This window comes from Phoenix dactylifera, chromosome 7 (genome assembly GCF_009389715.1).
Source record: "Phoenix dactylifera cultivar Barhee BC4 chromosome 7, palm_55x_up_171113_PBpolish2nd_filt_p, whole genome shotgun sequence".
Classification (NCBI taxonomy): domain Eukaryota; kingdom Viridiplantae; phylum Streptophyta; class Magnoliopsida; order Arecales; family Arecaceae; genus Phoenix; species Phoenix dactylifera.
In genome coordinates this window covers 1,787,091-1,908,986 of record NC_052398.1, presented here as the reverse complement: position 1 = coordinate 1,908,986, position 121,896 = coordinate 1,787,091, and the positions used below count along the sequence as shown (strand labels likewise).

Genomic DNA, 121,896 nt, shown 5'->3' with positions numbered 1-121,896 from the left:
TTTCCTTTATTCTTGAACTTCGCCGTTCTCTTTTTCTTTATCCTAAACTTTTGCCCTGTGCAGAATCCCTTCGGGTGGGAGGTTAAGAAGCGTTTCCTTTGCTACAAAAACATACGAACACTGAAGTTTTACTTGGCCGTCGAGGGTGTTGATGCAGCAAAATAGCAATGTTATATTTATGCATGCGCTTGCAAACACTGCGGATTATCCAAGAATCTTCACCTCAAAAAAAAAGATTAACTAAGAATATTTTGATCATTACCATTATTTATCTAAAAACAAATTCTCATATTTAATATTAAAAATCACAAAAATAATAGCTATCATAGTGGCGTCACGATGAAATGGAAAAATAACTGCGTTATCTTTTTTCTTGATTCTTATTAGATAAAATAATGTATTTTCGGGCCTTATAATCATTTTTGGAGGGGCTTTTGAGAGAAAATATAAATTTAAAAATATTATGTTATCCAAAGGAAAGTATAAATAAAAATAATGGTCATTGTTAATATTATAGCACTCCAAGTAACAGGAAATAATGGAAAATAATATCTGTCATATTTTTTTTCACATTATTTACCACAATAACTAAATGTGAGCGATGGCCGAAATCATTATAATGGTTATAAGGCTGCCATTTAGAATTATGACAAGGAGATAAGCATCATAAAGAGAGAAGAAATATTGTTTGTTTGATGACTGCTTACCTTTAAAATCTATAATAAGAATGAGAGAAAGATAAGTATCATGGAGCATGGTTGTAAACAAGAGTGTTATAACAATTACAGCTGCCAGCATAATAGTTTCAAACATCTGTCATCACATCATTAAGATTAAAAAAATGAAAAATATAATGATTTTTACTTTTCATTATTCTTGTCATTTCATGTCATACTTTAGTTTAGATAAAATGATATTTCTTTGACCTTTTGTTTTTTCAAAATTCTCTTTAAAAGTCACTATATGGACTAGAAAATATGTTTTTCTATCCTAAAAATGGAAGTGAAAGATAATGCTATTATTTTTTCTGTCATTAACTATTATTTTTTATTATAGCACCATTACAATAGTTGTTATTCTAATAAATATTTTTATTGTCAAGATTTTTTTTGGTTATAGCACCATTACAATAGTTGTTATTTTAATAATTATTTTTTTTGTCAAGAAATTTTTTGGGGATAAACAATGCTATTACAGCCATTGTTTGATTGGTGTTTGTGGGGGCCCGTTATGGGGAGATAGCACGCTATTTAAAGAAAGGTCAAGCAAACCCAGCCCAGAAGATAGATTTCCCCGGACACGGTAAAGTGCCTTGTCCACTCTAGTCTCATCGATCCAATCAAGGGCCGTCCATTTGCCCATTCCCTTAAAATCCCCTTGCGATGCATCAAATAAAGGTGCTTTTCTTATCGCCGTCTGATCAACTCAAGAGGCATCCGATTCGGAATTCTTTTTTCCCCCACTTCCGCCCCCTTCTCCCTCTATAAATCGAATCAAGAAGTCCTTTCCGTCACCGAGATGGCCACCGCCACCTCTTCGTCCTCCCCCTCCTCCGCCTCTCCCATCCTCTGCGCCTCCTTTAACCAAGACAGCAGGTGACCTCCTGAAAAGTCCGTGCCCAATTTCGGCTAGATTTTCGGGCTTCTTCTCTCTTTATTCCAATCGATCGGGACTTTGGGCTTGTTATTTAATTTTAGGGTTTGGATTTGACTCGGCTTAAGATTTGGATGTAATTTGGGGCTATTCGTTGGTTTCAATATCATAGCAGGACGAATGGAAGGTTTTGGATTGCTTTAGCTGAGAACTTCATTGCAATTCATGTCTTTCGTATGGTTTGACCGAATGAAATTTGCGGATTTCTGGGTTGATTTAGTTCATGGTTTGGTGTAATTCGAGTCCGTTGTTTAGTCTCAGTAGCATAGGAAATAATTTGGAAGGTTTTGGATTGACTTGGCTTATTGGTATGGATATGTTTTCGAGGTGGCAGTTGCTTTTCTATTGGAACGAAGGATGGGTTTAAGATATTTGATGCACGGAGTGGAAGATTATGCTACAAGAGAGGTGAGTTTGATGACAGCTAAACTTGCTCTCCCCTTCTTTTTAATAGAGCATTGCGATACTAATTTATGTGAAACTTACTAGGAGTTGCAGACAAGAAAGTCGCTATCATCATGCAAATCTTCTGGCTGATGCTTAAATAATGAACCATGTCCCACTAAATATGAGTTGGTTAATATATCATGATCAATTGGCCTTTATTGATGACAAGTCGCTGTGGAATATTTAATTTAAGAAAAAGGTTAAAACTTTCCATAGAGGAAATTTGTGGTTTTAATTCATGTATTATAATTTTCACAGAGTGTCTGCACCAAATAATAAGATATCTGTTTTGTCTAGTCATAACCAAATTCAACTCCAAATTGTTGATTTTTTCTCATAAGTTTGGTTATGTCCAGCTGCTATATACAAATTTATGGACTGCTAGTAATTTTTTTTTCTTATGTTTTTGTTAGTGTCAATAGAGTTTTTATGGGACTATTGCGAAGTGACTAGATGTTTCTGCTTTTTTGTTTTCTGCTATGACTGATGTGCAATTAATCAGCTGCAACTCACTAGAATTGGCTGGAAATATCTAGATAAGCTGGTGGACCTGATGGAGATTGTTTGAGGTGAGGAAAATTTGATTGCCAAAATATGAACTTGAAATTAGAGATTGATCAAGGTTGGAAAGCTTGAAGATGAATTAAGTCCTTGCTAGAAACCCATGCTCTGGACAGCAAAGTAGAAAGTGTTTTACTATTGGAGGAAGATCCAGCACCAGGGTTTGGCTAAAGGTGGGTATACCAGGATATTATGATATATGACAAATTAAATTGAATCAAATATCTCTTTGAATACTGAAAGTGAAAAATGAGAATTCTAGATTCTTCTTCAAATTTGCTAAATATAATTGAGCACCAACTGCAGACTGTAGATATAACTTTGTTATGTGATCCCAAAATAAAGAATAACTGTTACATTAATGGAAGTTTTTGGCTGAGTTGAATCCTCTGGAAATGATGTCTTGCATTCTTGATATCTCCACCAGCTATTTTGGACATCTATTAATGAACTAATGTAAATGTAAATTTTCATGTAGCAAGAAAGGAGTTTGGAAGTCATTGTGTACCATCATAATTGCAAATTTTAAATTGAAAGCTCTGATGACTCAAGGAACATGCTAGAAGAAAACGAGAGGGTATACAAGATTCTAGGGGCAGGGAGGGGGGCATTAACATTTAGTGGAGAAGGAAGAAAGGCAGAATCAAGAAAGGAAGAAGAAATGGAAGATTACAGTGCCCTCCTTCGGATCAAAAGAAGTCTACTGATTGAAAACTTAATAAACTGATAGTTTTATGAATTGTTCTTAGAGTCATCTGTATATCTGGCCCTGTTTATAAAGCTATTAAAACTATAATAATCAAATTCTAACATTTCCAGATAAAATTACCAAGTAATTTGATCCAAATAGGACTTACTATTCCACTAAGAAACCACTAAAATTTATCATAGTATGAGCCAGACTTTAGATATTTACTTGCTTGCTGACTTTCACCTAATTCTCAGAGACCACACTGACCATTTTAATGAAAACTAGGCCTCTATATTGGTACTTGCAACCTAAACTGGATGTTACTACATGAAGTTATGTCTTTGAAAAGGTAAGCGATGGAACCAAAAGCCACTTCCATATTTACCATGTATCCACTCCCAAAACCTAAATGTTATTTACCATTGCCAATGACTTCTATTAATCAAAAATAAAAGCTAAGATTTGATGGACAAGTGTGTCTGTGTTGCAATTTGTGTCACCAATATAAGACATGTTTCTGGGCTTTATAGTGAGACTGGGATGCTTTAATGTTTTTAGAGATATGGACTGTTATACGTATATGTACATCCATGTATCTAGATATGTGTACTTTAATGTACATCCATCTTTAACCATGTCACCATTTAACATCCTTGTATGTATTGACCATATAATGAAATAAATTAAAACAATTCCACAAGTTTGCCACTATATCTAAGAAAGATAACTAACACCTTACTTTTGCAATCTTCTCATTGGATCCCATTTTGGTTGCCCTTAGGTATAAACTCATATTGATATCCATTGAAGGAACATAGAATGCAAACTTCATTGTTAATTGTCCATGATAGGTAAAGACACTTTCCATGATGTTGCTAGTCGCTCTCTGTATGTTTAGAGTTTCATTTTTAGCGTTCTTCAATGTGATTGTGTAGTCTCTTACTCTTACGATAATTACATCTAGCAAGAAAATAGCTGCTGCTCAAGAGTTTATTTCTAAATATCAAATTTCAGGAGAAAGACTACGATTATAGACTTCTCGACAAAATTACATGCCGTGTTCTAATTATCAAACTAACATCCTATTTTCCTAGTTATAATACTTTTTTTATCTTTATGAATTATACTTTCATCTCTTTCTAGTCATAAGGGTAAAGTTTTTCTGATCACATTTTTGGCAGTTGTTGGTGCATTTAGCATTGTAGAAATGCTATTTAGCTCAAGTCTTCTTGCTATAGTTGGAGCAGGGGAGCAGGTATCTGATTCATTCTTTTCATTTCTAATTTTATTCTCATATGACAATTCTATTTTGCATATGAAGAACCAAAGCGTCTTACTGTGTTTCAATTTGACTCAAAACAGCCATCATTATCTCCTCGGCGGCTTTGTCTTTTCAATACTGTTACTGGAACTGCACTGAGAGAACTAAATTATTTGACATCAATCCTAGCCATTCGTATTAATAGGAAAAGGTATCTGGTCGCCATTTCCATTACAAATTGCTTGCTAATTTGTACATTTTTTGTAATATATGTACATTGGAGCTGATAATCGAAATTACAGGTCTGAACGTTTTAATAGATACAACCCAGTATATTACATATACATTAAGGTTGAATTTGTGAATATTAGCATGTTTAGTTTGGCAAACTTTTTGGTCTTTTGTGTTAAATATGCAAATGTTTTGTATTATTTATTTTTTTATTCATTAATAATTTGATCAAAGGCTCTCATTTTTTATCACCTCACTACCTAGAATTCTTGCTTTGTCTGCTGAATCTTTTATTTTTTTTCAGTATCTTGTTATGCCCATGCTTACTATCACCAGAGTATATTTAACCAGTGAATGTGTATCTCTAAAGATAATTCAAAATGGTTGTTTATGTTTGATTTTTCATCTGACTCTCTTTTCATTCTATATCATGACATTAATCTTCCCAGTCTCATCCCTGATCTTTTATATGTATTGATGTTATTTTGTAAGACTTCCAAACTTTTATGAAAGTTAAGTTTATATCATCATGAACCTGTTAGCAGTAGAATGACTATAATCTTTCTTGCCAATGACTTAAGGTGTAAACTAACAATCTTTGGATGACCAGTCTCTTTTTGTTATGAGTTCCAGAGGAATTCATTCTTCACATTTGTTTGATGTTCTTGATTCCTTTCTCTTTTTTCTTTTTTTAAAGAAATTATCTTGTTCTCTTGCTTTGGATGAAAGTTAAGCAATGACATAGTTATATTTATTCCATTAATTGCAGCACCATAGAAGCGGGGGAACAAACTTATTCCTCTGAGATATTGCTATGTTTTGTGGCTTCTTTTTATTCCTCAAGTATCCGCAAAATAATAAACCTTATCTGCAAATGGCCAATATATTGAGAAATCAGTGTAAAGAAGGCAGGACAGATCTCTTAAAAAGAATCAACTGTATTAGTGGTGTAAATCCAAGTTTAGTTGTTTGGACAATTGAAGAAAGTGAAGTGTTTTGAAGACTAAGAAGATATCGACTGCTGGCCTAATACACTAAAATACTATTGAGGTTTGGAAGGGTGACATAATGGATATGTCTTTCGGATATTAACATTTTTTTGGCAACTTGCATAGCTTGATAATATTGCAAATATGGAGGGTTAATTGCAAAACTGCACAATGGACAAGCACAGTCTGAAGCAATACTTGGTGGCCCTCAAACCACATTTGTGATTTACTGTAATTTTGGTGCATTTATCGTTATACTGTAGTTTGTTAATAGTATATCATGCCACACATGCAAAATGATCATGCATTTGGTCTCCAGATTATAATTGCACTACCTCAGCTACAGTTGTGATTTATTACTGGTGCTGTGTCTCTTTATTAATTTGCTTGCACATAGTTCAGTTTAAGATGACCTTTTGCTATCTTATTTCTTGTGTTTGGAGATATGGGAATCGTCACATTTGATCACCATTTTTGCCGATTCAGTATGGCACCCTTTTTTCTTTCAGGCAAAATTTTTCACGCTGTATAATTTATACTTTGTTTTAGCTGTATATTCAAGACATTCTACTTATTCTACGGGACGAGTCCATAACACCTCACATCTGAGTTCAGAGAGTTCAAATACATGTTGACTTGCATGATTTTGCATCATAAGGTTTTGTAAGATTTGGAATGCTTCTTGTTGCTCAATTCTAGTGCATAGACAAATGCATTGTATTTTGCAAACTATGCTTCTTTAGAAGTCTCTACCTATGTGAAACTGCATAAGCATATGCTGGCATTAATGTTTTGGTTTCATATGCAAAGAAGTCACTCTGTCTAACTAGATGTATACATCTGATTGAACAGGACAAGTTTTATGATCTTCGCTTACTATTTTAATTGTTTGTATTCACATCATGTGCAGACTTATTGTCATATTGCAAGATAAAACATATATTTATGACTTGAACAGCCTTGCCATTCTGGACACCATAGATACTGTGCCAAACAACAAAGGTTAGGGCAACAAATCTTCATCTGCTTGTATTATTTTTTTTAGAGAGAGATTTTCCTAACTGCCACACCCACTGTCATTAAGGACTTGAACAAGTTCAGGATCCATGGACTACATACTTTCTATCATGGTCTGCTGTACCGGTCCGTACCGGCCGGTACGGGCCGGTACGTACCGGTCCAGCCTGGGACCGGTACCGGATCAGCGTAAAATCCGGTACCGGTAATTTATTGTTGAAGGACCGGTACGCCACCGGTACGGACCGGTACGCCACCGGTTCGGACCGGTACGCCACCGGTACGGACCGGTACGGGACCAGTTTCGTACCGGTCCGGGCCGCCACCGGTACGCCGACCGGTACCGGTACGGCGGACCTTGCTTTCTATATTCTGCTCATCAACTTAATGTTCATTTTAACAATATAGCAAAGTACGTGTTCGGGATATGTGCACTTCACTCTGTTACTTGTATGTTTCTTGGTATAATATGCGCTATTTATACAGGCTGTAAATGTTAGCAGTTTTCTCTTCTTTTATTGTTTGGATATTCAGAGACTCGGTTGTCTATGTTGTGCAAAATATTGTAGAATGCTTTGATTTATGCATAACCTAGGAATGAAAAGTACATATAGATCTCCCCTCGTGGTCAAACCCAGGGTATCTAAATTTATGATTTTTAGAGGCTACTCGCCTCCTATCAAAAGGCCACATTATCTATGATACATATCTCATGCACTTATCTTCTGTTTATAAGATATAAGCTATTTATTCTCATATTTTGTTACATCAATGTTTCTTTTCTTTTTTTTTCTTATTTAGATCTAACAAGAACTGGCCTAAAATCTCTCCTGACAGACCTGAAATTGATCCCTGATCCAGCCTGACCTATAAAATGAATGGGTTAGATCTGAGTGCAAATTATAGACCCAAAACCAATTTGACGTTCCAGTTCATGATCTGTTCATTGGCTGAATGATACTTAGGCTATACCTGAACATTTTGATTGTTTATTGACCTGTCAGTACTGGTCACAAACATTTGAAAACTGTTCATGAATCATTTATGATTTAGTTCATGTGATTATCATGGATTACATGTTAATGGTGTTATATGTTATTGTTGATGGTAGTGTTGTTGCTGCCTCTGACATGCTTGTTCTTGCAACAACTGATTTACAGGCATAGCAGTATTTGTTTTATCTTTTGGTTATTTGAAATCTATTTCTGTCTTTGAAGTTCTTTGTGAACTGTTGGTGAAAACTCTCTCTCTCTCTCTCTCTAAACACACATGCACACATCTTAAATCTTCCTCTTCGACGAACAGTCTGTAAAATGCCAAGTTTAGTAGTAATATAAATAGGTTTTTTATTAGTAAGTTATCATATCGGTAAAATATAAATATATAAAGCAATAAAAAAAAAGATAAAATAGAAAATCTTCTATAAAATAGGCAACAATAAAAAAATCTTCTATAAATAGGTTTTTTATTCATATTTTTTCATATAGGTAAAATATATAAATTTTTTTGGCAAAAACGTACATCAATATTTTACACAGATCATCTCATACAACATCTATGAATTCAGTTGCATTCTTTCTTGGGTCTTAGTTGTTAACCTTGCAAATATGAACGAGAATAGGAGGAAGTTTCAAATATAAAGCATTGATATGTTGTGAAGGTATAGTCGGAGTGCTTACAAAAACAAGAAGAGATCAAGAAGCTAAAACAAAAACTTTAAAAAATATAAATATATGACATATGTACTTGAGCTATTGGAAAAGAACTTATTTTCTTGTTCTCATCTGTTCTTCGTCCTCCATTTGTCTGAAAACATTCACATAAATTCCTCCCTTCCCTCCCTCATCTTTTTCTTTCTTCATTCCAATCACTATTTAACTCTAGATTTTCATTTGCTATATCTTTAGAAAAGAAGGTTGTATGAATAGCAAAGGACATGGAATGCCTAAAGTCCATGAAATTTGGAGCGGCTGTTATTAAATAAAACCTGTGGGAAGTTTATTATTTGAAAACATTTATTTTCCAGAGAAAGCTCTGAGAATATTTGATTAGTTAAATTTTTCTGTAAAATTATGTGCAGTGATGACTGCCTAAAGACATAAATTACTATTTAACAAATATAACAAACTCACATCCATCCCAATTTGGAATCCACAAATCACTCCACGATCCCACAATTACAGGAGATCATCCTTACCTAAATTTCCAAATCTCATCAATACTTTTCTTAAGCCAAAATTCCACGGACACTGGGGAGGGGGGGAGGGTGTGAATTCTAGGGAAGCGGTGGACAAATTATGGCTATACACTGACCAATTAGGCTCTGCTCTAAATTTCTTGTTCGACTCTACAATCCCATCAATCGCCCTGGCTCTGCTGTTGGCTGTATGTGCGATATGCTGGACCCAAAAAATGTATATGCTGGTAGAAGTGCAGGTAGGGCCTTTATATGCTCTAAAGTCTAAATTATAGTGACGACGCAATTTAATGTACAGAAATCAGGAGATTCAGTTAGAGATTGCATCAATATTGGGTGGAAGATCTGAAACATAGAAGGGAAGACTTAAGCTGAAGGTTAGAGGGTCTGAAACATAGATGGGAAGACCTAAGAGTGGAAAACAATAAAAAAAGCTTTAAATGATTATCGGTAAAAGATATCAAAACAATGTCCAGAATGCAAATGTCATTAGCTTCTGAATTGTTGTATGTGCAATATTGAATTATATTATAAATCTTGTTTGCATTTCATGCCCTTGTATATCTTATTTCTGCTTCATTTTCACTATCTGCTGTCATGATCAATCTTGTACTAAATCCATATCTTATGGCCGTTCATCAAGGTATTTCCAACCTGCATTTCTTTTGCGGAAAGTTAACTCAAAGAAGCTTATAGAGACAGAAAACTGGTTTTTGAACTGAAGACTTTGTGCTTCTTAATATCTTTGAAGTTTTTTTTTTTAAAAAAAATTATTACTGGTGTTTCAGGGCTCTGTGCATTTTCTCCTAGTTCAGAAGGTTGCTATTTGGCTCTTCCAGCAAGTACAACCAAAGGATCTGTTTTAGTGTACAACACAGTGGAGCTGCAATCACTTTGTCAGGTTGTTAAAGATATGCACTTGTGTTCACCATGATCTTTCATGTTGTTTCACCCATCGTGTTTGCAGGTTTTTCTTGCTTTTGCATCAGGACATTTGTCACACTCTTTAGTACAAATCTTCTTCACATTTAGGGGAAATAGTTTGCTCAAACCTTAGTCATTGACTTACGCAAGTCCATCCAAATCTTTTTTCCTTTATCAAAAAGCTCTCTTGATTCCTAATCTATTTTTTTAATTCATATTTTAATATTTGAAATTTGATGACGAGCCTTGGTGCAACAACAAGGTTGCTCGATTGTGACTTGGAGGTCACGGGTTCGAAATACAAAAATGGCCTCTCCGCATATGAGGGTAAGGTTGTGCACATTTAACCCTCCTCAGACCCCATAGTGGTAGGAGCCGTGGGCATTGATCTGCTTTTGTTTTTTAATATTTGAAATTTACACTTTTATGATTGGCTATTTGAAATCTTCTTCATTATTAATTCCTTTGAAGAGCTGCATCCTCCACCAAGGGAAGCTCCTTCAAATTATTTATGTGCAATTGCCTTTTATCTTTCCCTTCTTTTTTTGAAGACAAACTCAAAACTCTTTTCCAGTTGTGGTCGCATCTGAACTTCATTATGGGTATTAGTAGGGCTGCAATTAAACTAAGCCATATTTCAAACATATCAAGCTCAGCTCACTGACTTGTTCAAGCTCATTTATTTTATAAAAGAGCAAAGCTCAAGCTGCAATTCGAATCCTGGCTTATAAGCCAAGCCGAACACTCTCTGGTTGTGAAAACTAGTTACTGGCTTTATCTTGGCTCATTCAAGTTGGTTGAGCCAGGCTTGAACACCCATGACTGAAGTTTGGCTCCTAAACACTATTTGACTGATTCAAGCCAGGCCAGAATAGCGTATTCTCAGTTCTGCTCATTTGCAGCTTTAGCATTAAACATAATACTTATCATACAATAATCTAATTGAAAGTCTCATGATGTTCTCTGGGAAAACTCTCTTTCCATTTGCTTCATCGATAACCCACACCTTTCTCTAACACTGAAAGCATCTTTACACTTTCTAGAAAATGGATAATAATCCATGGACAAATGTCATAACATTTTTATCTGTGATGACCTGCTTTGACAAGTCAAAGAAAATGTGTAAAGTGACATAACTTGTGTATTTGCCTTTTGTTTTTAACTGCCATATAACAATTGTGACAGATAGATGCCCACCGTTCACCATTAGCTGCAATTGTCTTCTCTTCCAATGGCATGTATCTGGCAACAGCTTCTGAACAGGGAACTATTATCAGAGTGCATCTAGTTTCACAAGCAACTAAGGTGAACAATGAGTAATTTCATACTTAAATTTTAGAGTTTTTGCGTTATAATATTTCTTTATATGTTACTATTGATGTTAAATTTAGAAATATGCATTAAAAATAGAAATTTATCAATGACTTAAGCACCATTCTATGTTGCAGTCATATAGTTTTAGAAGAGGATCATATCCATCAACAATCTATTCCCTATCATTTGGACCATCTGCTGAACTTCCAGATATTCTTGTTGCTACAAGCTCATCAGGCTCTTTGCATGTATTTTTCCTGGGACAATTGATAAACCAAAGGTTGGAAATAATCTTATCTGTCAGAACACCACATCTTTCACATGATGTTGAAATGTAGTATGGCTTGACATATGCACTTCTTTGCTTTAATCCTCATCTTCCTGGTTTCTACATAATTTAGAAGAAGACCCAACAAGCTACTTGGTTCAATGATCCCTGACTCGGTCAATGATGTCTTTGAACAAGCTCATCATCATGTTCTTCACAATGTTGTTCCTGCCAGTGTGAAAAGGTGAAGCTGCAATTTCGATTTTCTTTAATTGTTTCATTTTTTAAGGTTAATTAGTTGTTGATCTTCGATTCTTTTGGCACAGCTATGTGACAATCTATAACGTAGACAATGTTCCAAGTGTTTCCACGGTTTCTGCTCTTCGGTGAGTTCTATGCAAAACCATCCTGTGATAAGTCTAAGCCCTCTTCTTCATCTAGTAGTTTCTATAGCTGTTCTTGTTTATTATTTTTATTTAAGATGAACGACTATCCACTATGATGGCGATGCCATCGTTGGCATCTGTTCTGCTTTTTCTATGGAACATAAAAATGGATGATGGCCATATGACCATGCCATTCAGATTAATCTTGATTGTAACTACAGTATAATTATTGAGGCAAGTATTCATACATGACTGAAAATGTTTGTGTGGACTATAATGAAACTTGGAATCTTGTCTACCTATATGATTTCATAGAAAGAGTAGTATTTTCTTAGCCTTGCATAATTTTAATCACCAAGTTTAGATAGATAAAGTCGTGAGTCAAATAGACATGGTAATTGTATTTGTAATGAGCCGTACCACACTTATAGAGCAAATATCGGCATGCAAGTGTGCACAAGTCTACAAAGCACATATTGAAACTCAATTGATTCTCGGTCTATATTGTGTGATTCATTTATATACATCTCACATGGTATCGTTCAGGCAAAATGATGGGATCGATAGAGGATATAACTTTGATAAGAAATAATTTACCAGAAGGGTTCATAAAGCCAATGCCAAATAGATGGGACATCTAATTTGTCCCGTATGGTATCAGTCAGACCAAAATTAGGTTAATAGAGGATAAGTTTTGAGGAGAGAATGACCAAAGGGTTCAGAGAGTTGATGCCAAATCGACAGGATGGTACATCTATCACTTATGGTGCTACTCTATTGTTATATTTATTTAATTGGATTTGTTGAAAGAAGTTAAAAACACCATAACAGTTATTTTTTAGATTATTTCAAATTCCTCTTGCTACAAGTCTCAATCATGTTGAACTGCACCCATCCAGGCACTACTATACATTGTTGAATAAAAGAAGTTTTTATGCAATTACAATAAGTTTTATAAGAATCAATATGATCTATATTCTGTTTGCTAAAACCGGTCTCCTGCAGTTCTCTTGCCTCTTTTGTTTCTTGTGCATGTTTGTTACTTTACAATGTCAGTGTCTAGCACTTAGCAGAGGACATACATCATTTAAGAAAAAAACTTGACTGAGATTTGCTTTTGTTTTCCCAACTTGGCAGGGCGTCTATTTTCATCATAACCTATGATGGGAACTTCCGCGAGTATAGTTTAAACGTCACTAAGTTGAATGAATCTTCATGGAGCTTGGAGCGTGAATTCAACGCACTAGAAACGATTTCTGATAACCCCTGCTGACTAAGAACCGTGCAGGAAACAAAACTCAGCTGTCAATCGTGGGATAAATATGCTTTTGTCCTGCAAATTTGCACGATCGAACAATAACACGAAGCTGTAAGGAGGGACCGGATTCGACTGTGATGGATTCTCTGGGAGACATGACCGAACACTTTCATTCCTTGGGTTGGTTGCTGAAGATCAATGCACTGGTTTGTGTGGCTGACAGCCAGTTAGCGCTGGTGCAAAGAGCATACTGATTTTCGTGGTGTAATCATAAGAAAAATCCGCATTTGGCACTTTGGCAAAGAACATAAGGATTTTCTTCGGTCGATTGCACCTTTAGGGTCAGTTGTATATTGAAGCAACATGATATATTTTTCTAAATCATCATAACTCTCTGTCAATGTAATTGTAATACAGGATTACAATTATATATATCCTTTCATTCCCTTCCCTTCATATTGTATAAGCAATCCTTACTATTCCAGTCCACAATTGGGGCCCTTTTTTTTGGTCGGTAGAGAACTAGGGCCATTGTTGGTGAGCCTGTTGCACCTGGTTAGTTCCTTCAAAACATGAAATTGTATGGCGAGTCTTTAATTTTCAGCGAACATTTCTCTGACTACAGACATTTCTTGAGTAGAATCAGTGTACTTGTTTCCCAAGAATTGTGGAAGGTTAACCAAAGGTTTTGGATCACGAGGGAGACCCATAAGGGCCATAACCAGTTGGGCAAAAGTAAGAAGATTTTCAAAGGTGTCCATTGACAGAGGAGATAGCTGGAATGACAGAGGAATCATGAGGGTTCAAAAGTCAAATCCTAAGTAGCCAGGATAAGCCTTTCTTTCTAAGGTTGTAGTTGCAATTTTAATGCACGAAAAATATGAAAGCAGTTAACGAAATCATCTTTGGCAGGTATCGATCGAAGGTTTGTTCCTTTGCTTACGTTCCACTGTCCCATAATTCAACAATCAGCTATCATGGGCGTTGGCTTTTCAATCAATTACATCTGACTCTCATCGTTCAAATTTAACATTAGACGTGTTTAACCAAAGTCTAAAATTAGACATGGTTTAACCTTGACAACGTACAACAGCCCGACCTCTTGGGGGTAAACGCACCTAAAAGACCATTAATCTCTTTGGGTCCAAAGATAAACTTTAATGTAATGCTGCAACCCAGCATTTTGATAATCCCTGAAATCGTCCATCAAATTGTATGAAACCAGCAGCAGATTCTAAATAGATATTGACTTCTTCAAACTCTCTATTTTTTTCAAATCACAAGGAACTTTTTGAAACTCTATACCATAATATGCACGTTAAACCGCCAGAAAGTTCACGAGTATCATGCTACTGATATCCTTACATGTTATAGTTTGAATCTTAGCCGGAATTAAACAGGAGTGAAGTTTTTCAAATAACCATGCAAACTTAAAACCTTTTTGTGCGTGCATGCTTGTGCGTGTGTGAATGACAGTGGAACAAATTCTACATATAGCCATCACACTATCAACAATTGCTCCAAAAAACCGGGCAGATGAATTTTTTGAGTCAAAAAAACCGCTCAAGTAAATTAAAGACACCAAATTTCACCTTAAAAAAATAGTCATATGATAGGCAAGAAACTCGAGCAATTTGCTTTCCTCCTACCTATCAAATATACAGGCCTTCAGGTGGAGCAGTTGCGGCTTATAGTTAACCCGCCATCCTGAAGTGAATAGTAGTTTCTAAAGATCATTCAACTCGTGACCAAGAAAATATTTTAAGACAGACTTGAGCCCCAAACAGGTATCTCACATATTACTTTGCCAGTCAGCCATATCGGTACGTGCTGGGTTATAACTTATAAGTCATCTGCAATCAATGAACCAGCACAAGCAATAGCACCTTGCCATAGAGATGTTCTAACCTGAGCAATTTCTAGCATCCCAAACACTAGTTATTTTCAAACCCAACACTATTGACATATTTTGAAATATATAACATAAAATACCCTTAGGTATAATTTCTCAATGCATCAACTTTTCGACCTCATGACTTTCACATCATCCAAAACTTTCTTTGGCTGATAAAGCACCTGCTTTTGCTTTGCTATCCTGCTTTATGCCTTCCTTAAGTTCGCCATATTGCAGAGGCAGTGTAACAGCCAGAAAAGTTGAGGTAGAATACTAGAGATCTGCAATAACATGCGAATTGACACCTCACTGTTGTATTGTCTTGCCAAGCAGTTAATGAGGTTTAGGTGTAAGAAGTATAGATACTGACCTAAGCATTCCTTGCTTTAAGCCTTCGTAGCTCCTCCTGCATGCATACTAGCCTGCAATCACAAACACTGTCACACATCAGCATCAAGATGTGTGTGTGTGTGTGTGTGTGTGTTTGGTTTGAGATGATTATGTTTACCTCCACTGCAGGTCAGTGATATCTTGTATCAGCTCCTTCTCCCTTTCATGGGCTACCTCCAGCTGCAAATACAAGAATTTTTCCAAACAAATAAAGAAAATAAGAACTTCAGAAATGCTATTACTATGCTTAGTATTGAGGTTGCAAGTTTTTATTAGCAGCCTCTTAAAAAATATCAATACTCCACCTAGATTAGTCAATCCAAGAGTGTATGATAATAATGTACCTGTAGATTACCAACATAGAAGGCTTGTGTTTTCTATTAGTTGCTATTAGACTACTTCTATAATAACCTCGGACCTCATCTTAAAAAGACTAACTGGAAAGTATTATTTGGGTTCCTTGACCCTATATAAGTACCCAAGATCTCTTCAATGCATAGCCAATATGAGGCTAAATACACACACACGGATTCTCACATACTTTCCTTATTTAAGCCTTGGGCGACCTTGCCAGCCCAAGGGTCCAGATCCAGTTAAATCCAATCACAAATGCCAAGATAACCCTAGTCAACTCTAATGGACCAATGTTGCAGTGTCTCCTAATCCACATGGGCCATGGGGTCGAGTCTACTCTAATATCATTTGCAATGACCCAAGATCTCACCGAAAAAGGCTAAACCAAAAGGTATTACTTGGATTCCTTGACCTTGTGTAAATACCTAAGAACTACTCAACGCATAGCCGTTGTGGGACTAAAACACACATTTGCATGGGTCCTTACAATTTCACCCCATTCTGATTAGAAAAATGAAGTGAGACCCGACACCAAGCGTACGTAAGATGCTTTTTAAGTTCATGAATGACTCACCAACTACATCCATAACATTCACATACAGGTCATAATAACGCATTTTAAAAATGTTTCATGTAATCCTACAAATCTTGGTATTGTGGAATGCCCTCTTTTTTAGACTTCTAGATTGTTCTCCTCTCTTGTTTGTTGATTAAAAGACTTTAAATTATATTCCCACCCATGTTATGATTTCTCCACTTTGCGTTACAATGATCACAAACATAATATTATTTTCTCCACCTGGGAAGTTCAGCATGGAAGATAGGCGGGGACAGAAAAAAGTGTAGAAAGGCTTAAAAGTGAAATCTCCAATTTATATTCTAAGAAATTGGAGATCTCATAAACAATGATTCATATAGAACATTTTATTAATAAACTGGTTGCAATACAAGGTTTCATCGCTATTAAATGACCATGACACCCCTTTGGCTATCTATTTTATAAATGGCAAATGTATCTTGCACCTAGATGGCAAACAGGAGCATTGAGACACATAAATACCCTTTTTGAGTAGAGGATACCAACCTTATTAAAGCACACTTGTTGAACTAAAAAGATGTTGAAGTAGGCCAAATATCAGAATGAGTTAATATCATTGATTTAGCCATATACTAGAAGTAGACTATGCCGGTTTGTACCGGTGCAACTAGGCATACCGTACTATATTGATATCGTATCAGTACGTGGTATGGGGGTTGTACCGAGTATCGGTACTTCAAGCTAGACACTGTACTATCTTGGTATTGTGTCTTGGTACCGGTACGGGGTCCAATACCAAGATTGCGAACGTTAGATTCATCGCAATAAAGGTACGGATCCTCAATACTAGATCGATGAACTCAGTTCAAAAAGCATAGTATTAAAATACTTAGAATACCTTAATCTTGCATATGGAAATAAAAGTCACACAATAGCGTACACTTTCAAGAAATTGTGCTAGAATAATAAATAAGGAAATGACATTGGTGTCCAAACTTACTTAAATGTCAGGAAAGTTCATTTCTTGATGTTGTACTTTACCTCCACTTTACACGAAAAGCTTCTAGGATAGGGGAACACATCTTAGTGAACTTTTTATCATTTTCAAGGTGGTAAGCATTAAGAGGTAATTTGATGGATGTTTAGAAAAATACATCCATTAAATATTATGTTGAAAGCATTTAAATTATGCATAGCCTAGCAAGAATATACAAGAGGTATATATCATGATATGATTAAGTTAGCAATTGCAATGGCCCCTGCATCAAGATTCATCAACAGGTCATTATCATTCGAGACTTGTTAGTGATGCACTAAGCGTTAAAAATCAAGGAGAACCATGCAACGTAATTCACAGAGTCAATTGAAAAGGATACTACATTTGATTTATAAAGTGAAGATTCACAGGGTAAGGGTCTGAAGGTCAACATTATCATGACATGGGTTTTGCACAAGTTGGTGGGAGCATGATAAAAATGTGTCCTTATTACAAAATCAACAGGCAGGATTTTTTTTTTTTTTTCCTTTTCTTTATCTAAGATCTGCCATGCTACAAAATGAGGCGATAGATAAAAATATACCCATCAGATCCAACTCATGGTAGATAATGTGAATGTATGGTTTTGAAGTGTTGTCATTTGTTACATGTTTCTGAGATGATAAATCTGTTAAGAGTCATGGTTCTAAACATTTATCCCAGTGGAATAGGAGTTATCGCAGAAAGGAAAAGGAAGATAATACTGTAAATAGTGGGCGCCAACTTGTCAAGCAGGGAATCAAAACTATCAAGCATGATGGAAGCACTTACAAAAAGTATGCTGTATCAGGAATATTCTTGTTGATTTGAGGTAAAAATAAGCATTTTTGTAATAGAAGAAGCTTAGGACTTGCAACGCCAAAGTTATGGATAAACAAAATACAGTTGTACAACATCCCCAACCAAGAAAAGAGAAGACCATGGTATAGAGAGGGACTCATTTTTGTGGATAGGCCACAAAAAAGAAAAAAAGAAAGTCAACGAAAATTTAAATGAGTAAACAGAAACCAGATCTTATGCTAACCAAGGATAAAATTTGATTAGAAGAAACAAGAAACAAATATTTTTTAAGACTGGTCTATTAGATGGGATTAGGCTTGTGTAAGAATGTTGGAAAGCATGTAGTACAAGTATAACAGAGTCCATCTAATATTAAAAGGTGTAATACATGAGGGATATGGCCAGTAATAATTGGATATATCAATTTATTGCCTAGCATTAGCCATTCAATGTGTAAATAAAATGCATATATTGGGCAACTGGTCTGAGGACCCATGCATGTGTGGTTCATCCCACAATAGTTGTGAGTTGGAGAGATCTTAGGTACTTTAAGGACCCCAATTAATAACCATTTGGAGAGTCTCAGAGTGCCAACAAGGTTAACTTTTTTGGGGTGAGTTCTAGGATCATTGCAAATGGTCTTACAACCAACCCAACCCACGACTCATGTGTGACTAGGGAAAACTGTAGCAAGAGTCCTTTTTGGGTTGACCATGAGCTAGTCATGGTGTTTGTGTTTAGATTGTTTGCGGCTGGACCCTTTCCGATGCCAACGGTTAAATAGACAGAGTTTGTGAGGACCCATGTGGGTGTGTTTCTCATACAGGCCGTGCATTGCATAGGTCTTGGGTATTTCAGTAGGGCTAAAGATCCTAAGAACTTCTAGCTAGCCTTTTCGACTGAGGTCCTTGGTCGTTACAAATGTGTAAGACATGCATAGGCATGTTTAATCATACATTGATTGTGCATTGGAGAGATCTTGGATACTTAAAGCAAGGACCAAGGCCTCAATTGACAACCTTTTGGGCTAGGCTTTTTGGATGAGGTCCTGGGTCACTACAAATGGTATAAGAGCCGACACAGCTCATAGCCCATGTGTGGCTAGGGAATACTGCACCATGGGCTCTTTTGGGGTTGACCATGAGCTGGTTGTGGCGTTTCTATTTCTAATTAGACACTTCCCTGGTGAGGACAAGACTTAATAGGTAGAGTGTGTGAGGACTCGTGTGGGAGTGTATTTCATCCCATATTGGTTGTGCATTGGAGAGATCTAGGATAATTAAGCAGGGTGATGGCCTTAACTAACAACCGTCTAGCTAACCTTTCTAGTTAAGGTTTGGGTCTTTACAAATAACTCCATACTCATTGTGTTATTGCACATTTTTTTTTGCTTTTGGAGTTATGTTTTATCAAATTTGAGATTTTGTTTCTTAATCTTGTCGTGATATATCCAACAAGTATTGGAAATACTTGATCATCATTAGCCAATCCCCACAATTGAATAATACTGTCCCATGGACTTACTAGATGGTAACTTAATTTTGAATACTAACCAAATGGCCACCAAAATCAAATGCCATATATACCACTGATAGTCTGAAAATTCTCAAATCCAAGAAACTTATATGAAATTTGGCTTATAATCACTCATGCACTTTAACACAAGCATAGATTGTGCTTGACTTGTCCTGATCAACATAGTTTTGGTAACTAGTAAACAGTAAATGGCCTATCCACCATCATTCTCTGGTTACCTTAAATGTCATTCTGAATTTTCTTTCTAATAACCACATTCCAAAGAACTAATGCTCCTACTTTCAAAGTTCCCATCCACCATCAAAATTCACTTCAACATATCTTGTTTGGTTAAGGTTCATTTCATCTTTCTGTAGTTGCATTACCCTTGACATTTTGAACCATTCTACTCATTTTGTAGAACTTAAGTTGTTCGTTATAATTCTTTCGCACTGTAAGGTGCTTGTCATATATGTTTAGCTCTCTGGGTGGTTTCATTTTGCCCACTCAGGACTTCCATTACTTGTATCCTTAACACCCTATTGAACCTTGTAGGATAGGCTTGCAGTCCTCCTTGCAATCATTATGGCTGTTTTTTAGTGACTATAATTCCGAGTTCCTAAGGCTCAACATGTGTCAAACACATTGTACTTAAAGTTTCTAAGACTTAAATATATTGCACTAGTGCCCCTAAATTCCTAATAAGCCTTAAGGTTTCCCACTCAACTTGATTGGTTGATGACTAACTCCTAAGGATGGACATTTAAGTGTCATGATCATCTGAACCAATCAAATTGAAAAATTCTTCTTTTGCACCATGGATGCAAGTTGCAATGTTGGATTATGCATCACAACATGAAACTCAAGGTGGCACATGTAACATAGGATGTTTCCTACCTTGTGGTAATAATGGAAACCTCAAAACGTTGCCAGTAGCTCAAGGTGTTCCTCTTCCCATGTCTCATCCCTTAACAGATTCTAGTTCTCATAAATACTAGTTAATTGTGCAAAACACAACACATCATCTAACAATTATGCAACTTGAACCTCATGCCTCCCTCATGCCATATGCTGATATGCATACCATGGATGAGTCTACCATTAGTTGTCATTCAACATGAATCCAGCACCCCTTTTAATTTCAATGGCCAACTGACACTTCCACATGTTTCAAACATCTTTTGTCTATAACTTAAATTAGCAACAATAAAACAGACCAGTTGATTTAGCCTGACTTTTTTTCTCTTTTTTTCAGTAGAAAATTAGGGCTAGGAGCCCCAACAAAAACCTTTAAGAGAATAAAGATTATTAATTTTGGCCAACTACTTTATTATAATCTTTTTGTTAGTTTATTGATGAGAGCTTTATAAGACAAGGGCTTAAAATTCAGAAACAAACAAAGAGTACATGGAATGTAATTTTACTGAAATAGAAATTAAGATGAGGCCACAATTAAGACTGATGGACAAGAGATGCCACAAATCATGTTGCTAATGTAGAGATGCTTCTGGACTATTATTATGTAATCAATATATACCTTGACAACTTAAAGGGAAAATTATCGAACAATAAGGCATGCAATGTTGTATGGCTCGGAACGTTGGACAAAAAAGATAGTCCAAGAAAACAAGTGTAGCATAAACAATAATGTTAAGACAGATGTGTGGTAAAATTAAATAAGGATAAATGTGAAATTAGTATAATAAAGCTGTATGAGTTGCATAAGGACAACATGATGGAGACATGTAAGACGAAGACCAAAGAAGATTCTAGTAAGGAGAGATACTTTAACTGGTGTTGAAGGATGCAAGAAAAAGAGGAGAAGATGTAGCATGGATGGTGGTTGTAAGAGATATGGAAAAGCTTGGAAAACTTTAGTGAATGATTTTCATAAAGTGAACCACAAATAGTTAGGTCAAGGCCGAAAGGTTAGCCCAACCAATTTCTTCACTAGAATAAAGTTTGTCAATTTTGACTGACTACTCTGTTTTCGCATGCTTTCATTATTTCACATAAGATTCTCTTATGGCACAAGCAATTAGGACATAAGTTCAATGTCGCATGTTGAAGGCCATATGAATCATCCTTATGTCCCTCCATTTGGTTCATCTCTTCTTTCTCTAAAGTTTGTCCTACTGTTTTATGATTTTTTTTTTTTACTTCATTGTTTCAAGCAAAATAGAATATTCCTTATCAAATAAGAAGGGCTGCAATTTGAAAAAGCACCCAGAACTCCCGTTGTAAAACTATGCTGTCAATTGTTTTTATCTTATCTAAGTTGATATAAGGATCCAATATGTCATTGCTATGATATTGCTTGTGCATTTTGGAAGATTGATTCTATGACTAACAACTATTTTGGCAAACACATTAAGGGATTCTGTGATTTGCATGAGTATGTAGTCTAAGATTCAGCTATATCTTCCACCATGTCATATTTCGGAGATTCCCATTGGGAATCTTAATCACTTACCAAGGACTTCTCAGTTACAATCTTAGGCGATGGTAGGGAAGCTTCCTCAATTGAATGATTAGATGAAGCATTCGAAATTGGTGAGTTACCAGCACTCAGTTGCTTCATCAGACTAAGGATATTATCCTGCAAACGAAAGAGAAAAACATATAAGAAACTAAACGAATTAGACTGAAATGGAGAATGTATATCCCTCATACCCTTTCGAGAATATTTGCCTGCAAAATAGAATGCAGCTGTGGAAAAATGGAATAGGCAGAAAGATTTGCAGTAGCATCCACTGATGAGGGTGCACTTGTCACAGAAAGTTGTGATAGAACCTACAAAATCCATGACTTTGATAAGCCATTCAATAAAAGAAAACACTCAAACATCGTGCGTGCTCCTTTGAAATCTAATTTGATGTTATGTGATATGTGCCAATCTATGTTAACATAAGGGATAATCAACACCCGGTTCCTTATTTGACTGCCATTTGATGTTTAGTCCCTGTTGACTGGAAATTTTGTTCTTGCTCCTTGATTTGATGGCCACTTAATGTTTAGCCCCTGGCCCTGCACACACCTTAGTGAAAGTGGGTGCAGAACAGATGCAACTGTGTACAGAAACACCTAAACTAAGTGTGCAAGAATTAAGCATCAAATGGCAGTCAAACAAAGGACCAGGTCTTAAGTTTTACATAACCTGATTCATACATGACTCCCATTTAACAGAACAAATAAACAAAAAACAAGTTTGAATGTATTTTATTCGGCCACTTGGAACTTGTGCTTTCTGCATTTTTCATATATGTAAAGGCAAATGTCAAATGTGATAACAGGGACTATCAGAGGATTGAAACAACCAGTAACAGTTTGTGCAAGGTAAGGGATTTACATAACCACTAAAAAAACTATACATAACTAAATGCTAGTAGTCCCATCCAGCCCAAAGCCAATCACCTTAGAACTACATACCTGCAAACTCTGACTCTTCTGAAGGCCAATAGGTGGAAGAGCCTGAAAGCAGGTTGGGGGGGGGAGCCATCACATAAAAATTGTAGTCTAAAAGAAACCAGGGTGAGACCACAGTTAATAGCTTACCTTATCTAAGTCAACATTCTCAGATGTCACTTTAAAACGTCCCCTTTGCTGCACAAGTGGAGGTTTTGATTTGTCATCAAGATCATCAGCACTTGATACTGCAGTCATAAATGTCAGTTATAAAAACAAAACTCAGGGGAAAAGTTTTGATGAAAATTTTTCAATAAATTAGAAATAAGTATAGCATGCCAGTAAAATGCAAAGAGAAATGGTTTACATGCATGCCTGATGACTTAGTTGCTTTAGGCATTGCTTCAATAGATGTGTCATTAACTGTGCGAGAAACCCCTCCATTGCAATTTCCCAAGTTCAGGAGTTGACTTTGTTGATTCAAACTGAAAATAGAAAACAAACAACATTTAGATAGTGCAGACAAAGATGATGACAAAGAACTCAGTAAATGTAGAATATTTATGTGATACACATAAAAGCTGGACAACCATCATGGAATATGTGACCAACAGCCAGAAGTAATACATAAGGACGATAAGACTCCTTAGAATCATCTATTCTATGAAAGGTGACCAGTTTCCTTAGAAGAAACATCCCTAACAAGAAAACACGAGCTTCACCCAATAGAAAACCCTATTGTCTTTGAAAGAATGCTGATAAGAGAATGCCATTTCTCCTTTCTCTTCCTTATTCCCTTGATTTTTCTTCTTATTCTATCTCAATATCAGTTTTATGCCTCCTAGGAAAACTTATATGGCTGCTTTTTTGTTTTGCAATTGCTGCACAAAAGATGAAAACGTCATATGCAAAACATGATTGATGCAATGATATCAAAACTCACAGGACTTCAATTCATTACATGGAAGGGCTGAAACAATTCTACAGGGATGACCAATTAAGCCATAACAAAATGGATAAAGCAGGTATGAATAAAGCTGAAGATACACTTTTTAATATGTGATCTTGATGGAGAAATACATGTATGTAAAGAAACATGAAAAGCTTGTCATTCAAGTAAATCTCCAGCAAATAATACAAAAGGAACATTGCGTAACAAATGACAAAGAATAAAGAACAGAAACATGTTTAACAATCAAAATGTGGCGCAAGGTAAAACCTTTCTTAGTGAAGGCATGATTGCAATAACAATCAGGGATCAAGAAAACAGGAGAAATATTAATAAGGTACCACTGACAACTGATGACTGCACAAGCGATCCACACGCAACCAAGAATAGCAGCATTGCAATAACAATTTTTTTATCACATTTGCTGCTATTTTTAATTATATTTCATGTAGAGCTTATCGAACCTCTCTCTTTTTGCTGAAGGAAGAATGTCTGATGAGCATGAACTCGTAGAAGACTTCCGTTCATGATGAGTCTGGACAGGCACATCGTCCACATGCTTTACGTCGTTATCTGGTTCATAACTTCCACTAGAGCAGTGTTCTACCTCATTTCCATGGAACTGCAAACCATTCTGAAGAACATTCTGGTCACTTTTTCCGGAAACCTTAGACTCACTCTCAGATTCATTGGATCTGGCCCTGAAAATAAAGGAGAATCAAGTTTCCATCATCAGAAGGGATGTGGATCAATATTATAAGTCATTAAGAACTTATCTCTGACATGGTAAGCAAAATTTGGCCTTAGTGTTTTTTTTTAATTATAATGGCCCAATAATATTTTAACTCTGGAAAAGCCATAGAGTAAACTGATACTACCCTACCATAGAAGAAAGGAGACTTAGCCTCTGAAAACATGTCATCAATAAGGTGAAAACATGTGAACAATAAGGCCACCAAAACATATTAATTTCAGGAAGGTCCTTCAGGATTACCTCCGAAGATATGCAGTTTGATCAGATGATGAAAGGAGACTTGATTTGTCATGTGCCATCCCATCACTTTCCTGCCAATTTGATATGCTATTAGAAACTTGTCACAGATCTGACCATGATTAACCGAAATCTGTGAAAGACCAAACTTACCATGTCATCTTCATACTTCAATGAGCAACTTGTAAAAAAATCGGTCCCTTCTGGCAGTTTCTCTTGCAAGGTATCAAGTTTAAATAAATAATCTTGACACCTATCCAGATCTTTTCCCAGAACAGTGTCCTCGTTATCTGGAATCTGAAAGAAACGCAAGCGTTCATCAAGAAATTCCAACAAATGGATTGGTAGAGGAGGATTAAAATATTAATCTGTACCAGTGAAGCCTGAGCCTTCAAGTCCTCAATGTCAAAATTCCAACTGCTGATTCCTTTTTTATATTCATTCTACATAAAAAATGAAAAAAAAAAAAACAGTTCTTCTTGTAAGCATCAAATGGGCCTATCACATAGTGGGAGATAAAATATGGAAAAATGAATCACTGCAATATAGGCACTCAACTTTAATTACATTCTACTGATGCCAAATGGTTCGTTCAAGCCACTTTAGTATGTGTATTTTCTTTTGGGCCGGCAGGTGGCTGGGTTGGGGAAACAAGTCTATGATGCTTGCAGTTCATTTCATTAGAAAGCCTACTTTGCTGCTAACTTCATCACATACTTCACCGTGTAGGTAGGAAACATCACTTTCCATGTTAGCTTTAGGTTCTTGGCAACTAAGATTACCATTCCTATTGTTGTTCAACCATATGCACTGCTGCTTGAGGCTTTCCTTCAGGGTCAGATCCCTCTTGCCATGACTCATGTAACCTTTACCTAAAATCAATGTTTACAAATAAAGGTCTAAGTGCCTTCTCTTGCCACCAAGTTGCATCAACCCTAAACTTGCTTCACTAATTCTGTTGTACCTTTGCAAATAATGCTTCTTGTTCGTGATGGTGTACATCAATGTTTTTGGTACGCATTGAAAGTCATGCATACTTATGAATCATTTTAGCTCAATTTTCAGTCTCAAGCACCGTGGCCGCTTCTTACCCAGTCATAACTCATTGCCATCCTACCTCTACTATGCTCTCCCTCCTGTTAGCCACTATATTTGTTTAAACTATCTTCTTGTGGCAAAACCCTAGTGCAAGGTACACTATCTCGGTACCGGGCCTTATACTGGTGCCATGCTATCATTGTGTCACTACGGACTATGGTACAATACAGGGGCCGATTTGGCATACCAAATGTTGGCGCACCCCCTTGTACTGTGTCCAGTACCGAATCGGTATGGTACGGTATGCTCCGTACTACCTGGTACGGTATGGTACGGTGTACCATGCCCTAATGCTTAATCCACCTTAAGCTTTGAAGGTGTGCCGGCTTACTAGTATAGGAGTCTATTCTACATGCATACATTTAATCTTACATGTAAACTTTAGCACTTGCTCCAAACATTCCATTCCTCATTTTTATCCTTCTGATTAAATGTTAAACTGCTGAGCACAATGCAACTGCTGCCATGACTACAAGAGCGGATTTTAACTTTTCTATCATCACTTCCTTGCTCTCTTTTTTTGATGGACCAAGGCCCTCACTGGTGCAAGCAAACCAAACTTCCTTCTCCCTTTTGTAACAGACTCAACTATTTTTTGTCATCAACTGGCTCTTTTAAATTGCTCAAAAAAAGGCTCTCTTAACTTTCTCTAGACTTGAAATTCTTAATAAATTTCAGCACTCAGCTTCAATTAATATTTTAACCCGATGGAGGAAAAATGAAAAATGGGTTGGATATTTGAGTCAGGACTCAGGAGGCAAGGGAACAAATAATTGACTTAATAACACTCAATAATTTCATGTAATATGTAGTGTCTGATTGTTACAACGTACAATTTATACAGTTTTAAGCATCTCAAAAGGAAAAGAAAAATTGAAAAAACTAGTACCAGGATATGAGAACCCAAACCTGAGATATCTCCTCCTTCTTTCCATCAGGCATTTTCTTTTGTGCAACCAAGTCTTCTTCCTTGTCCTGTGCTCAAATAGAACCGTGATGTTATTATCATAAATAATAATTAGTAAGCTACAACCACAGGCCCAAAAAACACAGTTAGCTACCTTCAAAGCTTGATGGCGAACACCAAGAGTAGGTAACCCCTCCAATATCTTCCGCATAATGTAATCTTGGGAACGGGCTTGTTTGAAGAAAGGTTGCTTCAGCAGCTTTTTGGCAGAAGGCCTTCTCGAAGGATCTTTTACCAAGCACATAGCAATCATTTGCTTAAAAGACTAAGAACAAAAGCAGAATTTATGAGAAAAAAATAATTTCGAACAGAAAAACTATATTTTTTGCGTGTAATGTGAGGATACCCTTGAGAACTTCCTGTCTCTTTCATAGTCAAGGCCTGGAGGGGCATTTTGCATAGTCATTAGAAAGACCTGCCATGTGGACTTACTTTAAAACTCCCTCTAAAAACAATATAGCGAAAAACTTCAATGCAGCAACTTTCTTGCAAAAGCCCTTGTAAGCTATTTATATCAGGTATGAGAGTGCAGCCCACATCAAAGAGAACTTCACTTAATCGTGTCAAACTACACATAGTTCATTCATAACCCATACTCGGAAGAGCTAAATGGTGGTGCAACATAAGTTTCAGATATGAAAGTGGTTCTTCAAATAATTTAATTGTAAATGTTAAATTCTTATCTAATTGAATGAATTACCTTCATTGGAGGGTATTTTGAGAAAGGAGCATGACCATGAGCAAGCTCCAACGCAGTAATTCCAAAAGACCATATGTCTGCCCTGTTGATTATGTATGAGAAGCATTTGCAATGAGGATATAATTATGAAACAAAAACTTGACATAGACATAACTAAGTGATGACTAAAGAAAAGGTGATAGGCCAACTTGAAATCATAACCATGTACGTGCTCCATCACTTCAGGTGCCATCCTATCAAAAGGAATATTAAGGTTAAGAACTAATGTCAAAACATAAATTTATGCAAAGATGCTTGTTGTTTCTAAATATGCACCAGCAAGGCGTTCCCACGAATGTATTCCTCGTGCGTTGCCTGTCACCTGAATCAAAAAGGCAAGCAGAAACCCCAAAATCCCCAAGCTTAATCCCACCTCGTGCATCAACTAAGATATTACCAGCCTACATGAAGCAACACAATACTTGGATGAATTAGTAGTTCATAGGAACAGAAAACTAAGACAAGGTCTGAACACTGAAATATTACTAGGTGCAACTAATGATGTAGAAATTTTTCTAGAGAAATGCACCACCAGAAACTAACTGCAACATCAATGATAAACCCACAGAGCAACATCTTCAGTAACAATTGAACTTCACTGTCAAACCTGGGCTTCCCAAGTGTTCTAAATATCAGTCAAACTTACTTAAGATTATACATTGACTAACACATCTACTAGTCAAGATTTTACTAAAAATGTGCGTTACATACTATCTACATTATGACTAGCAGCCAAGATAATGCTTTATCGATATGGTGTTTTTAAGATAATTTATCTTCTATCATCATGGGTGTTGCATGTGACATTCTTTTTGGATCAAAAAAGAAAGAAGAACGTGCACCATTCTTCCCATTTATTTTGACAAAATGAAAAAGTAAAAATTAAATTAATTTTTATAAAGAATTCAGAATCAATTAGATATTTTGGAAAATTGATGTGCTTGAGAATTGTGGCTAAATGAACACATGTAAGGATGGTTCTCTGCTTCTTTTTTCTTTTCTTTTTTGAAAAGATAGTCCTCTATTAATGAACAAATCTGATTCATAACATGGTCATCCTCCTATCTTCCTCTGGCTTTCTCTTCATGCAGCCTTAACTGGACTTTTGTATCCTTCAAGCAGAAGTTGATATATCTGCATTAAAAGTTCCTCTTTCTGTCCAAAATAAGCTGTATTTGACTATTTGTGGTATTATCGAAGAATTGCAGGATCAATGTCAACCTATTGCCTTTATCTTCTTCCTTCCTCTTCCTCTGATTTCAGTGATCCTTGTTATTTTTGCTGAACCATATATGAGATATGATTTGGACACAATAGCCAATCATCCATACAACCAATATGGATACAACAGCCAAGCATCCATACAGCAATTGGCGAACTCATCATACTACCAAAACTTTCCAAAACTTCTTCTCAAGTTACAACTAACATAAAGACAAACAAGAAGAAATGATTTTTGCAGATGTTAAAAAATGTACCAGCGGAGACTAGCTTTCATTGATTTCAAGATACTACTATCCTATCAGATATTATAATCACATAGCGCATGAGTTGAGTGTTACATCAAAACTAGCAATGACCAGGCATGCAAGATGATTACATTGTCAAAATTTAAAATAAATGTTGGGCTTACATTTATAGGAAAAAGAGGAACACCATCAGCAAACCACGTGAACCTTCTCTCCACAAAGTATTTATATGTTTTATATGAGGCTATTTTAAAAAATAATATAACCTGTTAAGTTTGATGCTTAAAACCAATATAATCAGTTTAGTGTTGCTTATATGTAAATAAGATGAAGTTCATTAAGAATTCTAAGAAGCAAAAGAGTAGTAGTATGTCATGTCAGCCTGCTTTACCGCAAGATTATCTAAGAGATGTATTCCTCAAAACATAATCGCCATTATAAATTACTAATGCCTCAATTTACCTAGTTATTGTGCAAGAGATGTAATTTGCAATGCATGGATCATGCAACCTTGTAATGAAAATAAACAAATAGGCAATGCTGAAAGAAGATGGCTAATCATACCCATCAAGTAAACCAACAAATTTGGAATACAAATATTAAGTTACCTTTACATCTCGATGTATATGACCATGATGATGAAGATAATCTAAACCTTTTAACACTTCACGTAATATAGTTGCAATCACGACTTCCCCAAAGCCATCGGGATAGGCAGATTTCATTATATGAAGACAAGACCCTCCAGCCATATAAGGCATGACAATCCATAAGTCATGATCATTTACAAATGAACAATGTGCCTTGAGAACATTAGGATGGTCAATCAAGATCATAGTCTGTGCTTCACGGGAGATGCTACTCTGTGTAAAACAGAGTGATATTAATTTTCTGATAATTGAAAGGAAGGTAGTTGATAAGCTAGAACAAACAAAATAATTTATGAAAAATCACTAATCAATTATAGCGCTCCGCATAAATTTGAGATAAGATCATTACTATTTCCATCTGATGTCAAATGAACAGTATCTCAGCCATTCCGGTAAGCAAGCTAAGGAGGCATAGTTGAAATGAAAATTTATTAACAGTTCTGGAAAGAGATCTAAAGAAATAGGATGTCACTATCATGCGACACATACAGCAGCAATTCACGGAAGCAAGTTGAATTTCATTTACTTTAGCTGCCTACTTGTGACAGACATCACATGGAGGAGAGACACATTTGACAAGCCATAGCAGATGCTAGTAGCTTTTGATCAAATCCGTTGCCTACAAGTATAATATTGAGTTTAATCATAATAAAGCACCGTTTACTTGAGAAGCGAGCCAACGAAAATTGTGGTAATACAATGAATCTGCTATAAAAGAGTAAAAGTTAAAAAATATGCACAGACAAGTGGCCATGGCCCCTCAAGTATGACATATATGAAGCATTTTTAGTTCCATAATTTCCACCTTTTGTCCTAACACTTTCATCGTTTCTTTCTATTTTGCAACTTGATACAGCTGCATGCACAAAAAGGTCACTAAAATCAGCAAGGTAATAGGACTTCCAAGGTTTGTTACAAATTCACTAACCATAAATAGAAGAGTAGGCGCTTGGCTTTTATCACACAGAAGAAAAAGATGATACCCGCTTTTACCAGCATTATAGTCACTATAGTTAAAGATGGCACATTTATTGGCATGCAGCAAATGCAGGAAAAAAGGCGTAAAAATGGCTGTAGCAGACTTACAGAAAAAATAATGATAGAATGTTTTCTCACACGAATTCCCATCTAATGCAGCCCGATTGATGCCCTAGATCTGGAAAAGAATATCAAATAGCATCTTTTTTTTCCCGAGAAAACTTTATAAAGCTTATCTCACACGTGCCCTTTGATTAGTTCAAGATAGAAACACGACTAAACAATTTTACCCCCCTTTCAGTTATTTCATCATCTTTCTTCTAACAGTCTAACACTTAATAGTTTAATGAAATGTACTGATTTCCAAAACTCGATTTTTATGGAAATAACTTCCTCAGAAACACAAAATTCAGGGTCAAATATTAGACATATACCTATAAGGACCAGTAGGATATCCTTTCTTTGATTTCAATTAGCAAAACGATTCCAATAAATCATTAGAAACACGTTCATCAGTCAAGCAAATCATCAATAACCTATATAAAAATTCAAATAAAACCAGAAACTTTGTGATGGATTGATTCTTTCTACTATGATAAATAAATTCTTCTATATAAAAATTCCTTTCATGCAGGTTTTAGTTTCTAGTCAGATCAATTAATCCCTTCTTCCCAACCATAAAAAAGAAAGAAAACGAAACAAGATGAAAATTAAATGATCAAAGATACCAGATCGCTGTTGTTCCTCTCAAAATCAAGAATCTTGATCGCCACGACCTCATCTAAGGGAATGCAACGCGCTCGATAAACGGACGCACTGACTCCCTGCCCCACCAACTCATACAGCTCGTAATCCTCCGTTCGGATCGGATACTTCATCCGCTCCATCATACCCCTCCAAGAACCCACCACCCAGCTCCTCTCAAGAATCCCCAAACCCTAAATCCAGCCCAGATATCGACCCACCACAGCCATGAATCCAAGAAAGGGGTTAAAAGAAAAGAAACGAGCAAAGATCGATCTTTCTCGCAGAAAGAAGCGATTGGGGGTCACAAGAAGCCGTTCGATCCGAGGGATCAAACTGAAGCGGAGAGCGATCTGGGGGGTTCGGAATCGGATGGAGGGGAGAGAGAATTGGGTGGAAGACGGGTGGAAAGAGGCTCTCTGGCTTTCTCGTGAGGAAGGGGAGGCGAGAGAGCGATAGCGTGTTTCGGGGCGCCGATCTCCGGCTCGCTCTGGAAATAAATAGACTGGAGAGAGAGGGGAGGGGTCGAGCTATTCACGTTTGCATGGAAAAAGCGCGCCACACGGGACAAGTCGGCACCCGTTTGGCCTTGCTGGGCCCGCTGGCGACGGGTATTCCGTTGCACGGCACGTGTGACGCCGCGTCCCGGCCCAGCTGCTGGAAGCCATCCAACGAATGGCATCGCACTTTTAGGTATGATGGTAACAACCCTTTCCGTGACGGCAAGGGAAGGCGGTGTTGTATGGTGAGATCCCGCATAAGGAGTTTCCATATTTGTCACCCCCCGGATTCAAAGCATAATATAGCCGTGCTGTGCTACCGTGGATACAACTCAAAATAATACTAAAATAAATATTATATTTAGCTATCAACTTCATCTCAAATATAATAAAATAAATAAAAAATTTTAATTTCATTATTTATTAAATAAAAATTAATATTAATTTGGAGCGTCTAAATCCAAACTTAAATACCAAACCCATAATCTTTATTATTCAGAAAATCACTAATTACAAATTCATAATCAACTGAAGAACTAAAATTCTGCTATGCTATATACATCGCCAAGCTTGCTAGCGCTAATGCCAAGCTTGAACCATTATTCATTTGTATCGATCCTATTTATCCGGAGAGAGAAAAAAGAGAGGTATATAAGCGTCACAGCTCAGTAAGTATGCCTTTCACTATCTTATAGGTCAGTAAGTAAATCTTTCACTACCTTATCCGATCAAACATAAGTTTTTCTATGCCAATGAATCATTTAAGAAAAATAACAGATATTCTAAAATAAGCATTTTCTAATAAAATAAGTCATAAGCAAATTATGCGTGCATAAATGATTCATATTTCATAAACATAGTTCTAAGTTCATTTTTGCTAATAAATACTTAAATTATTCTTCTGCCATTTAGTGATATCATAGTTCTAATATTACTCACAGATATTCGTACTATGATTACTTTATACCCGTGATAGGGTCAGTATTCGTAATCGACATAGATTTATGTTCGTATGCCAATTTTATATCCATTAGGGGCTAGTATTCGTATGGATGCTAGCTTCAGGTATCAATTTTTCCAATTCAAGGAGATCAAACACAGCTATTTGAGAGCCTTTAGAAAGCTTATATCTTTTTCATAAAAGATATATATAAATAGATAAAAAAATACTAAATGGCATGATCGGATTCAAAGCTAGTTTCATTAAAACATTCATAGAATTGTTTTTCATAATAAAGCACAATTTTCATAATATATATGCTGATCCATAATTTTAAGAAAAACTATGATATTTCCGTAAATAGATTTTATGCACAGAAGACATGATCATAAGAAGTGAAAGATCTACTTACAACTTCAAAAACTAGTAAGCAGTATAAGATTTACTTACTTTTTTTGTCTTGGACTGTCAGACTTTGCTAGACGATTTAGTATCCATTAATTTATGTTTGACGATTCAATCGAAAAATAATAAGAAATAAGGACAATTAACCGGATGATAGCATTCGACGATTTCGGATGGGTCAGGCCTGAGTGATTTGATTAATAAATCATAAGACGTGGACTCGATCAAGGCCAAGGTTAGTCAACATAGTTCATCACTTAAGATTTTAAGGATATTCAACAGGGCTGGAGTGATTGGTATAGTAGGTAGCCCGGGCACTAGGACATATCAAAACTTTTTATAGGGTCAACTCAGATTTGTAGATTAGGTCGATAGAACCCGATACTGAGTTCCTTAGATCTTCTAGAGAGAAAGTAGAGGGAGGAGAGTAGAGAGAAAATAAGAGAGAGAAAGAGAGCGATGGTTCTCTCTCTCCTCTTTTTCTTTCTTTCTTTCTTTCTTCTTCGTCTTTTCTTCTCTCTTCTTTCTTGGCAAAATAAAGAAAGAAAGAGGCGGCTGGTGGCTGTGGTCATGATAGTCCGGCAAGGTAGCAGCCGGCGGTGGTGACGGCCAACAGAGGTCAGCTAATGGCGGTAGCTGCTCGGGTGAATTCAACCCAAAATAGAGCCGAACAAAAAATTTTTTGGCTTGATTATCCTTGGATCCCAATCCGCTCGCCAACAGCTGGGACTTCAGCATTGGCCAGGGGCCAATGTAGGGAAGGGCTAAGGCCCTCACGACGAATGCCAACAACGGCAGTGGTCGAAAAAAGAGAGAAGGACCAATAAAAATAGGAAAAATACAGGGAGCCTAATTTTCGGTCGATTCCTCGACTGGCGGTCGTGAGAAGAAGAGGAAGAAAAGAGAAAGATAGACAGGGCGTTACCTTGGCTCCGGCGGCCCCGATTTTTGGCGAGCACAAAAATGGGCAGCTATATACTCAATGGAAAAAAGAGGAAGGAGAGGGAAAGGGGAGGATTTGCTCGGGACGGAGAGCTCTAGAGAGAGAGCGAGAGAGCTCTTCCTTTATAGAGAAGCCTTAGGGTTCCCTCATTTTTGGCCCTTAAACTATGTCATCATATATTTGAATATACTTATTCTCATGTGACATATTGTTAATCAACTTTTATATACTCTTATTGTTTTTGCTTTCTCTTGTACAGAGCTAAAGATTGCTCATACACATTCATTATCATGCAACACATATCAAATGGATATATGCATGCACTTACTAATCATTTTGCATGCATCTAGTATAGTTTTGCGCATATTTATTGTCTCCGCTGCATGATTTTACTCTGTTTTATACGGTCAATAGTTGGTTGTATATACTTATTTCTATATATCGCACATGTAATACAATCCACAACACACTATCTCAATTATAATGGTTTTGGTTGCTAAAATTACGTGAAATAATGTCTTTATTTATATTTGAGGGATAAAAGTCAGCCATCACATGAAACTAAATAAAATTATCCATAAAGAATTGATTCCGAGGAAGTTCTTCTCATTTTAATTGAGTTGTAGAGAAAATATATGCTGTGGGTGTAGAGAACCATCTTGAAGAATCCCTGTAGATGCTTGGAATTGCTTTAGAAGGCATTGATTAGGAGTCCAAGTATGAAGAAACTTTCTCGTGACACAACTTTTGCTTTGCAAACTATGATGGTTTTGTATTTATAAAGAATGACTGTCAGCATGTGACTCTTGAATAAATATTTGTAGGGTGCGCATGGCATACTCATGCTTCTTGGATTGGAAAAGGGAACCACTTTGCTACAACAAGATGAACTTTGATCATACTTATAAGGTCTACAGGTTTAGTTGCATCTTAGGGCTTCCAAAAGGCGGGTCTCTAACATTGCCAAAAATAAACTCTAAGATATGCCGCTATAGGTAGGGCTGCAAATAGGTTGGATCAACCTATGACCCGATCCGACCTACATAAGACCCAACCTGATTGGAATTTTAGGACCCACGAAGCCAGGTCAGGTCCTAAATTTGGACCCGTTCTGTTTTTTGAGCCGAATCCTAAACTCTAAGATATGCCGCTATATAGAGCGCTTGATATAGTAAAGAGATTATAGTGTAGAATTGTCATATTATTGAGCTTAGCATAGGAAGTGGCCTCGAAGGAATTTCCACCTTCCATATTTTGATGTTAGTCACATAATGTTCGTACACATGTTCGTAGAGAGCGGGTTATGTTAGATTGCCCGTTGATAAATTGTCACCGGTGAACTAGAGTTCGAGATGCTACTATTTATCCAAGAAATTCCAATTGCTAAACCCAATTAGGCACTTCCGCTTATCCAAGGTAAAGATCTCCTACCGTGGTTGGGATATGCAAATCCATATGTAGCTTTCCTAAAAAAAATATTCATAGAGGCAAGGTAGAATCTATCCAAAAATTAAACAATGGAAAGAGAACTCCATCAAAATGAGGGAAGGGAAAGGATCACCATTGAGGTTCATATGTATACGATACGTATCATGAACTCATGGAAAAAAAGAGCGCTTCATCTTTGTCTCCATCCTCTTCAGGATAGAAGGAGCCCGAGTGAACTTTGGATATGGATCCACGCGAGCATGTGTTTAGCCCTACATCGGCTATGTATTGGATTGATCTTGGATACTTATATGGAAATAAAAAATACAAATAATACTTTCAAACTAGCTTTTTAGGTGAGGTTTTGGATAATAACAAATAATATCAGAGCGAACTCGGTTCATAGCCTATATAAATTAGAGAATACCATAGCTTGGGCCTATTTGGGCTGACCGCGAGTAAATCAGAGTATATATATAATTGGATTTCTGGTACTTCTGATTGAATTTGAATGGATTCAGACTCTTAGCTTGATGAAGATGTTAGGGCTTAAATGGAGAGAGCAGACGATAACCCCAAATAGATGTATGTTTAGTCCAATATTAGCTCTATATATTTGATAGATCTTGAGTATTTATACAAAATCAAAAAACTCAAATAATACTTTTCAGCTAGGCTTCTTAAGATGAAGTTCTAAATCGCAACAATATATTTATATATTTTATACGTGTAATACACATTTGAAGAAAGAGATTACAAATCAATATTAAATCCTTGTCTCTGCTGCATTAAAAGTAGGATGCTTTCAAATATGCCATCTATTATTTTTAATCTAAAAAATACTTCTTTCATCTATAATCCAAGCAATATATAATTACAGAAATAGAATTAAAATCCTAGTTTCAAAAAAATAAAAGGTTCACCTAATATTATCATGGAAATAAATAGATAAAGAATGAAAAATATTGGCTTCCAACAAAAGAAGGAAAAAATTTAAAAAACAGGTTACAAGCATGCCAAGAATGTATTATAGCAAACATGAGGTAACATAAAGTCAAAAAAAATATGAATAAAAATCATACCAACTATAAATAAATAAAACCCTTTAAACCAAGTAGGACCGTAAACTCGAACCAAAACCCTTTAAACCCTAATCCGACGTTGCCATTCGAAAGCTTCTCGGATCGAAGAGGAACGAGAGGGGGAGAGGGAAGTGGTTTATCCTCCAATCTTTTTTGAGGGCTTGGTCCGTGATCAATCGAAGGAGAGAGCGAGATGAAGTCGGTAGTGGGGATTGTGGTGTCGAATAAGATGCAGAAATCAGTGGTGGTGGCGGTGGATCGGCTGTTCCACCACAAGCTCTACAACCGCTACGTGAAGCGCACCAGCAAGTTCATGGCCCACGATGAGAACAACAACTGCAACATCGGCGACCGAGTAATAATCCCTGTTGCGCTCTTTCTCTCTCTCATCCGCCTCGCGGATCGATCCCTTTTAACAAAATTTTCTTTTGTACTCAATTCCTTAGCTGATTTGTTTCTGTCTTTTGCTTGTTGTTCTATGTCTGTGAACAAGTCGGTTTTTTTTTATAATACTGAATTTGGGGTCTGTTTCTCTAATTCAGATTCGCATCTTTGTTTGTCTCTCGAAATGAAATTGTATTTGAGTTCTTTCACACAGCTTAGCTCATAGGCTTTTTCGTTAGTTTGAGATCTCTGGGACCCATTTTGGATGGGTGAATTTGAAAAAATGACCATCGTTGTATAGCGAATGGGCCAATGCATATTCATACGATAACAAACTTACAGGTGTGGGTCTGCATCATATCTCATGAATGGAATAGCAAAAGGACCATCTTTATATGGTTAATGGGATGATATGCTAATGATATTTTGTAATCCCATAAATTGATGGTTTTAAGAATTTATTGGTATACAGTTTTGCACTTCACATATTACCTTTGAATGTTTGAAGATTGTAAGCCTGCTTGGAGGTGAAGTTAGAATCCAAATTCATGGGTCAATTATCTGGAATAGATGGGCATTTTATCAATCTAAGGAATATCTATTTACACCAAATGTCTTATAAAGCACCGATGTAAATATAGTGGTTATTCATAATGATAATATGCTTGTCCGGTTGATAGAACCTGAGGTCTATTGTAGTGGTGAAGATGGGAGGAGAGGTAGGATGTAAAAGAGGGATGTGATGATTTGATGAGAGAGGACGTGAATCGTGAAGAGACTTTGAAGACAGATTTAGTTCAGTGGGTTTTCTTGTCAACTATGGCTCAACATACCACAATAACTTACATAGAAAATAGGCCACGACGTTAACTGAAATTCAATAACTTCTTCTCAACTTACAACTTAAAATTTAAAAGTAAACTCTGCTTTATCTTATTACTCAGCCTCTCATTTTATCCCATCTATATTAATAATGAAATTCTTCTAATAATATGTATTAATTCTTCAACTGGGAAGTTTCTCCTTTAAGCAAGACTTACAGTTGGTTATTGTCGAACATTTTGTGCAATAATTTTCATGTCAACTATTAATTTCTTCTAATAATTTTCATTATGGAACTCACCTGTCTCTTCACTTGCTTTGTTGCTTTTTATTCCTCTTCTGTTTTTTTTTTTCCTGTGTGGCAGCTCCAAGTTGAGCATGTTGATTCCTTACTTCCTCTTGTTCTGATGTTCATCGATTCTATTGCCTTTTGGCCCATCATTGCAATTTGATTTTCATCTCTAAGGTACAGTTCTTGACAAGCTCCTGAATAAAGTGAGCTGTCAAATTTCTATAATCACATTTTCTGTGAAACTTTGAATTCTTTGCTACATATCACGGAGTTGTTTACTAAAACAAAGTATTATGCAACCATTCGAAGAACAAACTTGTTAAGTAGTCTTATTAACCACAAGGAATGAGTGATGCAAGGTGATGCCATGAATTTTCTACTTAGGTTGCTGATCTCATAATGTTTTGCTTCTTCAAGATCATGCAAGCTTGCTTGCCAGAGAAGAACATATTCTTGAACATTCTTTTTCTTCTGTTTATCACTAATTCAATCATTGTGTTAAATAATTATTGGAATCTAGCATTCCTTGAGGCCGTGCAAAATATAATTTTGGTGTAAGTAAATTTAACTTGGATTGGGATCTAGTTTTTCGAGTCAAAAATTTCTTGTAAATGTTGATTGGTCCTGTCCTGTAATCATGAGTAAGAAGAGTTTCAACCAACCTATTATGTAGGGTTGATAAATGCGTGGCCTTTCTTGTTTAATTTAATCTGATCTTAGGGCTATGAAATTATATGATCAATTCAAAGTTTTCCATCGTGAACCTTAATTTCACATCAAAAGGTCTCAATTTTTGTTAAAGTTTTGAGATCTAATGATCTGAATACTTGATAGAGGAGTTTTATGGGTTTGTTGGGGAAGACGAAGAAGATTGTTAGAGTGATAAGATGCATACTCATAACAAAAATGTTCACCTGGAATCTTTTGAATGGACTTGTTGCTTAGTAGACTAAGTTGTTGAACGGATGATGTAAGAAGAATGTTGTGGAGGATGCTAGAAGAGGGAGGAGGCTTTTTTTGGTTGGATATCGTCATTATTTGGTTCTTCTGTATATGTAGATGTAGCAATACTTGCAGTTAAGCTTACAAGGTACATATAAAAGTGCAAAATAGATTATCACTAGTTCTTCGATTTGGAATAGCAAAACTCCACACATCAGTGACTTATCAGATGGATTTGAAGTTCACTTCTCTTATTGCATCTTTGAAAACAATAATAAGAAGCCTACATAGATCAATCTACAGCATATCTGGATAAAAGAACATGGGGATATGCTTACAAGTTGAAGAAGGTACTTTATGGCTTAAAGTAAGCTCTTTAAGCTTGTTATACTTGTGTAGATGCATGGTTATCTTGATCTCAGTGTAGAACTTGGTTGTCCCGTTATGCTATATTTGTTACTTCTCACATAATTGATGATGAAAGTGAGCTATTGCTTACATTTTCATGTTTAATTGAAATATATTCTATTGAAGCCCAGTTGCTGCTCTACTTTTTCTTAGAATTTTCCTTGTTAATCCAATTAGCATGGAGAATTCATCTAGCCATTGCCATTAACTTATTCACTCCAACTTTCTGAATTTTTCCATTTCTTCCGTGTTTTAAATTGTATCCTAATTAAACATATTGATAAACTGTTCTGTTTTTGAATGTATCTGAAGCATAGATCAAGAATGTAATTCTGCGTTTCAGTTTGTTTAGGATATGATGAGTCCTTGGTTTTAGAACTGATCAATATTCTCTTGAAATTGAAACTGTGCAATACTGGAATTTGAACAGTATGGCTGAAACTAATCCAAACTACCAGTGGATTATTAAACAAAAACAATCAGGAAATCTGCTTATGCCTCGCTTTGCTGAAGCATTTTGGTTCAGTGCTAGCAGTAGGTTTGTGAACCTAAATTGTTAAAACTTAATTTCGGTTTTTCTGTACTAGTTTCTATCAACTGCAACAAGAAGTTGTATGCACTTTTCTACATTAAAAGTTCATCCAGGTTTATAGTTTTCACAATTACGACTTATGAATGTGATTATTTACAATAGCAAAGAGCGATGTATCTAGCACAAAAATGATCCAACACTATCGCACAACTGCTAAAAAATTTGGTAGAAGTTTTTAACTGGGTTACACATTCAGAATTTTGAATCTGCTGTTGGTCTTACAAAGGACTCATTACTAAATAACCTCAGCTTCCAAGGCTTCATTTGACTTTACTTCATTTCCTGTCATATACTTTATTAGCTTGCTAAGACATCTGGTCAGCAGTTTTCTTGTCCCTGGCAGGTAGCACATTCTCTATCAATTTCCTTGCTCAACATCTTAGCCACTTAGCTGATCACTGCTTATAATACTGCACCGTTTGTTTAGTGTAAGTGGTTCCTCAAACTAGAGTTCACATAAGGAACGAGCAACCTAGGCATTTAACTAGTCCAATACGGCAGACTAGAGTTCCTCAACTCCTCCACTTTGCATTTTGACTTTGGCCTAGGGGTTGCCCTAGTTAAACATATGGAGTAGGAGTAGGCCTCAATTCTCCAGATCAAGATCTATAATCTCGGTATCAGATATCGTACTGGTACCTTACCGGTTCGATATGGTACGGCCAGTACGATATAGTATGCATCCTGTACCAAAATAGCCCTCTAACCATTTTTCGCAATTTTTATCTCGTTTTGCCAAGGTGTAAGTTGGTACACTTTGATATAGGGTGGTACAGCAGACCATGCTCCAAGCTAACTTTGCTAGATCCAACCTAACTTGGTTTAACCTAATCTAACTGGACTCGTCCGAACCAAGCCCAACTTGACTTGACCCATCCCAACCTATTTGGGCCCAACCAAGGAGAATCCTTCCAAATTAGATGGCATCAATTCAAGTGACCTTGTCCAACTAGACCTGGCGCAAATGGACATGACTCTACTATCACAATTTTGAAGCAAAACTAAATTTCAGCCTCAGTGACTTGCACTGAACAACACATTTGTTGTAGAAATATAATTCACCAAACTGCAGTTCACCAAATTCAAATGGACATGAAGGCATTGCTTTACTATTAAAAGGACTTGCAATTCCCTGGTTGGTAGGAGATGCTCTCCTTTATTCATTAACATCCTAGTAAGACCTGCATAGTGTCAACATGTTCTTGCCCCTTTGGAAGATTAGGAATATTGATTTAGGCAAAAGCTGGCTTTAGTGTCCCTGGTCAGTTCTATTGCATGTCAAACTATTTGTGAATATCAGTAGGGCTAGATCCACTCAACCAGCCATTTATTTAATTGATTTCATCCCCGTTTTCTAGATTAAGATTGATGATTATGATAATGATACTCATTCTTGGTCCATATTATCAATCATTGAGTTTGCTTTCCATGTAACAATAGAAAAATGAGAAAAGTGTTTTAACTTAAAAAGAGGAAGGGGGAAGAACGTAGTATCTATCCTCCGATGTTGACCTTTGGCTTTTCTGCAGGTCCATCACCAAGCCTTGAGTGAGTATACTTCGCGATTTTTCTGGAAGACTGGAACTTTTGCTAACGAGATGAGCCTGGATGTTGGGATTACTATATGATTTATTGGACTCTTCTTTTTATCTTAATTTGGTCATTGTTTGTTTACATTTGACTATATGCTGTCATAGCCTTGCAGAATTTCTTTTTGGATATGCAAAATGATATGGAGTCACCGAAGCGAGAAACTGTGAAGCTAGAAAGTAGCACTTATCTATTTGTATAATGGTCCTAGGAAACAAAAAAAACAATTTTTTTGCTTGTCTTTTTCTTTTTTTGAAACTTTTAGTTTTCTTTTGTTGTTCTTTTCAGGTTAGGCTGGATCCATCGAGGCCACTGAGCAAACGAAAGCACTGGGTTGTTGCAGAGATACTTCGAAGAGCTAAAATCTATGTTCCTCCGTCACCAACAGCTCCTGCTCCTGGTAGACCTGCAGAGGATCCCAAATCAGCTGAGACTATTCCTTCATCCTCCTAATGCCTCACAAATGGCAAGAGTATTGCAGTTACTTTGTCAATTGGCTAAATGTTTGTCCCCATCTAATGGCTGGAATCTTGTTCTTTTGTATGTCACCACAGATAAATGTACCATGAAGCAGAAACTTTTTTCTTTTGGTGTGTGTGTGTTATATTGTTCTTTAGCTTCCGATCCTCTGCCTTTTTAACTGTTTTTCAGTCAAATATGTTGCTGAAACCATGGTGGTCACCCCCGTTCCCCCAGGCAAAAGTTCCAGGTTTGAGTCTTGGATGGTGCAATCCCAAGCATTTCGGCCTGAGTGATTATGGCGGAAACTAAAAAACTGGAATTAGGATGAGGTGGTCGGATATCCATACCAGGACAGAATTAAACTTCTTTCTCAGCTGCATCAGAAGTTCAGAATGAAAATGAACTGTGCAGATCTCCAGCATTTGGAATACTATTACCATCCATCACGATCCACCACCGGAGAGGCTGACGAATATCCTCAGATTTCGGATATCCCATTCTCTTCCGCAGGGGCTGACGGCGGCTGAGTTGAATATCCTCGGATTTCGGATTTCCCATTCTCTTCCTTACGTTTGAAATGACGTGGTTGAGCTCTGCTCGAAAACCAGCATTCAACGGCATGGTTAGGATGCTCGGCTCCCCCGACCCGAGTTTTGAGTTCTGAAAATAGAATTTTCACTTCTCTTTCTTTTGGACGAATTTTGTAATGAAAACTTTCCTTTTCATTTTTGGACGAAAAGATGAATATTCCCTTGCATGATATGTTGGGCATTTTCCCTCCTTTTATATATAAAAAAATGAAAAAAAAACTTATCAATTTCAGTCTTTCCAGATCACACCGTTGGAAATACAGGTTTAAAAGTTTTGAATGGATGACACGGTTTAAAAGACGGAAATAACTAGTTAAATTTTACCTTCAGAGCCCATCTGATAAGCCAAAAGCCCAGGGCTCAAATTTAGACATCCTGATTCTGCCCATAAAGCCCTTCATCCATTCTCTCAGCTGTGTGTATATATATATGTGTGTGTGTGTGTGTGTGTGTGTTTGCGTAATCTTGCAGTAAATCCGAGCAAGACGGTGTATCCACCAAGTTCTGAAATACAATGGTAGGCCGACAATGGGCAGAATAGGCACTTACACATTCAGTTATTGGATCAACAGAAAGGAGATCAATCGACAGCCTTCAGAGACATTTGACGGCAGCAACAAATTTCAAAGAAATTGGATTTTAATATTATTATGTTACGATCTTTATAGATAGCTTACGTACACATAGCATCAGATGCCTCTCCACATGATCTCAGTCACTCTATCCCAGTTTCTGCCTCTCAATATGAAGAGGGATAGGCTGACGTCCACCATCGATGGATTGCGAGGACGACAGTTCATCCTTCCCAGACTCCTCACTTTCGTATCCTCGGTGAGACCTGAAAGTCCACAAAAAATAAACTCATGAAATCAGTATATGCAGAATAGATCAAGGCAGATTTGTGAACACCCTTGCGGATCAACCAATAGATCTAGTGTTGGGCAACGGGCCGTGCCGGGCCGGCCCGGCCCAGGCCCCCCGGGCCCAAGGACTAAACGGGCCGTGCCGGGCACGGCCCGTCCAGCACGGAACGCCAGCCCGGCCCGGCCCCAGGCCCGTCTATTGGCGGGCCGGGCCGGGCACGGCACGCCACGGGCCGTGCCAGGCACGGCCCGTAACGGGCGCAAACGGGCTGTGCCAGGCACGGCCCGCAACGGCTCCAGACGGGCCGTGCCTGGCACGGCCCGTCTGGAGAGGGGGGAGGAAAATAGCCGTTTCCAACGGCTATTTTCGGGAAAAAGACCCTTTTACCCCTCCCAACAGTCCAATAACGGCTGAATTGAGGGGTATTTTGGAAAAAAAAATTTTGGGCTTCTATAAATAGCCCATTCCTCCCTCATTCTCACCACACCAAACCAACTATTCTCTCCTTCTCTACTGCTATTATTTCTCTCTTCTAAAGTGCTCTTCTAGCAATTTAATTTTTAGTTTGTTCAAGTGCTACACAAGAGGAGGTTCCTGTTGAGAAGAGAAGGTCGCTTCTGTTGAGAGCACAAGAGGAAGCTCGGAATCTTGGCTCTGCCTCTGCCCTCCGACCCTCTACTCAATTCCTCCTTGCGGTTAGTTTTTATTTTTTGAATTAATCATAGATATGTCATCTTTTGAGGAAAGTCAGTTTGGCATTCCTCCTGTTTCTGAGGGAGAAGAAACTAATCCCCAACCCCATGTTCCTAGTTCCTCTAGAACTGGTGAACCGAGTAAAGATCAAACCTCTTCTCGTAAGAGGACTAGTGCTGTATGGAATGAATTTGATAGAGTTATGGTTGATGGAGTCTGAAAAGCTAGATGTAAAAAATGTGCCAAACTTTATAGTTGTAGTAGTAGTGGGGGAACAGGGCATTTAAAAAGACATCAAGAGAGTCATAGGATGCATGATTCTCATGCTCAAACTCAAAGTACCCTTAATATACAAGGGGGATTACTTGTAGGTAATTTTGCATATAATCATGAAAATCAAAGAAAAGCACTTGTAAAATGGATAGTTAAGGATGAATTACCTTTTAGTTTATGTGAATCTTTTAATTTTGAAGAATATGTTCAATTAAACCTACAACCTGCTTACAAAAGAACTAGTAGGCGTACATTTAGAAGAGTAGCTATGACTAACTTTTTAGCAATGAAACAAAATTTAATTGAAACACTTTCTACTTTAAATGTAAAAATTTCATTAACTTCTGATATTTGGTCAGCATCTGTAGGTAGTAATTGTTTTATTGCCATCACTGCTCATTATATTGATAATGATTGGCAATTAAATAAACGTATTCTTGCTTTTCGTGCTTTTGATTTTCCACATTCTGGGCAACAAATTTCAAATATCATTTATCAAACTGCATGTTCATATAATATTAATGATAAAATTATGTCTATTACTTTTGATAATGCATCTAATAATAATTCTGCTGTTGCATTATTAAAAGACTCATTGCATCCCATGTTAGATGGAAATTTATTGCATATTAGATGTGCATGTCATATCTTAAATCTTTCTGTTCAAGCTGGCATGGGCATGATTCAAGATGTGATTTCAAAAATTAGAAATGCAGTTTCTTTTATTCATGCTTCAAGATCAAGACTTCAAGAATTTAAGGAATTATGCATAAATCATGGTAAACGTTTTAAAAAATTTAAACTTGATGTAATTACTCGTTGGAACTCCACATATAGCATGATACATGATGCATACCCATATAAAAACTTATTAAGTGCATATATTAATGATCGTGGATTAGGCTTTACATTGTCTGAAACTGATTGGAAGATTTTTTGCTTAGTTTTTATAATGCTACCAATGTTCTTTCTGGTATTTATTATCCAACTTCATGTTCATTTTTACAACAAGCATATATAATTAGTCAAAAATTTGCAGAACATAGATATGATGATGTTTTAATGCCTATTATTGACCTAATGGAATCTAAATGGAATGAGTATTGGGACAAGATATGTCCTATGCATAACTTAGCTGCTGTATTTGATCCTAGAGTTAAATTAAATGGCGTGCTAATTTTACTTGATGCATACTCTGAAAATATGAATCAAGATTCTGAATCTGCTAAAGATGAGGTAAAACAACTTCTTTATGATATTTATGCTATATATAATGAAAAAATTCGTGGATCTAGAACACAAATACAAACCTCTATTTCTTCTTCTAGTAGTTCTCGTTCGTCATCTATTTTTTCATTCATTGCACAGAGAAGACACACACATGCTTCAAGTTCCTCTTCATCTTCTTCATCTTTAAGTAGTGAACTAGAATTTTATTTACGAAATAATCTTCATTCTGCATATGATGAAAATCAAATAGAGAATCTAGATGTATTATCTTGGTGGAAGAGTGTTAGAAATCAATATCCTGTTATGTCTGCAATTGCACGCGATATTTTAGCTGTGCCGATGTCCACGGTAGCATCGGAATCCGCTTTTAGTGCAGGTCGGCGTGTTCTTGACGAAAAGAGAAGTAGGATGACGGGCGAAACGGTGGAGATGCTTCTCTACTTCAAAAATTGGTTGGATGCTGAGGCAAGACTTCAAGATAAAGGTGGACATAATACAACATCCTCTGATGATGATGATACAAACACTACTGAAGACTGAAGATTGAAGATTGAAGACTGAAGAGTGAATACTGATTCACTGAATCACTGATGATTAGTAAGATTTCTTAATTTTTTATAATTGTACATTTTTATTGTATTCTGGAGGTCAGACCAAGGTCCAAACCTCGGCCCTTTCTTATTGTATTCTGGAGGTCAGACCAAAGTCCAAACCTCCCTTCATGTACCATTTTGATTTAAATTAATAAACTGGTAGGGGTCTATGCCAAACCCCCCACCAATGGTGGCTTTATATTCATAAATCCTTAGTTTTCAATATTTATTAATTTATTAAAAAAATTTATGAAGCATTAATTTTTATCGGGCCGGGCCGGGCCCAGGCCCGGACCGTGCCAGGCCCGCGGGCCAGCCCGGCCCAGGCCCTTATGGGCCGTGCCGGGCTGGCCCGCGGGCCTAGACCGGGCCGTGCCGGCCCAGGCCCGCGGGCCAGTACCCTGTGACCCAGCATGGCCCTCTCAAATGGGCCGTGCCAGGCACGGCCCGGCACTGTAGCGGGCGGGCCGTGCCAGGCACGGCCCGCTTCGTGCTGGGCCGTGGGCGGCCCGGCCCAGTGCCCAACTCTACAATAGATCCACTGCTACGTGGAGGCATCTCCCATGAAAACTGCACTTGCTAGTCAGTCCGTCCATTCAATTGAATTGACACGTCACGATGCATCGCCCAAAACTTCCTGAATGCCAAAAAGCGAAGGACCATTTAAGCGGCAAGGCGTTCAATTCAAGGCCCCCTTAGGAAGCGGCCGATCTAAAGAGGATTATGTTCGAACTACCTTGCCCATTTCTGGTGCTTGATGTCAGTTAGTTTTCCATGCAAGAAGTTCCAGCCAACATAAAAAATGCTGAGTCTTGAAAAGGAATGCTGAGATCGTGCAGCATATGATAATGCGCCAAAGAAAAAACAAGAAATTCGCATCTTGCTAAGGAGGGAAAGAATTTTATACGGGTACCATGTTTTGCCTGGACTTCATAACACTTTGACTTAACCATATTAATTGCCTCATATTATTGGTTAATAGAGAATCAAAAGTAGATTTGCCAGTAAGTCACAAAACGCTATGGGCTACAGTGCATAGGCTGTATCTCGATGACCATGTGACCTAATAAGCTAAATTGGCATGGCACCGGTACTTCAGATCCCAATGACAGATTGGCATTAGATCAACATTTCAAGCTCACTTGGTTCAACTTAAACAAGATAAAAATGCTGATGCTAAGAAACAAATACCGTTGACGAAAAGTCAAATGCTGGCTTTTGAGAGAGAAGGGGCTGGAACGTCCTTCAAAACACGTTGCGTTCTGGGATGATGCAACATTCATCTGCATGATGTTCACAAACTAATCACAATCTGGTATAGAAGCTAAGAGCTACACTCTTTCCAAATTTCCTAATCTGGTATAAAATTTAAACATAGAGAATACTAGTTCTACAAATCAAAATAAGAGATAAACATGTGGAAAAAATTATGGCAAGTAAAGTGTACTCTAGAATTTAAAGAAAGAAATTGTAGGAGGTAAATTTTTACATAACAGCTCAGATAAATTCTTTACTTTGTAATGAATTATAACAAATCCATGTCATTACACAAGTCCACACCATGAGGGCAGTTGACTTCAGTCGAAGTAGATATGGGAAACCAAGGAACACTCACAGTTTGGTGGTCAATATTGTCCTCTTTGGTAGTTCTTACATCATCAACACAATCACTTCTTTTCCTGTAAAGAGCTTTCATACATTTACAGATAAAAAGCAGAAGCACCCCACCAAGGAGAAGCATCATAATAATCTCAATAATTATTGCTGATCTAAGCACTGCGACATATCAAAAGAAAGATTAGTACATAGAAAAGCAATAAAAAAGGATGTGGAGGGAGGAGAGGATGAGGAAGGGGATGGTTGGTGGAGTTTCAGAGCTGGAGTCATCGTGGTAACTAGGTTTTTGGCAGAAAGATTATGTGAAATTAAATAATCAATAAGCACAAATATTAATAAGACTTACAAAGAGCTGTCATTGAATTAACTGGCCTTCTTCTAATAAGATTTACTGTAACCTCGCTGTAAAGTGGCGACGACATCATCTCTGTACAATCTGGATAACACCCATAATTCCCCATATCATTTACAGTCACAGTCAATATGTCATCATGGTTCCCACCCTGCATAGAAGAATAGTCTTCTTAATTTTTGTGGATTTAATGAGTTAAACATGATATGCTTACTTCCATATACATGGAAAAACTAAGGAGCAAAATGGTGAGCAAAAATACATCTTGGCATTTCCAATACAACCCGGTACTCTAAGGCTTTAGTTACCACGACAATAGAGCCATAACTGCTTTCAGATAGGATATTGAAGCCTGACTGTGATCACAAAATAAAATCATGAAATTTAAGGTTAAGTCAATAAGAGATCGCCACTACATCACTCACATGATGATTCCAATGTTTTCCCCTTTTGAGAAAAAAGATGGGTCTCTCATAATCTCTTTTTCGTGAGAAAGATTAAGCATGACATTAACATGTGGAATTGAAAAAAGAAGATATTCTATGTCTTCATAAGTTAAATTCCAATCTGTAAATCAAGATAAAATAACCGATAATGACAAGCCTTTCCTATATACTTGGAATCAAAGGAAACAAGATATGGTAGATGCCTAATACATATTCTTTTCACTGAAGCATGTTCACAAGAAAATACAAGGAATAAAGTGACAACCATCTCGATCCATGCCACCTGGCATGCACCATGCTAGAGAAAAGCTCTATGTCCACGTATACTAGTGCATGCCAAGCACGAGCATGATGCATCAAGTATGATGTCAGTGCCAAGCATGGATGGCACTGGAACATGGCATTTAAAACCTCAGAATTATGTATCTACATACATAAGAAGGGCGTGTCCTTATAAGAACCTTGCAGAAAGTTTAGCATACAAGCACCATACTTACTTTTATTGGATTGAAGAGGAAATTGTAACAACCTAGGACGCCACCCACAAAGGCTAGCAAGAAGTTATAATTTGGGGTCCTTGGCCCTATTTGAGTACCCATGGTCTCCCTAATGCACAAACAATTTGGAACTAAACACAGCATGCAGGGGTCCGCACACACTCCCCTCGATCAAGTCCTAGAACCCTCATCACAGCAAGGGTCTAATCAATCACAAACACCATAACCTCCTGGTCAGTTCCAAAAAGGCCTGGGTTATATTATCCCTTAATGACAAATAGGCTGTGGATTGAGCCCACTTTAATACCATTTGTAGCAACCTAAGATCTTACCAAAAAAGCTAGCCAAGAAGTTACTACTTGGGGTCTTTAGTCTACTTAAATACCTAAGACTTCCCTAGTGCACAACTAGTGTGGGTCTAAATACACGCTCGTGCAGGTCCTCAAATATTTTCATTGTCTAAGCCTTAGCATCCTCGCTAGGAGAAGGGTCCAATCACAAACACCGCGCAACCAACTTTTGGTCAGCCCTAATGCCTATGCTTGAATATCCCATAGTCACACATTCGTGGATTAGGCCCACTTTGATACTTCACCCAAAAAGACTAGCTACAAATTATAATTTGGAGTCCTTGGCCCTATTTAAGTATCCAAGATCTCCCCAGTACACAACTAATGTAGGACCAAACACATGCCTACATAGTTCCTCACAAGGTTGCCACATCCAACTTTCTCACAATCAAGTCCCATGCCATAATATTGATTTCCATGAGCCAGAAAATCATGAATAAAAGAGAGTATAGGCCTTTTCTGGTTACTCAATTAAATAGGCCCAATATACCTCTAATCTGACCCTCTTGTTGGAATCCTTTCTTGCTTTCTTTGCCCACTTTAATCCCTCTACCGATGGCCCATTCTGCTTGTCCCAATTCATATTACCACATTCCTCATCCTCTCTCTTCCCTTTATCTCCTTCCCCATTCTTCTGTCTCTTTCTAGTAGACCCACAAAATTCGTCATCCAATGAACCAACATAAACCATAAGTGAGAGGCCTAAGGTATTCCAAACGGTAGTGGCGACCCCTTTACAACAATAAAAAGGGAAAGAAAAAAAGAAGCAAAGTGATCTAATATGCCTCCACCAAACTCTTCAACCTTGGACTCACTTTAGTTGTGTGTCCCTTTTAATCCAGCCGCAATACTCAGCAAACCAAAAAAAAAAGGCACAAGAAGGCCCTGTCCCTCCAATGTGTTCACATGTGTGCGGTGTGAGTGCGATCAAAGGATATTTTGCCTCATAATCTCATTGTTTGGAGCTTCTTTTTTTAAATAATTTGATGAACTAAGAGCTAGTTGAGAGGATGAAGAATTTCAAGATTTGTGCTAAATGTGATTTTTCAAGGACTGCCATCTTTGTTTAATTAATTTGTCAAGTTTTTTCTAGTTATTCTTGGTGGGTTTGTAATTTATTTTGGTTTTATGCTACTTTGACTTGCTATGTTTTAACCTTCCATGAGCACTGGAGACATTTTTCTCTTCTTTTATGGATTAATTTGTTGCTTTTTGGTTCTAAATAGTTAGGTTAATTAAGATGTGAAGAAACTCCTCAAAGTTTCTTGGATGGTTGTCCCTCTTGTAACTTTGTCTTATTCGATCTGCCATTGGCCTTCTCCCAAGCCATCTCGGCTTCTATGTCATCTCTTAATGCAGAGAGGCAGCTCACATGGCCCAGCTACATTGAGGGTGGGAGCTATTTGAAGCATTTGGGCTCCAATTTCTACCGCTTGTAGGCTGCAGCTCTGTTTGGATGAAGGAGAAATGGAGATGGAGAACATGATGATCTATGTTACTGCCAAAATAATAATACTAAAAAAGGGGTGGGGGGGTGGAAATCACAGTGATTGATGTGTATCGGTTATCCGAGGCATGATAGAGGGCCATGGGGAGCGTAAGCATGGTTTCCTAGCATGCCTCGTCTTTGAATTGGGAGATTGTGGAAGAATATTGAAGCCCAAAAATGAGGAAGTGAAGCCCAAAAGAACTTAGGATATGGAATGCCTTTGAAGTGTAAGTATAATGTAATACATCAACAAAAGATATCACAATACAATAATAAAAAATATCTAGCCCCTTTAAATTAAAAGTTTGATAGTATAGTAACTCAAAAATTGACAACAGTAAAAAATATACCTATGACTCAAGGTTGACTTTGACAAACTATACAAAAATAGGAACGGATGGAAGAGGGGCTGGGAAAAGTCAAAAACACAGCGATAGCTGGAACAAAAAATTATAGAGCAAGTGGGATACCTATGGTCAGAGACTCCAATAGCTAAGCATTATGCTTAGCTAAAGCAGAACTACTTTTAAGATATTACTTGAGAAGTCTTCTATTGATGTTAAAACCTATAGTTGGCGCAAATAAAAAGATCTTCAGGAGTTATAGCACCACTACCTCTGCTTCAAAAGGTTACTCTATATGTTTGAGGTTGCTAGTCAAACATGTCATTTCTAGATTCAATGACAAAGGACTCTAGGACTATGCTACATATGCATGTGATTAGGAATGATCTTGTGTCAAGCTATCCTTATGACTAGCTTTCTCGTGAGTCTTATGCTGTCTAGCATAGTCATTGGATCATCACTATACATGATGTTTCCAGAATTTTCTCTACTCCCCACTTCCACTAGGATATTTGAGCATGTTGTGCAATAAATTTGTCTTCAGGTGGAGTCAAGATATCCTTTTGTCCCATTACCTGTTTATTTCAAAAAACACTCACAACAAAAAAAATTATACCACTTCTCAATCTTGATTTCGAATGTGTTCCATGACTGTTGATTTCACATTTTTTTGGGTCTATTAATTTTTATCCACCCAATGGCTACAGTTAAAAGAGAGACCTTTGACGATGATCATGAACAAATTAGTGTCATGTGAGCACTCCCACCAATAGTGAATTGGTTGAAGGAGTGCCATACCAATATATATAATTGATAAAAGAAGCAAGGCGCAGCGGACAATAAGTTCAATTTTGGAAGACAGTTTAGATTTGGCACTACTAAAGTCAGCTTTTTCGCATACATGTAAAGTTTGCTGTTTAACACAACATGATGGTTTGAAGTTCAAATACTGCAAGAAAAATCTCACCTATATGACTATTGTTTGCAAATAACAAAAAGTGGATATCATATGCTACTGAAAATGAGAATTTGGCAACAAAATGACAGTAAACTTACTTGATAAAACAGATGCTGCATGGCATTATTGCAATTCCCCATAGTACCACAAAATCTAACTCCTTTTCCTTTAAGAACAAAATGATTAGAAATAGTCACGAATGTCTGAAGGGGCTCCCACTGGTTGCTGCTAGTAGTCTTCAGTTCGGCAGTATCAATCAGATTAACTGGAAGACTTGTTGATAGAATTCCATCATTTACTTCCAAGGAGAATGTGTACACAAAGTGGGACTTGTTGCCTGAAATCCAGATCAACATGAAATTATATGCTCTCATATTCTGAATGTCACAAACAAGCCAAGCATGTAAGTGCTCTACTATCACGTCAATAAACATAATTTTACCAGCAGCACAACAGTTATATTCTGAATTGTTGTCCCTACTCCCAAAAATTTAAGCTCTCTGAGATAAGAATAGCAAGATCTTGGAAGTTAAATATGACGGACTGAATGAAAAAAGCCACACAGAAGATAGAAAGTAGAAGTGGGGTCATGGGAACCTACAATGCTGATTAGAATGTAGTTGAAACTTGGAACAATAGCTAGGTGAAGGCTATAGTGATGGACTAGATTTTCATGCGTAAGCATAAATGCAATTGATCCTCAGTCTGGAACTTAAGATGATGTCCTCATAACAAGATTGAGGTATGTTGGATAACTAACATTTGAAGTCTTGAACTGTTGATTCATTTACCCATAATTTGCTTGTATGAAATACAGTCACATGATAATCATTAATTAACAACCAACTATGGTTACAAATCATGTTGCAAGAACATTAATCGATGAACGCAAGGAACAGCACATGAGAGTAAATCAACCATGCTGTTGTTATCCTGTAGGATTTGATAGGAACCTCAGCCAGGACATATATATTTAGGAGTTAGTGAGGTACTATTTTAAGGAATACTTTTACAAAATTTACTTATTCATCAAGCAATTAACTAAAATTTGCCAAAAAGATTTTTTAATTTCAATATTATTGGGATTTTTCTGTTGAAACTTAACAACCTTTTAATCATTTAGATTCAGAAACATACCAGGGAAATTGAAAATATCCGAGTCGGAAATTGAGAATTCAAACAAATCTCTTTGCTTGTCAAAAATCTGTAACCCATTCGTTGCTTCTTTCTTCCCCAAAAATATAAACTTTGGAGCATTTATAATTGGGGGATCATTGACAGGCTCAACAAAAACTGGCACATGAGCATCTTGTATTCCATTTTTATTCATGGCATATAAATTTATGATATCATGTCCATAGAAATTATCATTTCTGCACAAAAAATAAATAGATACTTTTCAACAAATCAACAGAAAAGGGAAGTAACGAAGCCAGAAGAAATCAACCATGCTGTAAATGCACTAGGATTAACCAGTGGCTACATTATTAAGAAAGGGACCAATTTTTATGCAGCTCATACAAAGTGTACTCCTCTGACCCTAAAGATTAATCAGGAGTAATGATGAAAAGGGTGTCCCAATGCAAAAGGAGAGAAAGAAAGTTCATTGCCAATCATACTTAGTTAGTGATGTTACTCTATACACCAAACCCTTTTGTTTCTAAGCAGAGCAATCAAAATCCTTATAAGAAACATGATTGGATCCCTATGCAATCATTTTAATCAAAATTGCTCTACTTGGTCACACAACACTTAGAGGATGGTTAAAGCCAAAGAATAGAGGAGGAAGATGAAAAGCAAACTGGAAGAGAAAAGAAGAATAGAGAATAGGAATGTAAGGGAAGATGATCCATGTAAAATTCAATCTGGTTAGAAAAATAGTGCATTATAAAAAGACAAATGCCATCTACTAGTGTTTGTTTTAAACTAAATAAATTTAACGGTCATACATCCCGTAAGCAAGTCCAAAACATGCCCAATTCCTTGGAAATGGAGCATGAACCATACCATTCCCTTGAAATGGAGCATGGATATGAAAATAATCTAACAGGTCATACCTAGATGCGACACAACGTGGTTATAACCTGAGCCTTAAGATAATATTTCAAGTTATAGTAAAAACTGAGAAGCATGTTCAACCAAAATTCACAAACATCATGTGTTTGGCACTATTGAATGGAGTGGAGAAAGGAGTGATTAGCCCGTCTCAGTGAAAATCCATGAGATTGAGGGGATAAAATCCATGACTACTCACATCTCTCTTCATTCTGGATCATGCAACTGAAAATTAAACAAGCTTACAAAGAGAATATTGTGTTGTTATCGTCCCCACTAAGCTTCAATATTAAAGGAAAGTCATTTGATTGACAATAAAAAGGTTTTTTCTTCACAGCTCGAGTATGGCAAATTCCAAAGCATAGAAGATGTAAATATATCACTAACGAACATTTCTATAAGTTTCTAGTAAAATTAACATATATTTGAGCTTTTGAAAGAACTATAAACTCTTAACTTTAACAGCTGTGAAGATCCTTTACCTTAGTCAAAGAAGAGCAATCCATCTAAAGTAGAAAATAATTCTCTGAACACAAACTCATTTGTACCTCATAAAATATGTAACAACCCAAGACCTCACCCAAAATGGCTAGCCGGAAGTTATTGTTTGGGTTCCTTGATCCTGTATAAGTACGCAGGATCTACCCAGCGAATAACCGATGTGGGACTAAACACACGCCCGCACGGATCCTCACATACTCCCCCCATTCAAGCCCTGACGTCCTCGTCAGGCTAAGGGTTCAAATCCATTCAAATCTAATCATAAACACCACGATCGGTCCGTGGTCAATCCCAATGGATCCGTGCTGCAGTGTCCCCTAGTCTACATAAGTTATGGGCCGAGTCCGCTCTGATACCATTTGTAACAACCCAGAACCTCATCCAAAATGGTTAGCCGGAAGTTATTGTTTGGGTTCCTTGATCCTGTATAAGTAACCAAGATCTACCCAGCGAATAACCGATGTGGGACTAAACACACGCCCACACGGGTCCTCACAAAATAGGTCAGTACCATGCATCCCAAGGAAAAAAACTCATAAATAGGGATATAAAATTCTATAATTGGTACCATCTAAAGTAGAAAATAATTCTCTGAACACATAAAGTCATTGGTACCTCATAAAATAGGTCAGTGTCATGCATCTGAAGAAAAAAAACTCATAAATAGGGATATAAAATTCTATAATTGGGTATTGCAATAGTCAATTGTCGAAATTAGGATTTAAACCAAAAATATAAACATCTTTCCGTTTCTATGTAGATAAGTTCAAACAAAATAAAATTCTGTGCACAATACCCAAGATACTGGATCAGTTGTAGAGCATAGTTAAGTATTTCAACATGGCCTGCTAATATTAAATCCTTCCCAGCTCTACCACCCTTACACACTGAAAGTATATTTTCCAATGGCTGGTGAAGTTGCATCGGCATTGGCGCAAGAAAGACTGTTCCAAACTGTGCTCTTATTGTAACAGAGATATTTTCCTTCATGTCTGAGTACATAATTTCAAACCCAGGAAAGCCACTGCCACAGAACAGAGTTTATGATCACCAAAAACAGGTGTAAGAAACCCATTTAGGGACTGCTGGTTGCCTGCATTTCTAGTTGCAGCTGCAACTAAAAATCTGCATTTGTATTGCAAGTGTTTACTTGGCTTGCTTGTCTGACACTGCAACTGGAGTTCCTATTTTTGATTGTTAAATGTGGAGAGGGTGTGATCACCCTGCAACTGACATGGTAAGATTATGTCCACTGAGATTATTATAATGTATTATTATAATAATATAATTATTAAGATATTTTATTATAAATATTATGGTATTATTATATATTATATTTGGTTATAATAAATATAATGTATTATAAAAACAATAATACCTTATCATAATATAATATAATAAAATATAATATGATATAGTGTAGTATAATATAGTAAAATATTATCATATAATATATAATTTAACATAATATAATAAAATATGATACCATACAATATAATATATAATGTAATTCATATTAAAATAAAATATCAATTCATAAAATTCTGATATTGATTTGTTTTAATAATTAATTATCTATATTTCTATATCTTTATATGATAATTATTATTATTATAATATATTATAATTATATAATATAGTAATATTATTATATGTTTATTGGATGGAAAGGGAGATGGTGGTAACCTTCAAGCCTGCAAGTAGAGCCCGCATCTTAGTTTGAGGACATTTTTGGCTGCATCTTTGGATGCAGCAAAAGGACCTTAGGGTGCAAACTTAGTTGCCTATATCTAGTCCAGTTGCAGCCAACCATACACATGCACGCCTGCAACTGGGTTGCAGTGTCTGAGGCCCAAATGCAGGCAAACAAACAGCCACTTAGTGGAAAAAGATACAGCGTGAATGTTAGAAAGAAAAAAAAGTGCTCAAGGCAAGTGTACATAATAATAATCCCATAGAGAACTGAACTTTTTATAAGGAGACTTACCCGAATTTCGGGCTTATGACATCTTCAGTTACATGCAACCGATCAGGTACAGAAACAAATTGAGGTGGTTTGCAAAGAACAGAAATGAAAGCTGTGCCAGTAGCCACATTATTATTTATATCAGATATTGTATAAGAAAATGAATCATTCCCATAAAAACCTTTGTAAGGAGTGTATCGAAATTGTCGTCCATACTGCAGGAGTGAGCCATGAAATGGCTTCCAATATAAGAAGATGGTAAGTTTTCCACAAATCAAAATGCTGGCATAGTCAGCAATTCCAAATCAATGCACCAATTTTAATAATTGACTATGAGAAAAGTGACACATACCTTAATGTAATCAAAAGAAGATGCAACTTAATTTGGAAGTTTGAGTAAAAGGAAGGCGTATAACATGAAGATAGGTAACTTCTATTGATAAAATCCAGGAAAGCAACACTCGAACCATAGAAGAAGAAAAAAACATGCTTGCTTGCCATGTACTTGAATAAAAAATAAAGCATATTGTAAAACATATTGCATGGATTCCAGAATTAATATCTCAACAAATTGGCTCAAACAAATTCCAGAATTAGCATCCGTACGAGGAGTTGTAAACTTGTTCTGTTGCATAGATGAGATAAATTAGCCATGTGACTAAAACCTAAGCTTTACCTGTTACAGGTGTCATAAAGTATCCACATACTGAAGGTACAACCAAATCAACAGAGTACTCTTAAGGCTTCATATTCATTTGTACAAGACAAGATTGAATCCTTATATCCACTTTAGGAATTGAACAAATGAGGCATAGGAATATAAGAGTGCTGAAGGAGAAAAAAAGATCATTATCCCAACTTAACAAAACTCCCATAAACATGAACAAAAGCGTTATCCCAACTATTTTCAGGCTGAGCATTACAGATCCTACAATATCAACTTTTCCATCTAAGGTCATGCTCGCAAAATAAGCATTTAATCCCTTCTACAGTTCTACTTCTACACATCACCTTTCTTACCTATTTAACATGCATCTATTACCCCTTCCTCAGAATCATCTCCAGCCTACAGTATACATGGCCAAGCCATCTTAAATGGTATCCACTTGCTTTCCACTTTTATACTACCCCGGACCATCCTTTGTTGTAGTCCTCGATAAATCTATCCTTTATACTTCATACATCCACATTAACAATCTCATGTATGTTAAGCCCGTCTTATGCTATAATGGTATCTTCAGTCTTCAAATTTCCAACTTAGATTATGTCTGTAACACTGGCAATTTTCATCCAAGTTATTTAGGTCCAAATCAGCAATTATTCTCCATTCATTTAAATTAAAACTGATGTCCACCATAACAAAAAAAACTATACGTTCACAGCTTCCATCTACGTAGTCTCATTCTCTTTGTATTGTCACTTACCAAACAAATTTCAACCAACCCAATTATTTAACTCTTAGATCTAACACAGGATAAGCCAAAACCATCTTAGTAATTTATTTTCAACAAAAATAATTGCTAGGCTTTCTCTAATGTATTCTAGCATAAGGTATGACAATGAACGGGTGGTTCATTCTGGCCTTTATCTTGTAAAAAGTATCAGTTAAGTTCATTTTTCTTTCTTAGCAGAATTTCTCACTTCTCCTACCTCCAACCAGATTTGCACATTTTGTGATAGAAACTCCACTAAAACGACAGAGGTGAGGAAAGCCAACTTCTAGAAAGACCAAACCCATTATCCAGAGGCTGTGACCAAAATGGACTTGAACTGAGAAATAGCTGTTTATTTCAATGGAAACAAACAAGGTTGGGTGATTAAAGGAAAACAATAATCGGTAATTCAAACATTTCCTACATGTAAATTGCTATTCATTTTATAAATATTCACAGATTTAACTAGGCTACAGCTAGCAGAGGGGCAGTGGTCTCACAGCAAGCCAATATGAGATGAGATATCATAGAGAGGCTCCCAAACCACATGAATCTAGACTCCCATTTAACTTGATCAAACTACAAAAAGGATATAATCTGAGACTCCATTTTATGAATGTTAAAAACAAATCCATGCTAGAATGACTGGCAATATGTCCAGAAAAGATATAACTAACGTCTTGCTATGCTAAACAATGAACAGTTTCAGAGCTTGAGATTCCTTTCTTGTAACAAAAGTTCAAAGCAGGGTCACGGTAATACTCCTTTCAACCTTCAAAGCTTTTAAGAAGTCTCCAGATAGAAAGACATGTTAGAATGAGATAATTTCTTACATATTCCAGATTTCTTGATGGTTAGGATCAACTATATACTAGCACAATGGTAATGATAAACACGATGAGTTGCCATCATTAAAGATATCATGCAAATTATTAGGTGAGCTTGACAAAGTAGTATAACTTGTGGAAGAATACATATCAAGTATGAGAGAATATTATGCATGAAAACCGTTCTGTTGTTTGTGTCAAGGATCTCATAAAATAATAATGGCAATTACATGGATGAAGCGAACAAGAATATACTCATAAGAAAACTAGCAGTAACATTACTTTAACTGATAGCATTGAATAGAAGGTATTGATTAAAAGTCTCACTGTTGATGATTCAATAATACTAGCTATGCCTCCAGCGACATAATCATTCAATAGGACATCAAAAGCAACTGACTCGTCCTCCCAAACAGAAATGCTATCATTGCAGACCTCAGAAAAATACTCTCCTACAAGAAATATTGTTGCAATCAGCAATCAAGAAAGAAAAACTTACCAAAAGCAGGTCAGTTAAATATAGCATACTCTCAAATTCTCTTAAATATAACTTGTGAATATAGAAAACTACAATGGGAAAAAAAAATCTCCATGAGGGTTTTCATAATAAAAAATAATAAACAAAAATTCCAGCTTCCAAAAAGCAGTTTACTGATTAAATATATCGAGGAAAGTTGCAAATCCTCAATGGAAAGTTCAAATATAATTTCTAATAATCTTAAATGATAAACATAGTTATTGAATTACATGCTATCTTATCTCCATTCCATAATCTAATTCATAATGCTGGCAATTTTGCACTTAGTAAGCTGGCAAATAAGCTTTCCAGCCTTTTAGGGAAAATACCCATACAAATCTTATTCAGAGATTGCTTTTTAAAAAATATAAATACATAATACCTACACATACATCTCAGAAGCACAGGTTAAGCTATCGATGCCTAGTAACCAAACAAAAGAAAATGCCAAGAAAACAGATACTCAGTTTGGCAAATTTTTGCCACAAAAATATGAAGAGATCATTTAAATGCTAGACATCAAAACATCCGCAATCAAATAAGAACTATCATATTATTATAAGAAAAAAAAAGGAATATATAGATAACTCCGTAGACAGAAAACAATAATAGGTTTTCATTTGATTGATTAAGAGACTTTTTTGGAGCAATCAATTAAATACTTGAATCGATTTAATTAGATTGAGAACATTTGTCACTTCAGTACAGACCCTGCCAAAGCTTACATTTCCATTCAAGCTAAGACTGTCTACATGAACCTTCAAAAAAATTTGACAACAAGAATCACCTATCCATTCAAACAGTTTGGTACGATAAATTTTGCTCAGATCAACAGCAAGGAAATCTTCTTCGTGAACCAAAAAATCTCTCATTTCAAAATATTAATAAAAAGTTCACTTTTGTCAATTTAAGAGGCATAACAGAAGAACCTATGCTTTTCAGACATTTCCAAAACAACAAATTCATGTGTATTTTTTTGGCCTAGTCATAGATGATGCATTTCTCAATTAATGAAATGCACATAATCAAAGTGTGTCTGGAAGGAGGACTCAGCAAATGTTGTTCATTGGATCCAAGCATTCTAGTCCTAGTAGGACGTCATGGAATGTCAGTATAGAGCACCATCCCAAGGGTCGGGACAGGACTGTCCCACCATCATCTCAGCATCCTAGTTGGCGCATCCCAAGACATCCCCTTCCCAAGTGTCGGGATAGGGTGGGACAGCAGCGTCTCCCATAGAAAAATAGGGATGGCCCCATCCCACAGGATATGGATCATTGATTGGATCAATGGTTCCACCTCTACTGCACACTATTGCTTGTTGGTTTGAAGCATTTGAAGACTGTTAGCCCTAACTTTCAAGGACTTGTACATGTCAGGAGGGAAACCAGATTGCTTGATGGATGGCAAATCTGGGAATGTATCAGTTGAAGGATATATTGGTTTCAGCAATTTCCGATGAACTTACTGTACTATGCTAAGACTAATGCCAGAAGTGGCTGTTTGAATTATAGATGTCAGAAAGGAGGCTTTCCTCTCCATACCCCCCCTACCCCACCCCTACTCTGACAAAAAAGAAAACGAATGCCCGATATCAAATAGAAGATCCTAAAACTCGCCGATCATGACCTTGATAGAAGCAACCTCCGTAATTGTTCGACCTTAGAAAATCTCAAATATGCCCTTCTAACAGAGACACATCCAAGAGGCGTGCTTTTGATTTGTTAATTATTCTTCTGCTTTTACAAATCAACTATGCACTAGTTTACTGCTAGCTGAAAGATCAGAAATTACAATTTATCTCTAGCGCCGTTCTAAATAGATTACACATTAAATGGACATGTAAAATTCACATACATTGTCAACAGGAAATGTGAAATACTATTAAATCAGAGATATCTCTAATACACCATATGACCATGTTATACATGCGAAAGATCATAACCTATCACGCAAGCCTGTTTGCTGTTTCTTTTCTTCTGAAGAAGTATTTTCAAAAGATTACATAAAGAAAACAAAATTTGAAAAGTACTTTCTCCAATGCCAGATTTAGATGAAGGATTTTTAGCCTTGTCTCCACATAGGAAGTCCTCAGTTGCTATTACGTCCAAGGGTAGCTAACTCTGTGCCTTCAGCAAGTTCGGCAAGGTGCATATCTTTAGTACTCACACTGCTAATCTTCAGTAGAGCTTTTTAAAGACTTCATTCACCATCTCTCATTCAATGGTGAGTGGCTTTGTTTAGAAGATCATCTCATCACAAAATGGTGTCTGTTGTTTTTCATATAAGCAAATTCACTTGTATTCCTTGGTTAATTCAGTACGTAACTCTCTGTTGCACATTTCAATACCTTCATGGCACAATCACTAACCCCTCACTTTTCCTCCTAGGTAAATCTTTGTGCTTTGTGCTATTTAGGCTGGTGATGACATATGTTTCTGTATCATTATTGACTTTTACATTTTCCTTGGTGACAATTTCAATTGCTAAAAGAAATAAGAGATTGTTCACCCATATGTTAAGTGACATAATTTTTGCTACTCACCTAGTTCTTGCATAAATCTCCTATACATCTCAGCAGCCTTATCACAACATCATATGCTCCCTTTCTTCATTCTTATCAAAGCTCTATAGTTTCTCCCAGGCAAATTATACTGCTGATTTTCTACTATTGCATTTTACATATTTCTTGGAAATTTATTCAACTCAGAGTCCCATGGAGGAATAGTTGTCAATCTCCAAGTGCAAGGCCCTTAGGGCTGCAATGTGCTCCAAAATAAAGATGAAAAAAATGCATCAAGTAGGTTATAATGCAGGACTATCTCAGAAGAGGTCACCATTGAAGGAAAGAAGACAAAGCAACATATCCAGTTGATATAAAGGAGTGGTAATGCAAATTGAGGTTCAACCAAGTTGAAACCCAACATCATGCAGTAATAGCTGGAAAAAACTTCAAGAATAAAATTCCACTTCTTATCAAAGAGGTTAGCACCATTTTAAAGTTCAAATAAGCTTTCATGCATGTGAATAAGAGTTAGACAGGAGAGAAAGGTTTCACATTTGAAGTATTAGCAACCATCGACCGACATAGCATATGCCATGCTGTGCCAAAGTAAAAAATTTTGAAACACGATTAAATATTTTTAATTATGCTTTTAAAAATGATTGTTATCCAAGTCGGGTGTCGATTACTGTCCCTAAATGGTACATGCCAGCCAACAAAGTGGCATAAGCTTGGCATATGAAACCTTCTATAAGCAAAAACAATAAAGCTGTGCTAAGATCTGTAGATGGTCAACATTAGTGGCACTAGAATCGAAAACAGTAGTCTTTTTGGAGCTGGTTTCTAGGTAGTGGGAGTTGTCATTAATAGGTTGCACATGTCTCTTTCATGGGATCCTGGAGTAGTTAAAGTTACATGCAACAAGACCATTTTATTGGGGTAATACCAAAGTCATGTACAGTGACCAAAACCTACTTATATGGTTGCTGGTGAATTGTGCAAGACTTGGAAACTAGGTGATGCTTCCTAGTTCTCTTTCAAAAATAGAGAGAAAGATTCCTGTAAAATGTAATATCTTTCTAAAATATCCTTACATTTATTCATCTACAATTAACAGATAAAGTTATGCGAATAAATATTTAAGATTAATTGGTCAAACCAAGGCATGCATTCTCAGTACTAGACCCTATACCAATACTTGTTGGTATAGTCGGTACATAGAGGTTGGCTCGGCATACCGACACTCAGTATGCCCACATACCAAAGTATCGGCTTTGTACCAATACAATATGGTAAGCCTGGTACAGGGTGGTGCACATCGGTATTATGAAACTTAGGTCGAACTTTGTGATATATACTTCTAGATAAGTTATTTGTCGTAGATTTATAGGGCAGCTTTCCCTAGTTGGCTTGACAACTTTGTTTTACAAGACTTTCACATTCGTGCCCCTATTTTCATTTTGAATATCAGAGTGCTATCAAGATAGATATTAGTTTAAATTTTCTCACATATACAAATAGATTACTTTATATATCACTAAATATACAAGCTCTCTCACTTCATTAAAATCTAGTCTGTTAAGCATTTCATGAAAGCATCTATGAAAACCCATCATAGTGTTTACCATGCAATATGCAAGATTTTCCATTAGTTTTAAGGTTTTCATATAGAAACTGCATGCAACTAATTCTACACTATATTTACATACCGGATGGGCTCAAAATTTCATATTTGAGAATAATATGCAAGTGAAAACTATTAAAATGTATGGACACATTAACAAGTTGCATCATGCATTTTCAAATATGAAGATCTCCTAACAAAAAAATAGTTAAAAGTAATAGTTCACCATGGCCTTCTTGTATTCATAAAAAATGGAATGACAACTTTTCTCCCCCTCCACCCCCCCCCCCCCCCCCCCCCCGCCCCCCCGGGAACAAAAAAAAAAGTGTTGTATAACGCATAAAATAATATAAATATTGCTTTTGAGACTTACTTTCATGCACATGGATCTGAAAAGGACAAGGAGGCAAATTCTTATCTTCAAATGAGATACATATGTTATAAGCACCAAGATCACTTGCTAGGTAGTAACCAATATATGATCCATCTTCATTGTCTATGAAGGCCCATCTCCTGAAGCTTGAATTATTTACAGAATCTATCTGAAAGGCCAATTTTGTTTGTTGTGATAAAATAGGATTTGAAAATGCATCCACAAGCTGCACCAAGACTTCATTTTTCACAAGGCTTTTTACAGTAGGTGTAAATCTTGAGACACTTGATAATGATGTATCAACCAAACCTGAAAAATTGTTAAAGTGATTTGTCAAGTAATGCAGTAGAGGCAAAGGGCCTACGCGAGGAGGAAAGTGAGAGGTGGTTGCTAGAAGGAGAATTGGGAATGAGAAGGGGATCTCAAGGTAGAGGACTTACATTTTAGAACTCCAGAGTTCTGATTCTTTTTAGAATCTTTAATTTATAAAAAGATATAGTATGATTTCTCATCTTGGCTTAGTATTAAAAAAGATAATTAAATTAATCAAAGTCATGTGAATTATCAGTATAAAATTTAAAAGAATAACTGGAAAGCACACGAATGTTAAACTTCAAGAAATAACTGAAAATTGCAAGAATGCTCCAAACAAAGTTGCAAGCATAAAAGAAATTAATATTTCACTTTCCTTTAGTTTACTAGAAGAAGAGAAATAAACAAATCAATTATGAAAAGCTTAGAACTTATATCCTCTAGTTAAGCCATTGATTTATTAATCAAATAGATTATTTAGCGAAGAGGGAGAAGGAGAGAGAGAGAGAGAGTGGCAGAGGGCGGCGAAGAGAGAGAGGCTGAGGGAGGATGAAAAAGAATGAAAGAGAGGAAGAGAGAGAGGGGGGGAGAGGGCAGCGGAGAGCGAGGAGGCAGAGAGAGGGGGGAGAGAGGGCTTTCGAAGCCCTCATTCCTCTGCGGCTTCGGAATAGGGGCGAAACCCCTATTTTGTTTCGAAACTGAGGCTCAATCTCATTTTTATTTTTTATTTTTTGAAATTTCTTAAGCAAAGTGGGCAGCAATTGCCGACTTTATTTGTTATTTTCTGAAATTATTTAAGTAAAGTCTGCAGCGACCACCGTCTTCATTTAAAATTTCAAAAAAAAGGGGCCGAAGCCCCAGTTTCTTTTGAAACAGGAGCTTCGCCCTCGTTGCGAAGCTGTGGATAAGAGAGGGCTTTTGCTCTCCCCCCTCCCTCTGCCTCTCCTTTTCTCTGTTGTCCTCTCCCACTCGCTCCCTCCCTCCCTCTCCCTCTCCCTCTCCCTCCCTCCCTCCCTCTCCCTCTTTTCCTCTCTTTCTTTCTCTCTCTCCCCTTCCCTTCGCCTCTCCCCCTCTCCATTGCCCTCTCCCGGCTCCCGCTCTCTCCCTCCTTCCCTCTCCCTCTCCAGTCTCTCTCCCTCCCTCCCTCTCCCTCCCGCCCTCTCTTTTCCTCCCTCTCCTTCTCTCTTTTCCTCCCTCTCCTTCTCCCTCCCCCTTCCTTGCAGTTCTCCTTTCTCGGTACACACCGGAATGACACGGCATGGTACCGTACCATCGGCCTACCGGCACAGGTGCCGGTTTCAGGCTTGCTGACCTTGGAGTTACTAGTAGCCAAATATAAATGGTACTTGAGCGAATTCATAATGCTGAAGCATTCTATTCTCAAGATCAAGAGAACTAGATTTACTACATGTATGTAGCAAACAAGCAGAATTGAAGTTAAAACATGGATAATTAACTAAAATTACCTGGCGATACCTTCATCAAATAAGGATGCCCATTGTTCAATGGGATGTTTCCACAGAACACCCATATCTCGTACTCTCCAGAAACTTTGGGAGTATAGGAAACATTAAACTCACTAGCTCGAGTTGTTGGTTTCCCGATAATCTAAGTAAAAAAGGCAAACAAGTTTCAGTGTCATTCATATTCATTTTAACTGAATTACAGAAGTACCAAACCTTTACAGTCCAATCCTCATTTGCTGGTAATGCAGGATGAGATCCCGCTGGTCTACTGACAAAGAAAGTTTGTCCAGCAACAGGGCCATGCTCTGTTACACGTAGATTTTAATGCATATCAACAATTGTATAAACCATTTAAAAGGACAGTGTAAATGAATATTTTAATATTTTACTTAATTATTCTTACCGCTGGTATTCCTCAAAGGCAATATAACTGGGCGCACATTGAAAGTTCCGTTTTTACTTAAGATTTGTACATGAAGTTTTTCTGCCTCAATTGGAGATGGATTATGATACATATCCTCCAAATAAACTGTGAAATCGGCCAGTATACCAGCACGAGAGCCAGCTAAACCAGATCCATTAGCAAAACCATGTGATCTATGGCAGTAACCTGACCACCAAAAAAAAAGAAAGAAATTAAAAAAAAAAAAAAGAACTCCTGAGTATTAAGATGAAAAGCTGTTGCAGGAATAGAAGATACAAAAATTCAAGCTGGAATGCCTCTTTAAATGCTACAAAACAAGATAATTAAGCTAAGCAAAAAGGTGGAATATAATCAACTAAATCAACTGAAAACGGAAGTAGACAACAAACATTTGACAACTATCCTACATGAAACATGATAGCAGGTTTTGCAAATAATGACTTCACCGGGGGAACAGTATAGACCCGAGGTCATGGAGGGGGAGGAGAAAGAAGATCATTCTCTTGTGTTTTCTTTTGTTTCTGCTTTTAAAATATCATTCTCAAAGTACATTCAACTAAGTTCTTAAAAATACTAAAAGTAAAAAAACTACCTTTTAGTATTTTTAGTGTTTGGTGATCACATATTGTAAAAGATGAATTTGTCATAGTTGAAAGACAAAAAACAATCTTTATAAAAAAGACAAAAAACAATCTCCATAAAAGAAGCTAGAAGTTAGTTTTTCTAGCTTCTCATAAAAGCACTTTTTTGACCTCTACTTGCACGAGCACTTTTTAAATGTTATAACTTATTTTACTTCAAAAGTTGCAATAGAACTTTCGACTTTAGAGCACCGAGCAGGCACCTAGACAGCACAGAAAAAGCATATGACAACAAATCATCATTCAATACATCCTTTAGAAAAGATGAGTTATAGTTGAGACTTGAGACTGCTTAGGATCCATTGCTAATTGACAAAACTACTACTTTAAAGGATAACTACCTTATTATCAGAGGTCTCAATCAGAAGGAGACTTCATTCAATACAAAATTCACGAAAAAAATAATCGGTACCAAGCAAGCATGTTAGATGCTTATATCATACTTCTTACAAGAAATACAGTTTGTAGTAGTTTCATTATTACTAAAGAATTTAGTGAGATATGTTGTAGTAAAATATGCTGTGCTCAACATAAAAGGAAAAATAGATAGTGGCTTAAAAAAACTGATATTTTTAAGCTTCACAGTTCACAGAATGTTTCATGACATAGAAAATTCTCAGTTAAGTATAGTTATTCATTAGGACAATACTAAGATAGCAAGCAATACATCAGTTTTATGTTTTAAGCAAGCTGCTTGCAAGTGTCAGACTCAACCAATGAACATTGAGAGGTATAAATTTAAAATTAGGCATGCTTATGAGATCACTCAGCAATATAAACCTTAGTTTCCATTGTTAAGAAATATCTAATGACCATAAAGTTAAGGGAATATGTAAAGGCAAATAAGCAAAAACTTCTGCAAGAATTCAAACTAGCCATACCTATGAAGACAGTAAAGTCGTAAGTCATATTAGAGATGCTTGTATTTAGCTTGGAATCGAAAATGGTGAGCACAAATTCCCCAGGTTCCGAAACAATGAAAGAAAGCAATTGAATTCCCTGTGCCACCTCTTGAAAGAACAAATCTGCCACTGGGATTGACAAATTGGTAGCCTTTTGAACCACCCGAGCATCAAATGGAAAGAAACCAGGAACAAGGTTTCCAAACAAATCTTGCTGATGTATAAAGATTTCTAGCTTGGAAAAAATTTGCAAGTAATTTGTTCCATATTTCCATTTGCCCACACTTTTGGCAATATCCAGGGGTCCTGTAACAAGGTAACCATAGAGCACCAAGGATATATTTGAAGAGATTTATAAAAAACTAGAAGAAGTTGAAATAAACAATAGAAAATGTCTCCATATATCAAAAAAGCTAATATAACCTCCATAAGAGTATGAATTAAAGGAAACAAAACATTTTTAGCAAGTTTTGGCTAAAGCTAGTCTACTTCAGAACTGATGATCAATATATATTATCTTCGGTCTCATGCTTCAAATCTTGCTTATAGTATGGTTTGTCAGTAGTTAAAACTACCCATGTTCATTGCAATTTCAGTTGTTTATCTGAAAATAACTAGTTCAGGCTGAGATCAACTTATTATATAAGTCTCATTGTTATCTTACCTTCTTCTTTTTGGGTTGAATTTGCTATGAAATAACACATTATCAATTCAAAATGGCATATCAGCTCCAGTTTCAATTGTATGCAAGTTAAAACCACTAAAAATTATCTTAATAGAATACATAAAGTTCTAAATTTTTCTTGACTTGGAAACTCAAACCAAAACTGTTGGAGCAAAAGTCAATTTGGCTAGCGAAACTGAAAGTAAAACCTATTTTTTAACCTTGATTGTAAGCACATGTCTTCTAGGTGCTGTTCTACAGTACCTTTTTTTTCACTTATATGTGTAACAAGTTGCCTTATAGGTTTTCCTTCCTTTGCATGTTGTTATAATTATGTTTGTACCCGAAAATAACCCAAGTATCAGTCATTGGTTATCAATGCTTCTTAGACCATATCAGATGTTACTTATCTTGTTTTACAGCTTGCATGCTAAATGTTCATGCATCATATTTCCGTAAAGCCTTGTGCATATTGCAGCTAAGACTCTGGTTGATTTTGCAGCTTGAATGCTAGATATACATAAACCATATTTCTGTAATGTTTTGTACCTATAGCAACTGAGACTCTGGTCAATTCTAAGTGAGCAGAAAGATATTTTGCCACTTCTACTTATTCTTGACTCCAAAATTTGTCTTTCTAATCTCATAGTGAAGGACAATAAAGTTCTATGCTATATAATAACTACCATGCCTCCGACACTTTCAGGAAGGCAAACAGCCTTGCTGGTTGGTTTGCCAGCTTTAGAATGAACTATTAGGGCATGATGATCTGAACTTCCTCGAATCCACATGGGATCATGTGTTTAGTTCCTGCCAATGCCAGTGCCTATTGTCGTGTCAGGGCTTTGTAATCTTGTGGGGCTTTTTCCTTTTGATCACAGAAAAAAAAAAAAGAACAAATGAGAACATCACTTTCAACAAAAGGTTTGAATTCTCTAAGCTCAAAAAAAAGTCAAATATGAAGCACGAATGTGTGTGTATATACATGCATACATATATACATAGATGCAACATTTAGACACATATATGTGATATTTGCATGTAATCAAAGATTATCTCACTTGGCTTTAATAAATCATATTAATGCCATGAAGCATCGATAGTTGATTGTGCCAAAAATAAAGGCAAAATCATGACTTGTGACCATAATTGATCCATCAAAACTAAAAACAAACCCTAGGTCAAGGGAACTATCTCATGGCTGTGTCATCATTGTCTTTAATGTGTTGTCTATTGCCTATATATGCTTTAGTTAATTAGTAGGTTAGAGGGGGCAAAAATAATCAAGGTTACAGAAGAGTCATATGACCCTAGTGGGACTTAAAGGCTTTAGATTCTAAGCCATGTAAAAGGATCAAGGTAACATGACTATCGTGTTTTCACCAACATCAACACCCTAGTAGGTATGCTGTCATGAGTCTCATGGCAGCACAAGTCACATTATCATTATTATTATTAGAGCAATTCATAAGTGACAAATATACATCTATATCTGAAATTATATAAAACCACAACAAGTGATGCCTTGAATAACCACTATAATAAAACAATAACATGAAGCTAGTAATGAAATTATATCTACAACAGCTCATAGCAGGAACTAGAAAATCAAGCAGAACATACATGTGAAATGTAAAGTGAATAAGAAAGGAGGTACCAAATGAACCTCCTAAAAGTTGTCTTATTATCTTGAATTATCTGCTCTAATGACAGTAATAGGAGGCTCATACATTATACACATGAAACAGAGGGGATATCTTTTCGTACAACAGAAACATCGGAGACTCACATCATATTGAACCTCAAGAATAGAAAACATTTTGTTAGAAAAAGCCAAGGAGATGCAGTCTCCCCATAAAAAATTAAGAAAAAAAATGATGATCACAATATCTGAATTCAAGAGCATATAAATATTCCATATTTTTATTGCTACCCCGTGCTCAGAGGGCATCATAGGTTCAGGAAAAAGAACACGTTGACCATGTAAAAATGTAAAACTGTAAATAATCAGCATAGAAATTTCCAGTGGCCTGTTCATTCATGGTCCATACAACCTGCAACATACATGTAGTAGCACAAAGAAAAGTTGTTTCACCATCAAAGTACTGCTTCTGCATGGTATATATACACCCAAACACTATTGAATACATCTAACAGATTCATATTTAGCAGAAAAACATGCAATACGAAATAGTGTGCATGTAACATTTATAAGACAAGGCAACTAACCTGGTTTTACCATGAATGGTAGAGGAGAACCACTTAAAGTCCTATTATCAGCGTATACATGTAATAAAAAACTTCCAGTAATTGTAGGAACAAATTCTAAACCAACATAACCCGCATCATCCCAACCATTATCTCTGACATCAAGCACATTTACAGTAGACCCATTTTCATAAGACGCAGACAACATAAAGTAATCCTTGTTTGGCCCATCATTTCCTGAAGAAATACTATTGCCAAATGCATCTTTCTGGAGTACAAACAAATAAGCTTTTGTGCCAGCAACAAACTCATTCGAAAGATTCCCCCAAGAAGCCACGCATGCAGATGGATATGTATGCCCTTCAAATTCAAATAGTATGTGGTGATTAAAACATCAAACTAGGTAAATGCGAACAAATATGATAGCTTAAATAGATAATTTTTTAGGTAAATGCGAACAAATATGATAGCTTAAATAGATAATTTTTACTTTCTGCTATGAAATAAAGAAGAATCTCATCATCTAACATAAAGAAATGTATTAATAGTGCATGTATTTTCATATCAAAGAATAAAAAACAAAATAAAACATTAAACAACAAACTTGACCATTTATATGTAACTCTAATCATTTGCCCTCTCACTCTGTTCTATACATGGCCCTCCTAGTTTAGCAGCAATTACCTGGTACTATTGTTTACCTATTAGTGGACACAGAATCATAAAAAGAGCCAATAAGCCATATCCATCTGTTTTAAGTAACTTAATGCATTCTCTCAAAAAAGAATAACTTGAAGTACAACTTTACTAACTTCCCATGTAATGAGCTGATCAATATATCATAAAACAAGACTAATTTACACTAGTTTAACATTCAAATAATAAAAGACTATGTAAACCATCAGATTATAAGTACACGTGTTAATCAACCAAATTGTACTTATGTATTAAAGATTTATTGTATTAAAGATTACTTTCATAGTGCTTCTTTGCCACCATTTATCATCCACCCCTTCAACCATATCCCCCTTCCATCTACTTCTCCTGCCAACTTATCTATTAACATGAGGAAATATGAAATGATTCACATGTATTTGCATGAAACTTCTATAGTAAATCTGTTTCCCATAAAATAAAATTTTAAAAAGTCTTAGATAAAAGTTTAGATCATACCAGCTGTAACAGAGAAATGAAGAGTTGAATCACTGATGCCAAGATAATCTTCAGTGATAAGTGCAGTAAACTCCCCTATCCAAATGGGAATAAAGGAAATATTCCAAAAAGTAGGATCCCCCTCAAGATATGAAAATACACCAGACACATATGAACTATTTCCCTTCTTCCCACTTACCGATAAGGAAAAATTCATAGGATAGCTGCTAAAATTAGAACTTTTATCACCGAAAGAGTAGTCCAAAAGTTTAATCTTAATAGTTGCTATCTCGCCTGCTTGAAATGTATTCTTATCATCGAGCCAACCAAAGGCAAAGCTTGGTAAGGGTGGTTTACCTCCAGCTCCTGAAAGAGCATTTATGTCATAAAAAAGGATTGTAGAAACTGAATAGAAGAGAAGAACTTATTAAATCTATTGATTTCTAAACCACCAACATATTTGAAATCATTGAGTGTTTTAATTTCGAAAGTTAAATCTTACAGACATGATAGGTAAAACTGCATTAATCTTCAAATGGAAAGAGGAGTACATTTATTGATATAAAATGAATGGTAAAGCAAGATATATGTAAAGAAAAATCCCTATCCCATCTATTAGAGGGCAGAATTTATGAATCTTACTTCACCATTTAGATGTATCCTTTGTTTTTTTCTCATCTTTCAGCTTGCAACCAAGACCCCCTCTTCACTACTATGCCACACACTGTCAAACTATCTCAAATAGTGTTTCCTCATTTTTATCCAAGGATTTAAGCATGCATGATGTTGGATCATGTATATCTGCATGAAGTTACAAAGAAAGTACCAGGGGAAACGATCAATTATCAGCATGTACCATGGTATAGGATACGGATGTTACAAGTCAACACAAGTGAATACCCTGTCAGATGACAGGGTACAGAGGAGGAACTTTGGCTTCATAGCATGCTGCAGTAAGGTACAGAGGGTACAGGTGATTGCTGGTGGTTTGGTGTTAACTCACATCAATGAAAGTATGTGCAATTGTTTAGCTAGCACTGGGGTGGAAAATCAGTATGTGACATGGATCTATTACTCACTTGTAAATCTATCATCTGGTCTTGAACAAATATGCGTGCAGCCAGACAAGCTCAAATTTGATTCTGAGATGAGCACAAGTTGCTTCCTTTATCCATATTTTATTGTATTGTGTATTTATTGATTGTATGAGTTTGTACCTTTGTATCTCAAAGATATAAAAACTCCTCGTCGTTACTTTAAAATTTGAATTCTCAAGTTGGTTTGATCAGGGTACAGATGTACTGCCATTCTGTGTTTTTTAAATACAAATAATTACCCATGTTTTACTTGACTTATGATTCATATACAAAAGACTCTGGTTTGATTTGACTTGTGACACAAATTTGGTTGGAAGATTCAAATTCTTATGGGAGAGTTCTGAACAAGTCTACTAGTCACTCGAAAACAAAGTGGACTACAGTAAAGGGGTCTTCTAAGCATACTTCTAAGCACACATGCACATGGGTTGCTGTGTCATTCAGCTCTTGTCATGTACCTTTTGATGTCTTTTCATGGTGGTTTTTAGCATAACAAGTAAACCTCTAATCCATCTTAATCCACTAGTCGTGCTAACACTAAACTATTAAGGTGGAATGAAGTATATACATTCATCTGTAGGACCTAAAAGATAAAATTGTGAAGAAAGCCAAATAGCAAAGGCAAAACCAAATGAATCGAAGTTCATAATCTAAACAGCTGGAGTTCTTTCTACATATTATCTAAGTCACCAAGTGCTCTTACGGTATAGCATCATTTAGTAGTCATGTGGCATCACCGAAACTGTATGGATGATGTGATAGGCGATGCTGCTGATGTCTCACCGGCATGTCTTGATATGAAATTATGAAGAATCCTGACCATAACAAAACTTTCAGGCCTTAAGACTCTGTTTAACGAACATGCATGTCTCTCTCCTGACACTCGTTCCACTAGTACCTCCTAGAAGATTCATCAAAAGCTGTAGCAGAAATACCTGTCTATATAACCATCATCCATCCACTAATTTGCCAGAAAGCAAGAAGCATTAGTTCAAATCTCAGCTTAAAAATTTTTAGCTTCATCATCTTCTTTCCAATGCATATCACCTAAGCTGAATGTTACCAGATCATCAGTGACTTTTTCCCTTCCAGACTAGGGCAGAAGCAGCAGTGATGTCAGCACTTTACCTGCACTTCTCTATTTGGATTATATCTTCGCCACTGGTCTACCGAGAAGATTTTCATTATCTTTTAAGAAGAACCAAGGAAGAGATCCTCTGCTCCTAACTTTTTAAACAATAAAAGTTATAAAGAACGCTTCCCTCATACGTGACCTTTCTCACGCGAGCATCTCGCGTCCATTACACCTCACAAAGATAACACATAAAATAGAAGACAATAACTAGGTCAAAACAAGAAATCCTCAGAACCCTAAGTATCATAAGTTTATTCCATGCCAAAAGGGAAGAAAAAAGATAAACATATCAGTTAGAAGACAGAATCTAGGATCAAAACAGTTAACCGAGAAAAAAAGAAACGAAAGAAAAGAAAAACTAAGGTTGAAACAAGAACCGCTCAAAACCCTAAAACCAAGAAAATACCATGAAATTGTTCTGCGGCAAAAAATATTAGAAAGAACATATACTAACGAAACAGTTAACCAAGATTGATGGAAAAAAAGAAGTTATCAAGGCCAGAAAACATCTCAGCTTAACCAAAAAAGAAAGAAAAGAAAAACTAGGGTCGAAACAAGAACATCTCGGAACCCTAAAACCAAGAAAAAATCATAAATTATTCTGTGACAAAGAAAGTAATGAAAAGAACATATACTACCAACACAGTTCACAAAGATTTTTATTAAAAAAAAAAGTTAACAATGCCAGAAAACATATCTAAACCCAAGAAGGTAAAAGAAAGCCCAATTCGTACCTGTTGGAGACGAGGACTCTTCAGCCAGCGAAGAATCTGAAGATAAAATCCATATAAACAGACATAAAATCGAGGAGGAGATCTTTATCCAGCGGCTCATATCGTCGAAATCGGGGAAGAAAACGAAAGGATTCAGGATTCGAGATTCTTGGAGAAGCATCGGGAAGAAGTTTGAAGAGAGGGAGGGAACTCGAAGGAGGGAAAACGGAGGGAAAGAGGGTACAGTGGACGTCTCGGTATAACGGTCCCTTGGTCGTCCACTAAATCCACGTCGCATAGACAGTTAGAGCAATCCGTCCTCGCATTTTGGAGCTATTTACTGCAAATACCCCTTGTAGGTGGCGTTCGGGTTGTCTCTTTCGCGCGAAGGAATGATTGATCTTCTTTAGCGATGTGGACCGTCGGATGGCGCTCCGGACAGTTCTCAAAGCATTCCGATTCTTGGGTCATCTGCCTGCACAGAACTCGAAGTAACCATAGCGCAATCCAACGGTGGATGCGCGAGCAAAGGTACATCATTCTTTCCTGCGAAGGACACAACCCTGTCCTTACTCCTTGTAGGTGACCATTGGATTGGACATACTAAATAATCCTGCCACCTGGCATCATCATTAAAGGGTCTATTAATCGAACGGATGTGATTGGTTTTTCTGACTATCGATGGATGATGCTGTACACCTGTGCGGACTAAAACTTAGTCGAACACTCGTTGAAAGGATCCGCCAGTGATGCATTCATTAGAAAAATCTCACGGTCATGATGGCTCATTATATATGAGAGTGTTGCTCAAATTGGCCTTTCCTATAAATGTTAAAGCTTAGGTTGTTCCTTTTGAAAGGGTCCCATCAAGCTTTAGCCCAAGCTTCCACTATTTTTGCAAGCGTACAATTTAAGCCAAGCCAAGCCTAGCAAAACCTTACTTGATAGTTAGGTTGTTCCTTTTAAAGTTATGCTTTTGCATTTTCTTCTCCTTCCAATTCCTTGATAATTTAATTCTCAAATAAAAAAAAAGGAAAATTCCTCCATAGCTTAATTCATAAAGCTGGTTTTCATCATTTAGCCGAAACATTTTTTTTTAAAGAAAAATCTCTCCAAATTTTTATTTTATATTGATGATGATACCTCATCGAATAAAATATTAATGATAATATCAAAAATTAACTTCTATCTATTTATCAATAAAAAAATACTACTTTCCTCGTATCCTACTCTTGCAATTTCCTAGTCATGTAAATTAAGATCACAAATTTAAACTTTGAGGTGGACTATTGATTAAATGTCCTAACTTAAGAATATTTTTTTATTTGTTGCTATTGAGAATCAATATGACCAAAGTGTCGAGCCGGTGAAATTGCTAGAGGGCTCGGCAATCAATCGTTCAAGGTATAAAGATTGGCAGAAAGTTAAGGAGTGCTCGAGATAGCGCTAGAAAGCTGAGATCATACATGGGCCTTCGCTCCAACATCAGGTCTAAAACATCAAAGACGAATAATTCTTCTTGATGGAGATCCTTTGATGTCTAAGTTAGAAAGACTCTTAGAGAACATTAGAGGTTATGAGAATGGTAGAAAGAGCACGGAGGCATATGAGAACTCGAGAGCACTTAGAGGATTCTCGAAAATTGGATTGTATAGGGGAGAGCCGGTGCCCATCATTGAAAGATTGAGCTATACATATAGGTCGTCTTTAATAAACCACCATACGCTCCAAGGATTACGCACGGTCTTTTCGCACATATATCATATCATGTGCATCTCGTAGGCGTAATTTGGAAAACCGCCTGCGATCGTAGCCAAAGTGTTGGCAACCCAAGAAAGATAGGGTAAAGGCTTTGTGGAAGGCTTTGATTGTAATCGGCTGGTTCCAAGACGTATCACCATTGAAATAGAATTGAATAATAATATTCAAAATTGACCAAATTGATGTGAATTCAGTCGGAATTGGCTGGTCGTGATAAGCTGGTGGCTTTTGGGGGCCTCGCCATCTCCATTCAAGAACATTCCAACTTTGATATAGGCCTCTCCGGCACTGACGTGTGGCATCTCATCTTTAGAAAGGTGGTGGTACCAAATTGCTGAAATTCTTGAGTGAGCGTCCATTAGACTGGTCACAGGACCAAGATGCTTTCGCTTGCATTCCAAGTTAACCCGTGACCAAAACTTCAACTTTCCCGTGTGTTTATCAGCCCAAGTTTTAAACGTTAGAATCGATTGCTACCACATGGCTTCAAAGAAAACCTTCATTACCAGGTAGTGTTCGTTGGAAGCATCCAATTGCGCCATCAGGAACCGAGAAGAACAAGTTAGGTGGAAAGTTCAACACTCCCCACCTGCATCCATTGGCCCGGATGGACAAAAAGCTAGCCTATTTGAAATTGTGAGGGAAGTTGCTTCTGTAATAAAAAGTAGCCAAAGTGTATCCGGGAAAAATCAGCATAGCAAAAGGATCAGAGTTAAGTTCTAATTTTTGGACATTCTAGGTGGGTCCATGCACTTAAAGATTGATTTTAGGAGGAATGTGTCAAATCCTTGTGCACATCAAGATTAGGACCATTTATACTCCACAAACACTAATTTATGATTATGTAACTTGAGGATTGCAATGAGAAAATAAGTCATATGTGGAGCTACATTAGGTGAGTCCTGTGTGTAAAGGTGTTCCAATTTAAGATCGAAGAAATGATCAGCAAAGGCAAAATATTGCATGCCAAGACCTTTAGATACATTTCCTCAGTGAAAATTAAATAATTCTTTTCACTAGAGACTTGGAGACATTGGTCATTCTCTTTATTTGTGAGGACTCGTACAGACGGATGTATAATCTCACATTTGTTATTTGTCGAAAAAAATTTGGATACTTATACAGGACTAAGGAACTAAAAAAAATATTTTTGGGTGAGATTCTGGATTGTAACATTATTCATGTTAATTGTTAGAAAATTTTGCTGCTCTTATATTGTAGATTTCCGAAGGATAATTATCTATTTCTTGCTAAACTCTCATAAAAAGCACGTCGTGATTGATCACTGAGACTGCGATCTCTCGAACAAGCATCCCCCATCTGCTAGGAATGCAAAAATGCTTTTCCTTGCAAGTTAGATTTGGTTCCTCCAAGGTTAAGGTATCCTTCAAAAAGTCAAGAAGATTGCTTTGGCTTTTTAGTTTTCCGAGTTTATAGGGCAAGGGCCATCTTTCTCCTAAACAGCATGCAATGGAGTTTAAAAGGCACCATTGACCTCTCCCAAAACTATTGCAATTTTCTGGTCTATATTTAAACATTATTCAAGGTTAAAAAACTATGACTTAAACTTTTTAATACAAGATGTATTAATTATGGGCTATGGTTTACGAGTCTACTGCATGAACAAATATTATGCCACATGGTCCACAACAATAAGCACGCATGCTTATCATCTTTCTTTGAAGAGTAATGGAGGAAGCAAGGAGCCCCACCCCCCTAAAAAAAAAAAATAATACTAAAGACATGAAAATTACAAAAATTTACAAGGATTTACATTGATGTTAATTGAGAGGAAGCGGAAGAAGGAAGAAGAAAGGAAAAAAAAGTACAACAATATCGAAAGTTTTAAGTGGACAATTTTTTTTTTTAACCTTTCTTTTTTACTCTGTAAATAAGAGAAGCCCAACCATGTTTTTTATAAGCTAAGGAAGGGGAGGGGAAACCATCATAGTCTTAAAGCTTTATTTTTAATCGTCATTATGCCCGGTTGCCTTCCCTAGAATTTAAATCCCACTGGTTTCGTCGTACAAAGTCTAGAATGAGCATGTGACCAGCACCGCCCGCGGAGACGATCTTCATTAATGCATTAAATAATTTGAACTAACAACAAGCAGTCACTTAAGTCATGTGCTTCTGTTCATAATCAGGGCTTTAGGAGGGCCCACTTATCAATATAAAATTACCACAAATGGGAAGAGAACAGATTAGGACGCAAGGGCATCATGCTAGGGTTTTGAGAAGAGCCAATGAAAATACCTCAAACTCCCAATCTCTAACGGGAAGGATTCATTAAAGGATTTCCAGCATTCTAGTCAAAAAGTCCATTAAACAAAGATTTGCACTTATCAGATCGGATCATGTGGGGATGCCCATTATGTTGGATCCCATGATCTATGATACCTAGGGTTCTATACCGCAGAGGATTTATAGCCTAGGATAGCCGTCATGTTATCCATTTAGGAGACGGAATCTATTACTCATTTCCAAAATTCGAACAATCATGATCGATGCTGAATATAGCACGCACGAGATGCACGATTGTGGCTATTCAGGAGTTGTACAGTTCTATGCCGTACAAAATCTTAGATCTTCCATTTAGCAAAGCATGTTTGATTAATGTTGGCAACTTGAAGGCCAATCAGCGTAAGATAAACAAACCATGAAAGTGATATTCTTTGAGAAGATATGGTAAAACATGTGGGCAAAGAACTGCGACTAAAGCTCAAGCATATGGCAAGAAATTTGCAGTAGAAGAAAATGATGAAAATAATTGATTTGTTTGAAGATCGTTGGATTAGCAAATTTCTGTACATCGAATGCTCCAAACTGCACGCTGTGTTCAATAAACTAATTCCACTAATAGGCTAAGCACTTCTAGGAGGCTCGTGAGCAGGCTTGTGACCAGGAATCAAAGTAGAGACAAGGCTTCAAAAGCTGTCCTTTGAAGTATTTTGACAGTTGGCTTAGCAAGGGAACGAGAGTTTTGGAGAAACAGTAACTCCGGCTAGGAACTAGGAAGCCAAAGTGCAAGGGAGGTTTGAATGAATATGTTATGCAGTATAATGACGATGGTATGCGGTCTAGAAGTGGGAATTTTGTCATAAAATCTAGTATCATAGATGGCAAATATATAATTCGACATACCAGTTTATGTTACTTGGCGTATAAGGCTGTAGAAGAATTTGGAAGGGTCACTAGATATTTAGTGGTCACGGCTGATAGTTTTAAGGAAAAAAATTACGATGCTTGATCAGAAAAACATTATTTCCTAAATGAGGGACTGATATTCCAAAAAATCTCATCAGTATATCATCGCACAATCAGCTGACATATCCAAATATTATCATTTTACATATATGATAAAGAGCTAAAATTGCGTACATACTATACAAGCCGTTACATTGATGAACATCTGACGGGACAAAAAATTCCTAATATGTTGTGCAAGGTGGGGACTGAAGTACAAGACTAAAGTAGCCTCCTCTGCAAGAGAGCACATGATGATAAATAATTAGGGACATGGTATCCTTGGAGCATGAACAATTGATCACACCTACTGCGCAATCAACGGTGGATATATATCCATCAACTTGAAAGGTGCTACGCAATCAAGGAGTGCAAGTATCCAAGGCTCAGCCATCCTTATCCGGAGGATAGCCTATCCATCCCAACCACTACAGTGTCCCCCCTGGCTCTAGTTAGCTCCTACCACCGACCTCGGTTTTGCGATGATCTCACGGGTACGTCGTATTCCACCACCTTCAAATAGCGACACCCTCCCCGGGGCCCACGTGTAGCTGGCAACGGCATGGGGGAGAGAGAGAGAGAGAGAGACCATTAGCCGAAGCACCTCCCACCGTTCACCGGAAACGGCATCTAAAACCGCGACCGCCGCAGTCTTCTCCCGTTTATCCCCTCACCTCTGTTCTCCACCATTCCTTTCCCAGCATTCACTCTATCGACGTGGCAACATCTTATTCGATGCAATAGTGAATATTTTAACGGGGTCCAGCATCCTCGCCTTGGGAACAATTAGGAAAAAGAAAAGGGGCGCCCTTTACTAACACTAAGAAACTAAAAAAACTAAAAAGTGGATTACCAAATCCTAAAATTTTAGGAAATAGGGATTTTGTTCGATCTAATTTGGCCGTCTGCCCGTCCATTGTGCGAATTCACGCGTTTCCCTGTCCCTTCTTCGCCCGCTTCTCCCTATTTATATTTCCCCCTCTCCGCGCTCCTTTCCTTAGCAGGCGCGGAATTCTCTCAAAAAATTGAAAAAAAATCCGCTCTGCCCTGCCTCCTCTCCTCTATTCCCCCCTTTCTCCTCCTCCCAGTCCGATCCACGCATCCAGTACAAGTAATCGACCTATCCATCTATTCCTGTACTATTCCGCCGCTGCTTTGATTTTATTATTATTATTATTATTATTATTATTATATTCTCAGGATTTAGAGAGAGGAAGGAGGGGGGGAGAGAGAAGGGAAGAAGAATAGGAGGAATAGGAACGAAGAAGACGAACGAAGACGGCGACGGAGAAGAAGATGAGGATTCTCGAGGACGAGTTGTTCCCGTCGACGCCGGGGAAGGTGAAGATCGAGCGGGCACACGCGATTAATCGGCAGTTCAATCGGTGCTTCGCGTCGACGAGCACCATGTTCCTTTGGGCGCTCTTCCTGATCGCCCTGACGGCGTCGTACCTGAGCTTCCAGAGCTTCGTCGACACTTCGTCCAAGTATCTCTCGGCGTCGTGGGGCGGCCTCCACTGGGAGAAGCAGATCAGGGTATCCGCCGAGGTCCGGAGGCCGCAGGGGATCTCCGTCCTCGTCACCGGCGCCGCTGGCTTCGTTGGTTCCCACGTCTCCATCGCTCTCCACAAGCGCGGTGACGGCGTCGTCGGCCTCGACAACTTCAATTCCTACTATGATCCTTCGTTGAAGAAGGCCAGGAAGTCCCTTTTGGATTCGCAGGGCATCTTCGTCGTCGAGGGCGACGTTAACGACGGCCGCCTCCTCGCCAAGCTCTTCGACGTGGTTCCCTTCACCCATGTGATGCATCTGGCGGCCCAGGCCGGGGTGCGGTACGCGATCGAGAACCCGGCGTCCTACGTCCACAGCAACATTGCTGGCCTGGTGACCCTTCTGGAGGCTTGCAAGGCGGCGGACCCCCAGCCGGCGATCGTGTGGGCCTCCTCCTCGTCGGTGTACGGTCTCAACGAGAAGGTTCCCTTTTCGGAGTCGGACCGCACCGACCGCCCCGCCTCCCTCTACGCCGCCACGAAGAAGGCCGGCGAGGAGATCACCCACACCTACAACCACATCTACGGCCTCTCCATCACCGGCCTCCGCTTCTTCACCGTCTACGGGCCGTGGGGCCGCCCTGACATGGCCTACTTCTCCTTCACGAGAAATATTCTTCAAGGGAAGCCGATCACGATCTACCGGGGCAAGAATCGCGTCGATCTCGCTCGGGATTTCACCTACATCGATGACATCGTCAAAGGGTGCTTGGGGTCGCTGGACACGGCGGAGAAGAGCACGGGCAGCGGCGGGAAGAAGCGAAGGCCGGCGCAGTACCGGATCTACAACTTGGGGAACACCTCGCCGGTGACTGTGCCGACGCTGGTCTCGATCCTCGAGCGCCACCTCAAGGTGAAGGCGAAGCGGAATGTGGTGGAGATGCCGGGCAACGGCGATGTCCCGTTCACCCACGCCAACATCAGCTTGGCTCGAGCGGAGCTCCGCTACAAGCCGACCACCAATCTCGAGACAGGCCTCAAGAAGTTCGTCAAGTGGTACCTCCGTTACTATGGCTACAGTCCCCGGGGAAGTAAGAACTTGTAAAAAAAATCCCCATTTTTTGGTTTTTTTTAAATGGTTTTTTCTTTTCGTAGGATTTTTTCTTAAGTTTTGGGAAAAAAAATACTTAAAATTCTTTTCTCGGAGGAGAAGAGAGGGAAGAGAGAAAAAAAAAAGCTCTGCCTTGGACTTGTAAAGAAAGTATCCGAATTTCTGTTTGGTGTTTAATTAACGAACTTTTCTTTATTTTTTAATCTATTACTATTGGTCTGTTTTCCTGTTTCGTTTTTTAGTTTTGTTTTCTTTTATTTGGAATCACCGCTGTGCGCTGCATCCGGACTCCGGAGACTGCTTTCGCATTCCCTGACGGCGTTAAGTTTATTTAGAGATCCCGGACAGCTGGCGCTCGAGATTCGAATCGCCTGCGGAGGCGTGGTTCGGTGAGAGCGGCTCGCTGAGAGTGGCATCTCCCGTAATTTTTCCTATTTCTGAAGCTTACCTTTGTTCTTTGCTTTTTTGTGTGGCCTTGCTTCTGGCTATAGCTGGAGGGGATATAATATATTAAGTCTGGGGCATGACATACAATGGGCGCCAGCTGGACCTGGAATAATTAACGTGGGGACGGCTGGGATTGGGAGCACCATGATTGACGGCTGGTGATGGGCCGCGCCTCTTCTGGGATCGTGTACTGGCCCTCGTTCTACTTCCCGCTTGCTTCCAGGATACGGCGCATCGATTGAAGGATGCAGCGCGTCGGATATTATATCCAGCTGTAAAAAGGGTCGATTACGTGTTGCCATTATTTGGATGGGGCCCACAACCTGTCCCATTTTGGACGGGTCGATGTGGGTGGGCCCGACATTGTGGACGATATGATGTGGATTCGTTTGGGAGGCTGGTTACATGACGATACGGGAGAAGTGTGTGAAATGGACCCATGTGACGTGCCACCTGATCGTGATCCAACGGTTTATCCATACAGCTATCAAAGGAGCCCGTACTATTGCGATATTATCTTCGTTGTCGCTCGCTCAGTGCTCAAAGCCAAGAGAATTTTGATGCTACGTTTGGTTACCGACTAAAAGGCCATGAAGAGAAAGTTATCCATGTAGGGCTTGATTGTTCTGATATTTTTTTTTCCGAATCAGAAATATAGAGTCCTATGCAAAAAAAAAAAAAAATAGTTATCATATTTATATTTATGCAAAAGGTAGAAGTAAAAACTTTTCCGGTTTAGCTGCATGCCAACTCCTCCTTCCCTTCCACTCCCACATCTCAATATTTATTCGGCTTCATTCTCAACTCCTTCCTACGTCCCAACAACATTCCATCCTACCTCCTCAGGTAACTACTCCTCCATTGCCAATTTGCCACCTTCTTTGTTGTCGCGCATCCTTATCTTCGACCTTCCCACTTTTTGTGTTCCACCTTCCACTATTGTTAGCCTTTCTGTATTCAGCACCTACCGCAACTTTTATTGCCCGCTCGTTATCCTGCTCCTTTGTCGTTGTTCACATCTTCTCAAATCATCTCTATGCAAATGGTCATCGGCTTCATTAAGATTGAGCACATCCTCAAGTATTTTTTTTCTCTATCGCCTTCACCTCTGCCTCATTCGTTAAATATGTTTTATTTATTTTTTTGTAAAAAAAAGAGACAAGTAAAATTTAGCCTTAATTATCCAAATACTAGCAAAAAAAAGTGACTAAAATTATTTTATTAAATAATAAAAAAATATACTAAATAATATTATTTTATAGAAGATAGTGAAATAAAGTCTGTTTTTTTTTCATTTTTATTTCTATTTTATCCTCCATCGCCACTCTTACCTCAAAGTTTATTGCCCACTCGTTATCCTGCTCCTTTGCCCTTATTTCACATCTTCTCAAATTGCCCCCATGCAAATGGTTCTTCGGCTTCATTAAGGCCGAGTTACATCCTCCCAAATGTCTTTTTCTCTGCTGCCTTCTCCTCTGCCTCTTTTTTGAATATATTTTCTTAATTTTGTTGTTAAAAAAAGAAAAATAAAATTCAGCCATAATTATCTAAATACTAGCAAGAAAAAGTGACTAACATTATTTTATTAAATAATAAAAAATAATTTAAATAATATTATTTCATAGAAGATAGTGAAATAAAGCCATTTCTTCTTTCATCTTCATTTCTAGTACCCATTTCTTACCGTAACTTTTTACCATCCATCACTTTCCCCTAACTGAAAAATGAACAATTTTATTCGTTTATAGTTAGCCCTTCGACAGCCCTTTACATTTTCTCGTCGAGGTCGGTTTGGTCTTATTTTGATACAGATTATAAATTGGCCAAGAGTGGATCAAATCTTTAACCCCAGTGAAACCGAAATGGTTACGGTTTCAATCGATCAGGGCATTGGAACGGATCGAAGCTTTACCTGAGTCAAATCATAAAGTTATGGTCTGGATTTAGAGGCCCTGTCATGGCCTCATTGGGTCATGACGACGGTGGGTCAGGCCGATCAGGTCGAATGGGTCATGAATTGATCAAATTTGTTCAGGTAATGAAAAGGAAAGGTCTAACGTATGGACAGATGTGGGTCAAAAGAATCCTGACTAATATTCTCTCGGGCCCCAGCTGCCATCCAAAAAAAAGCATCTCTCTCGTACCATAATGGCATACGGCTGTCGGCGGGGATGATCGAGGAAACGAAGGGCCGACGTCGTGCCACGTGGGCGACATCAGGATTTCGTGGAGTGCAAAGCAAAACTCCGGCGCACTGACGTCCAATGGAAGAGAGCAGAGGGAAGGGGTGCTGCCCTCCTAATAATAGAGAGCGTACCAACCGGCAAAGCACATGAAATCCACCTCAAGAGAAATTTTAATAATATTTAGTTGATTCATTGCATATCATGAACTTCATAAGAATATGAAGAGAAAAAGGAAGACATGGTTGATTGCTATTGATGGGAGGTGAAATGGACCGTCCAGTCTACAACAAAAGACTGCCCAGTTGAAACCCAATAAATGCCAACACAGTTCGGTCGAATCCTCAGTCTGGCCCGGAACTAGCTCGGCTTCAGATATTCGCCGACTTCTCCGACCGAGTTCGGGGTGCCTCCAATGTTTGCCGATCTGTTCCGACCAAGCTCAAGGTGCCTGCTTCAATAGTACGCCCCAATCCTCGAGCTCGGGGAGCTCCACCGAGCACACCTCGGAACTCGGAAAACCGAGCTACCCCCAGCACCCGTTAAACCGATCTCGTCAAACGCATGATGCAACCTCTCAACGGGCTCGGCCTCGCCAACAACCGCACCCATGTACGCACGTACGCCCTTCTACGTGGTCGTACATTATAACACCACCGTGCCATGCTTCGATAGCTAGCCCTCGACAGTCAAAGGACGGCATCAAGACTACTTCGGCCATACCCTGCTGTGATTGTCAACACTTACCTTTCTCAAGAACGAACAGTACTACACGCTACCAACCAGCCTTAGCTGCGCACCATTCGACTCAGAGCCACGCCCCCTCATGATAAGGAAGGATAGTGCCTCTGCCACCTGGGCCTCTCCACCGGGACTATAAATAGCCCAGTCACGTAACCTCTAAGGGATTTTTGGCTGGACCAAATTTACGCCACTCTAATTTGATCGTCGGAGGGCCCTCACCAAAAACACCGGTGAGACTTTGTGCAAGTCCGCGGCCATCGCGCAGGGGGTGGCTCCCATCTTCTCCTTCCAACCACCGATGGCTCTTTCGACTCCACTGGCATGGTCACCCTCGAGCCAAATTTGAATCACAACAGCTATTATATGTGGACACATTGGAGAGAGAGAGAGGACTTGTTTAGTGCCAATTAAACTATGAAGGTCATGGGTTGGGCTAATCAAATTTATGCCGTTGATTTTGAAAAGTTTTCACGTATATCATTGTCAAATTGGTTCTGATCGGTTTGAAAAGAGAGATTGGCAACTTTCCAACTAATCTTTAGCATGTCCAAGGTGTTTGATTGTTTCAACTTTCAAGAGGGAAGAGTATATGATGGATGGCTACAAATTTATTAAGTGGAGGAAATTTACAAATTAGATATCGTTTCCGGTTCAAAGAACTAGACCCAAATGTTCTTTTTATTAAGGGCGCCTTGACTGTGCACTTCACTTTGCTATGATAACCCTTCCCTTCAACATTTCACTAACATAATTGCTTAACATGTCAATATAATTTAAGGGCGAAAACATTTATAAAGAAAAAGGCTTACCATAAATTTCAAAACCGAGACACCCATATCCAATATTCTTGCTATTAGTTGATTCAGATGTGCCATTCATTTTTGAAACAAAATCTCAATCGTTCTTACTAGGTCTACACATTAACTCCTTGAAAAAGGAGTTAGTGATCCAACATCAGAAATTCAAGAACTAAATTGTTGAACATAATCTACCATACCAAGAATATCTAAAAACTCAAATTTATCAAGCATGTGTCAAAATGGACAATTTTAACAACATAATACTATATTTTAGTATGATTTAATGACCACATTGGTTCAATTAATATATTTTGATTTAATAAATCGTGATCGATAAAGTATATTTTGATTTATATATATCCATCCTTTATTTACCACATTGGTTCAATTAATATATTTTATTTTTGTTTTTGTTAAATTTTGTTTTGTTTATATATTTTTAAAGTGTAAATTGAAATTCCACTTTATTAATCACAAGGCTCGGATCCTTAGCCCTACTGAGGCAGATGACATACCATGCCATTGCTATATATATATATATATATATATATATATATAGCATTCATTGCTATAAGTGTATTGATAGACCAAAGCTACAATCTTCTCTATTCCTATTTCCTACACTAAGTTCCATGTATCTGTACCACTCTCTTCCTGGGGCAGCAATAAATGTATGCAAGCCATATATATAATATTGGCAGCTAAAAGCATTCATAATTGCCAATTAAGCAACACAGGTGCTGCCACCAAATCAGAACAGTGAATATCATGATAGATGGTGAGAATCCTAGGAGTCTCTCTCAAATCTCGATAGCAACTTTTCTGTGTTGGGCAGTAATCTTTCTTCAAATGTAGGCCTGACAAAAGTTTTATTTCTTTTGGAAGTTGAATTTCCTTCTCGTTCGCATGTTTGACATCGAGGAGAAGATTATGGTTGCAATGCATTGCGCTCTAAATTGTTCCATATTTAATGTCGTATCATGGCACATAAAAACATTCATGTCCTACTTGATAATTACTGAATTTATTAACAAAAAAAAGAAGCTGTCAGGAAATAATATTGGTATATATTTGGGTCTGGGTTAATTTCAAATTCCCACTAGGTATAGTTTATAATCTCATGCATGCACTTCCAAAATTGGTATATATTTGGGTCTGGCTCACCACATCCGGACACCGGGACCTCTTCCTGAGCCATAGCCCGAACCATAATCCTCACCATGTACGGAGCCTGAGCAAGATCCCGAGCCCAAAGCAATGGCTTCGGCCTGGTCCAGAACCTGCATGCGGGCCAACTTCTGGGCCCGCATATGAAGCCACTCGAGCCCACCGAGATCCAGAGGTTGAGCCAAATCGAGACCAAGGACAAAGCCAGGCCCAAATCCGATGCCGAGTCCACCACCCCGGTGCACCCTCGGGGTACTTTCTAGAGACGGCTCTCGGCTACTTGTTAGTATGGAGAGGCTCCATTTATTATGAGAAAGAAGATACAATAGCTTGTGGCTTGGGGATACGCAGAAAGGGAACTAGTACTAGAATTACTGAATCTATAATGTTGAAAGTTCATTATTTGCCTACTTATACTAGAATTATATTTCTAGTTTATTTTTGTTCCCTATTCCAATATTGATTGGAATAGTTTGTCTTTGTAGTGCTCGCTACTTTAATTAGGTTGAGCCTTAGGTTTAATATATTTAAGTTTGTTTTTTTAATTAGAGTGTGATTTTGATGTTTTGGCAATTCTCTACAAATATTAGTTTTTGTGTTTGGTGTTTTTCTAGATTTTGGGTTGGCATAGTCGATCTACTCCATCATGTCGTTTTACATAGTATCAGAGCGAAGTTGAAGGATAGATAGTGGTTTGCAGCTTTAGTTAGATTCATTCGGAGCATAGTTTTTGGAGTGTTGACTTGATTGTTGGTGGTTCCTGTATTCCTAGCTCGCGAGGTTGAAGAGCTTGTAGTTATTCGATGTGCGGTAGTATAAGCATGTAGACTTTTATTTTGGTGATTTAAGAGGTGAATCATCATTGTTGATGCTACTTCTATCTCTCTTAACCGGTTCAACATGCATGACATCACCAATATCAATATGGCTGTTTTTATTATTACTTCTTCTTTCCATAAGTTGAATGACACTTGTTCATTTTGGAAATCTATTATTAAGTCTTATTTGATAGGACAAAATTTGTGGAATATCTTGAATAAGTTAGAGATGATGCCAACAGATACTCTCAATAATGAGGTTGTGAAAAAAAAAGAAATTTGAAATCTAAGAAGATGGGTTCAAGTTTCAGTTCATATATAGAAAAAATTATCATGATGTCAAGGAACCGAAGAATGTATAGGATATTCTTGCGGACATCAACTCAAGTTTTAACAAAGTGAGACATCACAAACAAAAGTTGTCTGGAGAGTAGATTTTGGTCTGAGAAAATCTAGAAGAATGACAAAAATATTTTAAAGATGAATATATGAAGCGGGGGGAGCATGAACAGTTAGAGACTGGATTGAGTATAAAAGAAATTCCAGAGTATAATGAAGTTGATTAGTTCAAGGATCAATCAAGTCTAGAAGAGAATCTAGAGCAGGAGGAGCTTGATCAAGTAGATGTTGTATCGCGTTTAGAAGAGGTCCTGATTTAAAAATAAATAGATTTTGAAATTGTTCAAGAATAGTGAAAGGATGCAACAATTGATCCATCCATAGAGATCTGCATTGAAGAATCCAATAATGCAGAAGAGTCATCTATCGAAGCTCTCCAAGATATGGATATTTCTTGTGGAACTATAGTCAATACTGAGGATAAAGAGCTGATTAGTTTTGAAGTAGTTTCAGAAAATAAGCAACAAGAGAATATACTTGATATGGATGACATGTTGGGCCTTGGTATTTGATCAGAGAATTTTGAAGCTACTCCAAAGTTTAAGTTGTTAGAAGATTCTATGCATGAAGAGCTAATTTCATAGGAGTTAGTTGTATGTAGATACATGAAGTTGCTCAACTAGAGACATGTGGATATGGCCAAGTTTTGTTTTTGATTTTTTTTGTGTAGGTAAAAGTTAAAACTATGGCGAGAAACGATTACAACCAGTAACTTGGTATTCGTTAGGATAAGCTGGATGTTCAAAATCTCAACATGGTGATTGTGGAGTGAATGCTAAGGAGAAATATTGAAAGATATTGTTAAATCCAAGACATGCATCGAAGAGTAAGAGCTAACAAAGGAGTTATTATTCGAGCTCATAAAGGAGCTTTATTCTTTAATTAGCATGATAGATTATTACAGCTGTTGTTATTGCTGTAACAATGGCAATAGCTGCTGTGACATTTTACAATATTAACAAATCCAAGCGGGGAAGTATTGGAAGTCCATTGCTTATCTTACTCGTGCTAGAATTGTATTCCTAGTTTAATATTGTTTCCTACTCCAATACTAGTTAGAATAGTTTGTCTTTTAGTGGTAATCCACTTTAGTTAGGTTGAGCCTTAAGCTTAATATATGAAGTAATATACTGCTTAGTTAGGTTGAGCCTTTAGTTAGGTTGAGCCTTAATATATGAAGTAATATTTTTATCTTTTAGTGGGAGAAAAAATATGGTTACGTAAATAGGAGGAGAGTATAACGAAGAAATTAGAAGAGAATTCTTTTGTAAGCGAAGCATCTTTAGCGAGCATATTTGTGAGAGGGAGCCGAACATATTGTTTTGGTTTTTATTTTTTTAAATAAATTTATTTTCTCTTCTAATTTTTTTTTGCTATTATTTCCTTCTCAATAAATATTTCTTTTTATGTTTGATGTTTGTTATGGAACTCGGACGGATAGCACGCCGTTCTGCATATAGTTAACCTTTGAAAGTTGCAATGGTCGGTCATCTTTTACCAGGAGACGACCATCATAAAAGTTACTCACTTGGTGACATGTTTTTGGGGCTGGATTATAAAATTACAACATATGGTGCTGTGAGATGCATTAATTTTAACCATCATTAACATTAAGCAATTTTAAATTAATTAGTAAAAGACGTCTTAGTTGCAATACAAAATGCATTGTTCACTCACGATGGACTTGCGCACAAAATTATCCATTCTTCTGCTTCATATTGAGGTTGACTACCACAGGGGGCATTAGAAAATTTAGTAATAATAATGAAGCAGTGCCCAAGCTTGACTACAAGCCAACCCCGAGCTTATCCACTTGTGTCATTTAAGATTAATCGAAGGGGTATGATTAGGTCTTGGGTGCCAAGATTGATGCACTGTTCTAAAAGTCCCATATTATTATAGCGAGGAACAATAGATTGGGACCTTCCGAGGATTCAAACACACCTAAAGTTACAAATGAACATGGGCGAGCATCTCAAGCAATTAGAACTAACGAGAAACAGCAGCAGAGCAGCAAATAACCTCTCTCTCTCTCTGTTTATAGAATGCAAAATATTCATAAGAGATGCATTTATGATATATTTCTTCTGGGTCTTGGTAATACTACAGAAAAGTAGCTGGAGGGGAAAATTATAGATCAAAACACAAGCATTCTCGTTCACCTCCTCCTTTGTATATATATATATATATATATGATAGCATTAAGTTGGTATAGCTCAAGTACGTAATTTTACAACCTTAGTTGCCATTTCCACTACCAGAACCATACCCGTGACCCTCGCCATAGCCTTCACCAGATCCCGAGTTGGAACCCGAACCGGCGCCGGAGCCTGCAGAAGAACTGGCGCCGGAGCCTGCAGAAGATCTGGCGCCGGAGCCTGCAGAAGAACTGGCGCCGGAGCCTGCAGAAGAACCAGAGCCGGATCCAGAGCCGGAGCCGGATCCAGAGCCGGAGCCGGAGCCGGAGCCGGAACCAGAGCCGGAGCCGGAACCAGAGCCTCCTGCACCAACACCAGCTCCGATGCCAACGCCAAGTCCAAGACCCAGGCCCAGGTCGAGGTCCATCCTGGAGACCCTGCTCTCTGCAACCAAAGCAAAGGAAGAGATAACAAGAACAGCAAGGACGAGAGCTTTCAAGCAACCCATACTTAATTATGCTTGTAATTGTGCAGTCTCTCTTTCGCACTTCCAAGTATATATAGATGAGAAAAGTTTCTCGATGGTCACATAAGTTGACCAAATGTTCGAGTATACATACAGTGTGTGGTAGTAGTTCAAAGTATTCCGACGAAGAGGAGCTGGAGGAATTAATATAGCTATCATCCCGTCGCGAATAGGATATCTACACCTTCACTAGCTCTTGTATCGAATAGGACGGTGCCACGTGGATAGTGTGAGGGGTGGGAAGGCGGCGGTCGCGGTTTGAGGTGGGCTTCCTGCGGACGGTGGTCGGGACCCTGGTTTTTGACTGCTCCGCACGTGGGCCCCGGGGAGGGCATCGCGCGCTATCGGGTTCAGGCTGTATCTTTGGCGGAGGCCGAAAGAATTATTCACCGTTGGATCGCACAATGACCGTTTCGAGATCTGTGCAAACAGGCTGATGGAAATATCATACTGCTTTGTGATTTGTGATCCAATGGTTGATATCGCGAAAGAAGATCGATCCGAACCCATTGCTATCTAGAGTTGGTGGAATACGACTTGCTTGTGGGAGCGTCGCAACCCAGGGAGGTTGCCAAGAGCTCGGCAGATCTTAAATCTTTTGATGCATATTTCAATAAAGCTTGAAGTGGAATGCCAGTTCCTACTTCATGATGGACGTAAATTGCACTCATCTTCTGTACCAATTATAATCATATATATACAATTGAACAATGAGAAATGAGCAATGAGGTGAGCCAAGAAGGTTACTTAACATTCATCCTGCTATTAAAGCACCAGCTTGTCAACCATGCAAGGCACGATGTCAAGGAAAAAGATGTTGCTTGAATGTACAACATGAAAAATTTGTCTAGAATGCAATGTAGATGATGTATATATAGAGCTAACTTGAAGCATATATGGTTCAATATGGACCCCTCTGTTGCATGGACGAATCTATTAATTGTTGGATGTCAGCTATGTCCTAAAATTTTATCTCCTTGCGTGGATTTATCATGAAATCATCTTTAAGGTACAATGATTTTTTTTTTTTTTAAAAAAAATTCTATGTTTCACTTACACAATCCCATCTTACAATTTATTCGAGTTTCCTTGCATATCGGTTTCGTAGCCATAGAGCTGCGTTTCTCGGAAACTCAGGTACCCTTGCTAAGCCAACTGTTAAGATACTTCAAAGGACCTCTTTTGAAGCCTTGTCATATGATCTACTTGATTCTTGGTCACAATTAAGCCTGCTCTCGACTCTAGTTGTGCTTAGCTTCTTGCCGGAAATCATTTTACCAATCCTACAATCTTCAAAGAGACTCTAGTTGTGCTTAGCTTCTTGCCGGAAATCATTTTACTAATCCTACAATATTCTTCAAAGAAAATAATTTATTTTCATTATTTTCTTCTATTGCATATTTCTTGGCCTATGCTTGAACTTTCCTTGCTGTGTGCTTTGTCGACATGTTTTCTTTTTTTTTTCTTTTTCTTTTGAGTAGACGTGTGAGAGCAAACTACCCAAAAGAAAGGACCCTTCTTTCATACCACCTCTTCCATCTGGTAAGCGCACCTCTTTCATGCGGAGCCATGGATGCAAGACTTTGTTTAATGAACTTTTTGACTCTAATGCCCAAATCGTTGATTTAATCCTTTTATTTAAAGTTTGAGAGTTCAGAGTCAAGACACTCTTAACCATCTTTTCCTCTGACCACAATCTAACGTACAAAATAACACTCAAGAGTAGCTGCTGTGAAGTGAAGTTGGTGATCGAGATGACAGCTAGCTACTTACAGGCTCCAAAAGGGGGTTGAAGCATTGCATTTGAAGTGAGGGGAAGGTGAGAGATGATTGCGGAAAATCTTGGGTTGGCGGACCCCGCAAATCGCGTGGACAGGATCGTATTTGTTCCTTAGTGGAGCAATTCGCTTTGCCATTGGCCTGAGGCGTTCCATGTCGTCGTCGTCGTCGCCCTTCGGCCCTGGTGCGCGCTGTACCGAGTGGAACGGTAATTTGTTGTTTTTGTTACTTGGACGTAGTTTTCATTTAGGGGAGAGTAGGTTGCATGATCTCTGGTTGGCGAAGATGACTTTGTTAAAGAAAACAAGCCAGCTAACAGTAAACCTTCACCTTCAATGGTGAAAAATGACTTCCAAAAGTTCCCCGTGAACTTTGCTGAACTGCACCATCTCCGAGAATTCTGATCCTTAGCATTGTTAGAATTGAATGGGGTAACCATGCTGAGAAGATTTGTAATGTCAGTTATGTAAGAAAATGGTCATTATTTCTTCTGAAATCCAGGTTATGGTGTGCAGGGCAGGACAAGCAAGAGAGCAGGATTAAGGTTACGGAGTGCAGGACGGGCAAGATTAAGAGAGGGTCAGACTGGAGGATGTTGCATAGATTGTAATATTTAATGAAATAAAAGAGGAAGGAAGAAAAAGGAGAGAAAGGAACAACATGTATATGTGTACTTTCTCTTCTCAGGAATAAAAAGAGAGATGGAATTGGCCAACAGATGTTTCCAATTATTTTTCGAAGCAACTTCTTTCCATGGTGTCTGTACAGGAATAGACTTTAATTTTAAATTAAAGTTTTGCAATTTTGGCAAGGTTCTTGGCACTGGTTCACTATTATGGGACAACCATTGGTATTATACTTCAGTTTAAACTGCAGAGTCATGTATTTATGAATCGAAGAGGCACATCTATACGGATTGAAAAAATCACGTAACCATGGAAAGGTCTCTTTACACCTATTCAGACCTAACAAATATAGAGTCTCGTGATAAGAAATAGTAATAATCTTCTCCCTTCCCTTCCATCTTAAAATCTTTATTCTTCTTTTCAGCTTCTAAACAATATCTAAACAGTTTTCTAGAGATTTTTTGAGAAATTTTTTTAGAATTGCTACCTGCAGAGTTCCATATGGCTTTGTTGTATCATGGGGGTGGTTTGCCACGAACCTATTAGCAAACATCATTCAGTAGGGGCAAATATCATCTTAAAGATAGCGATTTACGTGCCTCAAAGCCGTGAATTGTTCTACTATTTTCTCCATTTCAACCACTCTTTCCCAATAATTTTTAAGGTGATATTTCTGATGGCTACCGAGTCGAGTACTACTTTCAAGGTCATGAATCAAGACTTTGTCAAATCGGATCAATTTGATGGAACCAACTTCACTCGTTGGAAGGGCAAAATGATGTTTCTCCTGACTGCACTGAAGATTGCATGTGTGTTAGATCCAATTAATCCTGCAGCCTTTTCCTGAAGATACCAAGGAGATTAAGAATGAATGAAAGAGGCGACCAGAGGATGAATTTGTTCGTCGAGGTCACAGTTTTGAATGCACCGTCCGACCGTTTCTATGAATTCCTCTCCCGTAGCCACATTGGCGACGCCGGCATTCCCCGGGACTCCATCTTGTACGTGCCCACCAGCGACAGCCCCACTGTGAGCATCACCACAAGCGCGATGCTGAGAATGGAGTGCCCGGGCATCAGGACCCGTCGCCCGTAGTACACCACAACGTTGCTGATGGCGAAGAGGAACAGCATCGCCGGCATCCGCAGGAGATTCTCGCACTCGTACTCCCGGGTGGCGAGGAGCCAGATGCCGTAGCCGAGGACCGGGAGGGAGAGGAAGTAAGCGTTGATGGCGAGGGGGCCGAGGATTTTCTCCATCCTGTCGGAGGGGGGACAACGGGGAGGAGGAGTCAGGGGTGAGGGGAAAGCTTCTTTGAGTGCAGGAGCCTCGGAGGCCATTTAGGAGTGAAAGCTTCGTTAGAGGAAACAAGAGTCGTAGCAGCAGCAGCAGCGAGGGAGTGAGTGCGGCGAGACGAGAGAACGGGGGGAGTGAAGTTGGATCGAGGGGATTTGTTCAGCCAATATCTTGATCGGATCCTGTTTGGCTTAAGAAAGAGTCAAGAATCAAGATCTATTCGGATGCGCGCGAGAGCATTGGGAGCGGATCGCATGGCGGGGTTGGTAACGGATTATATTTTGGGAGGGGGAAAATATTGGTCGTACACGTGTCTATCGATGTGGATAGAAGGCGGGATCACCTCCGGTTTTGTTTCTTGCTGCGCTGCTCCCGTCGCTTGCTCGGCAACCGTCAAGTTGATGGATGGCCCTGATCGTCACGAACGCCGGGAACGGGAGACAAAATTAACCGTGATATAGGTGAAGAAAAAGCATGAACGAGTGATAAGTATAGCATGTTGTGTTTGTTGACCAGTCGTTGGTAGATTGCTAGGTATGATCTTGTAGCAATAGAAATCCTTGTGAGTAATGAATGAATTATTTTCTTCGTCTTTGGAGGCTATTTGAATTTGATTGTAGCCCAAAAACTCATTCACGAAACTCAGCATCCAATGTTCCGAAGTTGCGTCCACAAGCTGGTTAATCCTTCGCAACAGAAAGCTATCTTTGGAACAAATCTTGTTGAGGTTGATATAGTCGATGTATACCCTCTATTTTTTGTTGGCATTCTTCATCAGACAATGTTGGCTAGTCAATTAAGTTAATTGACTTCACAAACGAAATCGACCTTCCGGAGTTTGTTCAGCTCCTCATCGATAGCCACAGTCTTGAAAAACTGATCTTCCGTAGATCGACAAGTTAACCTCCCATACGTCGAAGAGTTGATCTCTTGCAAGTTAAAGAGCTGATCTTTCATAGATCGAAGAGTTGATCGAAACAAGAATTCAAACTCTAAAGAGTCTTTCTAAGGTGGGACAAGGACGACTCTACTATAAAAGAGGCCCAAAGCACTAAGTATGCATATCAAATTATTCTGCACGGCTCCTCTTTTCTCTTTTCTATTATTCCTCAAAAGTTCTACCTAACTTAAGCACGAGAGAGTCTCTCCCTAAGCCTCCACCACTGTCGGGTAAGATTTTGGCATCAACAAACTCGAATCAAGCACTCGAATAAAATAGATCATAATAATTAAGAACCATGTAATTTACAAGCATATATGTAAATATAATTGTTGCTGTAAGTGAATCAATCGCTAATCATCTTATGCATATTTATCTAGTTTCTTGTGTAGATATTCTTTCAATCTAATTGTTGTTGTAAATTAATCTCTAATCATCTTATGCATATTTATCTAGTTTCTGGTGTACATATTCTTTCCATCCTAGATTTAGATCCCCATATGACAGCCCTTGTAATGTTTAATAGAGCTTTAATTAAAAAATGTGGATTGCAATTAAAGAGAAAAGAGAAAATTTTCTTTGTGTTTGCCACTAATGGGTTAATGACCATGTTAGATCGGGGAATTTTTTATCAAAAAATAAAAAATAAGAGAGAGAGAGAGAGAGAGAGAGAGAAGGGGGGAATTTTGGTGGGCCATACTAGCAGGCGCCCAAGCAGCAACGGCCTGGCCCAACTTGCACGTCATCTTGACCCGCGACTCGCAGTCTAAGATGAGATCCATCGGCTTCTGATCCAACGGTCGAAAACAACCACAAATTGCTTCAAGAGGGGGTCCAACCTCGTTCGTTACCGCACTCCCGTGGTGACGCGCATTCCAGAGCTGCATTTCTTGCGACCAAGAAACTCCTGATGGCGGAGGTAACTTCCCCCCTTCTCCTTCTCTTGATTAATTGGGCTCACGATCGCTCGATTTGACCCTAGTTTTCCCGATCTTTGTCTCTTTTCTCATCTATTTATATATTAGATCGTCTACGAATCTGTTAATCTTTCTTTAGATTTGATATGTTAGGGTATAATATCAAGAATTTTCTCCGATCTCATATTAAAACAAAGTCTTTGCACCTCGTATATTAGGATTTCTTGATTTTTTTTCTACTATAAAATATGGGGTAACCCATGGACCAAGGGTTTCTTGATCTTGTTTTATAATTTCAGTCCGCGTGGCTTTCTTCTTTGTCTTAACTAAATAATTGTGATAACGAGGTTTCTTGATGGGTTAAGTACATAATTTTCATGCTTTTGAAGCTTCATTTGTTTTCCTCTTCTTTCCGTGTGTTTTCTTTTTTCCTTTTCCTTTTCCTGCTCGATAAAAGAAAGCCCCTTTGGATTTTTCAGAAAGCTTTGGTAATAAATTTCACTTGTTGCCTCCCGGTGGAAAAAAAAATGCTATGCTATATCCGCGGCATTTTGCACTGTGCTTCGTGATCATTGGAAGATCATCTGAGTGACAGAGACATAATGAGTTCTTGGGTAGGAGGGAGTGTAGTATGTGGTGGTTGAATATCATGGAACTCACTAACCTTTTTGTTTTAAATGGTTTCAGTAACTATTTTGAGCTGGAGGTACGAGTAGGTTTACGATTAAAATCAAATGCTATAATGATATCCTTAACATAGTCTTGATGTTAGGGTAATGCAGCATGTATAGGGCAGTGACTACTGATGTGAAATATGAGTAATTATTCGGCAGTTATATATGAACAATCATTCTGTGTTTGCAATTATCGATAAACTAAGTCTTTTACATTTGTAAAGTTAATTTAACACGTCTTTCTATTGATTGAATATCTAAGGGGGTTGTGGCATGGGCCCTACCGGCACACTAAAGAATTTAGATTATATAAGTACATTACAATCTAGTATCTACGAATACCCAATCTGTTCCGTCTAATTCAATGAGTCGCAATGGTTCTAGTGGTCATAAAGAGGATTGAACCCCATTTGCATATATTTTTATGAAGTTGATCAGCAAAACCCAAGAGTTGTGAATATAATCTCAGAATTGCATAACTATAGTTATTGGTTATATGCTCTGAGTTGAATGTTTCTCTTCCTTAGATGCTTATTGAGTATCTTGAATGGTCACAAAACTCATGCCTAATATTGTCGTTCTAAAGTTCTGTTGCATTGAGTTCTCATTTGATTTTATGCGCTTAAGTAGTAGTTTACTTTTTGGTTTCTTGAAAGCTTTTATCTGCACCTTTTTCTTCTCTTAGGTATAAGAATGCCTGTGGAGAATGTTTTATGCTAATCTTTATTTTGCTGTGTGCTTGTCTATTAGATTGAGTTGAAAACTGCACCAGCTGATTTTCGCTTTCCCACAACAAATCAGACGAGGCACTGTTTCACTCGTTACATTGAATATCACAAGTATGTTTGTTTTATATCTCTGTCTGTTTAATATATTATTAACGTGCTGACTAGTTACAACCTGTCTAGTGTATCTGCTATTGACAATGCCTATTTGAAATGGTGAATGTAATTAGCTAGACATATAACTGCAAATGCAGGTGTTTGAATGCTAAAGGTGAAGATGCTGCTGAGTGTCAAAAATTTGCCAGATACTATAGATCTCTATGCCCAGTGGAATGGGTAAGTGTTTATGCCTCTTGTTTTAGCACATTTATCTTCCAGTCTAGTTTTTGCTTATATCTTAACATTTATTATCTGTCTCAAAGAACCATTATTTCCATGTTTTAGGAGAGCTTCCCTTGAACTTTATCCTGTTATACTGGGTTTGTTCTATTGTTCTAAGTTCAATTCCTTATAGTTTGAGAAATTTTGATACAACTTAATATGGAATTTAAACTTGGGAGCCATTCCCTTGTTTGGTTAATATGACATCTAGGGCCCTATTTCTTTTTTGCTTAGAAAGTAAAAGAGAAGAAAGAAGAAGAACAGTCTATAACATTGTCTAGGAAAACATAGAATTTTTGGAGAGTACATAGAAAGTAATGGCCTAACATTTTCGTTAATAAGCCTAGAATTTTTCTCCTCCCAAACTAGTTATTTTAAAGGGAAAATAACGGATAGGAATGTAGACTAGCTTAAGAATATTATATTATCAATTATATAGTAACTTTTTTGCCTACAACTTCCGCTGCAATTTTCTTATCCCAATCAAACTTAAGAAAGTTCTTGATTTTCTTTTATTTCCTTTTCTTTTGTTCATATATATGTTTTATTTATTTTCTCAGCAATTGAATACTGTCTAAAGCTCCTTTAGCTTCTCCTCCATCAGCTGGATTAAGCTTCTTTAGCTTCATCTCTTCCGGTTGGATTAAAATGAATTACACGTGTTTCATGTTTGTTGAGTTGAATTTTGATGGTTATGTTAGACTACATTTTGCATCATGGATATCAATTTTTTGTCAGATGATCAAAACTTAATAGCAAATTGATGTGAATACAATGCTTAGTGATGAAAAATAGAAAGTGGATTGCACATCAAGGAGAGACAATGCAAGCATATTTGGGAGCAGAGAGTAGTATTACTTGACGATCATTGCCAGCTGAAATTATGCCAAAGAAGGGGTTTGCAAACTTGTAGTGTTGGAATTGAACCACAATGCATCGGGAAAATCCCAGGAAAGAGTATTAGAACTAGCACTTGCATGGCAGTGGATAAGTGAACATTGTGATATGCATGAGAGTTATAGGGGAAAGAGCGTATGAGTTGATGTAACTTGAGGATATGCCACCTTATCACTGTTGGTGCATTATAAATGTGTTTCATTAGAAAGAGTAAACAAAGATTTTTTTTGGTGAGCTCTTTTCTTTTTGAAGAGTTGGGTAGGAGCATATGTTGGTAAGTGGGCGGGTATTGGATTGCTGCATTTATGTAGAAAACTCTGGAGGGAAATAAGTGACCTGGAGGGGGAGACCTCGTCGGTGTATATATAATAGCTGAGAATATGAAAAAGAACCTTGCTAGCATGGGTTAGGAGACAAGATTGTGATGAGAGATTGATGGTTGTATTTCCTGACTAAATAATAGATAAGTGGACACATAACTTGAATTTTGTTGAAACTCTGAAGGCGAAATCGAAAATTTCGAGTTTCAGTCTCGACCAATTTCTTTCTGTGCTTGGTTTTGAATTTCCCGTTAACTTGTTTATGGGCATTATCGATTGTATACATGGGCAATTCATGCTAGTCTTTTGTCATTTCTTCATTATCGAATACTGATTAAAAAGATGAGGTTTTACTGTATTTTTAACATACTTTAGTAAACAACTGGTTTTCTCACTTTCCATTTGGTCTTGTTGCATTCCTTTTGGGTCATTCTCTTTTTCTGTTTTCGCATCTTATGTTGAATATACATCTTAATCATGTATTTTTGATAAGTTTTCTTGCATTAGCATATTCTTAGTAAAAGTTTCAGTCTAATCTGGAGTCATTTTGGTTATTGGATCAGTCCATGGCATGATGTCCAGTTTGGCATTCTCTTGGTGTTGGACAAGCCTTGGTTGTTTTGTCATGTTTTAAGCTGAAAAATAGTTGCTTAGCTTCATAAGCTGCGCTTGGAGGAAATTCTGTTAAATCATAATATTATGTTGGACCATGCTTGTTATGTTGAGATAAGGTCGGGCCTATATTGATTTTACATGCGAAATTGGATTTTGTTTTAGATGTGGGCCAGGTAAGATCACAATATCTTGCTTGTCTATCCTTTATAGGAAAGAGAGATCATGTCAAATATGGATGAGATCTGCATTATTTCATAGATATTTTATGGCTTGGAAAAGTTATCATAGTTCTTGTTTTAGATGTCGATCAGGTGATGAAGTTCCTTCAACATGATTTCATGTTCTAACATCTAGGATAAGAAAGTCAAGAAGGCAAATCTAACTATTGAGCAGAAATGTCTGATACATGTAGGAGCTGAAGGACATTATATCTTTCACATTATTTCTGACCATGTTTTATGCCTTTTATGTCCATTTTTTCGCATTGAAAGCTCGATGAGAATTGGTCAGTTAAGAGGAAATTGAATCTAATACCATTTATGTGAAAGAGATCTGATGACAACTAGCTGTCAACATCTCAGTTCATCGCAGATTCAAGAGCTCCAAAATAAGGACAAACATGCTTGATTTGCTGGGACCTGGGAGCAACTAAAGACACATAGGGAGAGGATCAGAAAATTTAAATTTTATCTTGACTGGAGAAGATGGGCATTTTGTGAATTTTGTTCCTACCTGACAATTACCTTCTCTTTTTTCTCTTCTCCAAATGTATAATCTCCAGCAAGAAATTAGATTTAAGGACTACATGGAAGAGTTTAATCTCTTGACGCAGTGTGGAGCACAAGATCTAGAGGAGCAAAAATAGTAGCTTGTTATATTTGAATGTTATGAGTGTGAGTTTACTTTTGGCCAATTGCATTCCAGTTACTTGTAATTTTACATAAGCTTCCTTTGGAGGTAGAGAAGCATATGAAGAAAACAACTGGTTATGTGAGAGGTAGCATCCACATTTGCTGGTCAAATTTGTGACTGTATACTTCAACCAATGGATTGTCAACCACAAGAAGCTTGCTTGATCTATAAAAATTGTTACTATGCCTACTGCTCAAACTTGATAAAGGTCCAAATGAATGTTGGATATTAAAGCTGGTCTGATGCTGAGGATGCCATCAGGATTAGGCTTTGAGCATTTGCACCATACTCACATCTCTCAGTTTCTCAATAATATGATCATCATATATTCTGTCAGGAATTGAAGGTGCTGGATTTAAGTTTGATCGTGGCCTTAAATGTTGAAGGATAATATAATACGGAATCATCATGGAGAGGCCTTGCTTATTAGATGCATGAACTCCGTGGACACCATATCAGTTGAAGAGAGCGATCAATGTCTTTCCTATATTTATGGACATAGCATCTTACATTGGAATATGCACATTATTTTGATTAATGTTGATAATTTGGGAGAATCTTGTTGTTCAAGAGATTATGAACAAGTTGAAGCTCAATATGATTGGCAACTTGGCATCTTACAATTCACATGCTTGAATAGAAGTGAGGTTAATGCCACAAAATGTTGCTTATTTTTCTCTTGCATTGTCGGATGCATTTTGTCAGTTGTTGGATGCTAGTATGCTTACCAAACCGGTACTTAAAACCTTGGCTGTGGATGCCTGCGTGGCACCGCAATAGAGCGGTCCATGATGGCTGTTTTGAGCTTTGATCTGGTGGTCTTTAGTGGTCAGTTTGTGTCTTCAGTTGATGCATCAGAGTTCCAGCCGAGTTGCCAATGTGATTGTGGAGAATCTTCGCGACGTTATGCCTTTTAAGTAGCCACCATCAAGACCTAGGAAGCAAAGTTCCTTGCAAGTTATGTAAGAAAAAATCGTGTTTAAATTTAAAACAGGTTCAACACCAGAGGCCGGAAGGTGAGTCGGAGGAGGCTTACCTTTGCTCAGGTTTCATTCTTGTATTACAATGCAGAGGCCATTTATTGTCGATGGAACTTTTGCTGCCAGCGATTGATCCTTCTTTCTGCATACTTAACTCTTTCTTAATACTTTTTGGAACCAACCTTTCTTCGTAATTCTCAGTTGTTAGCGGTGATATCAACCTTTTTTATCCGAGTTGCAGCCTTTTTCGCATTTTATTTATCCCTAAATATAATGTTTGATTTGACTCTTATCCCTTTCGACTAACCCCTTTTTTGTTTGCTTCACTGATCCAGGTTGAGAGGTGGAATGAACAAAGGGAGAATGGCACTTTTCCGGGTCCCCTCTAAATGACCAATTCATAGAACTGTTCTGCTCTTGAGCACTGTTTTCCTAGATTCCTAGTGCTGGTCCAGACCTGTAGTTTGCTTTTCTGCTACAGAATTCTTGTCACTGATTGCATGACAGCTTTTATTTGCGATGCTTTGAACATTCTGCTCGAATAAGATTGATATAAGGTTGTCTGCAAATAGTTTCCTCGTACACCAACCCAATAGCCTGCAAATCAGCTATGTTCACAGGTGCCAATTTGCAAGTCGTATCTTGACCCTTTTATCACCATCAGCTTGGATGCGTCATCTCTTTTTTTTTTTTTTTTTGCTAAAGCAAAAGAGGAAGGAGAGAGAAAGGAACAAGCCCACCTCCGTGTAGCAGTCTTCATTGGGCCTCCATTTTGCCAGGAGAATGTCCGATGCGGACAGAAATGGTCATGTGTTGGACACCCCGGCTGGTTTTACTCATATCCTCCTCACTCATGGGCCTAGCTCGGTTACCCTTCTAGGCTCTGGTACGAACCTTCCATGTGAGTACGTCATACTTGGCACTACCGAGGCTACCAGCAGATCAACACGCTCTTCTAGACTCCGTGTTCAAGCAGGGAGCATCCGGTCTCCGTAATTTAATCGACGTCCGTGCGTTTCGAACTTGGAACCACTTGATTAGAAGTAAGACCATGGTACCACTGAGCTACCACCTCAGTGGCAGAGAGTGTGCTCATTGGCCTATAATTCAGTGGTGATCTAGAAATGAGAAGTATGGGACCTAACGAAAGGAAAGGATTAGCTGAGGCTGTCGGCTAGCTTTATCCATGTGATACGGACGTTGGACTTTCACACTCGACCACTTTCACGATGCCGGTAATGAGCTATATTTTTTGTGTCATCCATTGAGTAACGGCTACTGGATGTCGTGGTTTAAATGTAACTAGCCTGCAATTAAAGTATAGATAGGAAAAAGTAAATCTCCATTATTTTTTTAACCTAAATTCGGACGTGCTTCACCAACATCATAGATTTGGATGTAGAAATGATGGGCCTGATTCAACTGTGACAAATGCATGATAGGCAAATCTGCAACAGACGGATGGATGATGGAGTTCGAAAGACGTTGAGATCTCCGAGGTGGATGATCTAACAGCAAATTCACGCAAAGAAAGATGAATACTTATCCATGCGTGATACATAGTTTTGCTAGGACTTGGGTATGGCATTATGAAGTTCAAGTTAGGTATCCATTCCTTTCAAGCAAAAGGAAAGAAAAGAAAGATGAACAACATCTCAGTTGGCCCTGCCCATCCGGCACCCAACCAGATCTGTCCAACTTTCTAGACCTTTTTGCAATACAAATAATGGTCGGATTTTGCTTTTGTTCGAGGATGCATTGGTTTCTGCCAGCTTTTCGGTTAAGAATTTCCGTCAGCTTTCAATGACACCTCTACAGTCCAATAAAAAAAATGCAACTATCACGAAGAAATTCGGGGGTTTGATGTCCACCGCAAACTCCCCACCCATTTCAACCGACTGAAAGGAAGCCTACGCTTCATTATCGGTGCATGGTCCGTTTAACCACTCGCATTATTTGAGACTGCTTCCCTCCTCCTCCTCGGAACCATGTGCGTGAGCTTCAACATTATTTACTCAGCCAGTTGGGAGTTCAAACATTTCTTCCAACGTTATGACCCGAAGGATTTGTCAGAGAATCCCGTCAAATGAATGATATTAATTGGGCGGCCTTGAATCCCAACTAGAATTCCGGACTTTCATGTAAGATCAGCATCTTACCTATCTAAACTTGCACGCTTCCATTTATTAGTTCACACGTTATCTCTCATTTTGGATTCTGTCCCACAAGCTCTACACGTGAGAGAAAGAGTTAAAGAAGTAATAATTCCACATTGGATAGGTTCAGAATGGGCTTATATACTCTATGGCTCATCTAACTAAATGCTTGAGTTTTCGGATAGGATCTTAACAAAACTAGGCCAGACATGCGAGTGCAATAATAAACCTTTTCAATTCTAGAACCTATCCTTTGGTAAAGAGTTGGCAAATTTGGACTTGGATTGATCTAACTTGATCGGACCGAGTTGCGAGAGTTGAGCTACTTTGACTCTTTTTTTTTCTCTCTATTGATGCTAAAGGATAATTATTCTCATGCAACCCCCTGACGAGTTTCTCTTTCTAAGAAGAAGACAGCAATCAAAATCAAAGACACCTAATTAGCCTTTAGTTATCCTCTCATGTAATAAAAACAGCACAGGACACACAAAGGGTCCAACTAATACGTACATGCATGGATCTGGCTCACCGAAGGATTTTGGTCCTTCTGGTGTAACTTTTATTCACTGAATAAATATGCCTAGAGTAGGAGCTAATTTTAGCATAAAAAAAGTTATATTTATTTTATTAAAAATGTATATATATTATAAAAAAATCATCATCTAGGATTGAATCCTAGACATTTCACTATCAGAGAGGATGCCAACCAATTGAACAGCTTATGGAATTAGACCCCCAACAATGTTGTCTTTCTTAAAATATATTTTTCCTTATTCGGCTTTTCATGTACATGGAATTAAAAAGCCCAATTTAGCGCTCACTGGGCCATAAATGCAGCAGGATGGTATGTGAGTCCTTATGTCTGCTTCCACATGAAAACCACATGTACCTACCGACGTTTTACTTTTCCGTGCAGCCCAATTACTTTTCCGTATTTTTTTTTTTTTTTAATGATAGAAGTGGAGGGAGACCTCTCAGTGTTATAGTCATCTAATTTCAGATTTTCAGAAGCACACTAACGAAGATTAAACTCAGAACTTTGCCACTAATCGGGCCGCCCTCGATTCATATGTGGCCCTAGCTTTGTTAATTTACCAAACTTCACCTAATTATTGATATGTTAGGAGATTAGGTGCTCGGGAAGTACTCATAATACCTTTTACATATTAGAAACCATTTGATTTAGAGATGGTCATTAGCTGAATCTAGGTGCAGAAAATATCGAATTTTAAATAGATCGTTACTGAGGTTCAGCTCACGCTCACGGTCTATTTAAGAATGAGAAGATGGATTTTGTAAAGGAAGTTTTCCCACATATTTTATGAATAAAATTTTTTTTTGCCAACTAACTGAATTGAAGCTTGTTGGATAGATAGAGATTGATGGATAGACTGATAGATAAAGAGCGTCCGCCTACAAAATCTCACCAGCCATCACTGCTTGTTTTTTTTTGCCTCCCTCCCTTTCCATGCTATTCAAAAACTTTGAATAGATTCTAACCAAGAATCGAGTCTCCGGACTTTAAGGCAGAAGGCAGGAGGCAGGAGGCAGAGGGCCGGTGACTGGCACAATGGCAGGCGAGGAACGCGTCAATTGTGGACTGCTACGACCTACGATGTGGACTTGGGCCGGCCCAACCAATGCACCCTGTGCCGAATTCCGACGGGGAGTATTCTGCTCGGATTGGCGAGGCTGTCTCCATCTCCCACCGTCCACGCCTTCAAAATAATGGAATTTTTTATGGTCTCGATCATGGCTTCCTGTCTAACATTACTCCACGTATGTACTGCCAACGACCAACCAGAGAACATTTTTATTTCCTGATCATGCTTCTGGAAGCAGCGCGCTTGGCGTGATATTTCCAACTTCGCTGGATTGAGCCCAATTCGTCTTTTTTTTTTTTTTTTTTTTTTGTACAGAGCCTATACACAAATATATATAATTTCTTAGGTGTACTGAATACGATGAAAAAGAGAAATAAAATTAGTTTTTTCTTATTTTGCCTTTCTACAGTAAATATTTTAACATTAAGACCTAATTTATTTTGATACTTAATTTATGGTTTGTGAATCCTTATGCATGTTGCAATATGGCTTCTCATACCTTTTTTTTTTTTTTCCCCCGCTGTGGCGGATTCTTCATACAGTGCGCATAGGAATACACCCAATAAAATCAAAAAATACTAGCTCGCGGAGTACCTGTGGCAACTCCTTCTCTCCTGATCATATGGTGTATCTTGTGTGATGGGCCGTGTAAGCAGCCACCCAATCAGCTGCCCAGAAGAGTGACAGGAGAAGCACGGTGAGTAAAAGTAGGAGCGCATTTACAAACATGAATAATAGCCATCGATGATTTCTATTGCATGATCATGCGTGACACATATTTTTGTTGCTACAATTTTTTGTTTAAGAACTTGACTCAGCTACAACATGGCCCGTCTAAAGATCAATCTAGCTGTAAAAGATGGAGACTCGGAATGAACTAGTACTGTTACCCTGTTAAAACTCCAAGAAAAGTAAAAACAAGAAACAAACATGAATATGTTCATGCTCCGGTGGATATGCATGCCACTAAAACATCTTTGTGTTTGTACGGAAAAATTCGGATTCAGAATTCTGAAAGTTAGATATATTTTATATCCGCATCTCAACAATCTAATTAAGGATCTCCTCACTTATTAATAAACCATATTTCAGATTTTTTTCTCATTATATATATATATATATATATATATATATATTATGAATAAAATTTAATACAAACAATTTTTGTATTATTTTTGTTGAACGATCGACGGTAACCCTATTTTTATTATATAACAAGAAAAGCTCCAAATTAAAGGCCCCACCCCGTCGTTCTATAGCCGATGAGCTCAAAGATAATTCAGGAAAAAAAAAACAAGACTGCTGTAAGCCTGTAACTGCAATATTTTGGAGGTCTAACTACAACAGCGGCTGTTCAGCTATAAAAAAAAAAAAACAACTACGACGGTGGCGAAGGGCGGTGAAGCCGGCAAAGATTAAGGCGCAGGAGCAGGAGCAGGAGCACACATAAAGTGGAAGTTAGCGTTGGGGAGATCCTCCAAGTCGCAATACTTACCACCTTCATTAATTCTCTCTCTCTCTCTCTCGTGCAGAAGTCGTCTTTAATTCCTCATGCATCATCACTGTCAGGCGTTTCATTTATTCGTTCTGCTTTCCTTTCACTGAGATCCCTCTCCTTGGATAAATTTATAAATAGGGGTAAGGAGAAGCTGGGAAGAGCCCATAGAGACCATAACTCCTCTCCCTTGTCTTCCAAGAACAGAAATGGTTGCTCTACTGTCTTCCTGGCCTTGGAACAGCTTGGGTGTGTACAAGGCATGGACTCCCATCCCATCCCACTCCTCCATTCTATCCAATTTTTTAATCTTACGTTTAGCTTTCTTCTTTCTTACTTCTGGTTATGCCTTATGGCTTAAATATTCTCGCAGTATCTCCTATATGGGCCTCTAATAGCCAAGGTCATGTACTCAAGTGCATGGGAGCAAGGGCAACCAGATCGATGGTGCCTCCACGTACTAATCCTCTGCGTCCTCAGAGGGCAAGTCCACCAGCTGTGGTGCTCCTTCGGTAACATGCTCTTCCTCACCCGAAGGCGCCGAGTTCTGGGCGATGGAGTCGACTTCAAACAGATCGACAAGGAATGGGATTGGTATATATTCTTCTATGGATCTCCATCCTCGATAAAGTTTTACTCCTGCTTGCTGATTGCCATGCGACATGTTCTCTTGTGATCTGTCTGCTTTCAGGGACAACTTCCTAATCCTTCAATCCTTCATTGGAGCCTTGGCTTGTCACAGCTTTTCTTCCATCAGAAATCTGCCTCGGTGGGATCCAAGGGGGGCGCTCGTAGCTTTGCTCCTCCATGTGGGGGTCTCAGAACCCCTGTTCTATTGGGTGCACAGGGCGTTCCACAGAGGCTACCTCTTCGCCCGCTACCACTCCCTCCACCACTCCATTCCCGTGCCCCAGTCCTTCACAGGTACAGACACTTTATTAGTAAAGAGGCCTAACTTTTTCTTCCCCTCTTCCCAACGCTCTTCTCTCTCTCTTTTGCTCATCCAAATGGGATTAAATGGTGCCGAGCTGCATGCTTTTGTCTGCTCTGATGGCTTTCCCATGCGGTGCAGCTGGATTTGCCACGCCTCTGGAGCACCTCTTCTTGTGCGTGGTGATGGGTGCGCCCCTCCTCGGCGCCTGCTTCTTGGGAACTGGCTCTGCTGGCTTGGTCTATGGCTATGTCTTGCTCTTTGATTTCTTGAGGTGCATGGGGCACAGCAATGTGGAGGTGCTCCCCCATGGGCTCTTTCAGGCTCTCCCTTTCCTTAGATACCTCATCTACACCCCAACGTAAGTTATCATAGCCTATCCATTCACCTGTATTCTTTCATGCAATGTCTTGATTACTTTGATGAGCATCCACTCGGCTCTGTCTCCAGAGTCCTTCAATTCCATGGGCAAATATGATGGAGGTTTACTCCTTTGGTATTCCACTGGTCATGCTTTTGTCGGGGGATTCCAAGTTTGGGAGATTTGAGAACTTGAAGGGGCCAGCCTCTCTCTCTCTCTCTCTCTCTTTTAAGCCATCACGCCAAAAAGTTAGCTCAAAACCTTCTCCTCTTAGATCACAGTCGGTGCTGTATTTATTTTGATGCGGACGAGACCTGTGGGCGGTTTTGGGCCGTGAGATATTCCTCCTGTAGCTGTCATAAATCCTTTAACTTTTAAGGAGGCTGGACTCGATCCAGGGCCTTGGTAAAATCACCAAGAGAGTTCGCCCAATATCTTTTGAGTTTTGAGCACCGTCAGAGCGGAAAAGTGAAGTTTTGTGATACTCTTAGCATGTTAATCCTTGGACCCTAACGTAGGTATCTTTAGATTTTTGATCCTTGATCGAGGTAGTTTACAACAATTAGTTGCTCCATGATCTTAATATATTCTTATCAAGTCACCTACTGCAATTTAAGTATATCTGATGCGATACGTAGTGGTCTATTTATCGTCTACAGTCGTACTCGACCTAAACCAGATTACAATGCTCGGACCTCAAAACACTTTATTAGCTACATATTTCATTGCATAACATAATAATATCATAGCTGGTGTTCTTATAGTTGATTTCCGATGAATTTTACCTCTTCTCAAGGAAAATGTCGTTAACAGGGTGTTCATGCAGGTACCATAGCCTCCATCATACTGAGAAGAACTCCAATTTTTGCCTTTTTATGCCTTTCTTTGATGTCTTGGGAGGTTCGATTAATGACAAGTCATGGGAGTTGCACAAGGAGATAAGCTTAGGTATGCGTTAATTTCTGTTCATTATGCTATAACAAAGATAAATTTGATGGAGATCATAAATGGAAATTTTCAAAGCTTCGAGATGAACCGATTATCTTCATTTATAAGATCTTTCTGGCCTTTACCATCCAAATAAAACAAATTATAGAGCATAAGTCTAGGTTGAAAAGTCTTCTGCATAGATGCATCTCAGACATCTAAATAGAAATGGTTTTTAGCTCCATAAAAAAAAAACTCAAATTGAAATAGTTGTTCCTATTTAAAATAAATAAATAAATAAATTGTTAGATGGTTATAAAAAAAGAAAAAAAAAAAAGAACAGCCGAAATATGTCATCCAAATCTTTGTCCATTTTTCTCACACAATGCCAACAATTGGTAATCTTTGTCCTCAACTTTATATCTCATCCGGATCTTTGTTCATTTTTCTCAGCCAATGCCAACAATCAGTTATTTGGTACATGCAATTATTCATGCATATATGTACTGTAGATATCTAATGTCTTCCTTGGCGACCCATGTCATGAGTTCGACATGAAAATGAAGTCCTGCTACCCCATTTTCCAAGTGTTGGCTGATGTGAAACGTATTGAACCCAGAATGGGCTGTGAGGAAGGGTAAGGTGCATGGACCCATGGATATATAGGATGGCAAAGAGAACCTCATTGATCTGATAGCTCAAGGCCTAGCCATTATTGCCCAGATAAGAATCCTTGTACACAATTAATTGGACCATATCTTTCTGGACGGTTGGGAGATGAAGGCCATTAAATTGATAGCTGGAATTGGTCTTTCTTTCTAAAACACTACCTATGATTGATGGTTCCATGTTGATCAATATGAGTTGGTCATTACCATGACAGAATTCATGATACTGTTGGGAGTTGGTAACAGAGAAGGCATCAAAGTCGCATGGCATTTAGATGACAATTTAACTGCAAACTAATGGCAACCTCATCTTTAATCTCTTAAATCATTTAGCATTTCAAATTCGAAGCTCCTTTATGCCATGAGCTTATGCGGCCTGATAACAGAAGTGCTCATGAAATGCACTAATAATTTGCATAGAACGAGATGCAACACTCGATAGAATCATAACTATGAGCCATAAAGAAAGGTGTGTTAGGTCGATAAGTCCAGTCTAATGTATTATGCCATTGATGCAGGTAAGAATGATGAAGTTCCCGACTTCGTCTTCCTCGCCCATGTAGTGGATGTGTTCTCCTCCATGCATGTACCATTTGTTTTTCGCACCTTTGGGTCGATGCCACTCTCCACGAAGCCCTACTTGTTGGTGCTGTGGCCAGGTGCATTCATGGTGATGCTCATGATGTGGGCTTGGTCCAAGACTTTCTTGATCTCTTTCTACAAGCTTCGGGGTCGCTTGCATCAAATGTGGGCAGTCCCGCGGTACGGGTTCCAGGTTTGCACCAATCCGAGCTCATGCAGCATTGTTGCTGCTACGAATTCTCCACCAAATTTTTGAGTGCTAAGGCTAAATTGGGATTGCATGGGTATGTTCTTTTGCAGTACTTCCTACCCTTCGCTAAAGATGGCATCAATGAACAGATTGAGCTGGCCATTCTAAGGGCTGATAAAATGGGCGTGAAGGTCCTCAGCCTTGCAGCATTGAATAAGGTGAGCTTCCCTTTTCTTACCTGTGTTTCCTATGTTGAAGAGAGAGAGAGAGAGAGAGAGAGAGAGAGAGCGAGAGAGAGCACAAGTGCCTCTGGAGATTCATAAATACTGGGATAGGTGGTGGGGTTGAAAGGTTCGTAAGTCCACATGAAGACGTGTGGGTGGGAGCCCAGAGGAAGGCACCACATGGGGCTTTGATGCATGCATTCAAATTTTCTGCCAAATCCCAAATGCTGCCTTTTTGATATATGAGCTACTGATTCCGAATTTATTGCCTGTGACTGGTCTGGCTTTAATTTCATTAGAAATTAAATGAGAACAAAAGGAGTTAGAATTGCAGGATATTCAATTTATGCAATCTCACTATTTTCTTTTGCCTTTTATCTCTCATCTCAATCTTGCACTTTATTTTTGAACTAGATATATAGTTGTAGCTTTACATTCAATCCTTGTCCTACGGTTTCAGGAGAAATTGGCGAAGACCAATGGAATTAGGATGTATCAATTAATGTTGGGATGTCGAACAAATTTGGAGTGCTGCTCATTTTAGTGGCATTTATCATGTACCACGCAATACATTCCATATAGAATGCAGCTGAAAACTAATATACTTAGCGTGATTCGTGGGGTGGTTGGATTTCCTCCAAAGCTTGTGCTCCGTGTACTTTATGGTACTTGCATGGGAGACATACCCACAACTTTGGCATCTTGGATTCTAATTCCATCTTAGTTTGGACAGACAATGAATAAACCATGCACCTACGTTGATTACTTCAGTTCATTACTTCGCTGCATGTTCAGAGCTGGATATTCTGGTTGTTTGACAGTCTTAGAAAACTGTCCATCACTCATAACCAATCTCTCTCATGAGTTACCAAGACTAAAACAAATACAAGCTATTACTGTAACCTTTTGTGACCTGAAAAAGATGATTTCCATCAAATCAAAAAATGATTTCCATCATAGTGAGTGTGCTCGAGTTTACAATATCTTTTTTTTCTTTTTCTTTTTAATAATAAAAATGGGGTGGCCATGCCACAATCCCATCTTGTAAGAGAGGGTCTGCATCACTGTTCCCATCCCATCCTCTCCACCACATGTCAAATGACCCACAAAAAAAGAAAAAGAAAAAACACTTATAAAGCTCAATACTCGTAAGATTTGTTTCATGGTTAGGTCCACTCTATCTACTACTCATACTTGAAAATAAGCTAGATTCGAATACAAGAACTAGATGCTGTAAACTCTGAAATAGCCAGACTCACCAAAGAGATTGCTGAACTCTGTGAACTGTGAAGTATTCTGGTCATTAATTCATCCAAGCATGCATGAACCATGTATAATGATCATTAACAAAATAAGCAATTCTTTTTCAGAACGAAGCTCTCAATGGTGGTGGAACGCTGTTCGTGAGCAAACACCCAGATCTTAAAGTGCGAATTGTCCATGGCAACACCTTAACAGCGGCCGTCATCCTCAACGAGATTCCCAAGGACGTAGAGGAAGTCTTCTTGACGGGTGCCACATCCAAGCTAGGACGGGCAATCGCATTATATCTGTGTCAGAAAAAAATCCGAGTCTTGGTAAGCTATACGTACCCATGGTAGAACCCTCCATCTCCTGATTATAAAAGAGCTCGCAATGACTCTATTGGTTCCAAACCAAGCTTTTTCTTAGTGAGGGTCATGTGCTTATTGACACGTATCAAAATTTGCTGGTCTTACAGATGCTAACTCTATCAGCAGAAAGATTTCAGAAAATTCAGAAGGAAGCCCCACCAGAATGCCAACACTATCTTGTTCAAGTCACGAAATACCAAGCAGCACAGAATTGTAAGGTATAATTAGTTGATTGGATATTTCTATGGCTCCTGCTAATCTTGGTGGCTTGATTAATTCCACAACCTGATTATATGATTCATTGCTTTGGGTTCCCACAGACATGGATCGTCGGTAAGTGGTCATCACCTCGCGAGCAGCGGTGGGCACCGCCGGGAACCCACTTCCACCAATTTGTGGTTCCTCCTATTATTGGCTTCAGGAGGGACTGCACCTACGGAAAACTGGCTGCCATGAGGCTTCCCCAGGATGTGCAAGCACTAGGATCGTGTGAGGTAGTTTTCTCATCACCAATTCACAACCTCTCTTCCTTGAGTTCGTTCAAATGGTTGGAAGATTCTTCAACCAATGTGTCTTGGGATAAGGAACGAATTTTTCGCACTATTTGGATCCATGGATCGATTCGAATTTCTGATACATGATGATGCAAATGTGGATTCAATGGAACAGTACACACTGGAACGAGGTGTGGTTCATGCCTGTCATGCGGGAGGGGTGGTGCATCTCTTGGAAGGATGGACTCATCACGAGGTTGGTGCGATTGACGTCGACCGAATTGATGTCGTGTGGAGAGCCGCGCTGAAGCACGGACTGACGCCCGTTTGATGGAGAACCATTCGAACCAACCAACGCACCCACCTGCATTTATCTCGCCATTGTTTTCTTTAAGCTCTCCTACCTCTATATGTAATGGACACGCATGGATGGGGATTTGTGTTGAAGAAATCCAATAGTATTGTGGCTCGCGCCATAATGCGATTTATTTGAGCATAAGTGAGGACTCTTATTTTTATACTCTAATTAATAAAAAGATTTACCAACACCTTGGTATGTGTCCCTATCATGTTGGGATGGGATGGAACAAAAATATTCTCGTGCTTGCATGGGGTAAGATCCCCATCTTAAAAAGAGCCTTAAAAAGACGGTCTAAAAGTCATATCGGGATCGGAGCCCTACTACTAACAAAGGCTGTCAATTCTGCAACTTTAAAAAGAGACGGGCTAAAAGTTATATCGGGATTGGAGCCCTACTACTAACAAAATCTGTTAATTCCATAATTTAAAAAAAAAAATAAACAAAAAAAATAATAGAATTGTACATAAAGAGAAGCCATCTGTCTCCATCCATCTTCTTCCTCGTCAAGTTATCTCTCTCCTCCATGAGGCATTCCTTCTCCTCTCTAAGTCTCTTTTTCCTCCTCCATATCTCTCTCTTTTGTAGGATCAAATAAGCTTATAGTGTATATCAGAAATCGATGAATGTGTACCACCTAGTCATGTACTATGTGTCGCTGAATACTATTTTCTGAAAATCATGTATCAATTTATATAGAAGTACGTATTGGGATGCTTGATGACTATTTTATTGGTGTGTATCATTTGACTATATAGTGTGTATTAGTAAATATTGTATTTTAAAAATTGTATATTAATTTATTTGGAGATATGTACTGGGAGGACTATTTTGCTAAATGTGTATCATCTGACAATAAAATATGTATTGATGAATACCATGTTTTATAAACTGCATATTAATTCATCTAAAAGTGTGTATTGAGCTACTGCTGGGTGTGTATCAAAGAAGCTTATAATATGTATCGGAAAGCTATATATTATTTTCTTGGTGAATACTATATTCTAAAACTGTGTATCAATTTATCCAGAAGTATGTATTCGGATGTTGGATGATTATTTTGCTAGGTGTGCATTACATAGCAATGCAGTGTGTATTGGTAGATACTATATTCTTGAAATTATATATTGATTTATTTAAAGATGTATATAAGATACTAGATGATAATTTTGTATATTATTTGGCCATATACTGTATATCATCCTGTCTTCTACTATTTTGTTTAGTCACGGAATGGACAAACTTCATTTTGTAGGAAGAATTTTATCGTAATACGGCAACTTTTGTTCTGATGGGCTGGGGCGAGGGGAGGGTTGAAGAAGGATGGTGCCTTGCAACATTGCTCTTTGTAGGCTAGAGAAAGATACGAGAAGGTGGTTAGAGGCCAAGGAGAGATGGTTGGGAAACGGCTGGAGCTCACCATCGCATTTGTTGCAGGAGAATACCCAGACGAGTCCTTCTCTACTAAAGTCGACAGATGTCAGCCTCGAAGTAGTTGGGGTTAGAATACGTGCGTTGTCTACTTGGTTTTGAGAATGATGCATGATATCCACCCGCTTAATTAATACCCACATCCAAGCACTGCAATCTTTCTCTCTCTCGAGATGTAATGGAGAAGTGTGAAAAACGCTTGGGAGCCCCCACCCTCGAATTTCCTCAAGATCAACTTCGACGGATCTGTACAGGATAGAGGTGCGCGGGGTGGTGCGGGTTTTGTGATACGGGGCCCGCACTCCAGAGTAGTGGCAGCAGGTGGTTGTCAGTTGTTCGGCATTTCGGTCCTCGAGGCAGAGCTACGAGCTGCTTGGGCGGGTCTTCGATATGCGAGGCAGGTACTGCGGGCTGGCTCGGTTGTCCTGGAGGGCGACTTGGCTACAGTCATCAGGTGGATCCAGGAGGGGCTGAGGGGTGTGGGCACAGACCACCCCTTGATTCGGGACATTGGGATGATGTGTGGGGTTGGGGTGGCCGTCGAGGCCAAACATATATTCAGAGAAACCAATGGGGCAGCCGATTGGGTGGCTGCCTTTGCGGTTCATCATTCAGGGTACACCCTTTGGGTGGGGGAGGCGGAGATGCCATTGGCACTCCGTGAGCTAGTGTATTTTGACCTTATTGGGTGTATTCATATACGTTGTGTATGATAACCCGCTTTCAATCAAAAAAAAAAAAAAAAAGTGAAAAACGCTTGCTCCAAAATTTATTAATAAAAGAAGTCCATGCAGAGAAAAAATATAGAGATCAGCAAAAGAGAAGAACAAGATGGTAATGGTCTTTAAAATGCTAACATTGGAGACATGAGGGTGGATAAAAGGTTTTTGTGGCCATCCAACCACTTGATTGGATATATGTTTTCACAAAACTTAAAGGTCTGAACCGCAAGAATAGATTTTTTTTTTTTTCAAAGGAAGATATGGGTATTTTTTTCATGCTAAACCTGTTGAGAAAGTAAAATCATCTACTAATCTCAAGCTTTTTTTTTTTTAATATAAAAGGAGGCAAAATGGAGCCACCCGACTTTTATTGAAAATTAATTATATTTACAACAGAGATGAGGTAGAGATGAGTTACATTGTCGAGAGAGAAGAGGAACAAATGCTCGAAAAAGAAGCTAAATGACCTCAAAATTTTACTGATCTCAAGCTCTTCTGATTGTTGGCTGCACTTACGTCTTTCTCCGTGATGACCAAAGTGATTGAAGACTAGTTGGACACCCTCTAAATTTCAGAAAGAGTTTGAGAGAGCACCAAATATTTTTTTGTGAAGGAACACTTGAGGAATAAATGGATTGTATTCTCTGTTCATGCGGAACACCACACAATGGGCATCCTATTCTTACTACCTAGCCCTTCCTTGCTAATATTTCTCTTGTGTAGCTTGTATTTTAGAACTGGCCGCATTAAGATTTTAGCCTTTTCCGATGCACCGGGTTTACAAATAAGATTGTAGAATGGACATAGCATGCCTCCATTGTTGATGAATTTGTAATAGAATTTCGCTGTAAAAACTCTGATCTTAGTGAGCTTCCAAACCGGCTCATCTGCATTCCTAGGAGGTCTTACAGGCAATAGGAGATCAATCAGCTAAGAGTGAGGGGATCCCATACTTTTATGTTCCACTTTAATTGTCGCCAATTCCATTAAGATGCTATTGTCGAATTTCCCTATGTTACTCTTTTATGTAACTCCTTGAACATGGAAGCTAAAAGAACCGATTCAATCCAAAAATCTTCCCAAAATGGATCCTTTTACCATCTCCCAATTTAAAGAATGTGCAATTTTAAAATGCACCTAGCTCCTCGGGGATATCATTCCAAATTGATGAAAGCTTGCAAGAAGACTCTTATTCCAAGTTTCCTTCTGGATTAGTAAAAGCTGTTAATCTGCTTCCACCATGGAGCATCAGAACCTTTAGTCAATTTCTAAGTCTACTTTGCAGGCAGGAGAGATTTATATTTTTGATGCTTTGAAGTCCCAATCCACCTTCCTTCTTCTTCTTGTAGAGAGTAACTAGGCAATGGAAGCCTCCGATAGTTTCTTTCCCTTTCCAAAGAAATGCTTGCCTCATTGGATCAATTCTCTTGCAACCCCAGGTTGGAAGCCTGAAAACAAATATATAATAGGATGGAAGAGTAGTTAGGACCACATGATCAAAATAATTTTGCCACCGATAGAGAGAAGACTCCCATTTCATGATGCAAGTCTCGAGGCAAATTTTTCAAGAAGAGGCATCTATAGCTGCTTGGGAATTTTCCTGTTGCTTAGTAGAAGATTAAGATAAATGAAAGCTAGGTGATTTCTTTTATAATTCATTGTGGTGGCCATGCTATTTGTTTCCTCATCCTCCATGTTGAGACATATAATTGAGCTTTTACTGAAAATAATCTTTAATCCAAATGCATTCTTCAAATAAGTACTTGCCATTTAACCAAAAAAAAGGAAGAGTACTTGTGGGCATGGTTTAAGCTGAGAGCGTATTAAAAAAAAGGGAAAAAAAAAAAAAAAAGCTAATACCTTCTTTAGTGTTGCTTAATGTGTTGTAGTTCTAGAATGTAATGACGAACTGAGATTTTCTTAGCAGAAATTTTCTCCATGTATTGAAACGAGAGGCACTCATCACAAGCAGGAACGGCCCAATGTATTTGAGGGTTTAAGGCCGTTTAATGTTTGAGGCCTTTTCTGCAGTGGGCCGGCCTAAGGCGAACTTATAGAAGACATTTTTTTCTTTCCATTTTATCTTTGAGGAATTTTCTACAGTGGGCGTTTTTTGGGCCGGAGCTTTTAGCGATTAAGGCGGTCGCCTAAGAATTGGGCCGGCCTTGATCATAAGAGTCCTAAAATTGAAATGGTGTAATGATTTGGATGTACAACTGCAAGAGGGTGCTTACATTTCAGCCCAGTTTGCGAGTAGGCCGTAAGCCCACAGGTGGAGAAGGCCTCTAAGGCTCCACCGCCTCGACAGCTAGCATGGAATCGTTTGGTTGACGGGAAAATTAAAAAAAAAATCCATAAAAAACAATTTTTTAATTTAGTTAGATTTTTTTTAAAAAAATTATATTTTATGAAAATAAATTTTTTATATTTTATGAAACAAAATTTATAAAGGATATAAAAAAAGTTATTTTTTAAAAATATATGTTTAAGCCATCAGATCTATAAATAATTTTTTTATTAAAAATATAATAAATATTTAATATATTTAAAAAAAATAGATGCCATAAATCTCCCGCAGGACTCCACGCTTCCTCTCCAAGGACCCCAAGAAGGGCCGTCTAGGGTTTCGGAGCTCGAGCCGGATGGAAGAGGAGCGAGGGCCGGGAGTTCGAAGGAAGCCGACAAAGCGGAGGAGGAGGATCAGAGGATTCGCGAAGTCGGCGGCGGATTACCTCGTCTCCGATGCCTCCATGCCGCTGGCTTCTCCTCCTTCCACTGCCATCGCCTTTCCTCCTACCGCAGGTCGGATCTCTTTTCTTGATTTCTTTATGATCTCGACACCGTTTTCCTGAGGTTTCCCCCGAGTACAGTTTCCAATGTTCGGTTCTTTTGTTTTCTTGAATCTTTACATTATTGGATGCGAATGAGATCAATAAGAGAAATTTTCAGCATCTGATGGATGTCGCAAATGTAGAATTTTTTTTTGGTTGTCCTGTTTTGCCTGATTAGCTGATGCTGGGGGGATTTGTTGTTGGATGACGACCAGAGAGCTTATGGTGCGTCAAATGTGAAACTAGTATGAGATATAAAAGGTCAGGCCCCTTTTTTTTGATTTCTTGGAGTTCTTGCATTGAATAGGTTTCTTCAGAATTGTCGAGACATAGCTCTAGACAATAAGAAATTGATCGTTTTTCTTTCTTCTTTTCCCCTTTAGTTGTTTAAGTTTTGGAAATGAAGTCAGCATGTGAAGGATCGCGGAATGATGAAATTGTTGTTATTGGGTTTCCCCTGATTAGCTTGTTTAGTATTAGGGAGATTTTTAATTGGACCACAGTGAGCTCTTATGGAGCTTTAAACATGAGATACAAGAGCATAACTAATGTTCTACTAATCTGACCTGAGAAAACGAAAAGCTGATTTCAATTGTCCTGTTCATGCTTGTATGATTTACCGGATGCTTAGGTTTTCTAGGGCTTCTTGTGGTCTGTATAATATTTTGCTACTCCAGTACCTTCTTTAGCAGTTGGCAGTCGAATATCCTCTCTATTCCTTGTGCATTGTGGTCTGTAAAAGCCTTGCACCATGTAACTCTCATTCCAATTAATCATAAATTTTAATTGGACTGGCAATACTAGCTCAATTTATGCCATCAATCTGCTCTATGAATCTACTAGACTTGCCTAATGTCAATATCTAATGTTTATGTAGGAACATCTGTATTAGTTTACTTCACATTGTCTTAGCTTTCTGAATTTTTACTTTCTTATTTTAGTATTTTAGGTTTCTGGCTTATTTTGCTATTTTATTTTTTCTTTCTGTTTGTATTTTTTTTATTTACTTGTATTTCTTTTCTGATATTGCTTTAATTTCCTGTTTCATATTTTTAATATTTTGCTTATATTTTATTTTCTGTTTAAGAATATTGCATTCTTGTCTTAATTTTAGATCCTATTTTGTTTTTCTTGATTTGTATTTATTCTCTGCTTTAAGTTTTGCTTGCTTTTCTATGTTTTATTTTGCATTTTCTCTTTTTTCATCTCTTTATTGGTTTTCAGTCAATGGCAAAGCAGCCATGCAACTTGGTGTTTTAGATTTGTTTCTTAATTTTTGAGTCACAAAGGAGTTTCAGTTCACGGGTTTCAATGCAATGCCATTGATATGATTCTCTGCGGCAGTTATTATGTATTCTTAAAATTATAGGATGATGGGTACACTATAGAAAAAGTCGACTTTACCGACGCTTTTTGCCTATGCTTTTTACAAGCATCGGTAATTTTTGGTTTAGCGCCAAAATTTGCCGACGCCAATAGATAACGCTAATAAGCGTCGTTGTTTTGACTGGCCTACGACCACGCTTATAAGCGTTGTCAAAAGTCAAATTCACAACAAAACCAGCGGCCACCCCCTCCTCCTCATTCTGCATCCCGATCAAGTCCTAGCTCCTCTCCTCCTCCCTCTTCTCCGACGACGAGCGATCGACCCTTGTCCTCTCCGGCGCCGAGCAACGTTCGACGCCAAGCTCCTCTACTCCTCCCTTCTCTCAGGCGCCGAGCGACCGTCCGCATCCTCCTATCCTCCTCCCTCTTCTACGGCGCCAACTGGCCGACCCCATCCCCCTCCACCTGAGAAAGAGATAATTCAAAAGAGATCTAAGCTATTTTAATAGCACCAACGTGATCTCAGTCTTTAATTAAGGCAAATTTTAAATTTTTTGATCTTGTATCAATAACCCTTGACACGGATGAGACATCTGAGTGCTAAAACCCCAAATAGAAATTGATTATAAATTTTTTGAGTATTAAAATATCTAGTATCAAGTGACATTATTAATAGAATACTCGAAATGGATGTTTTGCTGCCGCACCTACCAGTCTTTTTGACCTAGTTTATGTCTGATCAATGATATTCAGTTTGTTTAGTTTACTCTCCGTTTCTCTCTTTCTCTCATTTGCTTT

General features: G+C 38.0%; 8 protein-coding genes across 14 annotated transcripts in view; 6 read left to right on the top strand and 2 right to left on the bottom strand.

The window, feature by feature from the left end:
- The first annotated feature begins 1,481 nt into the window (after positions 1 to 1,481).
- Positions 1,482 to 13,653, top strand: LOC103710459 (autophagy-related protein 18b). 3 transcript variants are annotated; one of them, XM_008796167.4, is made up of 11 exons: positions 1,482 to 1,595; positions 1,988 to 2,061; positions 4,534 to 4,607; positions 4,715 to 4,824; positions 6,744 to 6,835; positions 9,836 to 9,948; positions 11,157 to 11,276; positions 11,420 to 11,565; positions 11,687 to 11,797; positions 11,880 to 11,939; positions 13,077 to 13,653. In XM_008796167.4, the coding sequence occupies exons 1-11, from the start codon at positions 1,519 to 1,521 to the stop codon at positions 13,210 to 13,212; spliced, it is 1,113 nt and encodes a 370-aa protein (XP_008794389.2). In that variant the 5' UTR covers positions 1,482 to 1,518; the 3' UTR covers positions 13,213 to 13,653. The 3 variants fall into 3 exon arrangements, with proteins under 3 accessions (XP_008794389.2, XP_038983821.1, XP_026661744.1); XM_039127893.1 differs by having other exon boundaries at positions 1,522 to 1,610; XM_026805943.2 differs by lacking the exon at positions 1,482 to 1,595 and adding an exon at positions 2,637 to 2,834 and having other exon boundaries at positions 1,619 to 2,061.
- A 1,130-nt stretch (positions 13,654 to 14,783) lies between these two features.
- On the bottom strand, positions 14,784 to 32,166 carry LOC103710483 (serine/threonine-protein kinase 4-like). 2 transcript variants are annotated; one of them, XM_008796199.4, is made up of 20 exons: positions 31,679 to 32,166; positions 29,931 to 30,185; positions 28,130 to 28,254; positions 28,003 to 28,047; positions 27,815 to 27,896; positions 27,461 to 27,529; positions 27,209 to 27,379; positions 27,057 to 27,122; positions 25,424 to 25,492; positions 25,203 to 25,346; positions 25,053 to 25,123; positions 24,523 to 24,759; positions 23,485 to 23,594; positions 23,260 to 23,357; positions 23,134 to 23,175; positions 22,378 to 22,497; positions 22,178 to 22,303; positions 15,600 to 15,661; positions 15,462 to 15,513; positions 14,784 to 15,372 (listed from the first exon to the last, which is right to left on the bottom strand). In XM_008796199.4, exons 1-19 carry the CDS (start codon positions 31,838 to 31,840, stop codon positions 15,462 to 15,464), a joined length of 2,106 nt encoding a protein of 701 aa, XP_008794421.2. In that variant the 5' UTR covers positions 31,841 to 32,166; the 3' UTR covers positions 14,784 to 15,372. The 2 variants fall into 2 exon arrangements, 1 of the variants encoding a protein (XP_008794421.2); XR_003386331.2 differs by lacking the exons at positions 14,784 to 15,372; positions 15,462 to 15,513; positions 15,600 to 15,661; positions 22,178 to 22,303 and having other exon boundaries at positions 22,410 to 22,497; positions 23,477 to 23,594.
- A 4,853-nt stretch (positions 32,167 to 37,019) lies between these two features.
- LOC103710461 (30S ribosomal protein S17-like) lies at positions 37,020 to 42,638 on the top strand. The gene is made up of 2 exons (XM_008796175.2): positions 37,020 to 37,347; positions 42,311 to 42,638. The coding sequence occupies exons 1-2, from the start codon at positions 37,186 to 37,188 to the stop codon at positions 42,473 to 42,475; spliced, it is 327 nt and encodes a 108-aa protein (XP_008794397.1). The 5' UTR covers positions 37,020 to 37,185; the 3' UTR covers positions 42,476 to 42,638.
- Positions 42,639 to 43,683: 1,045 nt separating this feature from the next.
- On the bottom strand, positions 43,684 to 75,545 carry LOC103710484 (protein GAMETE EXPRESSED 2). 2 transcript variants are annotated; one of them, XM_026805945.2, is made up of 17 exons: positions 75,315 to 75,545; positions 72,370 to 72,714; positions 71,218 to 71,556; positions 68,304 to 68,630; positions 66,761 to 66,967; positions 66,571 to 66,662; positions 66,358 to 66,499; positions 64,580 to 64,888; positions 59,890 to 60,014; positions 57,324 to 57,541; positions 56,133 to 56,360; positions 53,918 to 54,153; positions 52,879 to 53,117; positions 48,691 to 48,847; positions 48,343 to 48,503; positions 47,919 to 48,010; positions 43,684 to 43,912 (listed from the first exon to the last, which is right to left on the bottom strand). In XM_026805945.2, exons 1-17 carry the CDS (start codon positions 75,472 to 75,474, stop codon positions 43,795 to 43,797), a joined length of 3,495 nt encoding a protein of 1,164 aa, XP_026661746.2. In that variant the 5' UTR covers positions 75,475 to 75,545; the 3' UTR covers positions 43,684 to 43,794. The 2 variants fall into 2 exon arrangements, with proteins under 2 accessions (XP_026661746.2, XP_038983820.1); XM_039127892.1 differs by lacking the exon at positions 64,580 to 64,888 and having other exon boundaries at positions 43,696 to 43,912.
- A 4,912-nt stretch (positions 75,546 to 80,457) lies between these two features.
- LOC103710462 (UDP-glucuronate 4-epimerase 1) lies at positions 80,458 to 83,124 on the top strand. Its single transcript, XM_008796176.4, has 2 exons — positions 80,458 to 81,411; positions 81,501 to 83,124. The coding sequence occupies exon 2, from the start codon at positions 81,597 to 81,599 to the stop codon at positions 82,893 to 82,895; it is 1,299 nt and encodes a 432-aa protein (XP_008794398.1). The 5' UTR covers positions 80,458 to 81,411; positions 81,501 to 81,596; the 3' UTR covers positions 82,896 to 83,124.
- Positions 83,125 to 97,543: 14,419 nt separating this feature from the next.
- Positions 97,544 to 103,756, top strand: LOC103710463 (cytochrome c oxidase subunit 6b-3-like). Its single transcript, XM_008796177.4, has 4 exons — positions 97,544 to 97,683; positions 99,106 to 99,194; positions 99,335 to 99,416; positions 103,521 to 103,756. Exons 1-4 carry the CDS (start codon positions 97,675 to 97,677, stop codon positions 103,572 to 103,574), a joined length of 234 nt encoding a protein of 77 aa, XP_008794399.1. The 5' UTR covers positions 97,544 to 97,674; the 3' UTR covers positions 103,575 to 103,756.
- A 4,812-nt stretch (positions 103,757 to 108,568) lies between these two features.
- On the top strand, positions 108,569 to 114,978 carry LOC103710464 (very-long-chain aldehyde decarbonylase GL1-1-like). Its single transcript, XM_008796178.3, has 11 exons — positions 108,569 to 108,700; positions 108,814 to 109,034; positions 109,132 to 109,364; positions 109,513 to 109,732; positions 110,559 to 110,680; positions 111,846 to 112,102; positions 112,210 to 112,317; positions 113,694 to 113,900; positions 114,044 to 114,154; positions 114,257 to 114,430; positions 114,606 to 114,978. The coding sequence occupies exons 1-11, from the start codon at positions 108,650 to 108,652 to the stop codon at positions 114,759 to 114,761; spliced, it is 1,860 nt and encodes a 619-aa protein (XP_008794400.2). The 5' UTR covers positions 108,569 to 108,649; the 3' UTR covers positions 114,762 to 114,978.
- Positions 114,979 to 119,518: 4,540 nt separating this feature from the next.
- LOC103710465 overlaps positions 119,519 to 121,896 on the top strand; it is a 7,793-nt gene continuing 5,415 nt past the window's right edge. For 2 of the 3 annotated variants that reach the window (XM_026805946.2, XM_008796180.4), the window contains exon 1: positions 119,519 to 119,743. In XM_026805946.2, the coding sequence (XP_026661747.2) occupies positions 119,584 to 119,743 (160 nt within the window). In that variant the 5' untranslated portion in view covers positions 119,519 to 119,583. The remainder of the gene's footprint in view (positions 119,744 to 121,896) is intronic. The other variant, XM_039127891.1, reaches the window with a different exon arrangement.

Coding starts and splice junctions, on each gene's coding strand:
- LOC103710459 (XM_008796167.4), top strand. CDS start 1,519: ATGGCCACCGCCACCTCTTCGTCCTCCCCCTCCTCCGCCTCTCCCATC. Junction 11,277..11,419: donor TAGTTTCACAAGCAACTAAG/GTGAACAATGAG, acceptor TCTATGTTGCAG/TCATATAGTTTTAGAAGAGG. Junction 11,566..11,686: donor GGACAATTGATAAACCAAAG/GTTGGAAATAAT, acceptor TACATAATTTAG/AAGAAGACCCAACAAGCTAC.
- LOC103710483 (XM_008796199.4), bottom strand. CDS start 31,840: ATGATGGAGCGGATGAAGTATCCGATCCGAACGGAGGATTACGAGCTG. Junction 27,530..27,814: donor CAAAATACCCTCCAATGAAG/GTAATTCATTCA, acceptor TCCACATGGCAG/GTCTTTCTAATGACTATGCA. Junction 25,124..25,202: donor TGAAGTATGAAGATGACATG/GTAAGTTTGGTC, acceptor TCAAATTGGCAG/GAAAGTGATGGGATGGCACA.
- LOC103710461 (XM_008796175.2), top strand. CDS start 37,186: ATGAAGTCGGTAGTGGGGATTGTGGTGTCGAATAAGATGCAGAAATCA. Junction 37,348..42,310: donor ACTGCAACATCGGCGACCGA/GTAATAATCCCT, acceptor TGTTCTTTTCAG/GTTAGGCTGGATCCATCGAG.
- LOC103710484 (XM_026805945.2), bottom strand. CDS start 75,474: ATGCTTCTCCAAGAATCTCGAATCCTGAATCCTTTCGTTTTCTTCCCC. Junction 56,361..57,323: donor GTCATAAGCCCGAAATTCGG/GTAAGTCTCCTT, acceptor GTTCTGTGGCAG/TGGCTTTCCTGGGTTTGAAA. Junction 48,504..48,690: donor TAATTCAATGACAGCTCTTT/GTAAGTCTTATT, acceptor GATATGTCGCAG/TGCTTAGATCAGCAATAATT.
- LOC103710462 (XM_008796176.4), top strand. CDS start 81,597: ATGAGGATTCTCGAGGACGAGTTGTTCCCGTCGACGCCGGGGAAGGTG.
- LOC103710463 (XM_008796177.4), top strand. Junction 99,195..99,334: donor CGTTACATTGAATATCACAA/GTATGTTTGTTT, acceptor CTGCAAATGCAG/GTGTTTGAATGCTAAAGGTG. Junction 99,417..103,520: donor CTCTATGCCCAGTGGAATGG/GTAAGTGTTTAT, acceptor TCACTGATCCAG/GTTGAGAGGTGGAATGAACA.
- LOC103710464 (XM_008796178.3), top strand. CDS start 108,650: ATGGTTGCTCTACTGTCTTCCTGGCCTTGGAACAGCTTGGGTGTGTAC. Junction 108,701..108,813: donor ACAGCTTGGGTGTGTACAAG/GCATGGACTCCC, acceptor ATATTCTCGCAG/TATCTCCTATATGGGCCTCT. Junction 113,901..114,043: donor AGAAAAAAATCCGAGTCTTG/GTAAGCTATACG, acceptor CTGGTCTTACAG/ATGCTAACTCTATCAGCAGA.